The 121896-nt window shown below is 42.0% G+C and overlaps 1 protein-coding gene across 1 annotated transcript; it reads left to right on the plus strand.

The window, feature by feature from the left end:
* Positions 1 to 39115: 39115 nt before the first annotated feature.
* LOC115797762 (protein shisa-6-like) lies at positions 39116 to 121128 on the plus strand. Its single transcript, XM_030754255.1, is given in 11 exon segments — positions 39116 to 39158; positions 39537 to 40435; positions 42041 to 42201; positions 52155 to 52256; positions 91212 to 91250; positions 109470 to 109532; positions 110632 to 110652; positions 116340 to 116492; positions 118822 to 118925; positions 119137 to 119160; positions 119162 to 121128. Coding segments are annotated over 10 exon segments (2022 nt in total). The 5' UTR covers positions 39116 to 39158; positions 39537 to 39908; the 3' UTR covers positions 119990 to 121128.
* Positions 121129 to 121896: the final 768 nt, after the last annotated feature.

Raw genomic sequence — 121896 nt, forward strand, 5'->3', positions numbered from 1 at the left:
TGAGCAGGATTACTATTGCAACAACACATCATCAGTAGGGTAAAACTAACCTTTCTCCTGATGGTCTAATCCCAGCTCATGGTCCCTGTTAGTGAGTGAACAATCCAGAGCTTGGTGAATTCTGCTTTACAAGGATACGAAGAGATCAAAATGGGAAGGATCAAAAAGTAATGTCGCTATGAACGCTAGGCCGCCACAAGTCAGTTATCCCTGTGGTAACTTTTCTGACACCTCCTGCCTAAAGCCCAAAGAGTCAGAGGGATCGTGAGGCCCTGCTTACATGGTCTGTATTCCTACTGAAAATCAAGATCAAGATTTGCCCTTCTGCTACACAGGAGGTTTCTGTCCTCCCAGTGCTCGCCTTACGACACCTGCATTATAGATTGACAGGTGTACCACCCCAGTCAATCTCCCCAGCTGCCATTGTCCCCAGACCGGGTCACTCACTTGACTCAAGAAGCAAGAGCCCGCTCGAGGCTCGCCTCACCGGGTAAGAGAAAAATCGATGAATCAGAATTTACATAAATGTTCATTCATGTATGATGGTGTGGTAAATAGCTACCAAACCACGTGTCAACAAACCATCAACTATCATTTACAAAGTAAGGAAATCATTTTACATGTGGGTGGTCTTATTGTGTTCACCTTTGGCAGTTTCACAGATGCTCTTCTCTGACTTTGATGACTCGCCTTTCAGAATCTTTACATATGCCAAATTCAGTCAATCTTAGTGTCACTGGAAGGTCACACGACGATCTTCTCTGTAGTCTTTTGACATCTATACTGTGTCCTAACACATGAATCATTTTGGGGCTTGACTTGAGATTGAATGAGATTGATTGTGGAGTGTCAAATATGTAAACAGGTTTTTATTTTGAACTTGAAATTAACTTTGTAGAAATCTGTTTCCTCTGACATAAAGGACATTTTTCTGTTGATTAACGTCAAAAATCCCCACATTAACTCGACTTTGATTCAAAGCTGTAAAGCCATAAAGTAGGAAACCTTCCATGGGAGTAAATCCTTTTCTAGTCACTGAACTGAACTGAATCTTCTGTTGTAAAGGGACCCCTTGATGTCAGGAACCCTTTGCACTGGCCTAAGAAAGCCATGCATAATTTAGGTCAATTTATTGTGAAGCCACTCATCGGCTGATGAGCTGTCAAGAAAGGCAACGACAAAGCTGGGCCTCTAAGGGCAATAAACAATCCTGACTAACAAGCCTCTTCTGGCAGCGTGGAGCACAAATAAACACAACAGTGTTGGCAGATCAAATGAAAGCAGACAAATAGAAAAGTTTGATGCGAAGGAGGTTGTTAGTAAGGCACACAAATCATATGCACATATACACATGTCGTGGGAACGTAAATGCGCCTTTGACGATAGGAGTGCTGTATAAAAGCTGGAGTCAATGAGACTTTCTGGAGTAGGCATGCACACAATTATATAATCAACACCATATTCTCTAGCCCTTGTGAGTCATTTCAGAGAGTTTGGGCTCTCTGCTGTTGCCTGCCATCCATTTGGTGTCTCTGTGCTGCATCGCTTGGTGGAACTGAGACTTCGAAGGCATTCATAGTTTAATCAATTAAACACTGTCAAGTCTCAGGCTGTCTAACAAGCAGAAGGGGTGGGGGGTGGCGTTTGCAGGGATAAGCCTTTCCCCTTCAAAAGAGGCTTAATTTGCTGTGATTTAAGCTTAGAGCATATTCAGGGCAAAAGTTAGGATGTGTTTTGTAGTATATGATGGAAATTCTAAGGTTTTATGTGTTGCAAAAGCAGAAGGCAAACAACATTAAAAGGTCAGAGGCAGAAAATTAACCGATCTCTCTACTCAAGTGTCAAGCTGAAAGCCATCTTTGTGAAAATTGCCCCATTTCTGAGTCATCATGCTTTTACTCACGAGTGTCCAATTGGAATGCTACGTTTTCCACCACTGGGGGAAGCTTGGGGAAATCTTGATTCGGTGCTATCTCGTTTCTCAGTGGTTGTGATCGTCCCTGAGGGAAATACTCCCGTCATTTCAGCGTCATCTCAGGTTCAGGATTGAGGAACTTTTATGTAAACAGCAGATGCCAACATGAGATTAGATCATGCAGAATCTCCCTCTCATCTCCCAGTTGATTCTACAGGAGAGTCACACTTCAGCTCCCATTTCACGCTTTTGCATCTATCGGACCATGACGATTTTCAGCCATCTGTTACCTGTAGGTGTTTTACACATCCCAGCAGAGAGGGTGCTAATCTAAAGCAAATTAAGTCCATTTATTTCCTGCAGAGAAGGTTAACATTACGGTCTCAAGGACATTTGACTGATCAGTTGGCTGGAAGCAACTTCTCCTGACACCAGCCAAGCAAAGGTTGCTGGCACTGCTTTAATACACTGCTACCTCTGCCCCTGAGTAGGAACAGATGGTGAGTTTTGGCAGAGTTTTTTTTGGCTGGAAAACACCCTTTTGATTGAGATGCCCATTCTTTTACATGTCTAAAAATTATGTGCAGAGAACAAACACTGGAAAAAAAATATGGAAGCAAAGCCAAATTATATCCTGCTATGTATGCAATATCTTATGGACCATCTGGATGGTTCATTTGGCTGTTTAGGTTTCACTGCACTTCCAAGAAAGCTCAGAGTCAGTGAAAACAATTAGATTTACCACCAGTGCTGGGTAATATTACTTTTAAAAGTAACTTTTAGCATTACAATTACTGGCATGAAAAACTAATTTGTTAGATTACAGCATCACCTGCTGAGAATACTAACACTTTAGAGTACTTGTTCTGTTACCAAAAATAGATTGATTATAGATTGTAGTTAGATTGTTAGTTATATTGTCCACATATACTTCTGAGTGTACTGAATTCACCTCATTGCATAGCAGCAGGTTAGCTGTGGCTCCAGAGCTGGAGCAGGGCTGCCGTATACCTGCAATCAGTTGGTTAAATAGTAATTGTGACAGCTGATGTCAGGCTTGCAGAATAAATAATGTTACTAGCAGTGTAACAAGTTCAAGGAGTAAAATAACACCTTACTTATAAAAAGTAATAAGCAATGTGAAATGCATTACCTTTTTTGGTAATCACACCAATATTGTTGCACAGTGAGTTTATTTTAGTGGCTTTTCCTCCACCACATAAGCAGCAACAGCTTTAGCTTTAAAGTAGCTATTGCAGTGTTGGGGCTATAGCATTGACATAATTCTCCTCCTTAATAAGTACAGTATGAAGTGAAATTATGCTCAAAAGAGTCACAAATGTGACAGGGACTAGAAAGAAAGAGCATTTTTCTCCCATATTGCCTTCTCTTCGTTGACTCCCTGTGTCAGACAGGGATAGCAGGTGGACTCTGGATAAAACTTAACAGAGTTTATTTACAGATTTCTGTTCAAACAGATAATGCAACAGTTCTCCAACAGCTCAGGCTTCCTTGCTCCAGTCCAAACTAAATAATCCTTAATGTCTCTCCCGTTGCAGGCAGGCTCTCCTCTCAATCTCCAGGTTCTCTGAAAAACAATCAGGTAAGTGGAACGAGAATGTGCGCATCACAATGGCAGTCTTAGCATGTGCGCCAGCAACACTAACTGTGGTTCAGTCAGCGACCCAGTGAAGCCTAACAGCAAAGTGCCAGCTTAAATAGGGGTCTTGACAAGATCATCAGGAACAGGTGAGTCTCATCACTTCCATGTGGATGTGTGCTCAGAGGGCGGAGACCTGAACCAGGCCCCGCCCCTGAGCCACCATACAGGAGACATAAACAAGAGAGAGAGAGAGAGAGAAAGCAAGAACTGGCAGGACACGCACAGGACGACAGTCAATCTGAAATGGTCCAGTGAAGTTTTTTAGATTCCATATGGAGAGGTACATGGTAGAGAGCCTAACCTTTTGACCTGTTCGGTATTCGGGGGCTGGGACCCTATGCCGATTCGCCAAACACTTAATCTGATCCTTTGTTTTTAACAGCGCTGCCCGGGTTGCTCTCCACACTGGCCGGCAGTGGCGGAGATGATGCTGGACAGATGGTGCAGAGAACTGACCTTCTACTGCCGGGAACAAAAGTGGTTGAAAGCCCAAGGAAGCTTCATAGGGATACAGTCCGGTAGCCATGGAGGTCATGGAGTTGTGCGGTTATTCAACCCAGGCCAGCTGGGTGCTCCAGTTGGATTGGTTGGATGAAGCAACACAATCGAAGGCAACTTCCAGTTCCAGGTTGTCTCACAACAAAACTCCCTCCAAACACACGACGTGAACTGGGGTCCTCGGTGTGATCCCATGCAACTGAAAGACATGATTGGTCAATAGCTGGGTGGTTTCTAGGGTAAACGGCAATTTGGGCAGAGCAATGAAGTGAGTAGCCTTGGAAAAGCGATCAATAATTACCGTACGGCCATCAGATGGAGGAAGACCAGTTATGAAGTCCAGGGCAAAATATGTAGTGTCTGATCGATCTGTGTGTTAAATTGTGTGTTAAACTGCATCTATGTATAGGTTTTCTTCTTTAGGATTATGGCCTTGAGTCAGGGCTGCTTTAGGAGTGAATGGTATGAGAGAGTGTAACCTTTTGTTGCTCTCTCTAAAAAAGGAATGACCTCACATACATGCAGGAAATAAGCTATACCTGGTTATTCAGAAAATACTTTATGTAGTGTCTGTATTGTTCTGTTAAACTTTCTATGTGTATGCATATATGGTCTCTCTTCTTAAAGCCTTTATTGTTTGTGCAGAAGGGTAATCTGAGCTTTAAGGTCTGGCCTCAAGCCAGAAGGAATGCATAGAATGTCCTTGTAGCTCTCTGGCTTGCCATATAAGGAATGACCATATGTTTAGCTGTAGGTTAGGAGGCTGAAGTTTGTTTCTTAACCATGTATGGAAGGCAGGATGTGGGGGTTGCTAACACTATATAATGTCTGTCTCCCTTTTGTTCTGAGAGCTAGGGCGATTAGAGACATACCCTCTCCCAGGTCGCAAAGGAAAGCGCCTGTTTTGACATTGTCTTTTTGTAAATAAACTCTATGTTATACATTAAGACTGTCGGCGAAGGATTTCTTCAACCACATCATGAAACTACAATTTTCACCACCATAAACGACATTTTGGCGTCACGAACAATATGGAACCAGGGGCGACCAGGAGTGAAGGAGGTGAGTCTGAGTACTTGTTCTGGGCACAGACACATACTCTCGAGTGTCTTTTATCAGAGACGGCCACCAAAACAGACATTGAACGAAGGTGACGGTGTGTTTCATTTCAGGATGACAAATAAACTTGGTAGTGTGTGCCCATTGCAAAAAGCTTTGGCTGTCACCTTAGTGGGTGCATAGAGGCAGTTAGGAGGTCCATTTCCTGGGTCCAGTTTGTCCCGTTGGGTGGCATGAATAAGAGATTCGATGTCCCAGGTCAATGATCCTGTCATGATCCTGGGCTGTTTGCCCGGTGTTTTGTGTCTTTTGTTCTTTGATATTCTGTTAAATGTTGTATTTCTTAGTTTGGATTCCTGATGTATTTTTGGTTGTGGATTATTTTGTGTTACAGGTTGTGCTGGCGTCCTGTATTTGTGTTTATTGTTCATCCCCTGTTCTTGTGTCAAGTTCATGTGTCTCCGTCCTGGTCTCTGTGTTTAGTTTCTTCCTGTTTTATTTTGGCATGTCTTTGGTCCTTGTGCTTTAGGTTTAGTTTTGCTTCTGTGTTTCCCTCCCATTTCCGATTAGCCCATTTCCTGATGTGTATATATTGTCTGTGTTCTCACCAGTTCTTTGTCAGGTCGTCGTCTGTTCCCTGTGTGGTGGTGTGTCCATTTGTTCCATGTCTCACCAAGAAGATTCTGCGTTCTGCAATAAAAGCCATTTTAGTTTATGCCTGTTCACAGAGTCCTGCTTTTGGGTCCTAATCTGCCAGTCACACCGCCCGACGTGACAGATCTGATTATACAGGAGGCTGGCAGAATGGGATCTGTGTCTGTAGCCTTTTCAGAGTAAAGAAAGAAACCACTAAAACTAATTTTTCCATTCAGGAATCCTAGAAAATTACTGTAATCTGACTTCTTAATCAGAAAATAATGTGCTATACAATTTTTTCTGCTTTTTTGTAAAACATTAAATTTAAATAAAAAAAATAATAATTATATTTTAGCATTAAAATATAATTTTGATTAAACAGACTGCACATACTGGTGGATTAGCTATTACAGAAACATAAAAAATATTTTAGTAATTAGCAATAATGCTAACTTAGAGCAACTGTGGCGTAAACCTTACACTGGTGGTCTAATACATTTGAGCAGCACTGTGGTTATCCCACATTACCATTTTTATTAAGAGGTTTGTTACTACACTCACTTCAGAGGATGAGCCACAGGGATGTGCGACCATGGTGTTCTCCTCTGCAGGAGAACACCCACCATGTAGCAGGAGCTCATCTAAACCATTTAAACCATTATTAACCTTCATAGGCTACTGTAAATCATCTGTAATTGGTAAATGTATGTGTGTTTATTCAGGTTTTTGAGGTATTTGTTAAATAGTTATAGACAAATCATTGTACACGTTTATAAATCTTAGTTTGCACTTGTGGATCACATCATATACACATTTGTGACCCTTTGAGACTGGTCTCACACCATAAATAAGCCTCTCCACCAGTGTTGCAGAGCTTAGATTCCTCATTATCAGCCCAGCACAAAATGATGTGAAAAGTTCACAGTGTAATGGCTGTTCTCTCTGCTGTCTTGCTAACTGACTTAACATGCTCAATATAATGGATTGCTTACTTGAAAAAGTAGTTAAGTAACTGATTGCTTAAATTGCTGAAAAAAAAAATCTGTCTACTTTGTAAAGCATTACACTGTTTACCACTTACAGCATTCATGCACTCCTGTTAAGTTTATATATTCTGTTTCTCTAATATCTCAGTTCGACGGGTAAATCAGAGTAAAGGCCTTGATTTTCTTGTTGTTCTGCATTAACTGCAGTAATCAGCTAATGGCCAACTTTGGTCACAAACCACAGGGCTCTTCAAGGCTGTGTTACAGTCACCATTATCCTTATATTGTTAATGACAGCACATGTGGGCCCGGGTTTCTAAGTGACTCCTGGTAGTATGCCTTCTAATTCAGTAATTGGTAGAGAGAGAGAGAGAGAGAGAGAGACCACACAGAGAGGACTGACCCTTTTCTCCCTTTCTCTAATTAGCGGTATTAGACAAAGAGCCCTGGGAAAAGACAGATTGCCTCCCATCTCGAGTGTGAGATCACTCATGTTGGAGTGGCCCTCTGAGCAAACTCAGTGCAATGTGGCAGCATCTGAAATAAAGCTGGGAACCCAACACACCTCCCGTGGCTCTAGAAGGATGAGGGCAGTACCTCTGAAGACGTATCGACCTCAGAGCTGGGATGGATGGGAAATACATTCACTTGACAGAACTATTTATCAGAAACATGTTTGTCTGGATAAATGGCCTGCTGTTTTAATAAATTAAAGGAATTACATAATGAAAACTGGAAATTCAACACAGTGGGTTTTGATTAATTTAATTAGTTTAATTAATGTAATTAGATTATATTCAATAATTTAGGAATGTGTAACTGGAGGCAGACAAAAGCAAAATCATTTATTTAAAAAGCATCAAGAAAATATGTTTAAGTTTACATATATATTTAAAGAATAATGGAATACTATATAATTACCAAGTATTTTATAAACATTGTATATTTAATTAATGTATTGAATCTACTGTGTGAAGACTCTAAATATTGAAGAGTCAGGCATAACTGAGCAGTTATATTAATAACTATTAAATGTATTTTTAGACATTCATGATTCCAGACTCTTTCTAATCCCTAAACTCGAGTATTTTGAGTATAAAGGGCCCGTTGCTCACAGTAAAAGCGGTGTCACATCAGCGGCTGCAAAGGCTCGCTTTTGGCCGGTCATGAACCTCTCAATTTTTGTAACCTCACGCAGGTGAAGCGGTCGGCGGTGCTGGGCTGGAGACACAAATGGACAGTCGTGTTGGTTTTTAGCACCATTTTAATGACATGAGAACAGAAGCTGAGGGATTCACAGATTATACAGAGGGAGATGTGACAGTTTGAAAAGATGACACTCTCTGGAAAACTTTGGGAAAGAGAAACTGCGATTTATTTTATTCCAGTTTTGACTTCTCCTCCTCTTAGACCAGCATTTTCTGTGAGTGGTGACTCCTGTTGTTCAGGTGAACACTGCAGCGAGTACCAGCTCCACCTGAGACGTATCAGAACTAAGTGGTCTATGTTTCCTTGCTAGTTTGTTACCTTTTTTGTTTAATGCTCACAGACAGTGAGTTTATCACTAAAATGTGCAGAATAAGTGCTGTGAGACTGAATATTAGCTGCCTTTCATTTGCTCCCTGTTAAATATAGAATTTGAATCCTTTTCCTTATAGTCATTGTCCCATCTTTGAAAACATGTTACCAGTTTTAACATGGATGTCTCTTTATTTAAACAATGAATGAAATCATACTGACAAGTTTTTTGACATTGACAGACCTCTATTACCATTACCTACACATTGATCAAAGACAGATTAGATGAATGAATGAAGCACACAAAATCAAGTTAAGGTATTTTTAATTTCTATTTTTGGCAGCGATTGTTCCCATGCTGACACTGCCAGCCAACAGGCAATCACAAATAGTGAGGTTTTGACCAGCAGTGGGGGTTCGTGTGCACCTCGAGAAATGAACCTTTTTTTGAACCAGTTGGATGGAAAGCTTCAAGGCTTCATGAGGCTTCATCTGGCCATTAATTATTAAACAAAAAGCAAACCTTTATTTAGGCGAAGCAGGAGTCCAAAAAAGGCAGCAGCAAGCAAAGTCCATGAATATAAATTGAAACCATGCTGGGGATGGAAACAGGAACACCGTGGAGACATAACAGATGTCACAACAAAAGGCAAGAGGAGAACTGAGGCTATGAATCCACAAAGGCTGATTAGGGGAATTCAGAACAGCTGGGGCAAATTAACACAGGTGTAGACAAGACAATGAGGCAGGAGAGGAAGTAAAACTAAACACAATATGCAAGAGAAATAATGGTAGAAAAATAAAACAAGTAGTGAGAAGTGTCATGGGCTACGTTCCAATCAGTTTAAACACTCCCAAAAAACTCCAGGACACAGATAATTCACTTTCATGAAGTTTAGTAGGGATCTTGATACAGCATGCAAATAAATGACACAGCTCAACAAGGACATGCAGTTACTGGGGTTAGGTCAACTGGTGATTCTAAATTGCCCATAGGTGTGAATGGTTGTCTCTCTGTGTTAACCCTGCGACAGGCTGGCGACCACTCTTCTGGTTCCTCAGAAGAGGGACCTGCCTCCCATTCTATTTTTAAATACCTTAGGAACCTCAGAAGCCTGAGAGTGAAGTGCTCTATTGGGGTGATATATAGATAAGATGGGGCCTGATTATTCAAGAACTTGTATGTAAGAGGAAGGATTTTAAATTCAACTCTGGATTTAACAGGGAGCCACTGAAGTGAAGCTAATATGGGAGAAATCTGCTCTCTCTTTCTAGTCCCTGTCAGTACTCTAGCTGCAGCATTTTGGATCAGCTGAAGGCTTTTCAGGGAGCTTTTAGGACAGCCTGATTATAATGAATTACAATAGTCCAAACTTGAAGTAAATAAACACTATTATGGAACTAAATGATTGAAACACTAAAGAGACACACAAAAGGTAAAAGACCCATGACAAGCATCAGACAAAAAGATTTTGAAAAGAACTAGATCATCACTGTGAGTGACCCCTTTCACATTTCATGCAATAATTTGATTAATTATTGATTTTAATTGACATGGATTAGTACAGCACCTCCGCAAATCACCACCCCATGGTGAAGGGGTTTGTGTGTCCCAGTGATGCCAAGGGATATGTTGTCTGGGGGGTTTTGCCAGGGTCTCACCAGGAACTGTTTATCCTGCCCAGGATAGGATTACTGGGGCTCTAAGCTGGACTCAGGCCTGTGGAGGGTGCTCAAGGGAAAAAGCCTGGTGGCTGGGCCTTAGCCCATGGTGCCCGGCCAGGTGCAACCCAAAGAAGAGACATGGGCTATACTATCCTGTAGGTCCACCAACCACAAGAAGTGTCCTAGTGGTTGGGTGCAATATGTGTCGGACAGTGGCCAAGGATGGAGGCCCTGTTGCACCAACCCCTGGCTATCAAGGCTGGATACTGGGACATGGCATGTCACCTCTCTGGTGGAGAAGGAGCCTGAGCTAGTGCGTGAGGTTGAGAGATACTGGCTAGATATAGTTGGGCTCAGCTCAACACATCGTATGTTCTGGACACTTGGGTGAACAGAGGAGCTGAGCTGTCAACTGATCACCACCTGGTGGTGAGTTGGATCAGGTGGCAGGGGAGGATGCTGGACAGACCTGGTGCACCTAAACGTATAGTGAGTGTGAGCTAGGAATGCCTGACAGAGGCCCCAGTCCATGAGCTCTACAACTTCCACCTCTGGCAGAACTTTGATAGCATTCCAAGGGAGGATGAGGACATTGAGTCTGAATGGACCATGTTCTGCACCTCCATCGTTGAGACTGCTGCATGAAGCTGCGGCTACAAGGTGGTTGGTACCCCAACCAGATGGTGGACACCAGAGGTGAAGGGAGCCATCAAGCTGAAGAAGGAGTCCTATCAGGCTTGGTTGACTTGTGGGACTTCGGAGGCAGCTGATGGATACTGGCAGGTCAAGCAGATTGCAGCTCGGTCAGTGGCTGAAGCAAAAACTTGGGTGTGGGAAGAGTTTGGTGAGGCCATGGAAAAAGACTTTCAGACTGCCTCTGAGCAATTTTGGCAAACCATCAGGCGACTCAGGAGGGGAAAGCAGTACTCTGTTCACATGGTGTATAGTGCAGGTGGGGCACTGCTGACTTCAACTGAGGATAGAAGGAATACTTCAAGGACCTCCTAAATCCCACTGACACACCTTCTGTAGAGGAAGCAGAGTCTGGGGACGACTGAGATGACTTGCTCATCACTGGGAGTGGGGTCACTGAGGTAGCTAAACATCCTGGAGCCAGGGTGCTTGGATGCATGCCCCAACATTGTCAGGCATGCATACAAGCATGTGGGGGCCATGAAAACTACTGAGTACCATTTTGAGTTGCTGCAATGAAATTTCAGCAAAATGGACTAGCCCGCTGCATCATTTTTTTCACTTTGATTTTCACGGGGTCTTTGAATTCAGCCCTCTGTAGGTTGATAATTTTCATTTCAATCAAACAATGTAGCATCCTTTGGTCCCTAACACATTATAGTATCAATATCAAGCATGATTTTTCTTTTCCTACTGAGATCTGATGTGTCTTCCATGTTCCTCTAATGTTTCTGAGCAGTGTACATCCTCTCCCAAGTCTTGTGTCAGAGCATCAGCAATATAATATATGAAGGAAGATACAGTTAACCTAAGGACAAGAACTCTTTTAAAGGTGTTCTCCATCCATCACACAAATGCATCGAAACCAAATCCTGTCATTATCTCGACAAACAAACCTAATCTGAGCTAAGTCTGGATATTGTAATGATGAGGTAAGAGGAAATCACTGATGGGCAAAGAGTGGAATATTTCTTTGTGACGCACCACATCTCCCATGCAGAAATACAATGATTAAAATAAAACTTGGAGTTGCACTTTTTTTCCCCCCGTTGATCTCATTTTGAAAAGTGCTGAAGATGAAGCCTGGGGGCGGGGGTTGTCACTGCAGCCCATACATACCAATAACACTGATCCCTGAGCAGGGCCTATAAGAATGCTGAGACGGCCATATGCACATTTTTTTTTTAAATTTCTGGTAAGAAAAGTGTGCTATATTCCAACATAAAGTAATCTCAGAGCTGTTTTGATGAGCTGGGTGATATTTGGGATGAGTGAGCCATTCTGTGTCCTTCAGCTTTGTAACAGGCTAGGGACCAGAGAAAAAGCCCTTTACTGTGTTAAGTATCAGGACATATTTCTGTACTGCCTCACATGTGTGAGCAGCTGTTAACATTTCATCACAATGTATTATTCACATTTGCTTCATGATGCAATATTTAGCACATGTACACTGCATTATGAACAGGTCTGTTTTACTGCATACACAGTTGACAGAATATTTATCATTATTATTTTTAATTTAGAGAAATAATCAGTTTTCAGTTGGTATTGTGATACACTTTAGTTTACATTATAATTTTCCTCTATTAGAGTAATTCAGCAGCTTATAGACACGACAATAGGCTTTTTACACAGAGTTTGTTTTGACATGTCACAGCAAGAGAACGACAGATGTAAATATTAAAATGAATGGAGGCTGAATTCCATTTACCTGCTTTAGTTTCAGAATCCAAAGACTCCAGAATTATTGCATTACAAGAAGAACTTACAAAATGCCAAAATGCATCATTTAGCATGTGTCAGCTAGTGTTTAAAGTTCTCCAACCAGCTCCGATTAAAAAAGAGGATGGTTGAAACTCTCTAATTTTGATTATATTATTTGGCAGCTCACTCTAAATTTTTGGCTCACTTGTTTTATAGAGACTACTTCAATGTCATGTTTGAACACTGAGAGGCTAGAAATGAATAAGACCACTGTGTCATAAATTTATATGTAATGTAATTATATATTTATATATAATATTATATTATATTTATATGTATATATTTCTTGCATGTAAGCAGACAGGAATCAAACCACCAGCCTTTTGCTTAGTAGTTCTCCTGCTCTATTGCCTGAGCCACAGCCACAGTCATGGCCATCTCCCCAAACCCCTCTGAGGGAAAAAAAAAAGGCTTATCCCTATCATTTACCAATATAGAAAACTTGATTATTGTCCTAGAAAGGGTGCCATTCATTTGGAACGCTACTGTAACAATGAGGATTTCAATAAAGCAGAAATATGAGTTAACTGAATGAATGAATGAATGAAGTTTTATTGCCATGTGGGTGAACAAGTTCACACATTGGAAATTGCAGTTACAGAACACCATCCAAGAATACACAAACACAACACACATGGGGGGATATGTGTCCTCGGGTCATGCAGCCGACTTGCAGCGCTACCTTTGGCAGGAGGAGAAAACAACACATCATGGGGAAGTTAGGTTAAAAAAAAGTCATCTGGTACAGTGCTCAAAAGAGCACTATACCAGGGTCCAAAAAAACCACCTTAGCAAAGCATTTGCACATGTAAAGCTAGGACAGCGGCGGTAGGTGAGGTCAGGTCAGGAGGGGATGCAGACGGAGACGAGAGGTGGGGGCACTGTGGAGCCAGATGCCAGGATCCAGCCAAAACAGTTCGCTGATAGTGATGGAATTTCATCAGCGGCCGTGGTACACCAGACCCAGCTTCACAAATCACAACGCGGAGTGGGGGAAAGAGCAGCCGCACAGGGGAGGGGCAGGGGAGCCGAATTCCTGATAACAAATGTTGTTTTGGAACAGGCTGCTTGTTTTTCCAACAGCCTTCAGTCTTACTGGGAAACCATTCGAAAATCCAATATTCCAAATTCGTTGATTGCCGTCCTCACTGTGCAGAACCGAACTATATCTCCTGATCTAACCCCCCTCGCCTGCGAGCCCGCTAATCTTGCGGCTCAGGTCCACCAGGCTTTGAGTCTGAGTTTGTACGGCTCTGCTCAGCCCTTCCACCTGGGTCGGCAGCCTCTGCAGATGTTGAACCGCCGTCCAGATTTTCTTAATTTGCCAGTAAAGCAGGTATCCACCGAGCCCAAACAGAGAAGATACCGCTACCAAAAAGCCGAATATATAGGCGTCTTCCACGTCTTCCACTCCAAGGGCCGAGAAGCACACCGGTCTCCACGAGCTCCAAGAGTCGATGACGTATCCAACCGGGTCTGTTCCACTCGGACACGCAGGCTCCCCTGTCCCGGATCTCATAGTGGAAAAAATTCGATCAATGATGGAGAATGCCCAGTTTGCCAGATCCATGGTTCAATCTTGTTCTTATTCGGACAGTGTGTAAAAGACGCTCTCACAGCAAGCAGCAAGCGGAGAGATGGGGAGGGCAGGGAGAGAGAGATAGTGCAACCGTCTCCGACAAGAGCAGGAAGAGAAGAGACTAAAACTAAAACACTTTTAAGCCTGTGCACTGTCCTTAAAGGGTAATCCTTCAAGGACAGTGAAGTAACCAATGAACCAATATGTCATCCTTTGAACTACTGTAAATGTCTAAGGTTTATGGAACTCTTTTCACTATATCTCAAAACTGGAAAAACTTAGGCAGGAGAGGATGTAGGTGTAGAAATTCAGTGAGAATGGTGACGAGACATGAGGCAGTTGTGTGTACTCTAAATTCAAGATTTCAGTTATTCAGCTCAGTTTGTTCAGTAGGTCCATCGTACCCCTTTGAATGGAAACCAAACAAAGTCCAGGGCTGAAAGCTGAAGAAAATGCTTAAGTACTGAAAACTGCAGTTCCTCTAGTGGCCACTTGAGGCTGGCAGCAAAAGTGAGTCAATCCAGCAGACTTGTGTTAAAATGCCTAAACAGCACTAAAACAGCATTAAAAAGTAGGCTATGTTTAGAGACTGATACAAAAAGTGATAATGGTATATATGTATAGTTTCCCCTTCAAAATAACTGTACAAGGAAGTCATTACTTTTGGAACTTATCCATTTTGATACTGATGAGGCTTAAAGTTAGGTCTAACTTACACTATCTCAAGTCACTGAACTGAACTTAGTCTGTTAGTTTGTGTATGAAGCTTGCTATGACTCCACCCTTTCTTCCAAGTTCAGGTAACCCTGCCTCCAAAAACACAACATGGTGGCAGCCAAAACATAAATCTTTAGGCTTCAAAACCCAATGGGTGATGTCACCCTGGCTACATCTTTCTATCCCTCTGCATACATTCTACAGCAATGGCAATGGCACTCTCCTCTGGCAGGATAATGCCCCCACAGCACTGCCTTTCTTGAGAATGGTTTGACCCAAGGCAACCTGACCTCTAAACTCCCCAAATTCCAATCTCACTGAGCACCCACGACATGTTCTGGAAAAAAGTCGGATCCACAGAGGTCCCACCCCACAACCCAGATGACACAAATGATTGGCTGTCAGTGTTCTGGTGCCATGCATCACTAGGTATCTCCAGGTTGGTGGCAGAACAGTGGTCATCATCATCATCATCATCATTTTAGCACTTTATGGCACTGCAGGCAGATGGCCTCCACAACTCATGCCATACACTACAATTTTGTGCCAATTGCATCCACGTGGTGCCTCCCACCGCTTCGATATCATCTCGCCATCTTCTCTTTGGTCTCCCTCTCACTCTCTTCCCTTCTCTTCGTGTCCACTCAGTTGCTTTCTTGGCCCATTTGATGCTGCTCATTCTGGCTAGATGTCCTGCCCACTGTCCTCTCATTTTCCTTACCCTTTCTAGGATGTCCTTCACTTCAGTCTTGGATCATGGAGAACAATGGTAACTACACAATATTAGGCAGGTTGCTTTAAATGTTGTCTGTGTACATTCTGATGTGCAGTGTAAAGACTCTGTGTTCACACACTGTGAGTTGCAGCCCAACCCATCATGGCATTATTTCCCCATAAGAGGCAGTGTCAGCAAGCAGACACCCACCTTACATGGACTCATAATGAAGGTCACCCTTAGGGCCTTACTGACTGTGTTTGCAACATGTGGACAAATGGTAGCTTCCCTGCTGAGACTACAAACACCCACATAGGCCTACAAGCGCACACACACACACACACACAAAAAAAAAAACATACACCTACCTCACAAAATTCACAGATATACTGTATTATATAGTGTCTTCCCAAAGACATACAATTTGATAACTATGCATGCATGTAAACATTGATGCATGCATGCATCCAAACACATCCATGCTCGCAGTGATACAAAGCCAAATCAGCACAGCTGTGGCTCTGTTTGATGTGTGCATGGCCATCCAGGCAGAAGAGGTTGTTTCCCTGCATCACTCATGGGTACAAACTTTGATGTCACTGCCTCTCTGTTTCTTTCATTCCCTGTTTTCCCTCTTCTCTTGTTCTTCCTTTTCTCTGCCGTGCTCTGAGTTCAGTTGCTCATTATGGGTACCTTCATGGATTAGTGCAGATGTTAAAATTAGAAGTATCCACCTTCCCTTGTTGGAGTCACAAATTGTGTTTAATTGTTTTGTTTTGTTTTGTTTTCTGAAGGGAAAAAGAACAGACAACTGTTAGCTTAGCTGACTAGCTTAATTAGATGTTTAGTCTGCAAAGTGACATTAGCAGCAGGCTTTTTGAATCTAGTCGTTTCTTTGGCACTGTGTTCAGAAAAGCAAGGCACCACAGTTAGAAAACTAATGTGAGTTCAAAAGGCCATCACTGTGCTGTATGGGAGGCTGTGTGTGGCTAAAAATGTTGTCATCTATTTTAATGTAATGGAGCTAAACTTGTCCCTCCTGGTTCAACTGGAGGAGGGGGAACCAGAGAAAGCACTGTTTTGGCCAAGTTACACACCAATTCATTATTAATTTAGTGACCTCTGATTGACATAAACGAGTGTCATTACTGCCATTCTGTGTATCCTTAGCCAGCAGCTTCAGGGTTCCTTCCATGTCGCCTGCTCTGGGCCCTGGAAGACCATCAACTATGGTTGCTAGCGTCACGTTTCTCAAAAAGTCACCAATAACCAGAGTTTGTTCCTTGGTGGGTGTGTCGTCGAGTGAGGAAAAACTATTTGAGATGTGAATGTCTTTATGTAAAGATCTGTAATTAAACAAGCTACACAAAACACCATTGTGCATTTTAACAGGAATAGGAAGAGATACAATACCGCAGTGAGAGTCAACAAGGACTACACACAGTAATTTGTGGTATTCCCTTCACAGATACCTACTGTCTCTAATGTGAATAGAAAGAGCAGCGCGTGAACAACAGAGCAAGAAAACAAGCACAGAAGAGTCTGAAAAACCTTCGATTTCCTGAAGTGGTGCCTTCATTAAATATTACCTGTAAGACAGATTATTTCTTACTGTTGTAAGGAATCTTATTATTGTTCACCTCAAGTGAACCTCAATTAAAAATGTGCACACATACAGATTTATAATTTTATATATAATCTGGGACTGTGTATGAAACTTGCAAATCACTATTATTTTGCATTGTTACAGTTTGCATTGAGTAGGAAGCAGTGTACTCAGGAGGTACAATCAGATGCTGAAATCTATCAAGGCCACCAACACCACTCCTCCTGGAATTTTGTGTCCAGTTCTGAAACCATTATTTGTCCAAGAAGGGGAACAAGGTCAGAATCACTGACCAGGAATGGACTTTTGGAAGGAACATGTGACTGGAAAATGTTGGCTGATGTTGGTCAATAGCTTATAATACAAACAGAAATAGTTCCACCCAAGACCAAATGTGGTACTTTGGTCCACCACTCTCCATACTGTCTACTTTGTAGAACTGACAGTACCATGAGAGTACGCCACAGATGAGGCCAGTGAGAGGAAGAGGCTGCGACATGCTGAGCTGAAAGCAGATGTGGAACAGTTTGCTCAGTGGAGAGTGGCTGCCGAGGTTTCATGGCTGCATCTACAGTTGGAGATGTGTGGCCAAGCCCTCCATCGCACTATCAAGGAGATTTCAGGGACTGCCGAGCACTGCAGTCAGTGGCTGTGGATAAGAAGGAAGGACCCTGGCTGGGCCCCAAGATGTTAGGGACACACACACAGGTCTGTTTAGCTTGTGGTGGGCCTGTCTCAGAACTAAAAGGCTGAAACTGTCACGGTCCCGGGCTAGTGGGTGTGTATTCTGTTTTTTCCTTTCTTTCTGGTGTGTGTGTTTTGGTGGGCGCGTCCCTCTGGAGTGGTAGAGAGGTCTCCTCCCTCGTGGGCTGGTTTTCAGAGCAGCAATCTCCACACCTGTTGCCGATCAGCTCATCCTCCTGCATTACTTAAGCTGGCAGTAGACTGTCATTCGTCGCTGGATCGTTGACTGTGAAACAGTTAGTTTCGGCTCCTTGATGTTCACATCTCCTTGTCTTAACCCTGAAAACTTACCTGTGTTTTCCGTGTACTCAGATATCGCCCGACGAGCGGAGATCTCCTTGGGAAGCTCACAACCAGATCCCTCTCCTCCGTGTCCGCCTCTCTGCGGGTCCGCCGCACCGCACCCGAAGCTCCTCTCTCGACCTTGGTCACCGGAGTCCCCAGTCTTCCCCCTCCCCGTGCCTGGCCTACCTGCTCTGTGCTCTTGAGTCACTGAAAATAAACCTTGCACTAAACCAGCCACTCTGCGTCTCCTTCAGTCCTCAGTACCTAACTCTGACAGAACGATCCAGCCAGGATATGGACTCAGCAGACACCGATCCCGTAAACCGGGCACTGGCAATACAGGAGGAGACGCTCCAACGGCACGACCACATGCTTCGCCTGATCACGAGCCAACTGGGAGCCACTACACAGCAACTGGCGGATCTCAAAGGTATGCTCGAAACCACTGCATCTCCTAATTCACCCGGTCTCTCTCCCCTGTCTCCTCCGGCGTCTGAGGCACCGCCTGGAGCTGCCGCCCCCCCGGCACCCGCAGAGCCGGCCGAAAGACCTTTGCCTACCCCCGAAGTCTTCTCCGGTGAGTTAGAAAAATGTGGCGGTTTTCTCACTCAGTGTGCGCTGGTGTTCAGACAGCAGAAGAGGACTTTTTCCTCTGACAGCTCCAGAGTAGGATTTATGGTCACATTACTGCGAGGCAGGGCTCTGGCCTGGGGGCAGGCAGTATTACGTTCTCACCCTGATTTATCATACCTAGAATTCCTGTCTAAATTCAAAGGGGTGTTTGATAAAGGTACCAGCCCGGAGGCGGCAGCTCAGAGATTAATTAACATGAGACAAGGGAGGCGGAGCGTAGCGGACTTTTCCGTGGATTTCCGCATCTTGGCCGAGGAAGCAGGATGGGAGGAGAGAGCCCTCCGCGGAGTGTTTTTAAACAATCTGTGTGAAGAGTTAAAATATGAATTGGCCACCAGGGACCTCCCCGACTCTCTGGAGGTTGTGATTTCGGTGTGTATCAGCTTGGATGATCGCATGAGAGAGCGCCGCCGCCCCCGCGGGTACGGTCCCCTTCCTGCGGTTCGACACGCCCTGCCGGGGGCTAGCGGTGAGGTCCCGGAAGAGGATGACGAAGTCGACGCGACGTCCAGCGGCTCGGATGAATAGCCCATGCAACTCGGGCGAGCACGGCTAACCGCTGCAGAACGAAGAAGACGACTGGCGGGGGGTGAGTGTTTGTATTGCGGGAAGAAAGGGCATTTCATCAATTCCTGTCCGGTGCGACCAAAAGATGGGGCCCGTCAGTAAGGGTGGGGTTACTGGCGGGCAAGGAGAGCTCCTGTTCCCCCCAGCTGGGATTGTTGTTACCTGCTAAGATTAACCTCCCTCACCTGAGTCACTCGGTTCAAGCTCTAATCGACTCCGGAGCGGAACAGAACCTGATTGATCGCACCCTAGCTCTTCACCTCAAGTTGCCACTAGTAAAGCTCACTAAACCACTCCTGGTTTCCGCCCTTAATGGTGCAAGGCTGTCTGAAATTTCCCATAAGACTGAAATGGTGTCACTCACTCTCTCTGGAAATCACACTGAACATCTCTCACTCTATGTTTTTGAGTGCCCACAGAATCCCATCATCCTTGGTTACCCCTGGCTAAGCCAACATAACCCATGTATCGACTGGTCCATTCGCAACATATCAGGATGGAGTGCCCTGTGCCATCAGCAGTGTCTGAGATCCGCTGTTCCTTCGGTAAAGCTTGCTTCCTCCCTCCCTGAACCCGAGCCACCGGATCTGACAGCTATTCCTCCCGAATATCATGACCTGGCCAAGGTGTTTAGCAAAGATTTGGCTCTATCACTACCTCCACATCGCCCGTATGACTGCGCTATTGACCTACTGCCTGGGGCCCCTCTGCCATCCAGTCGCCTCTACAGCCTTTCCAAGCCAGAGCGTGACTCCATGGAAAAGTACATCACCGATGCTCGCACTGCCGGTCTCATTCGACCCTCTTCGTCCCCTCTTGGCGCTGTTTTTTTCTTTGTCGAGAAGAAGGACAAGACCCTCCGTCCCTGCATTGATTTCCGTGGGCTAAACAAGATAACAGTGAAGAACAAATACCCTCTGCCTTTGCTAACATCTGCCTTTGAGCTCCTGCAGGGGGCGACTATCTTTTCCAAGCTCGACCTCCGGAATGCATATCATCTGGTGAGGATCCGCGAAGGGGACGAATGGAAGACGGCCTTTAATACCCACCTGGGACACTTTGAGTATCTGGTCATGCCCTTTGGGTTAACTAACGCCCCGGCTGTGTTCCAGGCTCTGGTCAACGATGTTCTTCGTGACTTCATTAACCACTTTGTTTTTGTATATCTGGATGACATTCTGATTTTCTCAAAATCCCTGCAGGAGCACCGGAGGCACGTTCGTCAAGTTCTCCAGCGCCTCCTTGAAAACCGCTTGTTCGTCAAAGGCGAGAAGTGTGAATTCCACGTCGTGTCGACTCCTTTTCTGGGCTTCATTATAGAGAAAGGACAGATGAGGGCGGACCCTGCCAAGGTCAAAGCGGTCCTGGATTGGCCGGAACCAGCAGACAGAAAGCAGTTGCTAAGGTTTCTGGGGTTTGCTAATTTCTACCGTTGTTTGATTAAGGATTTCAGTACACTTGCACTGCCTCTGACTTCCCTCACCTCTCCTAAGCTTCCGTTTCAGTGGGCCCCGCCGGCGGACGCAGCATTCAGAGCCCTCAAGGCCCGTTTCGCCTCCGCCCCGGTCCTCATCCAGCCGGATCTCGCTAGCCCTTTCGTCGTGGAAGTGGACGCCTCAGATGCGGGAGTGGGGGCCGTGCTCTCCCAGCGGGTGGATGGTAAACTGCGGCCCTGTGCCTTTTTCTCTCGCCGTCTCTCTCCTGCTGAGCAAAATTATGACGTGGGTGACCGCGAGTTGTTGGCCATCAAGCTGGCCCTGGAGGAGTGGCGGCATTGGCTGGAGGGGGCGGCCCATCCGTTCCTCGTCTGGACCGACCATAAGAACCTGGCCTACCTTCGGTCTGCCAAGCGCCTGAATCCCCGACAAGCCAGGTGGGCTCTGTTTTTTGCTCGTTTTGATTTCACGATCTCTTACAGACCTGGTTCCCGTAATGTCAAGTCAGACGCCCTGTCTCGTCAATTCACCTCTGACCATGCCGACCCGCCTGAAAGCATACTACCCGCCTCCTGTATAGTGGGCTCAATCACCTGGGAAATCGAGTCTCTCATCCGGACTGCCCAGCAAACTGAACCCGACCCTGGAAACGGACCGCCCAACCGCCTCTACGTTCCCAGTCAGGTCAGGGCTCGAGTGTTACAGTGGGCACACACAGCCAGGTTCCATTGTCATCCCGGGGTCCATCGGACCATCTCCTTCCTGCAACGACTATTTTGGTGGCCGCACCTTATCAAGGACACTCGAGAGTATGTGGCGGCTTGCAGCGTCTGTGCACAGAACAAGGTATCTAACTCCCCTCCTTCTGGGTCTCTGAGACCCCTGCCCACTCCTAAGCGACCCTGGTCACACATAGCCCTGGACTTTGTTACCGGTCTACCCCCCTCTAACGGCAACACTACCATTCTGACGATCATAGATCGCTTTTCCAAGCCTGCACATTTCATAGCTCTGCCCAAGTTGCCCTCCGCCCTAGAGACTGCTCGGTTGTTAACAGACAATGTCTTTCGCTTGCATGGTATTCCAGAGGACATCGTCTCTGACCGAGGCCCACAGTTCACGTCCCGCGTCTGGAAGGAATTCTGCTCTGCGCTCGGCGCCCAGGTGAGCCTATCTTCTGGTTTTCATCCCCAGACAAATGGCCAAGCTGAACGTGCTAACCAGGAGCTGGAAGCGGCCCTTCGCTGTGTGGTGTCAACCAATCAGTCCACCTGGAGCTCCCAACTTGCCTGGGTGGAGTACGCCCATAACTCCTTGACCTCTGGTGGCACCGGCATGTCCCCCTTCGAGGTCTCCTTGGGGTTCCAACCGCCGCTGTTACCGGCCGTCGAAGAGGATCTGTCAGTACCTTCGGTCCAGCACCATCTCCGCCGCTGCCGTCGGGTTTGGAGAGCCGCCCGAGCGGCACTACTCAGGACCAAGGAGCAAAACAAGCGGCTGGCCGATCGTCACCGGACCGCAGCGCCCGACTACCGACCCGGCCAGAAGGTATGGCTTTCCACCCGACACGTCCCTCTCCGAACAGAGTCCAGAAAACTGTCCCCCACCTTCATTGGTCCGTTCGAAGTAGATTCTGTGATTAACCCAGTTTCCATTCGCCTGAAATTGCCTCGCACCATGCGTGTTCACAATGTTTTTCATGTCTCCCAAGTCAAGCCTGTTCGTTCCAGTCCCCTGTGTCCCCCTCCTACTCCTCCGCCGCCTGCTCGCCTGATTGACGGCCAACGTGTCTATACCATCACCCGCATCCTGGATGCCCGTCGCCGCGGCCGGGGTTTCCAGTATTTGGTAGACTGGGAGGGATACGGACCCGAGGAACGGTCCTGGGTGACCCAGGCAGACATCCTGGATAAGGACATGGTCAGGGAGTTCCGTCGACAGCACCCGGAGAAGTTTGGGTCGCCGGGAGGCTCCCGTTGAGGGGGGGGTACTGTCACGGTCCCGGGCTAGTGGGTGTGTATTCTGTTTTTTCCTTTCTTTCTGGTGTGTGTGTTTTGGTGGGCGCGTCCCTCTGGAGTGGTAGAGAGGTCTCCTCCCTCGTGGGCTGGTTTTCAGAGCAGCAATCTTCACACCTGTTGCCGATCAGCTCATCCTCCTGCATTACTTAAGCTGGCAGTAGACTGTCAGTCGTCGCTGGATCGTTGACTGTGAAACAGTTAGTTTCGGCTCCTTGATGTTCACATCTCCTTGTCTTAACCCTGAAAACTTACCTGTGTTTTCCGTGTACTCAGATATCGCCCGACGAGCGGAGATCTCCTTGGGAAGCTCACAACCAGATCCCTCTCCTCCGTGTCCGCCTCTCTGCGGGTCCGCCGCACCACACCCGAAGCTCCTCTCTCGACCTTGGTCACCGGAGTCCCCAGTCTTCCCCCTCCCCGTGCCTGGCCTACCTGCTCTGTGCTCTTGAGTCACTGAAAATAAACCTTGCACTAAACCAGCCACTCTGCGTCTCCTTCAGTCCTCAGTACCTAACCCTGACAGAAACACCCGATGATGCTGAGGGAAACAACTGAGGATGGGTCCCTAACATCTGCTGATGGTTGATGAAACATTAACCTTGTTCGGAGGACCTTCAAAGTACACGGGACTACTGTCACCCTGTCCAATACTTCAGAATAGAATACAAGAAAGATAGGAGGTCTTCAATTAAATTCAATTTAGGCTGCACTTTTTCATTTGGAGGTCTGTATGCTGTGGACCATGTTTTTTTGAGCAGAATGAAAAGCAAAAATTGAAGCTTGAAAATATACAGAAAAGTGTGTCATTCACGGAACAGCTGACACATGAAATGGCCTTGTTTTTCTGGTAACCCTCAGGCAGCAGGGGACAGAAATGGCTCTTAGAACATATAGTACAGGGACTGGGACAGTTTACGTCATGTGATCATGGCCCTGAACTTATGGATGATGCAGAAACAGAGAACCTAGGGTACTCATTAGGATCATACAAACAACAACATGAAGCTTTAGCTAACAGCAACAGTTACAATGTTTTCTTTTGTTTCAATTATCAGTGTCCACAATGTTGCTGAATTCATATGCTGGTCTTCTCTGCAGCTCGGAAGAGCCACTACAGTACATAAAAACATCTCCCACGTGAGTTGTGGTGCTTGAAGGAACTCCGGGTAATGAGCTGGAAAACTGCACTAATAATGTTGACCGTCACTTGCTGGACTGATGTGAGTGTGTCAGGCTCAAATAAATAATGTGTGAGGTGCAATCTCAATTTTGTGAGTGCTCTCCTCTTTGAACCTTTCACCAGTCTATATCTCACTGAGGCTATTTAATTATGCCAACCTATAGCTAGAGAGGAGGGGAGGAGGGAAAACCGGGAGTGAACTAACAGAACTTCCTTTTCCTGTTGGTGCTTGTGTAATTAGGTGAAAAAAATATGATAAGGAAACCTGAGTGCACAAAGGAGCACAAGCTGAGGTGCTTGTTAGTTGTATTTGGTATCTAAATATAATTAACTCTTCAAATGCACACAGAAACCTTGTAATTTTTCATTAGCAGAAGTGTGTTTGAATAAAAACATGGTAGCAGAATATTCTGGAAATATTTTCAGCCCATAATGTAAACAGAAACTAAAAATGCAAGACTCTAAATTTTCCTCAACAACAAAGATAAGGCCAACCTGGAAAACAAGCTTTGCTTGGTTTGGAAAGCCAAAGCAGAGATCAAAGAGAAATAGAGGGATACTTGAAAGATAGAGGGAAAGACATGCATCAGTATAACAGCCTATTTGGAAAATTTATGCTCTAGTATTGCGCCTGTGTTCCTCTCACTTCCATGGGAAAGGACATGCATTTAGAAACTGGGCTGGATGAGGGCAAGCGGAGGACAAGGTTGATGCTCCCTGCTCAAGGAAAGCCCCTGCTTTGCAAAAAAAACTCTCAGCTGTGACCCACTTCTACATATTCATGCTCAAGCTATGATACACACAAACACACACCAACAAATGCTGTAATGCATCAGTGAAGAGGAAAACAGAGGCATCTGGAAAAGTCATCCTCTGGGAGGCATTGACATGATTTGCGGGGGCTCACTGCATTTTCCATAACTTTGAGAGTGCAGCCTTCTAGTAGGTGACTTCCCAGTACCTTCTGAAGATGGTTTTTGGAGTCCCAGGATATACTGAAGGCTCAGCTTAAATTTACTTAAGGAGCTCAGAACAAAAATTAACATGACAATATCTAATTCATTTCCTGGTTTGACTCTGGTGTTCCTGGTGCAGTGGAATAAAAATGCATGTGAATGTGTGCATTCATCTAAGAAGAAGAAAAAAAAAACACAAAATACTGCAAAATGTTTTTAAGCGTGGCTGAAGGAGAAAAGTAACCAGACATGAACTTTTATTAATTGTAACAGTGTTTCTGTGACACTTTTTTTTGCTTTGTTAAAAGCAATAATCAACAAAATGAAACCTCAGTTTTCTGCTCCACTGCAGAGATGAAAACATAGATCTGTGTGACATGATGAGGAAAGTGTAACTGTCCTCACAATATTACAACAAACAGGAATATTTTCAGTGTTCCTGATTCTTTCCACCATTTACTTGGTGCTCTTTCAGTTGTTTCATCCCATTGCGCGCCCTGGACACACTGGACTTCTCTGAGAAGTCAGCTTGTTTGTAAAGCAGTAAATTTGAAAGAAAAAAAAAACGTGGATAACAATAATCATATTTTAGGATTAAAAACATTGCATTGATTAGAGAGTTTGTGCATACTGGTGGATTAACCGTTCAGAAACATAATAAATGATTCTGGTAATTACCAGTGCTGTTAATTTAGGGCACAAACCTTACATTGGGTTGTGGTCTAATAAATTTGTTAGGCACTATATCTATTAAAAGTGTGATTCATATTTTGATGCCTCCATATGGGAACTAGAGTTTGATTACCAACTATGAATTTGACGTCAATGGACTGCTCACAGCAGGGTGATGACTGCCATGCTTTTTAGAAAAGGAGTGACAACTACAGTGTTTTTACACTGCAACACTAATTTCAGTACAATGCTTTAAAATCAAAGGACATTTGTGCTCTGTGCTTAAAAGCCTGTTCCATACCAGGAAACCAACCAATTTAAATGAACTCTGCCAATTCTGCAAAGAAGAGCAGTCAAATATCCAGCTTGAATTATACCAGAAGCTTGTTGATGGCTACCAAAAGTGTCTGATCAAGGTGCAACATTGCTAAGGGACATTTAACCAAATATATGTATATATTTGACCCTGTATGTATACTTTTGACCGTGTGTTTAGTAGGGAAAATTCTAAATAAATTCAAACTTGTGCTCCCAGTTCTTTTTTAAAGTCATTAAAGATGTATGCTGTTTGATCATTCCACCCTGGAAAAAGAACAGTTCAAAGAAATCATTATTAGTCCCAAATTACCATGAAATTAATTTCCATGATGAGTGTACGTAAACGTTTGACCACAACTGTACCTTAACCCTTGTGACCTGCCGGAGCGCCGGAGCGCCGGCGCTCCCGACTGCCAACTGCTTTTAAATGCCAGTAAAATTACAACCACTTATGATAGAGCAATAAGTCTTTTTGCATATAAAACCAGAAGATTTACACTTACATATGATGCATTCAACGTGTCCCAGAGCGCTGTATCCTTCCTCTAATGGGTTCGCAAAAATCGCATAGAAAGCGCTAACAACAAAACGTAGTCCATGCGCTTTATCGTGTGCATTAGCATGTACAGATATAGCATTTCTGTATCTAGCATAATATATAGATACAGAAAATGGTTTTCAATTTCTTTGTGGGTTAGTGCACTCTTTGGCTACCTTATGTAGTTACTATGGATTACCTTCATACATATTATCATAATTAGGGTTCACATTTTAAAGCAGATAACCCGCAAGTTAGTGTCACGCACCACTACCACCTTTAATTTTCTTTGTTGTATTTCTTTTTTTTTTTTTTTTTTTTTTTTAAGCCTGTCATGTCTGGTAGATCTTGCAAGCAGAACTGTGATCTGAATGCGTTGTTGTACCAAACATATTTGCTATTTCAAGATGAGCTCTATAGGTTCTCAATAGGCTCTTCTTGTTGATGTTTTAACCCTTTATTTTATTTATCTGAGTTATTTTTCCACATACTATGTAACAGCCAGAGCTGACAGGCTGAAGAAGAGGAAAATAAAGAGAAGAAAAAGGGAGAGAGAAAGGGAGCAAAAAAAAAAAGGGGAAAGAGCACAAGTCTATTAATCAGATACTTCATCACTTTAACATATAAAAAAATACTATCAATACTTGCAAAAATAAATTTGTGTGTGAAAAACAAAACTAACAAAGCATGTTACGCACACCAACAATTTTGTTGAGTTGTGATTGAGTGGGCGTTTGTGTCTGTGTCATGTTTGTGTCTGTGTCATGGAACGTACTTACCAATGAGGGCAAAACGCTGCAGCTCCACCCATCAGAAGCCAGAGGCAGGTACGGAAAGCCCCCGGAACCCCAGGCCACCAGCAGCCCACCAAGAGCCAGGAAGACCCCCGGCCACTCAGTCCAAAGACAACCGCACACCTACCCCAGCAGACGGGAGAGGGTACGTCTGCTGAGGGTACGTCACGCACCACTACCACCTTTAATTTTCTTTGTTGTATTTCTGATACAGGTGGCACCTAGTGGTCAATATCCAAATGATTTGTAATGAAATTCTTATATGTGTATTGCTGAAACACATTTGTCACCAGTAACCAGTAACCACAATTGCCACCAAATTACATGTGAGGATTGTAAAACTTCAAAGCTGCATTACCTGACACTGTTGGCAAAATTAATAGTGTTTCCTTTTTTTCACTAGCTATAGCCAACTGTTCTCCATTTGGTGCTTCTCAGGTACTATACAGTGAATTTTTCAGATTAGCAGTACTGATAAGAGCACGGGGAGCAAATCAAACCTTTAAATTATGGGCCATAAAAACCAAATAATAAGCGTAAATCCACTAAAACTTGCATAAGTGAGTAAGTAATCATTATCAGTGGGTTTGCCATATTGCATATTGTTATTTTAACCATTGTTTATACAAAAATATCAATTAATGCAACTCTAAAGAGTCAGCTATTTGCTCACGCCACTGTAAATCCATCCTTACTCCACCCTGTTGCCCAAATTTGTATCTTTGATCTTCTAATGTCAAAAAAGCTTCAAGATTTCATCTTACATACAATTTTTCACAATGTTTTACAGTGTATACTTGGAATATCCCACGATTCCCTGATGATGACAGGAGCTGATTATCATAATCCGTAACTGACTGCACTTTGAAAGATCTCTTCCAGTTCCTATATGGGGTACCATTCCCCAGGCATTTCCACTACACCATCAACTCCCATTCATTACATTCTACAAAGCGGCACTTGAGTAATAATCATTTATAACCTCAACCACTGAGCGCTCTGAATATACGGTCCTGATCAAAAGCCAACACTGAACATCAAATGGGCTCATTCACTTGTAAGTCTAGCTGTAAATTAGTGAGATATTATAGCATGCCAGCGCTGGTGCCAGGGATCAGAGCAGGGACAGGATTTTAGACTAACAAGACAGTTATGGGAAGTGATGACAGTATGCTGGCAAGTGCCATTACTCTAGAGCTGCCACACTATTCATCTTCATGAGACAGCTAGCAAACAGCTGAAAGCTAAGAAAATACTGACAGGGTTAAAATGTATTATCACTCCCAAAAGTGGTTCCATGTATTCACTTAATTTCACTTGGCATTAGGACACCATACAGAAAAGAGAATGGGTATATTATTCACTTCTGCTGACATGATGTGAGGATAAAGCAGCCATACACGGTGCAAGAAACATCATCTTGTCCTTGGTGGGAAGTGTTCTGTTTCCATATTAGAGAAGCTGTCTGGGTTTTAATTTGCTGCCCAGCTCCACACTGCACCAGATTAAAGCCTATGGCTCAAACTTGTAGCCCTGTGGGCAAAAAAATGAGGCATTATCAGAAATTCCTAACAAAGCACTTTCTGGAGTAAGACTCAGCAGCACGCATAGTTAAACTCAAGGGGACAGTTTCTCTTGAAAGCTCTTGTACTAGCACCGGCTCTTTCTGCAATTTGGGAAACACAGTTTTCAAAAGAAATTGGGTCATGGTAATGGCAGAAGAACATGGCATGTATAAAGGATTGGCCCCTGGAGAGAGAGAAAGAGGAGTCAAGAACAATGGTGTCCTGCTCAGACAGGGCTGCGCTTCACTGGTTTGTCAGTGCTGTAACAGCAAAGTCTTGGATTGTATAAGTGCGTACTCTTTAGCGTATCTCTCTGTTTCTCCAACATTCAGGTAATACATATCTTCTCAGGGCAGCGAGTGGGCACGACACTGCTCTGAGGTCATTTCAGAAACAAATAAATAGCTTCAAGTTTTTCTCAGCCTCAGATGATGGTAAAAGTTCATTGCTGTACAGCATAAAAAGGGTCTTCTGGTGGCCATGTGGAAAAAAGAAAAAAACCAAGGTATTTGGAAAATGTGTCGGAAGCCTTTATTCTGCATGGCTAGTCATAACTGCAAGCTTAAAATTACACAAGAAACAGAAAGAGAGAGAGAGATCCTAGGCACTCAGAAAATCAGTTAAAGGGCCTTTATTCTGCTCGGCTGGTCACTGTGAAATTTTTAATTCACGGTTATGACTGCACAAGCAGAGATGCTGGAGATTTTTAGCAGATTTTTGCACTGCCTCGAATTTTTCACCTTTACTTCATGATAAACAAACCCTTTGTTTAATGCAAAACTGACAGACGTGTGATTCAAAGATATTATACAATGGAGCAACAAAAAGACCCTCTCTTTAACATTTATTTTAAGATAAGGCTTCAAACTTTTCTTTTTGATAAAGCTTATAGTTAGGGCTGGATCAGTTTAGTGAATCCCTCCTTATTTGTGCTTCTACTGTCATGATCTCTGGGTTTTTCCTTATTTACGATGTTCTCTGGTTCTTAGTTTACTGATTGTTTCATTTGTATTGGAGTTTGTTTGGTTCCCTCAGGTGTTTCTGTTACGTTCATTCTTGTGTCTGTGTTTTCCCATTTAATTACTGTTCTGACTTCCACTTTTATTTTGGAAGTCACTTGTATCTAACGTCTTGAGTTTAGTTCTTCCTGCCTCCTGTGTTATTGTTTTTGATTATCTTCACCTGTATCTCATCATGTGTCCAATCCCTTAATGATCCCTTTGTGTTTAAATAGTGCTGTGTTCCCCTCACTCTGCTGTGATCCTGATGTTCTTTGCCTGTTTATAAAGTATTGTGGGTTCAGGTTGTCTCTTCATTTCATGGACTTTGTAACTGTGGAGTCTGATAGTGGCCTGAATAAAGGTTTGCTTTTTGTATATATCTACCTGCCTATGAGTCTGAATTTGGGTCCTTTTGCCTGCAGTTCATTGATTCAGGCTGCTGGGGTAGTTCCCACGATGCACTAAGTGTTTCTTCCTCACTCTACTGCATGTCATTAAATTTTTACATGTACGTTTCCACACATCTGTGAAATGTTCTTTTGCAAATTATACATATGTGTGGCAGCTGATCTCAAAATGAATGGTGACATATCTGTGTTACATGTATGCTTATACTGTTGACATTACATACATGTTACATGTATGTTGTTTGTAAATACACTTTGCTAAACAATTTTTAGTGCTGTGGCACTTTGGGGTAACTGGAATGTGTTGTCATGCATATCTGTAAATAAGTGTTCTTCAAAAAGAGACGCTAACAGTGCCTGTAACTCATTACTTTGTCTTATACAATGAAGATGCAGGCTGCACAGAAGAAGAAGAATAAATATATGTATCGATTCATTTGTTTGGTGTTTATGAACAGCTGTTTTTGTCATCTGACTATATACAGTGACATAGTGAAGATTAGTTTTGCCAGACGTTGCTAGTATAAATAAAATTGAATAGAACTGAAATACATTTATTTAATAAACATGCACTTTGGATGGCATTACAGTTCTGTCAACGCATATTGTAAAAGCTGGTTCAAGTCTTGTGATGTTATTGTGTAAATCTTACTATCCACATGGACAAACCCTTAGTCTACAATAAAATACAATTCAGTTACAGACAGGTTGTTTATAAGTTAGTCAATATACATCACTGTGTTTTGTATTAAAAAATGATAGAGACAAAAAACAAGACACTATGTTTTAACACTCATCCCTGCAGAGAGATGGTGTGACCATTTAACAGCATTTAGCTCATAGTCGTTGGCTGCACATACTGTAGCTCTTACCTGAAGTCCCAACCTCAGCTGTTGGTTCACACACCTTCAAAATTGAAATAAAACTTGGTGAGACCAGAATGTATGCATGGTAGAGATGGAAGACTGTCCTCTCGCAGAAAATGACTCCATGGGTCATTTGTGCAAGTTATTATGACCTACAGATGTTTTAAAGTTTGGCTGCCAGTAGCAGTCGTGCATGTAAAACATGTGCTGGTGTCGTTACCTTTAAATAGGGCAAGACATAGACTGTGTATAAAATATGCATGAAGGTGTTACTCATTCTTTAGTAATGTCTCAACCTGAGTATTTTTGTGGGGTGGATCAGACTTAGAAAGAACAGTGCACACACTGCAGGCCCACCCTGAAGCACACACCCTGCTTTGGCCTCCTTTTTCAAAGGTTAGACACCATCCAAACACATATTTTATGTGTATTTAAAAGTGCTTTGAAACAGTTTATCACATTTGTATCTTTTAATGTACAGCACTTTGTGTCAGCTGTGGTTGTTTTAAAGTGCTTTTATGAATAAAGATGGTATGGTATGGTATGGTCTGGTATGGTATGGTATGGATCATTTAGAAAAGTCACATTTTGGAAAATGTGACACTTGATACTAATATTGGTTTGCTCAGTGTGGCTGACATTAGTTCTAGCACCCACATATCTGACTGTCATTAAAAGTGCTTTGGTGAGATGGTTATGACAGTTTATTCTAATGCAGCCTGAATGGAACTGTATTTCCATTTTCCAACAAAACATGCATGATTTCAGATGTCATGTGTCACTCTTTTTATCCTGCTACTTTATAAAGCCAGCTCAAATGCACAATATAAGAATTAGATACTTGAGAATTACCAGGGGCCACATCTCTCCTTCCCACATGTGAAAGCCCATTGGCCAAGCTAAAGCATCCCAGATCAGTGTGTTGAGTGTGTATAAGGCCTCAGTCCCAGAGGCCTAGAGACCACCCAGCGACCCCCTGGCAACCTCCAGTTGCTAGGGAAAAATGTGTATTCAAATCATGGCAAGTAGCAGCTGGAGGCAGCTGGCCGTCAGTGGGGGAATTTGGTTGCAACGAGGCTGCTGCACCAAATACCTCCTTGTGATTGCCTTGGTTGTTAGTAGATTGCCTTGGTTGTTAGTAGATTGCCTTGGTTGTTACAGTAGTAGATTGCCTTGGTTGCCTGTAGTTTGCATTGTAGACAGCAGCTTGTTTGAAAACAGTCACCGTTTACTCTCCGAACTCACATTGTAAATAATGAACAGATCTTTGCCGCTCATGCCACTGAGTCCCTCCACGCACGCGCATGTTGCATAAACAAGCTTAGCAAAAAAAAAAAAAAAACACAGCCAACTTGTGGCCTGGCAATGGGAACGACATCGTTTTCACCGTTTCTAGCATCTCAGTGTAAACGGAGATTGTTTCGGAAACGTCTCTGCGTAAACGGGAGGCCGAAACGCATCAAAACGTGTAAATGGGGTCTTAGAGCCCTGTCACAGCATGGCGATCTGTACAGGATGTACCCTGCCTCTCACCCTATGACAGCTGGGATAGGCTCCATTACTGCCACCTTACAGGTCTGTGGTATGTAGCTCATAATTAGAGATAGAGAGATCATATTTAAGATTGATGCATTAAATCATGCTTGGACTTCTTTGAGCAGTCTAGGACGAATGGGTCTAGTAGACACATTGATGGTTTGGAGGAAGTAATTATTAAAGTTAACTCAGAAAGATAAATCAGAGAAAATGGGTCTAAATAAATGTCAGTAGTATTTATTGAGAGTAGCTGTGATCTCAGCAGCTTGCTAGTGAGAAAAGCAGTTGCAAGGAGGTTTTCAGTGCAGCATTACATAACTCTGTGCAACCAGTTTCACACTAGAACTACCAGCAACCACTTGCCAGGCAGTTGCAGAATAGACACAGCTTTGTCAGCCATTGGCAGGATTTTTCTATATCAGCCACTTTTTCTTTCTGCCGGTGGTACATGCTTTCCATGATGGCATGTACCACTGCATATGCATATGACTATATGCATGGTCAGAGGGACTTCTAAACTTGGTACTAAAGTATGGAAAAATTCAAGTACAAAAATACTGATAAATTGTGTGAAATGTTCCTACACACAATTTGCATGCATATTTGTTCACACACATTGTCAGTAAATGAGGGTTGTTATTATTATTATCGTTAAGGGAAGGATACATACTAAGTGATAAGACCCAATAAGGAATTAAGTGTAGGCGTCTGTAGTATTCTTTCTAAAGTTGCCATTTCTAAAAGTGTCTAAGAGAGTTTTTTTTCCAAAATAAAATGAGATCAGCAAAAAATATAGCAAAAGTTATGAAAATGTATTAGTGGGCATCAGTGTATTTAAGTGAGGAAGTGTGTTTTCTTTGTACTAAAAAATTATAGATATATATATAAAATCAATGGGATTTTCTTTCCTTCAAAGGTTGTATAGATTTGGAACATAAAGTCAGAATATTCTCTTTCAGTTAGATAATATAATGTGGCATGATATCATAATATAATTCATTTAAAAGATGTTTATATTGACTAATTAAAAAAAATGCATTTAATGATGTGCAAAAAGCCATAACAGTTATACAATCAAAAAATAAAATAAAATACAGAAACTTTCAAAAGCCAAGAACACATGGAACCAACTGGAGAACCAACTTGGAAAAGGAGGGAGTTTAAATGACAAGGAAATAACAAGGAACTGAACAGGACAGAAGGAGTAGACACAAGCTAAATAAACACCAGGGAGAGAAGGATAATAGGGAATAGGTGAACTCAATCACACACTAATGAGGATGGGAAAAAGAACAAAGGAGGGGAAAGCAACAAAAACCATATGTGGCACTAACCTTAAAAATAAAGCAGGTGCTAAACTGAAAGCAGGACCAAGAATAAACACACAGAAAACAGTGGGATGCAGACTGTGGGAAGGCAGGAGGACATGAAAAAGGGAAACCCTCAGAAAAGTCCAAGAATTCAAGAAACACAAAATAACAGAAAACCTAAATAACTGCAAAGACCATGACAACGAAACATATGAGACCAAAACGAAGTCAAACATTAATGCCATCAGTTCTGATCCCACCAGTGATGGGATGCAGTAATGATGCCAAATGCAGCCTCATGCAGGATGCAGCTTCAATCATGTTTAGCGCAGGAACAGAAATGGATCTGAAACATTAATGGAACATCATCCCACTTGGTCACAAACCACAGCACACAGAAAGTACAGTACAAGACTTGGTTAAAACATGACTCTGTGCCTATGTATTCTGGCTGCTTATAAACCAGCTTCAGCTCCTTTGTGTATTTGGGGATACAGCTACATGAATCACGACTCATGGAGACGGAGTACAGTCTCTGCTCCTGCTGTGCATTTGTATATTTTGCACCTCTGTGTGCTTTTCTTTGATGCTCAGTCCACTGCCCTAATCCTTATGTTTCAAAGCGTCATCTATATCTTATGTTGAAGTCCCAGAGAATAGTTCAGTATTGAGGAGTTTTAAATTTTTCATCACAAGTATGGACGGCATCGTAAAACGTGGTTACCAAGCAACTGCTTCTCAGCCTCCCAATCAGCAGCATTGTTGGTTTGAGATTCAGACTCAAACATCATCACAGTCTCCTTTTCTTCTCTGCATGTCACTCTGAGTGACATATTTGATACGTCCTAAATGGATACGTCCTAAATGGATACGTCCTAAATGGGAAAAAAGCTTCTAGTAGAAACATCTTTCCATTTCTCTTCCTGAGGGACAAATCTACCTCCTGACTCAGTCTATCAACTGCAGCCTGATGTGCTAATCTATTCAGGAGATACAGTACTGTAAGTTTTATAGGACAGGCTTAGACTTTAAATTAGGATCTTTGGGTACCCTAACCTGCTGCCAGTCACACCACTGGTGATAGTGAAAAAAAGATGCTTATGCAAAGCCTCCCCCCCCCCCTCCAGTTTCTGTCAGGGAGCTTTTGAAATCCCATTTCTAATGAGAACTGGCATTCTACCTTCCTACAGTATTTCCTCTGGAGGACAAGCAGGGAGGGAAAGCAACAGAAGGATGACAGCAGTGAAAGTGACACAGTCAGGAAAAGTCTTCTGCTTTCAGCTTATGCAGAAGTCATAACCGGGTTTGAGATTTGTCTGTTTCATGAGCAATGTCATCAGTGTCATAAGACAGTAAGGCAGCAGTCAGCTGACCTCCATCTGCAGCAGCGATATCTTGTTGTCCCTGTACAGCTCAGGGAGGAGGTGCCGATGGAGATGGTTTTTGTGCAACTTTAAAAGGTCTCATCATAATCAGTTTCATTGTGATTTCAATTATGTCATAATTCAGAATCAAGAAACATGGACTCTGTTACCCTCTGAGGTCTTGAGAAATACCTCATCCCCAACCCTAGCCCTGAAAGCCTAACCCTTTGGAAAAATGTAAGTAGATTTCTTTGCATCTCAGTTAGAATGATTATCTTCTTTGAGCCCTGTCTGTCAAGACTTGAGATAACAATTTTCTTTAAAAACTACACATTCTGATCACGGGGTTAGGGACAACACTGACGATGACTGAGACCGCAGACAGTTAAAAGAGCAGAAAACATTCTTACTGTGAGGAAATCCAATAGAAAGACCTGTGAGGTCTGAGTCATCATCAGGGATCCTATGTGGTACACAGGATTCACATAAAGTACTGATCAACTGTCACTTCACTGGTAGTCTTGGTCTTTTTATGAGATTGGTTGAAAAACAGAGAATATTGCCCTGTTTGTCACTGAGCTGCTTGTGGTGAGTTTAGATCCCTCCACTTATTACTTTGTAACTTCACACATAAACATCATAGCAACAAAAAAGAAGTTAAAGGAAGTTCTGATTATTCATTTTCTGGGTAAAGAATAACATGCACTGATTACATTGTAGCTACAATAATAATAATAACAACAATAATAATAATACTTTATTTAGAATGAAGATACTTTCATTCCTTAGTGGATAACCACTTTCAGCTAATTTCACATAGCTAAAGCTTATGAAGTGGTAATAATTTTCAGATATAAATCAGTCTTTAAGAAGATAAGCAAATTGTTTCATATGTAAACAGATTGCACACAGCAGCACCCACACATCAGGGGTTAAATAAAAACATTGATTTCTTTTTGACCCTGATTTGAGCACGCTGAGTTCCAACACTGCAGAAAATCCATTTTGTTTCAAAAAACAATTATCCCTGACCTACTGAGCACAGAATTTTACATATAAAATGCAGCAAAGTGGCCTTTTTAAGTAACTTTCCAGTCCCGGCACATTCAGAGAGTATGCCCATTTTTATAATGATTTGGAAGTTCAGGCTCGTTGGACTGTAAATAATGGCTGTGTGAGTGGAATTTCAGGCTCTTCAATCTTTCATGTGAGTATAAAAGTAAGTGTGTTTGTGTGTGTGTGTGTGTTTGTGTGTGTGTGGGGGGGGGGGGGGGGGGGGGGGGGCAGTTGATGGCAGCAGAACCAGTTGTGACATAACACTGGACAAATTATCTCCTTGTTGTTTAGTGTGTTTTTTATTTGTCTTTTTGCACATACAGGAAACAGCTGTTAATATTACTTTTATATTTAAGTGCTCTGTGATACTTGATAATTATAAGTGCAATATTCAGTGTTCATTTAATTCTATGTCTGTGTAGGTTCTCAGTCATCCAGATCATGGTAGCCTCTGGAGCTTGTAAAAAGACTTCTTGAAGTTTCTTGAAGACGTTTCGGCTCTCATCCAAAGTGTATTTAAACCTCAGTGGGGTTTTCCCCTGGTGGTGTTTGTTGACCCATTATTGTTCATGACTTGGGTTTAGAACTGAAGGAGGATGAGAACTGAAATGTCTTCAAGAAACTTCAAGAAGTCCAGTTGCTTTTTTCAAACTCCACAGACTTCATTTCCTCAGTAAATTGGCTGAAAAACCAAAATTACAAGTTTAAAAAGGGCAAAAAGTGAACAGTGGGTGCTGGAGAACTGCGTGACGATTCTGTAGTTTAAAGAGTTGATTCTTCAGTTAACACGGAGTCATTTTGTACCAGAGTGAGAACAAAACAACACGGGAACATGCTGCCAACTGTAAATGTCTGATCAAATAGGGCGTTTTGGGACATATAAAAATAGGCATTTACATTCAGTAAAGAAAAAAAAACACGAGTTGGTTTATTTTATTACTTTATTTCATCATTATTTTTTATTTATTCAGTGATTTTAAGAAAAGCTTAAAAGGTTTGTTAACTGCCCCCCAGATTAGGTTTTAAATGGTCTTTTTTGCCCCCTGGAATTTACACTCCTATCAGCATCTCTGCTACTGTGAACTTCTCCCGAAGACTTCTACTCAGAATCCTTTGAGTGCCATGTCTCACTCTTATAATAACTCTGGAACTTCCCCAACACATTCTTTCTAAAATCTATATTAATAGAGACCTTTATACCGAAGTAGATGTATTAAACAGAAATAAGTACTCTGAAATCATGCTGTTAAGTGTGTCTATTTAATATTCAAACTCAAAAAGGGAGAAGTGTCAAATAAATTTAAAATATTACTTTACAGGTCTAAGTCATCATTGGTGATGAGCCAAACCCTAAGCCCATGCCATCAGAATATATCATTTTCCACCTTAAATCTCATGTCTTGACAATTGGGGGATGCAAATAATCCTGACACACACATTAAAAACTATTTACATTTCTTCCAAAAAAACCCCAAAAACAACAACAACAAACTTTTAGCTTGTCTCTGAGGGCTAACAGTAAGCAGGATTTTTAAAAAAAGAAAAAGTAATTTATTTATTTACTCAGCCTTAGTAGTTTGACACAAAGAGCTTTGACTGTTAGTCCTTAAGGATTTGTATTGCTCAGTCTTTCCACTGTGACTTATGTTGTGTGGGAGAGTGGATTTCTGAAAATGCAATAAAGTCCACAAACATAATCATACTTAGCTGTGATAATAAACCTGTAAACACATGTAGCCTGTATATAAATAGAGATTAAAAACACAGGCACACCTCCAGTCGACTCTTCTTTCTCTCCAAGGTCTTACAACATTCTCTCTTATCTGATCCTCACTAGTGCTCCTTTGGCCCACGTCATTACAGCCCCCCGCCTGCCAGATACACTCGTCATTAACGACACGCTGTATTCTCCTCACGTTGCTGCGCGTTTCCAATCAAAGAGGATAACTGCAATTTAAGGTCCCACTCTCACCCCGCGGCTTCCACACCTTTCTGAAACTGCTGCTGTCAAGACAGTCCTGGCAGTTTGTCATCAGAAGGTGTGAAGGTGTTGGGTGTGAATATGGTGTGTAATATAACTCAGTGCTTTCCAACGCTGGGGGCGATGAGTGCAGCTCTTCATTATAACCCGGCGCTGTACCTGCCGATTTCTGCCGAATGTGTGTTAATTAGTGAGGGTTTTATTTGGGAACCCGGTCAGAAGCATAAACGGTTTTCATTGCTGACCGCTAATACAGAAGAACAGGACAGAGCTGTTTGCGGTCATACAGCTTTGGTTCATTTCAGTGCAGCAGTGTTGACCACACTTCACTGGTAATTTAGCCCTATCAGTTCTCCATAATCCCCCAGGTGCCATGGCTTGGCTACAGAGCCAACATGAATGACTTAATCTGCAATAATGAGTGTGTTAACTGAGAGAGAGCACAGCTTTGTGCTGATTCCTCCCGAAAACAATGCTTGTTTACAGACATTTAGCTGCAAAATGATAACAGTCAGCTGCACAAAAGGTCAGGGAATTGTGCAGAAGACTGCAAGCGCGAATAAACATGCAAGCCATGCGGAGAGCGAAGGGGGCTGCCGGATACAGCCAACGAACAAGAGGTCTGTGTAGCCATTTAATTTGGACGTGTTAATGCCAATAAGCAAGCTTGCTTGGAGGAGGAGGAGAAAGAGGAGAAAATGAAGACGGGGTGCAATTTACCGATACTTGGCTGAGTTCTGACGCCAGCACCGAAGTGATGTAAGACAAGAGGGAGGGAGGGAGGAAACCGAGAAGGAGGAGAGGAGAAGTAGAGAGAGAGAGAGGGAGAGAGAGAGAGGGGGTTCAGAGCGCTGACATTCTCCTCACTTTCAGAGACCCAGACAGAGAGCAACTCCCCAGTGGGAATCCTAACAGAGGTAAGCTGGCTTTTCATACTCCCACTCCGAATTAAAATAACCTGACATATATCAAGAAAAATAAAACTCGTCAACTCACTTGGAATTTTCTTTGAAATTAATAACCGGAATGTTCTTAGCGCCACGTTTAGTTAAGTACTGCAATGCTGGGGTGTGATGCTTAACATAATGATATCACACCAGCTTCATTTGGAAGATCCCGTGTTGTGTGGGTGGAACGTTATCAAGTTGGATGTGTCGTGCAAACTGCATGAATGAACTCCAATGTATGACTCAAATCTGTCGAGTTATTTCAACGCGTATAAAAATGAATTAATGACGTGTCTGTGACGTGAGGATAATCCCTAATGAGTTCATTTGGTTTATTTGTTCCCCCAGCCTAACTTTGTCTCCAACAGAGCTGACTGGGGACTCCAGAAATCAGCACCTTGGATAGCGACGCACCGCAGCAGCTCAGCCGGAGCGGGGAGAGCCCGGGCGGCTATTAGTTCCTGCGCTCGGTCAGGATATGGTGGTGCTCTCTTGTCTCCGCTTACCGAAGGCTCAAGATGGGCTTTAGCATGTCCATTGCATAATAACCGCAAAGAATGCCCTTGACAACAGTCTGCACAGAGTTGCATTCAGTATGACGGCTGCACAGGACACTGAGCGAGTAGGGGAAGACTTACACCAAACTGAACCTTTGCGCGTTTAACCAGAGTTGAAGTGTCTGTGCCAGCGCATAGCATTCGAAGACTTCTTCACACTATCATGGGGATAAGGTACCTTTTATTGCTGCTGATCTACCTGGACCCCCTGAGCGTCTTGAGCGCCGCAACGAGTGGCAAGAAACCCAAGCCACCAGGCAGGAAGCCTCCCAAAGCCACCGCTATCCCCACGATCGTTCCGCAGAAGACCACCAAACCGGCGCCCGCCAGCAACCACGACACCTGCCTGGGCTACTACGATGTAAGCGGGCAGTATGACAAAATGTTCGAGTGCAACAACACGGAACACCGGTACTGTTGCGGGACGTGCTATCTGCGCTTCTGCTGCGAGTATAAGAAAGACCGACTAAATCAGAAAGTGTGCAAGAACGACGTTCCGCCTCGGTGGGTGGTGACAGTCGCCCCGTCCCCCATCCCGACCGGTGAAACCTATGATCCGAGCATGGATCAGACCAACACGGCGGTCTATATTACCTGTGGGATCATAGCCTTCATCATAGTGTTGGGAGTGTCGGCCAAAGTTGCATATGACAAAGCCACAGAGCCGCCTCAGGAAATGAATATACACAGGTGAGTGGGAGGAAGACTCCTCTGCCTAACATGCCTCCCCCTTAGCACGAAACACAGCCGCATATTAAAAACCTCCATTTCCACTACATGCATATGTATAACTGTACAGACCACAATATGCATAGAGGTATAATGTCCATTTGCAGGCAGGGGCTAAAGGTCAAAGAAACAGGCTCAAGGTGCTGTCAAATGCAGTCCTTTTCAAGCCAGCAACTTGTTTTCTTTCTCCCTAATAGAGCTAAGAAGTGACAATGAGGCTGGCAAAGCATTGGAATGAATTAACAGATTGTTAACTAAAAGACAACACCTCTCAGATCAGATTCTGTTCGATCTGCAGCAGATGTTAAATCCCAGAAGAACCAAAGCCTAGAATAATTACAGAGAGAAGTTGAAAGAGAGCTTTCATAGTGATTGTGGTAGGCTGGTGCTCCTGAAACAAGTGCGTGCATCTGCTATGTGTGGGAGTGAGAAAGACTAATGGCCAACATTTATATTTGATGTTTTTTAGTTCATATTGTAAAATCAAATCTCTGAGATAAAAAAAAAGAAGAAGAAAAAGAAATTGTACCCGCTGTTGGAGTCTAACACTAGTCCAGATACTGGGCTCAGGAGGCAACCAGCCAGCTGTCAAGCATCATACTTCACAACCCTCCCTTCAGCCACTGCACATCAGCACATGGCAGTCTGATGTGTTCAGGTGGGGGGGTTGGATGAGGATGCTTAGCAGAAATGGTGCAACTACATCTCATCTCCTCATGCTGGCTCCATCATCCATGGGCGGACCACAGTGAACAAATGCTGACACATAAGCTCCTCAAGATTGAATAGTTTTTGTTATTATTATTACTGAATGCATTATTCAATACTTGAGCAATCTTAAGTCTGTGAATAATAGATAATGTTTGCATTAATGTTTGGGCTGTATCAAGGTTGTGTGACATGCATGCACCACTGCACACTCAACAAGGAACAGGAAGAAGGCAGGGTGGGGCGTTTGAGGGGGGTGGGGTGAAGCTAAGATGTTAATTTAAAAGCAAAGGTTAAACCACCAATGCATTTGCCGTACAAAAGCTTTGAGCTGCTGCGGCGCCTTGAAGGTAATTTGATTTCCCCACAATTTTTTCAAGGGTGATGACAGAAAAAAAAAGCAAACACTTTAAACTTTCTTTCATCGTGATTTCCCTCTCTTTCACCCCCATCCCCCCAGGGCTTCATCCTTCCATATGCACCTGGTGCGGTCTGAAAAACATTCAAATCAATCCAATTAGCTGAGATCCTCACACATCCAACGCTGTTTCTCTTGCAAATGAACATTCGTCATGTTCCCAGACGTGTAAAAAAAAAGAAAGAAAGAAAAGAAAGAAAGAGAGGCAGAAGAATAAGAAACCGAGCAGCCCTGAATTACCCTTAATAACACAACACTGTTTTAACAATTTGCTTCTGATTTTTAACTGTGTTCAGCTACACACACACACACACACACACACACACACACACACACACACACACACACACACACACACACTGACAAACTGTAAAAAGAGGAAAAGCCTCCTTTTTGGTGTAGTGTTAACACTTGTGTTTTGTGTGTTTGTCTATTTTTAGGGCCCTTGCAGACATCCTGAGGCAGCAGGGGCCCATCCCCATATCACAATACGACTGTGAAAATTTTGCAGCGATGAACGGCTCACCCAAAGACAACACACCAGTCAGAACCTCATCCAAGAACCACTACACCCCTGTTCACACCTCCAAATCCAACCATGGTAAGAGCTCTCCTCGCTCTCCACTCCATACTTGAAGCTCTAAAGCTTCATAAGCATACACCAGTTTATGGCTGCTTGAACCATAAACTGAAAAAGCAGTTTTCAGGCAGTCCTGTGCTTGAAGGCAGATTTCAGCAGTTTAACCCTATGCCTGTGTCTTTCACAGCATTTTTATGCAATGCATTTGCAGCGTGTTTTCATTATTTGTGTGCAGAATTCTGCACTCCCATCCAGAGAGCTCCCACTGTGCTCACCCTTTCAGCATTTTAATCTCCAGTGGTAACATCCTGTAATCATCTGATTTGAGCAAAAGAGAAGAGAGAGCGACAGAGAGAATAAAAGAGAGATAATCACAGGCTGGCAAAGGTAGACCTGCCCGGCAGACTCTGACAGGCTGGAAGTGATGACCTCTCACTCAGTCAGCACACACACACAGAGTGATTTAACCCCACAGTTTTAAGAACAGACAACTGTGTGAGTCGCTAATATGGCCTGAAAAATGGCCACAGAATCCAGGAAGCCAGGCAGCGCCAGCAGGTTCACAGACAAAGCAGGTGTTATCAGATGGAGAGATACAAAGCCACTTGGGGAGAGGGACACAGATGGAAAATAATGAGATATTACAATGGAGTTGCTGAGATGGAAAGAAAAACAGAAAGATGTTAAGCCTCAGTGTGCAGGATGAGGAAAGGCAGAGATACAGTGTAGAAAATTACAGGTGATGATTTTGTAGCTCTTAAAGCAGATTTACTGCGATCTAACCTTTTTCTTCTTTTAAGGGCTCATTTTATCGTCTGTAGCATGATTTTTATTGATTTATTTTATTAAAAGTTCCCCTGATCACAGGTGTTCCCCACATTAAGGCCCAGATGTGCTACACTGGCAACCAACTACAAATTGTGTATTTGAATTTTTAAGTCTGGCTGAAGGATTTCCTGTGAGGTTTATAAATGTCATAAAAGCCAATGCATGAACCTTTAACCTTTAATAAAATTACAACAGAAAATAATTCTCATACACAAACTTCCCTTTGCTAAAAAGTCCAAGAATGACATCCGGGCAACCCTTAGAAGGATGTTGAGCAGATGTTGAGCAGAACTTTCATTTTTTCATCCGACACATCGATAAAAGACAATCAACCAACTTTTATTCAATGTCTGAATGTTGCTGGGATGCTTTTGCATTGTGATAGATGACAAACAAGCAGCAATCTTTGCAATCTTTCTTATTATACAGAAATCCTCACTATACCCACGAATCCAAACTAGGTGCAGAGGGTTTCTTTTGTACCTAATAATAAAATAATATGGACTGGTACTTACATATCACTTAACTACTCTGAGCACTCAAAGTGCTTTTTAGACTACAGGCCACATTCACTCATTCAGAGAGCACTTTGAGCATCTTCTCCAAAGCCCCTTTGACATGTGGACTGGGAGAGCTGGGAATCGAACCTCCTGTTAGAAAATAACCCGCTCTACTTCCTGAAACACAGCTGCTCCAAAGTGTTGTGAGACACACATAAAGTGTTGCGATGTCCGTCAGCAGCTGTACAACTCTGGTGTTGTGTGCACACAGGCAGGTTGGTGAAACCAGAGGTGAAAAGGACATTAGGGTGTTTTTTCTGCCTAAAAACCCATTGTGAGCCACTGTTTTTCAGCTTTACACATATTATTGCTAGTTTGCCAACTAATTTTAAGGCAAGAGTTCTCATCTTTAGTCAGCATCAATACCCCACCTCCAACACCTCCACACCTTCCTCAAAACATGATCAGAAATCTTGCTGAAACACATCTGAGCCCCAAAATCCAGGGCAAATAAATTCATTCACGTAGACACACATGATACACGCACAGTTATGCAAGTTACGTCCTCAAAGAAAAGTCTCAAAAATAGCCTGATGTCAGACAGAATAGTTTGCATAGCAACCTTCAGAAAATAAATCAGAATTAACAGAATATTAAATACAAAATTATGTGTTTATTTTCTGAGCTGTAGATGCGCACAGCACCTGATGCAGTGCATGTGGTTGTTATGGCTGATTTGTGTCACAGGACAACAACAATCTCTCTGCATCCTCATCTCTAAATAATAGATTGTGCATATTCTCAGCTTTATTTGGGGTTGCAGCTGCTTGTATGTCATGTAAACTTGGCCTCTTTCTGTCACTTTCACATCTATCACACACTTGGGGGGAACATTTTTCTCACAGCTCAGTGCTTGTTGCGGTTGCAGTCTGCGTTCATTCACTTATTGCCTCTTCAGCTTAGTGAGTGCATTGGTCTATCCCTAATGGTCACTTGCCAGCCCTTGCAGCGGGAGGTGAAGGGGGTGACAGGGCAGATGCAAAGCTGCACATGGCAGCCTGCCTGCAGTGCAACCTTGCATGCATTTTTACTCGAAAAAGCTCGGGCGTCGCTTTATCTTTCTGTCGCTCTGTCGCCAGTGTTGTGCCTGCTTGCACAGAGTCACTGCAAAGAGAACACAACTTGGGCCAGCTCAGCTCAGTCTATCCCAGATAAAAAAGAAAAACCCACCCCCTCCACATCAGGGACCACAGCAGTCCTGATGGGGTTGGACATGAAAGGCAGTGACAGTGCGGGCAAAAGTGTGGTTAATGTGTGCATATAAATTGGGAAAGCAGAGACGGAGCCCACTCGCTCACATAGAAAATGCATATTCATGTACGCCTAAATGGGCATTTGGCACAGAACGGTGAGGCAGGCCTCTTAAGGAGAGGGTCCTCGGGTGGAGCCCTTGCTGCTGGCACTTCACATCCAGACACTTTTAAATGAGGTGAAGAGACCTCATAAAGCCACAGGCTAAAGGGCCCGAGAGGATTATGTCATTTAAAGCAGGAACATCTATCTCTCCTTTGATCTTAGCATGTAACCATGTCCAGTCCCTCTTAGGATGAGAGCTGTCCTCACGGATGTGTTTTTTAATCCTTTGTTTAGGCCCTATTCTAAAAATATACGCTGATTAATTTTTTTCACATCGCAGGTCTTGTGTGACACGGTACCCTTGGTGCACTGCAAAACTTCCCTGCATTTTAAAAATAAAAAAAAGAGGGGCCTAAAGCGAGAAACAGTGCAGACAGCATAATATGATACCAGTGCAAGTGCTGCTATTTTTATTCGAATCCACTCTGCATTGTTGTGTGGCGCAGATCCTCTTTTAGGTCGGGGTGTAAACACAGAGCGCCCCGCAGCCACAACAAGGAACCGGCCTTGAAAGAGAGGCGCAGATACCTTTACAGGAGTTTGCCCTGGGTTAAAGTAAACAATAACCGCCTCTCTGAGTAATGCAGTTTAGCCCACAGCGCTCTTCAAATGAAGTTGATTTATTCACCGCAAACCACAGGCAAAGATTTGCCTGTTTTTTGGTGGGTTTTTAAAGTGTTGCTTGGTTTCCTCTCTGATAGTTTCATAATGCACAGAATGATGAAGCTTTCAGGTACTACAGTGCAGAGTTTTCTCAACAGAAACTAAAATACTTCCACACACTACAACAGAATAGACACATGCATTTGTACTTCTAGGCAGGAGAATTATTATCAGATTGTTGTAAAAGCATGGAGAAAAGCCTTCAGTTAGATCACTAACAGGTCTCTTAGTGATCTAAATGAATAGCAAACACTGAACGAGAGATCACATTTTTCTTATGATTGTTTCCCTTCATTCTCTCCCTGTTAAATCCACAACTATGAAAAAATCATCCTTCTCCTCGTGAGCAAAGTCCTGAATGATCAGGCTCCATCATATCTTAAAGGACTTCAAGCCCTTTATCTGCCTTACATACACTGTGAGTTATCACCAGTTAACCTAACATGAATGTCTTTGAGACTCTGGGAGGAAGTGAGAGCACCTGGAGGTGCCATGCCGGTCTAGGGAGAACATGCAAACTCCACACAGAAAGACCCGAGCTGGGCTTTGAACAAAGAACCTTCCATATCACCTCAACAGGGCACTTCGCTCTCAGACTGCTGGCTTACTTGTAGTTCCCAGAGTTTCTAAAAGTAGAATGGGAGGCAGAGCGTACAGCTAGCAGGTCCCTCTCCTGTGGAATCTGCTCCCAGTTTGGGTTTGGAAGACAGACACTCGTTCGACTTTTCAGATTAGGCTTCAAACTTTCCTGTTTGATAATGGTTATAATCAGGGCAGAATCAGGTGACCCTGACCCCTCCCTTTGTTATACTGCTGTAGGTTCCAGGCTGCTGGGAGACTTCCCACGATGTGCTTTTCCACCCCTTTTAGCTCCCCATGTGTTCACTGCATGTCATCTCTCCTGCAGTTTGTGTTTTGTCCTGGTTGTTGTTATGTTCTTCTTTTCTTTATCCCCTCATGGCAGATGGCTTTTTTTCCTAGAGGTCTCTTCCTGTTAAAAGAGAGTTCTTCCTCCCCACAGCACCACAGCTGCTTGGTCATAGCGGACTGTCTGACTGTTGGGTGTTGCTCTCCAATATTTTAGGGTCTTTATCTCACAATGGAAACACTTTGTCATGACTGCTGTGAACTAGTGCTGCAAAAATAAACTTGCAATGAGTTGAATTAAAGATTGGATTATGATTTATGGTACTGAGTGCATCGCTGCATGTTAGAGTTCATGTAGCAGCTGAAACCCTTTGAGCTAGTATTTAAATGTCTGCACTGTGTGCAGCACTCAAGGGATTTGAGCTGTCAGTTCATTTTTATGAGATGACTCTCGAACTTAAAGGTCAGCTACTGTGGACAATTAGAGGTCGTGATGATAGACTAACATGTGCAGCTGTTTAGCAGTTGTGACGTGATCTTCAGATATTTTTAAAAGCTCTCTGATAACACCGCCTTCTCTCCACACAAACCCCAAATTTTGCCTAAACAACAAAACAGTGATTTAATTACTCTAATTATTTGCCAATAGGCACTTTTATAATCATATTCAGTGAGGTGTCCCGCCTCAACCACTACTACACACACACACATACCAAACATCTGCTTGCTCTTCCTCCTGCCTCCCTCCAATTAATCCTTGAAGTGTGCAGCAATAACATCTCCACTGTGACCTCACCGGCTCCCTATTGGCCAGATAATCATCAGGCTCCATGTTAAAAACAGCATTTCTGTGCTGACTGCATCAACATGCTTAATAGAAGCGTGCTCCTAAGTGCACCTGTGTTTAACCTCAGCAACTGAGAGACTCCACCTAATTGTCTCCTGCCCTAGATCTCATTATTGCCCCTTATTATAAGCAGAGGTGGCAAAAGTACTGACATTCTGTACTTAAGTAGAAGTACAAGTACTTATGTTAAAAAATACTTTAGTAAAAGTCGAAGTACTGGTTCAACTTCTCTACTTAAGTAAAAGTAAAAAAGTACAGGCTCTGAAATGTACTCAAAGTAAGAAAGTAAAAGTAGTTCTTTGGAGGATGTTTCTACCTGCTATTTTTGTGTAAAACAAACCGAACCTCATTATATATTATTGTAATAACATAAAATAATATTACATGAGAATACAAATGTTATTCCAATCTAAATTTTAATCCTAATGAATGCACTCAGCTTGAAACTGTTATGTAGGACACAAACTGTGAAAGGGAATTTAAACACAGCTCTGTTCTCTGTGTCCTCCATAGTAGAGGGTGACTGTGCCTCCACCTAAACAGCAACATGAGGATACTCAGGGGTTACAGTGGGATTCAGAAGCTGGAGGAACCCTAAGATCAGCAGTGGCTCTGCATGGGGAGAAGAATCACAAATTTCTATTGTGAGCTGCAGTAAATGATGTTGGTGTGCAGGCTGTGATCAACTGACCTGCTGCTGCTGCTGCTCTGAGGTTTACTGCTCTGTGTGGATGAACTGAACTCACAAAGATGTAACCCAGTATTTCACAGCTATCTGAGCTGATCTCCATCCCCTACACTGACAGCATACAGGCTGTAGAAATGTTGGATTCAGTGATCTCAGCATCAGCAGCTTTGATTCAGACTCATCTCTGCTGCACTGATGTAACCTGTAACTCTGACCATGAACACAGCCTCTGTGCACCAACACAGAGCTTTACTGTAAATACAGTACAACAAGCTAACCTATTTATTACACACTAAACTGCAGTATTTTCATACAATCTTTGAATTACACAAAGTCAGCATACTTCAGTTTGTTTTCCAGTCCTTACCTTTAATTCTAACCTCTCTTCTTCCTCTCCTGTCCTCTTTCTCCATCTCTGAGTGAACCTCTCTCTCTTTGCTCTCCCTGAAATACAGCAGCTCTTCTTTTAGCTAGCAGACACACTGTGTGACAAACTGCACACACTTTGTGTGTTTGCTGATATTTGTTGAGCATTTAGAAACGTTGCATTTACCTGACACACGTTACTTCCTTCATGCTCGCTCCTCTTCAGTAGCGCTAATTAAGCTGTTTATGTGCCGCAGCGCAACTTACGGACTCGGTCCGGCCCGATTATAGCGCTATAAATGATACATTAATTATATGGGTTTGCGTATTTAATCCCTTTGTACGAGATCAGCCCCGGTGATGGAGGATACACCAGTACGATTGTCTCTTATGTGTTATTATTCCTCCGTTTAGGCTCAGATCGTTTGATGTTTGACGGCGCACTGACCGGAAATGCAAACTTCTCTCTGACGTGTTAAAAAGTAACGAGTCTGTTTGAAAATGTAAGAAGTAGAAAGTACAGATACTTGTGTAAAAATGTAGGGAGTAAAAGTAAAAAGTAGTCAGAAAAATAGATACTTAAGTAAAGTACAGATACCTGAAAAATCTACTTAAGTACAGTAACGAAGTATTTGTACTTCGTTACTTCCCACCTCTGATTATAAGGCTGGACTTGTGGCACCCTGAGTGCACATGTGTGTGTGGATGAGTGTGTTTCAGGTGTGGAGGCAGGAGTCCAACTCTGTTCTGGTTTATGACAGCCCAGTGTGGGTTAGGACTTAGGACTGCACTGCATCATTAGTTTCATGAGAGGGCAGGGGCAGGGTTAAAAGGGCCGTGCTTTTTCCAAGATATCACTGAAAATGTTTCCTTTAGAGACTTCAGCTTGTATCATTGAGAGACTGAAAGACAGCATGAATGGTATTCAAATAGAATGAAATATGCAGCACTAAGCTACAGTTGTGTCTACAGTGTCTGATCATTCTATAAAACCAGTATACCATGTAAATTACCTGAGCCTGGCTGTGTTATACCTTAATCGACCTTGGATTCAGGTAGTCTCCCCGTTGCAGCTAAGCTGTACCGCACCAGGCTTGGTTCATAATATAATTATCTTATTATTCACATTTTTCCACTCTCAGAGCTAATTCAGAGGTGCAGGTGTCCAGTGAAGAGGTCAAATTTAAAAAAAAAAAGTATTACCATATGAATCCTCAGTGTGCACTAGCTTCAGTGCCTGTTCACTTCCACAGCACATCATTGAGGTGAAAGTCACGATTTTCTTTGTATCAAGGAGGATCAATTCATAATGTGCAGCGTTCCCTCTGCAGACTCTTCATGCCACCTCACCTTAATGAGCTGGGAGAGGGAGCAGGAGGGAAAGAGGTGGATTGCCGTTGCTTTTGAATGGTTTTTCAGATTCCAGGCTTGTCACAATGGCCCATAGAGTTACCTACTGATGACAAAAGAAGACAACAACAGCATGTGTGTATCACATGCAGCCTTGCTGGTATGATTGCATGGGAAAATAACTCTAGCAGATACTCTATCTGCAGCATGAAGGCAGCACAGGGAGAGGTGTGATTGAGTTCAGAGTGCACTGGTATGTGGGTGGTGGACACACATTGCTTTTATTTCCTCAATATCATAGCATTGTACTTGCAGCTATTGTTCACATTTCAGCCATTTCCTCTCTATCTGTGTCTGAGGGAAATGACACCACGGGGAAGTTTTCAGTTCGACACCGAGAAAAAACACACCTGAGGCCAATGAGAACATGCACTGCAGCACTTTCAGATTTCTTTTAAAGTGAAACATCAGCATCAGCCCCACGTGCTGGTGAAACAAGTGTAGATATTATGTTTAAAGGGTTTTAATAGTTTGCCGAGGTTTTAAATTTCCAGCATTTCAGGTTCCAAGGATCCTCCTACATAAGTGTCCTGGGTTATGTTACCACAATTTTAAGTTCCCAGGGTTTCAAGTTCCAAGGTTTCTATGACCCCCCAGTGTCCTAAGTTCACAAGATTGTATGTTCCCGGGCTCCTATGTTAAAAGGTTTTTATGGTCCCAGCGTTCTAAGTTTCAAAGGTTCTAAATTCCAAGAGTTCTGTGTTCCCGAAGTGCTAAATTCACTACATTATCTACAGCCCTTGAATTTTAGGTTTCTAGGTTTCAAAGTTCAAAGGTACCTAAATTTGAAGGGTTCCAATTCTCCAGCTCAAATAATGTTCACATGAACCTGGAGTTCTAAATTCCAAGGGTCTAAATTCCCTGAAGTCCTTAGCTCTTAGGGTTTCAAGGTCCAAGGGTTCTAAGGCCTTTAATTCCAATTAATTAATTAGGAAATGTTGAACAGTTCTGTAGTTTAATTTCAGAACATTAACCTTCAACCCTAAACCTGTCCCTGAACCCTAACCTATTCTTATACATGGTTAAGGAGGACAAAGGAAATCATGCTCCTTAGGTTTATCGGTCAGATTTGTTGCTCCAATCAGGTCTTTTGGCACAGTGAGTTGTAAGTGATCAGAAGCCAATAACCTATTGGCATGGGTTGCAATGGTAAAGTGGTTTTACATGCTGGTACCTCCTTTATGCTGTGTCTCGAGATATGTGTTGATAAAGTGGCTCACTCAGGCTGGTTCCTTTCAGCTTTGCCTGTACAGAATCCTCCCCTGAAAGTGCTCGCAGATCGGTTCAGTGTCTATGCATGAACTGTAGTTCTCCATGTTGTCTTCCATATTGTACTATTTAGCATTTTTGTTCCTCTGGCTCTGATGTCATCATTGTGTATCTTGTTGCAAGCAGTTCAAAAGATGTTTTAAAGCTCATTTTGAACAGCCAGAGATGCATCTGCAGAAATATGATTGATGGCATTTCAAACCACGTCCTAGTTTGGATCTGATTAGCCTCCCGTTCTACTTTTAGAAACTCTGGGAACTACAAGTAAGCCAGCAGTCTGAGAGCAAAGTGCTCTATTGTGGTGATATGGGAGGTTCTTTGTTCAAAGCCCAGCTCGGGTCTTTCTGTGTGGAGTTTGCATGTTCTGCCTAGACCTGCATGGCACCTCCAGGTGCTCTCACTTCCTCCCAGAGTCTCAAAGACATTCATGTTAGCTTAACTGGTGATAACTGACCAGGGATGTAAGGCAGACAGAATAAAGTGATTTATGGTTAAAAATGGGACTTGTAGTCTAAAGCGCTTTGCGTGGTCAGTAAGACAGGACTATATAAATGTTGCCTGTCTTGGCCAGAGCACCTTCAGTATCTCACTCACAGGTTATCTACTGGCACTGGACAAAAAGGGCCTGTATCCGGAAAGATCCGGAATACTCTGGAATGATCTGTGGCAGATCCATAAAGTTGGATCCATAATGTTTCTGGAGAGAATACGGGAAGATCTGATCTGTCACAGATGTTTAAATGGATATTATCTGGATATTATATGGATATGTAACAGATGTTCATTCAGAGTTTGGATTTTTCAGGGTCCAATCTTGTCCATTTACGAAGAAATCTCAAAACGTATCTGTCAAAGATCCGGTGCACATTCATCAGGATATTGTCCGTAACTGTGATGGATACAGAGGTATCATACCTCGGATAGTACTGTATTTTAGGGCTTTTATTCCAGTATGGTTACACAAAGTTTAAGTGTTTATATCCAGTGATCCAATGAAGAGCTAAGCTGACCAGAACACTAACACTGGGTTCATGTCTGCCCAACTGCTTGAATGTGTGTGTGTTGTCATGTATCTGTGTGGTGGCTCTACATGCTCGCCTCTGCGTATGTGTGTGACCAGGTCTCCACTATGGAAAGGAGAGCGTCAGAAGCAGCGGCGGCGCTGACCTTCACAACTTCATCTCCTCTGGCTTTGTGACGCTGGGTCGAGGCCATCAGAAAGGTAAAGTAGCTTCTCCTCTTTTTCCTACTCAGGAGATTGAATTAAGTCCTCTTTCTACTAACGCCACACTGCATACCTACGGAATGCTAAAAGACCTGTGCAATGTTCCACTCACATCAGCAAGAAGACACCCGACAGAGGTGAAATACTTCCAGATTTTTCCCAGTTCAGTCCCCATGAATTGCTGCCTCTACATTTTGCAATTAAATACAAGCAAGCACACACTTAGAACCAGTGATGGAGGACACTGGGTGGAGAAGGTGACTTTGTGCATGCATTCTCAACACATATGCAACTATTAGTCAGGCGGGGGCAGAGTTTTCCCGCGGGTAACACACTGATTAGTATGCAGCCACAGTGACAGAACTCTTGTGGTTTATTCCCATCCATTTTGGCTCCAACAAACACACAACACCTGTGTGTTTGTGCATGTGTGTGTGTGGAAAACCTCGCGGGGGTTGCAAGGCGACCTCCTTTACCTGATCCTGCTTTCAAATGTTTAATTGAATGCTTGTACCATTTCATGGTAAATGACTGCCTTTGTAAAAAAAAAAAAAAAAAAAAAAGACTCTATTTAAATATAATTTGCTTCCTCTGTGATGTACTTTGATGTATTTCCACTCTTCCTCTTTGCTATCAAAACCTGCTGATTTCCTGCTCATCATCCTAATTACAGCAGCTGATGACCTGCCATTGCTTTAATAAATACCAGTTCAGATTTAAGCGTTGCTCGGCAGACGTGTGTGTGTGTGTGTGTGTGTGTGTGTGTGTGTGTGGCTTTTCTACCAGCAGGAATGGATCCTCTTTCATCAAACATCATGGCTTTGTTTCCAAGTGCACAAAATTGCAGGAGCCTGGAAGTTTTTCTCCCACTCACTCTTCTAATGAGGAACCGTCGTATTTATGTTTACATGAAATTAGCTGTTTTTCTCTTTGCTCTTTGCTTCGTTTGTTTTCATCCCCAGAGGGGGTCCGTTTCACAATGACATTCATATGCAGCTAGAAATAATAAAAATAATAATAATTAAAAAAAAAATCTCTGATATTCTCTGTAGTCCCCCCCTCCTCCCGCTTCACTACCACAGATGAGTAATGAGGTTTTATGAATCCTGATTCTTTTAAGTAGATTTTCCTCCCTCTACAGATATCACAATAGCAGCTCTCCCGCATCCCTGTACTTGTCATAACAGCAGCAAGAGGGATGGTTTAGCATTCAGCATCTGTGCAGTGAAAGCTGTGTTTTCTTGCAAACTGTAGTCTTTGATTCCTCCACAGCACAAACAAATAAAATGTGACAGATTGAGATTTTGGATTCTTAGAAAGCCGTGCTGATGCTTAAATTTCTCACAAAAAAAAAAAGTATGTGAAGCTTGTTGGAGAGCCCCGGTTCTTTTTAACAGTATTCGTCTTTCCAACATCTCTGTTTGGCCGTGTGCATGCCCAGAGGCAGGTATTACTGTGGAGTGAATCCTGAAATCAGTGAAACAGTGGTGTGAGGTTTGGTTTGGATGTTGCTGCTGCTCTGTATTATCTTTAGCATTTCATGTGCAGTCACTTCAGGACAGTGGGAGGAAACAAACCAGGCGTTCCCCACTCTTTCATAGTCTTTAAACAAGTCCTCCTGTTTAAAAGCCAAATGGATTCAGCTGCATGTTAGTCACTGTACCTCCTTGACTGGCAAAAAAAAACCTACCTACTGTACATTAAAGTTAATGTTTCTGACAACATGTGCTAATCTTTCCAGTTGAATTACAAATAGTCATAAAATCACTTGCCCCCGCTCGACCCAGCTCTAGATTCATCCAAAATCTGTGGATGGATTCTAAAATGTCCTACCAGCGAACCTGTGGGCTGATGTGAGTCACGTTAAGGTTAACAGCAAGTAAACAGTTTGACTGTATTTAAATCATCCCGACCTTCATTATGTTTTTTTTTTTTGGAAGAGGTTTGCACAGCTTGGTTTGCTCTGGCCAAGAGTAACAAAGCTGGAAAAAAAGAGAGAAAGCAAATACATATTCACAGGTCAGTCAGTGGAAAAAATCTGTTTGCCACATGAATCTGAAAACAGATGTTGTCTTCTTCTATTATATATGTTTTTTGCCAGGTTGACAGAACAAAGTTTAGAAGTCATGATGTAGTCCTCTGCATAGCATCTGTTATAGCGCTTAATTACACAGGCGGAAGGTATGTTTGGTTGGTAATTAGATGGCAAGTTGTGTGTGTGTGTGTGTGTGTGTGTGCATGGGTGTGTGTGTGTGTGTGTGTTGTTGTAATGCAGTCCTTGGGGAGGACAGGTAAGGTCAGGGGTGGGTTTCCGGGCATCAGAGCAGCTGGATGCTTCACATCTGTGTAGCATGATACAAAACAAGGATGTGTTAAATGAGATCAGCTCTGAGCGCAGCAACGGGGAGTTTAAATTCGTACTCACTGAGAATATAAATCAGCTTTTTGTGTCCAACCTTCCCCTCAGCGTGGCCGTTGGAATTCTCCTTCAGGTAGGAACGACCCACATTTCTGAAAATGCTTTTAGCGATCTTTATACGGAGGTCAGGAACTCGTGTCAGGTCATCTCTGACATTCAGGAGGTGGTCCCGTGTGTGTTTAGGTTTAGGCAACAATGTTACTTTGAGTTTTTGTGTGTATTTGTCCAAAGCTTATGCTATAGTGACACATGCAATTAAATGGGGTGAAGTAGACAATTACATGTAACCTGTTTGTCATAATACTTCAATTAACTGTGAGAAATCAGCAAAAATCTCAAATCTGTTGGCATCTACATACACAGGTCAAACACAAGATACACATTAAACAGAAACTAAACATTAACTACCTACGTTCAGAGTCCAGCCAGAACCTCATTCATTTGAATGACAAATTCCTTCACAAATAGTGACGTGGTTGCTGCAAGATAAGCGCTCAACAACTTTGCTCTTATATATTAACATAACCAGAATATAACTGATTAGCAACCAGATGAGTTGAGCCTCCTATACAAAGAGATGCGTTGCAGATGAGTTCAGCTCATTGGTGCAGACTGACTCAAACTGATTGCAATAACACACAGTCGGTTCAAGTTGGATTGCAAATGTTTGGGGACAGATTGCCTCCCACCAAGCAACCTGAGCAATCACCTTGCAATTGAGAGTGGTAACCCAGAGGTTGAGGGTGTTGCATGTGCAACCTCAGTGACTAGCTGGGTTTGCATGTAAGTGTACAACCTTGTGTCCTAAAAATGACATGTACATTTTAACAATATTCTCTATTACATTACATACTATTACTCTGACAAAATACCTGAAAAATCTACAGTAGATGAACAGCATGTGAAAGTCATGTCCTTAAGAAATAGGAAAAAAATCCAGCAAAGACTTGACACATGACCTGAGAGATGCATCTGGCCCGTCAGCTGATCAGTTTGATGAAGCCTTATCAAAAATGATCGTAGTGGAAAAATCCATTCTTAAGGAAGGGAAACAGGGATGTGCCAGATTACACAAGAACTGAAAATAAGTGGCAACAGGTCTCACAGAGTGATGAATCCAAATCTGATTGGTACCACACCGAGTGTCTACATCAGCTGTAAAAAAACTGCTGGAACCAATACTTTTTCTACCTGCTTCCCTTATGCAATATTATTAGAAAACTCATTTTTATACATACATTTTCATTGTTATGCAGATGATATCCAACTTTATTTATCCATGAAGTCAGATGATACAAATCAACTAGTTAAACTACAGGAATGTCTTAAAGACAAAAATCTGCATGGCCTTTCCTGCTTCTAAATTCAGACAAAACTGAAGTTACTGTTATTGTACTTTGTCCTCTAAATCTTAGAAACATGGTGTCTAACCAGATATTTACTTTAGATGGTGTGACCTTTGGCTCCAGTAACACTGTGAGGAATCTTGGAGTAATTTTTAATCAGGATATATCCTTCAGGGTGCACATTAAATTAATATTAATCATTAATATTACATTCATTTGCACAAACTAAAATTAGAAAAATCCTGTCTCAGTGATGCTGAAAAGCTAATTTGTGCTTTCATTAATTCTAGGCTGGACTACTGGCTCCCTGTTAAATCTAGAATAGAATTTAAAATCCTTCTCCTCACATACAAGGTCTTGAATAATCAGGCCCCATCTTATCTCAAAGACCTCATAGTACCATATCACCCCAACAGAGCACTTCACTCTCAGACTGCTGGCTTACTTGTGGTTCCTAGGATACTTAAGAGTAGAATGGGAGGCAGAGCCTTCAGCTTTCAGGCCCCTCTTCTGTGGAACCAGCTCCCAGCTTGGATTCAGGAGACAGACACCCTCTCTATTTTTAAGATTAGGCTTAAAACTTTCCTTTATGATCAAGCTTATAGTTAGGGCTGGATCAGGTGACCCTGAACCCTCCCTTAGTTATGCTGCTATAGGCCTAGGCTGCTGCCTTATATTGCTTACAATATAAGGCACCTTGAGGCTTCTGTTGATGTGAATTGATGCAATATAAATAAAACTGAATTGAACTGGACTGAAAATTAATCACGAATGCAAAAAACTACAATTAGATTTTGATCCACCATGCAATACCATCTGGAAAGGGTTTGATTGGCAACAGCTTCATTTTTCAGCATGACAATGATCCCAAACACATTGCCAGTGCAGTAAAAGCATGCCTGAATAGGGAAACACACAATGGAACTGGCCTCCCTGGAGCCCAGACCTCAGCACTGCTGAAGCAGAGTGGGATCATACTGACAGAGAATGTAACAAAAGACAGCCAGCATCCAAAGACGAGCTTTGAAATGTCCATCAAGAAACCCGGAGAGCTGTTCCTGAGGTCCGCTTAAAGAAATTACAAGAAAGTTGGCCTAAGAGAGTTCAGGCTGTGCTGGAGGATGAAGGTGGTCACACCAAATATTGAATTTCAAGCACATTAGAATGATCTTTTTTTGTTTTATATACTGTTTTTTTCATTTATGTTTGCATAAATCTTATATTTCCCATTTTCCTAGGAAAATATAATGGCTCAACACTTCTGCACAGTCATGCAGCTATATGACAACCTTTTACATTTTCTGGACAGTTTAACAAATGTTTATATTATTAACACAGGAAGATGGACCCACATCAAAGTTATTATTGAAAAATGAACTAAAAGTAAAACTAGTTATAACAAAAAATTTATTTAAACAAAATTAACTGTATTACATACTTTTAGTACAAATTATTATTATTTTTAAAGTCCGACGGTGCAGTCAGATTTGTCAGCACAGAAAGGATGATGGGCTTTGGTGTGCATGGCTGTGAGTTCACTGCCTACATAAAGTTTTGTGCTTATATTGTAATCACTATTTTCTTAAATCTGCCCCTGAAAAATACCCCCATATTAAAATAACTAAACTAACACTGAAACTAATTAAAATTAAATGAATCAGCAAAACTGAAAATTAAAAGAAAAGATCTCCAATAACAAACACTCTGTGATGTAGACAATAAACTGGAAAAAAAAAAAATCTGTTGTTAATGTAAAATCTTAAATGTAAAACATCATTAATAAACCTCTAAAGCACCACTGATACACCTGTGCATGTAGGGGACATTACAACTGGAAATTGCACTATATGGACAAAAGTACTTGGCTACAGACACGTTACTCCTGCAGGTGTGCTCGACCGTGGAAACCCCACACCACGAAGCTTCCGGCACACAACTTTTATGCTGATGTTAATGCCGGAGGAACTCTGCAGTTACTGGATCAGAGGAGCGTGGCCATTTTTATGAACTATGTGCCTCAGCACTTAGTGAGTGCACTCTGTAATTTTACATGGTGGCTGTGGTTCCTAAATGCTACCAATCTGCAATAATACCACTTACAGTTGATTGTGGAATATCAAGGAGGGAAGAAATTTCACAAACTGGCTGTTGCATCCTATTACAGTACCACACTGAATTCAGTGAGCGCTTTAGAGCGACCCATTATTTCATAAATGCTTGTAAAGACAGACTGCTTACCTACAGTAGGTCCTTGATTTCATACACCTGTGGCAATGCAGCCGAAAACACCTGAATTCCAGGAAAAACAGATTATCTCCATAATAGAATATATAGAAAAATATTTGATAAGATAATCTGGCAATTACAGGCCTCGTCAGCATCAGTACTGGGTGTACGGTAAAGCTTGGCTGGATGAATTTATCAGCTGGTGTGCGATTGATAACACTTATTTTGATTCTATTCACATATGTCACAGCGTCTTTATAGTCCACTTCACACCAGCTTAGAGCCCATTCACATCTCCACAGACAGAAAAGAGCTGCATTATTTCGTCCCAGCAGTCAAACCACCAACAGAGACGAGCTTTTTGTGTAAAAAACATTTCATTTCTTGCAATTTCACAACTCCATTCAAAGTCTCGCGCTGCTGTATGGAGTCAGGTCTGGTGTGAGGATGGGTGGCCATCTGTTCCCTGCATGACTTCCCTTTGCTCAAAGCCTCAAGTTGATGCACAGCAGAAATACTGACTGCAGAAGTGGCTTTGATATATGGTATTTGGACCTTGGCAGAAATGCATATATTTATTTATTTATTTCATGTGGAAAGACTGAATGACAAACATATGATATGGTTCTTTGTTGCAAAATCATCACTGAGTAAAGCACTTTTGTTTTTTTACTAAAGCCAATTGTTTTTCCTTGGTTGACTTTTTCCCCCCGTTTATTTAGCATGCACAGCTGCTCACTTTGCTCCTGTCCCCTCAGCCATCTGTCCAGATCGATGCACTGCCTCACACGTTCCTCTGCGCCGGTGTTTTCTCTTGTCCTCTTGTCCAAAATTAAGGAGGCAGGGAGGTTGAGGCGTCTGTCAAACTGAGCCAAACTAATGAAGATGCTCACTGATCTGGTGTGTGTGTGTGTGTTGCTGTCAGATAGCACTGCACAGTCACTGCTACGTTGGGTGTAAAACCTGCAGAACTCAGTTTGAAGCGTCAGCGTCACCAGTAACTGTATAAAAGTTCTGTGGAAACATAATCTCAGATGATGGATAAGAGGAAGCTGGGACGGTTTTGCTGCTTCTTGTTTGTTGGTGGTGGTAATGCAAAGCTACAGCACATCATCGCTCCTAGCCTGCACAGACTGACTCCAGCGCCATCGCAAGCTTATATTAATTGTTTTTGTCACAAAAGAACTGCAGTGTACTTTTCCATTCACTCACTGTCACTGACTCAATTCAGCACTGTAAATCACTGTCACTCTGTTAGCACAGATTTCCTCTGTGCTGGAATGTGGTTAATGAGGAAAGCTCAGAATCCCAGCCACTGATGTCACTAGATTACACCTTTAACACCTTGATTGATTTGAATTTTCTGCCTCAGACAGGAGACTGGATTGACAGCTAGCATGCAAATTTAATGGTGTATTAAAAATGCAGCTTGCCAGCTGTTGTTGCTCGAATGCGTCCATTTTAATTATTTTTCCATATGTGACTCTTGTTGATATGAAGCACGGCCAAGTCACAGCATCCGGAGAAGTGATTACTTCAGACAAAGCCTCCATCCTTGACTTAGCGTGTCATACTTCATTACCTTGCTAAGCCCAACTTTTAATTCTGCCCTGTGGAGGAAGTCAAATTGGTTTTCATGGCAGGCAATTAGTGTTTTTACTGTATAAATATGATGTGTTTTGAATGCTGCATGCGGTGATGTAGCAGTAGAATTAGCTGGGGAAGTTATCACTGAACTTTTATTTACAATATAATTTCAATACATTAACAAGCCGCAAGTACCACAATTTGGCATTCTCCTCAAGTTGGACTGTAGAGCAGCATGCTGCTAAGAGCCTGCAGGGAGTATGGAGGGAAAGGACTAACGAATCAAACACCAATCATTTGTTTCTGCTGTTATGTACTAACAGCTGTTTGCCTCTAATGCATTTCTTTTTTGTTTACCTTTTTGTGAAGAACTTGATGACAGGGTATGAAAATCCCCTCTCTGCATTTCAGTGCTCCCCTCTGATTGTGACACAGTCATCTCTTGTTCCTCTGAATGAATCAGATGCCATGAAACAACAAGCCTACAGGCATCATCATTTCCAGCCCGTGTAATCAACACTCCAGGCTGATGAGGCAGAAGATGAAAACATCCACCCGTGAAAACCTTTGCTGTTGTTTAAGGTATGCAAAGAAAAACAAGTCAAGACAGGAAGTGATTCACATGGTGACCACGCATCAGGCTGGAGATGGATGATGAGATCGCCGATGCAACACTCGAAGTGTCCCCAGTTACTCATTTCAGTCTTCGCTCCCATTTCTGATGGCTTCACGACAGCTTGTGCATTCTGCAAAATCCTTAGTCCTTTTTTTTTAATTCATCTTTTTCTTGGCTTTAGTTATTTTCATGACAGGACAGCAGACAAGGATTGGGGACACACACACACACACACACACACACACAGGAACTCACCTGCAGAGGTGGGAAGTAACGAAGTACAAATACTTCGTTACTGTACTTAAGTAGATTTTTCAGGTATCTGTACTTTACTTAAGTATTTATTTTTCTGACTACTTTTTACTTTTACTCCCTACATTTTTACACAAGTATCTGTACTTTCTACTTCTTACATTTTCAAACAGACTCGTTACTTTTTAACACGTCAGAGAGAAGTTTGCATTTCCGGTCAGTGCGCCGTCAAACATCAAACGATCTGAGCCTAAACGGAGGAATAATAACACATAAGAGACAATCGTACTGGCGTATCCTCCATCATCGGGGCTTATCTCGTACAAAGGGATTAAATACGCAAACCCATATAATTAATGTGTCATTTATAGCGCTATAATCGGGCCGGACCGAGTCCGTAAGTTGCGCTGCGGCACATAAACAGCTTAGCTAGCGCTACTGAAGAGGAGCGAGCATGAAGGGAGTAACGTGTGGCAGGTAAATGCAACGTTTCTAAATGCTCAACAAATATCAGCAAACACACAAAGTGTGTGCAGTTTGTTACACAGCTAGCTAAAAGAAGAGCTGCTGTATTTCAGGGAGAGCAAAGAGAGAGAAGTTCACTCAGAGATGGAGAAAGAGGACAGGAGAGGAAGAAGAGAGGTTAGAATTAAAGGTAAGGACTGGAAAATAAACTGAAGTATGCTGACTTTGTGTAATTCAAAGATTCTATGAAAATAGTGCAGTTTAGGTTAGCTTGTTGTACTGTATTTACAGTAAAGCTCTGTGTTGGACTGGAGCACAGTGTTTGTGTTCATGGTCAGAGTTACAGGTTACATCAGTGCAGCAGAGATGAGTCTGAATCAAAGCTGCTGATGCTGAGATTCATTCACTGAATCCAACATTTCTACAGCCTGTATGCTGTCAGTGTAGGGGATGGAGATCAGCTCAGATAGCTGTGAAATACTGGGTTACATCTTTGTGAGTTCAGTTCATCCACACAGAGCAGTAAACCTCAGAGCAGCAGCAGCAGGTCAGCTGATCACAGTCTGCACACCAACATCATTTACTGCAGCTACAATAGAAAGTTGTGATTCTTCTCCCCATGCAGAGCCACTACAGCTGATCTTAGGGTTCCTCCACCTTCTGAATCCCACTGTAACCCCTGAGTATCCTCATGTTGGTGTTTAGGTGGAGGCACAGTCACCCTCTACTATGGAGGACACAGAGAACAGAGCTGTGTTTAAATTCCCTTTAACAGTTTGTGTCCTACATAACAGATTCAAGCTGAGTGCATTCATTAGAATTAAAATTTAGATTGGAATAACATTTGTATTCTCATGTAATATTATTTTATATTATTACAATAATATATAATGAGGTTCGGTTAGTTTTACACAAAAATAGCAGGTAGAAACATCCTCCAAAGAACTACTTTTACTTTCTTACTTTGAGTACATTTCAGAGCCTGTACTTTTTTACTTTTACTTAAATAGAGAAGTTGAACCAGTACTTTGACTTTTACTAAAGTATTTTTTAACATAAGTACTTGTACTTCTACTTAAGTACAGAATGTCAGTACTTTTGCCACCTCTGCTCACCTGGGGCTGAATCAAACCTGGACCCCTTTGTTAGCCTTTTGGAATATGGGTCACCTGCTTAATCCTAACCCCTGACCCTCTGGGTGAGGTTGTGTGTCCTTACTAAAACTTGTAAATCATTTTTGCACTTCACACTGATCTATATTCATGTGAGTGGGCCTGTGAGGATGCCAAGCAAACACAGTGCAGAAGGTGGTATAATATGCAGCATTTTTTTTCTTAACAGTAATATAATGAAATTATATAAGAAAGTGAAATCTCCCTTAGAGCTAAGGTGAGGAGTGCGGCCATCCAGGAGGGGCTCAGAGTAGAGCCGCTGCTCCTCCACATCGAGAGGAGACAGTTGAGGTGGCTCGGTCATCTGACTAGGATGCCTCCTGGCCGCCTCTTGGGTGAGGTGTTCTGGGCATGTCCCAACGGGAGGAGGCCCCGTGGTAGACCCAGGACACGCTAGGGAGATTACCGTATATCTCTCGGCTGGCCTGGGAACGCCTTGGGGTCCCTCCACATGAGCTGGAGGAGGTGGCTGGGGAGAGGGAAGCCTGGGCTTCTCTGCTTAGGGTCCTGCCCCCGCGACCCGGCCCCAGATAAGTGGAGGAGAATGGATGGATGGAAGTGATTATCTAAGAAAGGTATCTGGTGGAATTGGAACAATCCAACAGAATGAGCCAGCAGTCTAAATACTGACCACCCTGCAGCTTCTACAGACCTCCCTCCAATTAGCCTTGTGAAACATCTGGACTGTAAGGTGGAGTAACTGCTGTTCATGAAGTACAGGAGAGAACCAGGGGCAGCTCGTACCCTTTTATTAGTATTCTCCTGGCAGTGGAGTTGGACATGTTTTTCACAATAGCAGCAAAGTAAGCTTCATCAGGTTCTTTGAGACTTTCGTCAGCAGTGTTTTTAGGCTGAATTTCTGGAATTGTAGTTGAACACAAATGGACAAAAGAAGCAAGCAAAGGGGAACGGCTGCAGAGGAAAACTGGACATTTAACCCAGTGATGAATGGGCTTCCCTCAAGTCCAGTGGGAAATAGTGTCGTCACCACAATGAAGATTAGTGGCCACACAGTGAGTCAAACACAGCTTGTGGCTGATAAAATGCAATGTGCATTGATTGCGTGAATGTGGCTATTTTACAGTTACATTTACCATACCATACCATCTTTATTTATAAAGCACTTTAAAACAACCACAGCTGACACAAAGTGCTGTACATTAAAACACAAATAAATAACAATTTAATAACTCTTTCAGGTTAAAAAAAAAAAAAAAAAAAAAAAAAAAAAAAAACAGTTTAAAACTAGATCCCGCTGGAGTTAAAAGCCAAGGAAAAAAGATGGGTTTTAAGACGAACTTTAAAAGTGGACAGTGAAGGGGCCGCTCTAACCTGCAAAGGCAAGTCATTCCATAACTTAGGACCAACAACAGAGAAAGCCCTGTCCCCTCTGAGCTTCCCTTTGTCACAATGTGCCTTCCCTACAGACAACAACAGGAATTACTAATTCAGAACTCCCCGATTTCATACGTGCAATCAGCACTTAAATTACCTGCTCTGCCATGGCTCATTTTTTATTGTTTACAAGCTGCTGCTGGAAGTTTTTCCACCTTGCTGTGATTTTAAGATGCGCTGTATAATGAGCAGTAATAAGTAACTCCATAAGGACTCCCACAGGCCATTTTTGTATCGGCAGGATGGAAGTCTTTTTTTTTTCCAATCTTTTTTTATGTGAATGTAAATTTTAAAAAACAATCTTTTATTTATTTATGTATACTGCGGTTTATTATTTATATTGGTAAGAAGCTTTTTGTAGAACAAAAGGAGAATGAGCTGTAGGCATTTTTATAGGTCTATATTAAGATAAAGCTGCATTTTAACGCTTTAAATTTGAGCTTTTCTTGTAAATACTACCAGCACAGTAAAAACAAAGTAAGGAGATGCCATACAAATCATCAGTAACATCAAGCAGTTCTCCTGGGATCATGTAAACGTCCATCACCCTCGGCTTTGTGCCTGTGCTCATACTTTATTAGCTTTCTATGTGGAAACCATCTTTGTGTCCTACATTAAATGTCATTAAACCAGTTTTCACAGTTGCTTCCGTTAATCTAATATTTAAGATATTTAAGATAAGTGTCTCACTGGTTTTATGGCCTTTAACTTTAGTGTGATTTATTTCAACCTCTTTCATCAAGCTCATTTCAGGCAGCAGGCAGATATTTTAGTAGAAAAAGCTCTCTATACTCAGTGTACCTGACCAACACAAGTATTTCGTGAAGGTAAAAGATTAATTCAAATTAATCTCACTGAACACAAGTTTGAAATACTGCCTTCTGATTCTGTGTTGAGTGAAAAAGGAGGACAAACTGAGTGGATTTGTTTGAAAACTCGTTATTAAAAACTGAATTTCCTTCAGTTGTGGACCTTTGACTTTCACTGACTATTTTTATTAGCTTTTCAAACCGTGTTAGAACTGGTGACCATCTTAGTAACACGTGCAGTGGTTCATTAAAATCTTTTTTTTTTTTTTTTGCAAAATGGAAAATCTGTATTAAAATCCAATATTTCTGCTGTTTAAATGCTTTTTTTTGGTCTTTAATAAACCATCCATTCACTTCCGCTTATCCTGTTTAAGGTCGCGGCGGGCTGGAGCCTATCCCAGCTGACATAACGCGAGAGGCAGGGTACACCTGTACAGGTCGCCAGCCTGTTGCAGGGCTAAAACAGAGAGAGACAGATGACCATCCACACTCACATTCACACCTATGGGCAATTTAGAGTTTCCAATTAACCTAACCCCAGTAAGTGCATGTGTTTGGACTGTGGGAAGAAACCGGAGTACCCGGAGAAAACCCACGCAGACACACAGAGAGGGGGAGGGGCCTGGGCCAAGGTGGAATCAAACCCAGGCCTTCCTGATGGTATTCTAACTGTGAGGCAGCAGTGCTAACCACCGCTCCACCATGCTGCTGTTTTTTTGTGTCTCAAACCCTGAGACAAATTTCTGTTTTTGAGCTGCTAAATACTCAGCTGTGTTCCCCAGATAGCTGTAATTGTGTCTGTCAGGTATTGTACAGCGACTTTTGAAAGCTTTATCTCAGAAATCAGCTGCCTGCTGTGACAGAAAATGACAGGACTGAGATTTACTGTAAACTGGCAGCACATTCTGCTGATAATTCTCTGTGGATTCATCACAAAAACTGATGTTTTTCACCAATCACATAAATATTTGTTACATCTTTAAATGTAGCTTTAAAATCTGAATCAGTAATGGAGCTACGCAGCAGGAACAACTGAACGGTGTGTAGTTCCTGTTGTCGTCGTGCTTCTATCACACGGTCATTGCGTTCTCGTTTGAATGCGCGAGCATGAGGATTACATCTGATTGTATTAGAGAGAAGCAGCCATGTTGGCTCATGTTTCTTAACCTCGACACAACTTTCTTTTTGTTATGAAAATACTTTCTTAAGCAAAACATATGAAGTCTGTTGTGTTTGCATCTCAGATAATTAATGGTTTAAAGATGCCAAAGAAGAGAAGCCTCCTTAGGCCTCCACTGCATTCTTTATTATGTCATAGTTTAATATGGTATGTGTCATCTGAACACAGTCTTAATTAACATGAATTTATTATTTCTTGGACTAAGAAGAGTTCTTTCTGGTTGCACTGGTTACTTTCCCTGCAGAGCCCTTTTCTTCACTTTGCTGATACCAGGTCAGCATAAAACACTTTGAACCAGGTCCCGCTTCAGGGAGAAATCTTTACCCCCAAATCAGTTTGAGGTGGATGAAAATCAATCGTGGCTCTGTGGTAGTTTTTGATTGACAGCACTCCAAAGGGTCCTGCTCATAAAAAATGATGGTCAGGTTCTGGGGAGGCAGCACAAATGACCTGCTGGCTTAGCAATCCACAGAATAACCAAAGAAGTGTTAATAAGGTCCTGGGGAGGGCAGGGCTGGGGCTGTGGTGCTCATTAGCAGAAACAGAGATCAAGGCAGGTTCCTCTTAGATACAATACAGAGAGATGACCAGACATCTCTGGAGGTTCTTCCACTGAATATGCAGGAAGCCCAGCAAAGGGACAGAGGTGAATAATGGTACCAATTTAGAAAAAAAAAAATTGGAAGTTCTTCCCCAGTTTTATCTCACACTTTAAGGAAAAAGAGTCGCCCACCCTTTGGAGCAGTTTGCTCATCAGATGTGTTTATATTAGCTCCAAATGGAAGGTGGAGGGAAGTTCAAATACGGGGAGAACTGTGAACAGTTTACGACAGCCTGTCCATACAGACATTCATAGTGTTGCACTTAGTTGTTGGGGGGTAGTTTTGGGCCCACAGCCACTGGGGAATGCCATCTCCATGGTAGTTCTGCAACAGTTTTTGCCAGGTCCAAAGATTTCCCAGCTAAACGCTGCAGTGCAGCAGGACAATCAGAGTTGCTCACCTGAGCCAAAGCTGTTAGTGACTGGGCTCAGGAGACCAACACCATTTCTATTTTTAAGGTCAGGCTTACGAACTTTGATAAAAGTTATAGTTAGGGCAGATCAGGTGACCTTGAACCATCCATTCATTTTGCTGCAATAGTATAATGAATGGATGCTGGGGCACTTCACATGATACACTTCTCATGCATTTCTGTCACTGTTACACGTCAGTAACTTTTGTCCTGTAGTCTGTGTTCATTCTCTGTGGTCTCTGCCCTTCTCTTTCCCATCACCTCCAACCAGTCATGGCAGATGGCTGTCCCTCCCTGAGCTCCGTTCTGCTGGAGGTCTTTTCCTGTTAGAAAAAAGTTCTTCCCACCATTATCAAAGGCTTGCTCATACAGAATTGATCTCTTTCTAATACTGAAGCCTCTTTACTTTATAATATTAAGCAGCTTGGGATGACTATGGCTGTGATTGATGGTACAAAATAAACCTGAATTGAGTGGTTATCTGTCAGTATAGTGATAAATGAACTGGTTCTTATATAGCGCTTTTCTACTTTACCTGAGCACTCAAAGCTCTTTACACTGCAGGTTTTATTCACCCACTCACACACATTCATACAACCACTTTCTACATCTACGTGCTCTCTAACACTCACAAACACTATCACACTCCGATGAACACATCAGGCGCAACTCAGTGTTCAATATCACACCCAAGGAATTTGGCACGACTGCAACAGCCGGGGACCGAACCACCAACCTTCCAATTAGTAAATGACCTGATCTGAGCCACGGCCACCCCACCCAGTTGTGTTGTTGTGTTTTGCAGTTCTCTATAGTATAAAGTCAGCTTAAGGCAGCTAACGGACGCTTCTCTTTCCCATAATGAACTCACTAATTTGGTCAAATCAGACGCAATCCTCAGTGTCCTTTAGCAGAGGACTGAATTAGCAACTGTCTCTGGGTTTTGAAATTTTAGCACATGTGACAAACACCTTGTAGCATTTTCCAAAATACCACCAGAGAACAAATATGTTGAGGTCAGTGAATGACAAGCCACCCTACAATTCCTGACAAGACTCTTGGGTATCCTGAGGAACAATAGCACTTCTAGATACACTGCAGTCAATTACAGTGATGTGAGATGTGGGGGCAGACAGAGGAAATGACAGTTGGGAGACAGCTCTCTTATCATTGTCCTTCTGTTGTGGTCACTTTGAAACAAGTGGAGCTATTTGTCTGGCAGTGAGGTATGCTGGAGGGGAAGAGAGAGAACGCTTTTATCTCTGAAGAGAGACAGGAGAAGGGAATATGCAAGAATTGTAGTGCAGACAGAATATCTGAGTAGTAACCAAAGAGCAAGCTAAAAAAGAAGGAGTATTTTGAGAGGAGGCAGGTAAAATGGCAGGACAAGAGATGGAGGATACTTGCATGCAGGTAGCTAGAGGACAACGGACTGACGAGGCTGCTGTGATGTTTGCCCGAGCACGGCAGTCTACTCTTAATGTGGTGCATCAATCAAGATGCTGCCCACTGCACAGCATGGCAACTTTTATCGGTGCTCATTAAAGTAAGTGCAGATATTTTATGCATCAGTTAGAATGCAAGGACTTTTTCATGCTAATTTCCCTCCTTTAGATTTGTTATTCATCATCTTTGATCAACATTGTCCTACACAGAAATAAAGTGGGGCGGAGGCTGCGCTGCTGATGAATCTGGAAACATCACATCTGTGAATGCTTCTGCTGCTTCAGTTTATTTAGCAAGCTCAGGAGCTTTATATGTTTAATGAAACTGTGATTTATTAAATCCTGCTTCAGTTGTTTAAAAGACTTTGTTTAGAGTCAAATTGAGTGCTACATTAACTTCATTTTACAAGGGAGCATTTATCATCCTTTAAAGTGGAGATCAGAGTACAGAAATCAAGCTCTGTTCTAGTTCTCCAATTCTTCTTCTGGGAGTGAGTCCACCATGAAAAGCAACTCTAAATACAACCTTTGCGTCCTGCCTCGACACTTCTGCCCCCACTCCACATAAGGCCGATAAGATTTACTAAAAAATGCTGTGGCCTTCTCTGAAATGAAATAAACTTGTGAACTTTGCCCCATATTTCTCATCCTGTAGACCGTTTGCCTCCCTGGTGAATGTGTAAGCAGATGAAAGGAGGTTGGCATCAGTGGTTGATTTGTGCTTTGGGTCTGCTCCCAGTCTTTGAATCTGAGGTTTCTCTGCACTGGGGCCTTTATTTCTTCTGCTGCTTCACAGCATAAGCGATGGGAATTGAATCCAGAGCATAGTAGTTTTAATTGATTTCTTTATGACTGAACGTGAGCAGTGAACACCCTCTCATTAGAGACATGGGTGCAGATCTGAGAGCTGTTAATTCACTGTTCAAAGGACAGTGATGGGCCTTTGAATCCAGCGGCCTTTATATTCTAACACTTCCTATTTAGGATGGACTTTATTTATTAGCTCGCACAGCAGCAGTCGTGCGGATCCTTGTTGTTTCTAAATACCTTTAAACTGTTTATCTGCTGTTGCTGCTTTACACCACCTGAGGATCCAACATACTGGAACAGGAGGGATAAAACACACCACAGCCTGGGTTACCAACAATTCTGGCAATAGAGGCACCAAAAATAAGCCGTTTATCATATTGAAAGCCATGACATTGTACACTGAGCAGCCATGTCCTTTACAAAGTTGCTCTGAGTGAGAAAACAGAAATAGTCACACTAAGGGCATTTTAAGGATTCTCGAGTATCTTCGATAAACCTGGTAAAAGACTGATCTTACCTCTTCTGTGCTGACCTCAAGCAGCTTTATACCCACCTCCTTACGAGGCAAACTCTCGCTCTCATCTGTAATCTATTATTCAGAACGCAGAGGCAGAGACTGGGAAAGGCAGATAACTTGGTCGCTTCTTTCTCCATCCACCCCCTTCAACCCCCCATTACTATTATCCAGAGGCTATTGTGTGGGAAAACAAATGGAATGATTGCCTTTTGTTGTGTAGGAGAGGGGAAAATTTGTATTCTGTGCAGAATTTGAATGTAGACTTGCCAGTCAGAGCACGCGAGCTATGACTGCCAGTTGCATTGTACAAATAATAATGCATGGGAGGGATCAAATTAAAATTTATCAGCTCTGAGCTGGTATCCATCTCCAAATCTATTTCTTGCAGATGAAAAATTGAAACATTGAAAAAGCAAACGGGAGCGCATGTTTCGAGTTTGGTGCTAATTTGCTCCGTCATTCCTTCTGGTTTGTTTTTAGAAAGAAAAAAAAAAACTGGCCAAGAGAACTGGAGTTTGTAGTTCCTGTGTGTGTGTAACATAAACCATACCTGCTGCATAATGTACACCAGCCTAAAGTCACAAGAATGATACCTGCCATGTGTGGACTCTGCTGAAAGTCATTTTGTTTCCTACATATTAAATAACACCATAATAATGTGACCATTTCAGTCCCACAGTGTTGGGAATAAAAACACTCAGAAACAAACGTGGTCCCAGTTTTAGTGTAGAAGCTGATAAATGACTCCTGTTGTTGAGATAATCAGTAATGATTATCAATTTGCAGAGGGCGATTGTTTACTGAGCACCTAAACAATTTGCTAATATTCGCAGATGATAAACCGTTATGACACAGTTAAATTGCTGCTCTCAGTGAATTTGCCACGGGGATGATGCAATTTGCTGAACTGGACCCAACCAAACCTTCGAGTGTACCTTTTTTATTATCTCTCCAATATATTTAACAACAAACCAAGTCCCTCCGTCTCGAGATAAAGTAGATGGTGTTTTCCTGGGCATCCATTTCACACTGTTGTACACACAAGCTGGAGGGACAAGAGATCAACACCCTGTCAGGCTTGGCATTAGGCTCCAATCAGAAAAAAATCATGAGATGTGAGAGACTCGACATGCTGAGAGGTACTCTGCTGGACTGATAAAGCTACTTCACGAGCTGCCGGTCGAAGAGAGAACGTGTAACCATGTGTACGCCTCTTAGCTGTCACTGACTCCATTCCTTCACTGCACATTACAACACGGTATTCTCAGCCTCTCCAACCACCACTGCAAATTTCCTCCACCTTGTTGCCCTTCCAGGTTCTGTGAACTTATCACATGGTGGTGAATGAATTATCGCAGATAGAGGCTATAACTATCAATCCGCTGGTGCGGACTGTGGGCTAAAAGACAGGGAGGCTGAGGTATTATAATTGAAAGGCCCCTTCAGTAGCGATAAATAATGAAGTTTCCCTCGGGGCTGTTAGGGAGTGTGGAAGGGAGTGCTTCAAATGGTGGAAGGTGTTTTCATATATATCGAGTCATCCAGTTAACCCCCCACTGGGTGAGGCATGGAGGGAATATGATATGGGTATGAAAACACAGGAGGGGGAGTCACTCACACGGCTTCATTACGAGTTAGTTGGAATGGGAATGACACAAATATGGTATTATCTGAAAAGCTATTAACTGGCTTAGTCAGTTAGGCCTTAAGGAGACGTATTAGTAGTTTTTCACAGTACAGCTCATGTACTACATATCATATATGTGACTGCAAAACATTTTTCAAAACTTTTTTTTTAGCTGTCCTTAGTTGACATTTAAAATGTGAACGGTTGTTTTTTTTAACCTGTGAGGTCAGCAGTGCCGATCCTAATCCCAGTTCTACCCATAAGCAAGCAGGTTTTATCATTTTTCTTTGTTTTTTCACGTCGGCACTCAGATACCAAAGAAAATAATCATTCTAACTGACACGTCAAAATATCCATTTACATTTTCTCCAAAAAGTTTGTTCTGCCCTTCTCCAAGGTGGACCCATCTGAGGTTCAGTTAAATTCACTTCACTTTTATGTATATGGTACCAATTCACAGCAACAGTGACCTCAAGTTATTTTATATTACAACACAAAGAGCTGACAGTATTAGAAAGAAAACCCAAACAATCAGATGATCCCTCTGAACTTGTCCTCTGAGTCATCTTTGGTTATGACCCCCCCCTAATCTTAACCCAGTTCCTTATTCTAACCACAGGCCATAAGAATATGCCATTTTATTTTTAATTAAATTGTTCTCCAAAGTCTTGGGAGTCGAGGAACCTCAGAGGTTTAAACCACATGAACAAGCATCGTTCCAGAAACTTTCAAATTAATTTTCATGTATTCATTTTGGCGTTACAAATATTATGTAAAAAGTGCTGTTAACTTAACCCAAATCCTACCTTCAAGTCTGTTTACAGTCCTAGTAAAGTTATTTTATTTTTCATTCAATTTCTTGATCTATAAAAATCTGTTCAGTGACTGTTTTTGTGGTTATATAAAAAAAAAAAAAAATTCAATAAAAATGTCAAAGTGAAGCTTTTATCACTGACCTGCACATCAGGCTTATTCTGAATCTATTCAGTCAGTGTAGTCAAAGAGTTCCAGTCCTAAACTGACTCTGCAAACTCGAACCATCGGGAATTCTGGAGATGAAGATTTTTATTTTTTTTTAAACACACAAACTACCAATTAGCAGTCTAGCTAACATAGCTTATTACACTACTGTTACTGCCTTTTTAAGAAATATAAAAACAATAGAACTCAAATTAGGTTTCAAATTTTTTAAATAGTAGTAATAATAATAACAACAACAACCACCCATCGTAAGATTTGGTTAGCAGAGAGAGGCGTTCCTGGTTTGACCCTCCTGATCAGCTGGGCGTTCTCCCTGTGCCTGTCGGTTTTCTCTGGGTGCTCAGATTTCCTCTTATACTTCAAAGACCTGCTTGTTAGGTTAACTGGTGATTCCAAACTGGCCATAGGTAGGTTTATTATGAACAAATTATATTTTCTGTACTAAATTCAAAAGTCCTATTACAATTAGTTACAATTACAAGTAAGTAACAATTACGGTGTTACTTGCATTATAAAGGTTCTTCAATTATTCTCATGACGGGTGGACACAAAGAACAAAAAACAGCCTTTTTTTCTGCGCTGCAAGAACTGTTGCTTAAAAGTGGGCAACATGGTGGTGGATATAAATAAAATGTAAACGCTGTGATTGGCTGCTGTCTGATAGTTAAGATAAAATTTGTGACTGTCTTCTATCTATATGTCTTGTAATAGAAGGTAAACTTGTACTGTAACTGTAGGCAGCATTCAGGACTTTGCTCTGCCCTTCGCCAAATAGGCTCACGTCTGCTATGTGAATCACATGTCACTGCCTATAGTATATGCACATAGTAATTGGTGCACCCTTGGAGCGCTTTCAAATCAGGCAAAATTAGCCACATGCTGCCGCTTCTGACAGATATGAGCTTTCCAATCCTCTTCCCAACTGAGTGAAGGAGTTTTCTGTGTCTTAATTACCTCACATTTGGCACAGTGCACTGCAGAGCTGGCTGCCGGGAGATAGGGACTCAGCTGAGACGCTCAGACAGCGGTTGGTGACAGAAGCCAGGGGAGGACGCAGCAGAGAAAAAGCTCCCAGCTAGCATGCTTTGGATGACAGGAGCAGTATTGGAGGGGGGCATAGATCCCCAAGGAGGGGCAGAAGAAAGAGGAAGAGCCAGCTCAAGGGAAAATCCCCCTCAGGCACATATGGCAGAATTGAAACATCCATATGCTGGCATAAAACAGAAGAGTGTCGATACTCGCGATCTCTCCTTGTCTCTGTCTTTGGAGATATGGTGCACTGGCTGCTCTGTTTTATTTTGCAAGCAACTCAAAATCCCCAAAGGAATGCTGACAGTAGAACAAGGAAGACCGATGTTTCAGAAATTCCACACTGGGAATACAACATCATGGTTAGTGCATGGATGGACCGATACAATAGGGGCTGCCACAGAACAGCAAAATGATTTACAGCACATTATATAAAATATCCACTAAAAGTCATTTTTTCTCTGAGGTCATCATTTCCATCCTGTAAAGTTTGTCTTGAGCCAAAATAAATGAATCTGTGTTGTTCCTTAAAGCTGATGATGAAGTTAGAGAAGTTTATCTGTGCCTGTGTTTGGCACTTGCTGTTGAGGTTTCTCACATGATGTCATCCATCACTGGTCAAGCATTGTGCACCGGTTCCCGGGGAAACATGTGTACTCCCTGAATGGTTGGCAGTGGTTCCTGCAGGTTACTGGCAGTCGCTGGGTGAAAACAGTTGCTAAGTAGGCGCTGAACCAAACACCTCCTAGAGATTACTTTGTTTGCTAAATGATTGCCACAGTTGCCTGTAGTTTCTCATGTTTGTCTACTAGCCTAGCAGTAGTAATACTTCAAAAAGTCTGACTCAAACTGGAAAAGGTTCCTTCAAAGAAAAAGGCACAACTTTTACTTTGAAGGCTAATCTATTCCACTTCCAGTTTCACTACAGCCTCGAAGAGTAGCTGGACAGTATGCAAGGAAAAGGAAAAGGAATGCACCTTTTCCCATCGTGACAGGTGATTTCCAGAGGGTCACTGACCAGTCTGCAGGCCTGCATGACTGGGGTTTTCCCAGTGACTGCCATCAGCCTCCAGCAACCTCTCACAACCAGTTGGGCAATTTTCTTGTTTTCCCCTCCTGACTGTTGGCTGCCAGATGGTTGCAGACCAGTCTCTGTGTGACTGGAGCCTTATTCACTTGACCCTACACTGTCACCATGTTAACATCACATGGTTAGTTGCTACGTGTCTGCAAAAGCTCAATACAGACTGCTGATAAATGCAAGAAAACAAATGAATCCTTGATCCCTACAGCGAGCGTATGTAGCATGGTTTGGTTTGGGTACACTTGTCCCCTTAAAAGGAGGAGTCTCTGCAAATTGTACAGTGTTGATTATCATATGATGACAGTGCCACCCTCCAGAAAGGGCAACGGTTCACTGGATAACTTTAGTGTGAAAATGATGTGATTCAGATGCTTTAGCCTTCAGAGGCACTAACCCATGTGAACACCTTTGGGAGATTTCGGAGCGACTTGAGCTCTACCACTATGATGACAGCAGTAAACAAAGGAATATGTTTTGGAAACATGTTCTATCCCTCTAGAAGTGACCGATGGTGACCAACACTTCAGTAATGCTAACAGTGTTTTACCCTGCAGCTGTATATGCTGCGTGTTCTTATTGAGCTTTAAAACAAACATCTTTAGGCTGTAAAGTAGATATATGCAGGATCCCACCCAACCAATAATGAACCACTCAATTGTCAAATAAAATAAAAATCTATTAACTGTTGCTGAGACGCCACAGGGCTTCAATCACTTAAGGGCACTTAAGTCTTACTTCTGACTCTAAATCTGTATTTACAGTTGAATCATCTAATGGAAATCCTCCATTACATTTAATAACTCAAACTTGAAATAAAAGACTACCGTGCACGCCTCATACCAAAGCAATTTCCTGCCAGTGTTTTCTCTCAGTCAGTTGATAATGGAAAAAAACACAAAGGACCCTGCAGAGAGTTTTGACTCCTGCAGCCAGAGGCAATGAACTGCAAAGGCTGACAGCGAAGCACCCAAGGTGTTAGTGTAAAAGCCGTTCTTATATCCACAGACACTCTGCTACCTGAGCCTGTGCACGCTCACTCAGTCTTTTAATTTTAATAGTCAGCTGATTGTGGGCATAAACACGGCAGCAACATGACACTGACGCATGATGTTATGTTGTCGACATGTCGACATCGTGTTGGATATAAAGAAGCAATCGTGTCACTGGAGAGGCTGGTTTTGTTCCCATAGTAATACACTGTGTGATTTAGGATGGGCAGAAACTATACTCAGTGGGGTACAACACCAAGCCTCAAAGCAGATCTGCCTCCAGTTCAAATGTGCTCCCTTTACTAAACTGCCTCTATTCCCTTGATATGGCATTGATCGGTCTACTCAGAGCATTGTCTGCCAGTCTGACCAGCACCATCAATACTGCATCAAGTTCTTTCTAAACAGCTCAGAACTATTTTGCAGTCTATCCAGGGAGCGGTAATAAACATGCCTGTCTTCATTCCCAGGGCAAGAATCGCATTCCACCTCATCTCACCCTGTGGCTTTATTTTGTACAAGGGAGAACAGAATAATTGAGATCCACTTCTTTTGCGGCACAAGGTGAAGTTTGGAAATGATACAGGAAAAAAAAAAAGACTTGTTACATTATTAATCACTTCAAATATTAATTAGTAATCCTTTGTAATTAGTATTTGGTCCTTTCATCGCACAAAATCCACCGTTCTAAGAAGATTAAATGTTTACAAGACAGTGAGTCAATATTTGCACACTGGAAGTTAAATTGAATTATTCAAAAACTACCTCTGAGCTCTCAAACCGACCTGAGCGGCAGAGGAAGTTCATGCTGTCCAGTTCTGTCTCCTGAAAACACAGTTGGACCAGAGTTTGGCCCAGACCTCCACCTGACTTCTCAGTGCTCCCTCCTCCATCTCTCTCCTGACCACTGTGGTCTATCTGGCAGATGCAGAAATCTAGGGAAGCATGAAGATATTAAATGAAACCAGGAGGAATCAGCCATGCAGCTGCCACAATGCCCTGTGGGAAATATAGTAAAAAAGGAAAAGGGGAAAGCATTCCAGAGGCTCGTATCTACAGTGCTGGCAACTCATTGACCTATGACCTTTAGCTAGCTCATTAGCCATTTCGTTATAACTGATTCAGGAGACTCTGGGGGCATTATGGTTGTGTTGATGTTATATACCTTGCTTTTAATTACTGGCCTGAAACCGCGATATCACAATCCAAGTGTGTACTGCTGTGGCACCAAACTGCATCTGATAGTGAGCTGTGTGCAATTAGGGACATTTAAAATATCTTCATGCTGATTGGTGGTTTTGGTCGAACCATCTGAGACAAGGGACCAACCAAGGGCAGGGCCTACTCCTGAGGGCGGAGCAGCTGAGCTGGTTCGTCTGATGCAATAACCCCGTCTGCTATTTTAAGAACACAGTGAATGCCGTTTTTCCCTAATTCACTCAAGAGAAATTAATTTATGTGTATGTACTATACAACAATAGTTTTACACAAGCAGAGCTTTAGGAGCACAACAGGATGCTTTAATTTGAATTTGAATAAATGTTTGATTCTATCTTCCTGGTACAGTCCTCTAAACAAAAGCAACATTTATCAAGAGTTTTTAAACTGTAAAACATTTTTATTTTCATTAAAAAAAGGATTTAATAAAGATTTATAAAATCAGCAGCAAGACATTGTAGCTCCCCAAAAACTGAGCTTAAGGTCTGAACACACAACAGGTCATTGGCAGCATGTCAGCATAGTGTTACCTATTCACACTCACATGTTCATATCTCACAGCCAACTTAGAATCACCAGTTAAACTAACATGCATGGATTTGGATAGTAAGAGGAAGCCAAAGTACTGGTACAGTGCTAACTGCTGCACCGCTGTGCTGCCCCTTTACTCAAAAGTCAAAGTGACAACCACAGAGAACCAAGGTGCTTTAATTACTAACAACCAGGATATATATATATAAATTAGGGGTGGGACTCGATTAAAAAAATTAATCGAATTAATTACAAGCTTTGTAATTAATTAATCGAAATTAATCGCATTTTAATCGCATTTCAATATTTGACATGAGAAATATTAATTTAAGTTTAGTTGATTATTAATCAATATACATAAGCTTAAACTTCAAAATTTTGTTTATTTTCCCACCAGTCTACTACACAGACCAATGAAGGGTGGAAGTGCTCCTGTGATAAGCAAACTCCTGAAATTAAAGTTAAGCATCATAACTGGATAGTTTTATTCAACATTAATGTCTCACTTGTTATAGTTGGAAATTAATCATTCTCTCAGCTGTATTCCTTGATGTTGAAATGTGTTACGCTTGTTTTAACAGCTTATTTTGAATTAAAGACTTAAAATTAAATCACAAAAAGGAGAAAAAGTTCGTTCTCCGTTTAACAGCTGTTTTTACACAGCTGTGCTTCGCACTCACGGTTGCTAGGCGACATGAGCTACGCAGAGGTGACGGCAGCTGATATGAAGGCTAGCTGCTCACTTCCGGCCTTTGTGGTGTTCGTGGGCTGCGAAAGACGTGGGCCGGGTCCTTCGCAGGATGCGGCCCCTAATTTGGACATTGTGCGTCGATATAACCTGTATGCCGGGAACTCGTGCACTGAGAAACGTTCCACGGTGCAAAGTGCGATTAAAATGCGTTAAAATTTTTAACGCGTTAATTTCCCCATAATTAATTAATCGAAATTAACGCGTTAAAGTCCCACCCCTAATATAAATATGTAAGCAAGCAAGTTCATTAAAATGTTTTCTGCACTGGTTTACCCTGTGTTTCAAATCAACATTTCTCATATTTGATCAGTTTATGATCTATCAATGTATGTGATGTGACATTATTTTTATATTTCTGATTGGAATTTTTGATGAAATCTGAATATTCAAATCTGAAACATTCTGTCCCTGAGCTCCCCCTCCTTATATCAGGTTTATAAAGAAAATCATAGCCTACAAACCTTTCATTATGGGTAACATTTTTAGAAAGACTTTGTTTTTTAATGCAGCATGTAGCTGCTGCTCTTCACTTGTTAAAATGTAACCATCTATTCACAGTTTGTGACATCAGTCCCAACATTAAAACATTTTGTTTGTTTGTTCTCTGATTTGAGGGGGGAGAAAACACCTGAACGAAGGCCGCTGCTGCTTTTATATAAGCAACTATCTCATAGTAACATCAGGACAACACTCACATCGTCTATTAGTGTGTCAGTCGAGCTAATCGATGATGAATTAAACATTGATTCTACAGCATGTTTTAGGACTCGGCAAAGGAATTTGCTTCCTAATTAATGCAAACGTTATACATGCTTGTTCAAACCCGACTGTGAGAAAATATTGATGGAGCAAAGACTGAGTTTCCTCAGTTAAAGAGCCATGCTCTGTGACTGTCAGTGCTGTTGTCTCTCTCACTGTGTACAGAGGCATTCAAGGTCAACACTGATATATTCCTCCCAAAATACCTGTGACTGGTAACACGATGACTTCCGGCAGACAGCATTTGAGTGATATTTCAGAAAGTCCTATAGCCTTTACATAAATAGCCTGGCTGCTCACTGTCCTTCATGACTTCCTCCACTCTGACAAGGCTGATTGATAGGAATGTGCCTAATCCATTATTTTAGCCCATTGATTGAACGCAAAGATCAGTGTGGTGGCAGAAGTAACAGGACCCTCCTATGAGATGGCTCCTTCATGCAGGCGCAAGCAGAGGTGTCAGCTGCCGGCCTTCTAATCACCCTATGCTGTGAGTAATGGCTATGAAAGCAATCACAGAAGAAATGCATCATCTCAGCAGACGCCTGATCTATCAACCTGACTCACTCTCATTTGACTGAAACGCATGCCAACATGAAATATGACGCTTTGTTAAAGGCAGAAGAGAACTGGTGGCTCCAGAGCTGCAGAATGCAATAATTAAACACACCCATAAAAAACAATTGTATTTCATATATTGACATGTACATGTTGCACATTTTTAAAGCATCTCCCTGGGTAAACATTTCATGCTTGGCTCTGATGCATAATTACAATGATTCACCAGTTATATACCAACAGTCATTTTCCACTTCACTCATCTTTCAATTTGTTTCCCCACATGATATCAGCAGAGTAATAGTGGCAGAAGAAAGAAATGGCTCACTTGCACACCATCAAATAGCTATTTGTCAGAGAGTTTGATGTGTTTCGTACAAACAAAAGCAACAAGCAAGGCGTTCTCAGCTTTCCCAGAATTGTTGATGGCTCGCCTTATGAAGGAGTACCACGGGATCCTCCCTGGATTTCTTTACAAATCTGCCATATTTCACGCTGCTGTTGTTGCTGTTTTGGCTGTGCAGATGTAACACCCCCTCCACAGACACACACACACAGACATCTCCAAAGATCCTTATGAAGTATGCAGAGATATTTGCACAGTGACCCCTAGATTTACTACATCACGGGGCAGACCGGGCGTCGACACCGAGGCAGAGTTGGAGATTTTCTTTTAATGAGTGCGAGTGCGCCATGACCAAAAATGCTAAACGCAGCCTTTCACACTATAAGAGATTCAGATGATTTATGTTTTGGGCATCTAACAAATGCAATATTTGTCATTTTGCAACAAATTGCTGCTGCATCTCTGGAAATGAATTCTATAGATTTTTCTCTCGGCTTATTCTGGTTCTCTGAGTGAGGGTTATTACTTAATTAGATGGGAGGAAGGCTCTGTCAGACATCTCCCGTGCCTTCTAGTGAGACTTGTGTTACCCCAGCTGCTCGTGTAGAATACCGATCGCCCGGCAGACACTTTAACCAATTACCTGACATCAAATCTGAAATAATACATGAATACCATTCTGCAGATCCCTGCTCTGGCTTTATTTTCTACCTGTGTTGTTGTGGGTGAGTCACTGTTTTTCAGGATTAGATGGAATTTAAATCTTTCAAGTTTTACCACTCATCAGAAAAAAATAAAAACTTGATTTGAGCTGAAATGCTTTATAATGAAAATGAAATGTTGTACAAAGGAAGGGGTCCTGCAGCATATCACGGCATGATGTTCAGCGCGTGCTCCAGCACAACAGTCTCTGCTTTCATCACAGGAAACGATGCTCCAACATCACCCACAAAGGTTTCTTTGCTGAAGTTTATTTCTTGGATAATAAAATAATAATAATAATAATATTTTTTCACAGAAACTAAAGTACATAGTGCCTAAAAAGGAAGTTAGTGTCAGGGTAAGTCTTTCAGCTGTGTCTCCTGTGTGTCATCTGACAAACTGTAGCTGACAGGCCACGTGAGCTGCTTTTAGGGTGGCTCTCTGTCTGGTTTTCTGTCACAGAGCAAGTTTCAGCTGCTATTGTCTGCACAGCCCCTTCACTCTGAATGAGTGGAGCTTGGAACTCTTTCAAAGTTATTGCAGGTCTCTTGGCGTCCTTCCTCAGAAGTCTCCTTCCCGCTTGCTTACTCAAATTTACAGCTGTGCCAAACTCTCTCCATTTCTTAATGACTGATTAAAGTGGCATCAAAGGGGTGTTCAGTGCTTCTCAGTGACTTCAACAATGATTTAGGTGCCTCTTATTGAAGTCATGTATACTTGGAAACAAGTTTTAATATTTCAAACGAGAGAAGTGTTTTTACTGTAGCTGATCAAAGTCAAATCACTACTCAGTCTACAGCCACGCTCTCATCTGGAGGAGGCTGCCCTTGAACTGCTTAATGACCCACAACTTGGCACTTCCTGTAACATAAACCTAATAGTGCATAAGGAAAGGTGCTTTTGATTCTGCTTTGCTTTTCCAATGCATTTCATTACTGTACCTGAAACTTGACTTAGAGCTTGCAGAACAGGGCTGCAAAGCATGTATTAGACAGTGGAAACAATGGCAGAACCAGGGACAATGACCTGTTTAGTAGTAGAAAAGCTGGAACCTCTGGGTCTGAAAAACAAAGGTCGTGCTGAAGTGACTTAAATCTGCGTTCTTTGTGATTTGACTCCCATTGTTACAGAAACGCTCCAGTTGTATTGAAGGAAAACTACTCTTTGGCTCCCCTGCTCTATTGTCTCAGTAAACCATTTCTTGGTGAGTTTAGAGTTGCAATTGCTATTTTTGAGTCTTATTTTTAAAAAAAAGTTCATTCTGTAAATTCTGGACCCCTTAGGGTCAAAATGTAGGACATGCTTCAGGGTCTTCGCCTGCTCATTATGTCCGATATCACTCAGTGATTAGTGCGTACCCATTGTTCAAGCTGAGACTTTTTGCCACTGCCATATTTTGATGTCATGGTGGTTACATCTATCTTTTACATTCAGTCAGTGTAATTACTACCCATGAAAGTGTGGCTGATGCTGTTGTCAGCTTGTTTTCACCCTGTGTGAGTCATTGTGGTAAAATACGGTCTTGGTGCTTCGAGTGCTCAGAGTAAAAAAGCACGATGTAAGGACCCGTCCATTCAAACTGCTGGTGGAACGACCACGATGGCTGTTCTGAACACGGTCACGTGTTCATGTGTCTGTAATGCACCAACAGTGCAACATGTTCTCACAAGAGTTTACAGCTGGGCTCAGATGTACAGGAGGTGTGGTCTGACCCATGACTACTGAATAAGGGGCTCTGAAAAGAGGGGGTGACCTGTCACATTCTGCAGCCTTTTAATGTGTTTGTGACCCCCCCATGAAGTATTTTAATCTTCTTAATAAAATAATGGTCTTTGATCCGATGATTATTAACAGATCAGGGGATCACTCCTCATCCTTAGGAGAATATAACTGCCTGGATTAGAATTTCCACAGCAACTAGCAAATATATATTTGTTTGTTTTTAATAATTTACTAGAAATAACAAATTCCACCTTTGATGAAATGTTGAATGAAATGAATTCCCAGTCATTGGGATGCTGTTATGTACGGATGATGATTGTTTCTGCTTTGGTTTGCTGGTAGCAGAAATGAGAAAAAAAAAAAATCACCATAAGCTAAAATTTGTCCTCATATTTCAGCACGGACCAAAGTGGCGCAACCAACAGAAAGACTGATTATGCCATCTCTGCACTACAGTTGATAAAGCTACATTATTCCAAGTTGACTAACTACAGAGGGGAATGAGTACTTTTTATAGGTGCTGCATACTGTGTGCAGAGAAAAGGATTTTAGTTCCCAGTGAGAACAAATCATGGTCAAATATTAAAATACCCAAATACAGGGCTACAAAAACCTTTTCTACAGTCATCCCTTCCTGGCAACTAAATTGATCACAATTGCTGTGATCACTACAGCTGATGTGACCAGTGGCATTTTTCTTAAATGTTAATAAAGCCATGCTGAAGGGTGCACTATTCTCAGCAGGAACTCTGTAGCCTGTGGCTGCTCACTAAATCTCAATGACTTCATTAAGTCATTACCATGAGTCACGGTGTGCAGTGCCAACAGCAATTAAAACACAACAGAAAAGAACACAGTCCTTGGGCCACTGTTTTGCTCTTGAGACTGCTACGCTTTACTAGATTTAGGAGAATGACTGACATATCAATAGGTGCCTAGGTGGATTAAAGGGCCTCGATCAATATTCAGATTTGTCTCACTCGCACCCTTTGCCTGGAGCCAGTTGTGCAAACCGTGTCAAGTGCTGTCTGCATTTGGGCTTCAGGCTGTTGAAGCAGGACAGATTTTCTGTCACATCAGGAGTGTGATGGAGGTTTCTGAAGGTTTCGGTTGAATTTTTAATGGTGCAAAACAAACAAAAACTTTTTGACATAGGGTGGGCAAAAATGATTGATAAATGGTCAAAAACAATCAAAAGCCAAGCAACAGGGCTCTGAAAGTCTCTACCAGCACTGTGCAGTACAGAGAAGACTGCTTAATACTCATCCAAATCTCTTTGTTAGTTCATTCCTCATTCAGCCAGGAGGCCAAAGGAGATGAAAAAAAAATCACAACTTTCAATGAATACGTCAAAGCTTTAATTCAAGCCTCTCCTCTGTCCTCTGCAGAAACACATTTCTATTCATGAAGCCAATCCTTCATAGTCATTACACTGTTTCCTTATGTTTCCTTTGTAAAACTCCAGAAAAATGGTAACTCAATTGCACCAGTGGGCTTCATCCCCTATGCAGTCTTAAAGAAGCCTTTATCTTAGCAAATGACTGGCAGTTGATTATGAAAAACACAGCTTTTCTTTTTTTTCCCCTCCTGCGTAAAGACAGTCCACCCACACCTTCTCCTTTTGTGTGCACCATTGTTATGGCTCCATTGTTAATGAGTTTAGAATTAACTGTCTGTATTGACTGGAGACCGGAGACCCTGCTGAGCCTGATTGTGTTGTTGAATGGGGAGCTGGAGGATAATGTATGGACAGAGGTGTACGCTGTGTGCAGGTATCTGCTCGCTGTCTACAAATTCAGGCACTGCCAGAAGTAGGAAGGGATTTTCGTGGTGGTCACACCTCAGTGCACGTGACTGCTGTACAGCCTGACATCAGGTGTCATCCGGTGGCCATTCATCTACTTTAAGAGATTGGTTTTTATTGTAATGTTTGATGTAAGGAAGGCATCAGCTGCTACAGCTGGAGCTCCAGTCAAAAGGGGGCATTAGATGCTACCCAAACTAATCCATTACTCTCTGAATCACTTCTACTTGTTTATTCAGACACATTTGGCATTAACTGTCATCATCGCAGATATAGCTGTTAAAAAGTACACCAGGTCTTACTGTGCTGTTTCCATTCAGCAATAAATGGAAGCACAGATTGATTAGAAACAGCACCCACATGTATTCATTCATGAGACAGCTGATTTTCATCATATATGAAAACAACATGTGATGACATTAGCATTTCAGTTTATTGTTACATGATTTGGTTGATCTCATTTTTCTTTGGTACACAGAACAGGTGCAGCTTAATTGTGTATTAACAGAAACAGCAGCTTGGATTGTCGTCCATATTTACAATACTTATTTCCCAAAAGCTCAGTTTTCTGTGACCACGCCGAAAGAAGATGCTGGCATTATTAGACGTTTCCACTTTAGAGAAAAGGTGAAAATGGGGTCCTATTGGTCACTTGCATTATTGTGGTGAATCCCCCACAGCCAAGAAGCACTCAGAGCATTGCTCTAAAAGAGACACATCCAGCTGCAGGGGAGCGCTTGTGCCGGTTTCACCATCATGGTGTTTTAAACAAAAGGTGATGAGGGAGGGGTGGATCTGATTAATGCTGCAGTCACTTTAGGGGAAACAGTGGTTGGAGACCGCAGCATGACCAAAATTATTGCGCCCGTGTGCAATAATTTCTTGTTGCCTCCGATATGGTTGCTTTAAAGACAGATCAGGTCTGTGACCACTCGGTGTCACAATGGAGATAAAACAGCAATAAGACAAAGTCATTCTCTGCTATAGTTTGCAGTTGTGAATCAGATTAAATATGCAGTTTCTTTTTGGTAATACTGCAGTTAACTGTGATAAACTGGTGAAGATTGAAAATCTGTTGGTGTCTACATACACAAACTCACATTAAACATAAATTTATATTAACTACTTTCATTCAAAGTGCAGCCAGAAACTCACAGATAGCTACTGCAGGACTGATTTAACTGCAAAATGATGTATTGTAAGTGCTCAGAAACCTTGATTATACTGTAATTTACTGGAATAGGCCTACAACCAGTTGGCAACCAATTTTGTCACGTCCCCTGTTGCAGAGACTTGCTGAGCTCCTCAGCACAGACTGACTAAGACTGATTGGTAATTTGTCTGCATTTAGAAATTAGACAGCAGTTATTTGCAAAACCTCACCAATCTGAGAGCGACTGCAGTCAGTCCAAGTCAGACCAGGATGATCTGGAGACAGGTTGCCTCCCACCGGGAGACCTGTTCAATCACCTTGCGATTGGTTGCCCAGAGGGTGATGGTGTTGCCTCTCGATGGCCAGTTTGTTTAGTTCTTGCAAGCAGTTGCTAAATGCACCAACCCCCCCCTCCAAAAAACAAAAAACAAAAAACAACACTGTATGCTCCCAGGTTAGCAACTTGCCCATCATACAGTACTGTAAGTGGTGAAATGGGGATATTAATGAGCAGTGCAATCATGTTGTAAAAGTAAGACAAGAAGCTACAAAACTTCATTCCCACATTTTTAGGTGTTTTTCATGAGTTTGATGTTAAGATTTGATCTTTGTGTATTAGTACAGAAACAAACACATTAGCGTGTTCTGAGGGCTGGAACTTCAGTGTTACCTGTTGTCTAATTTTGATTGTGCCTCGGCAGCATTCAGACTAAGGCAGCATTCAGCGCTAACGTGAGCTTTGCTGGAGGGTGTCTGCTGCGTGTATGTTTAGCTCGTCTGTTGATGGTCCATTAAATACCTTAAACCCCATTATTATCCTGTTAAACAAAGATGTGCCACATGGATCAAGCAGGTTAAGAATTTTTAGGAAGAGAACATTAATGTTTTATCCTAGTTTGGTCCCTGCGTGGGTTACTTCACTGGGAGATCCAGGACCTCAGGGCTGAAGCAAAGCACTCATGCCAATTTACAACATCCATCAGTGGTCAAGAAATTAGTTAGCTGCAGAGAAGTGTTTAGCAAAAAAAGAAAAAAGAAAAAAAGAGTGTTAAGTATACTGAAGTAGTCTGGCTGGATTTTCATCTGTGCCTCCTCTGTCTCTGCTTCTTCTCTTCCCCTCTGTCCTGTAGCATAATTCTCTAAAATGAGCTTGTGGACAGGAGATGAGATATGATTCTTGGAATTAAAACAGCATTTTCTACTTTGATCATCCAGCACTGTGTGGAGCACTGAAATAAGACTCTCCCCTTCTTTATCAAATCTCTGTTCTCACTCTCCCTCTCCTAATCTTTCCCTTGCTCGCTCGCCCCGCTCTATCTGAGCTTGGGGGATAGCTGTATGAGATGAAGAGTTAATGAAGATTTTTTTCTTCCCCTGCATGAAGGCTGGTAAACTCTGACAACTTTGTACTCCGCTTTTGTTAATCACGTCACGATTGGCTTCCCTGCTTTACATTCTCAACCCCTGAACCAGTTAAGCATGAATATTTAACATTATTATTTCCAAGTCCCTAAAATATGGCTTAAATAATTGTATGAGCTGCTGTTATGCAAATGAACTATAGTTACAGCCAAACAGCTTCAGCCTTCTCCATGTAACAATCTCAGCGATCTCCCCCTTTACTCCTTTTCATTACGCACCATCTTATTTTATATCACTTACACACCCTCATCCTTACACAAACACTCATATGTGGCCATGTCTTCATAAACTGCTAGTGAGATGCAACATTGTCAAAAAGCCATTTAAGATGTTATCATCTGATATGGAGGCTGACGTGGGATGGTGCTGGCAGTGTGGTTATGTAAGCAGCTTTCTCAGGGACTGATCGCAATCCAGCAGGGGAGCAGCGGTGTGTGTGTCTGTCTGTCTGTGTGTGTATGTGTGCGCATTGAGTGTGGGGTGGGGTTTGTGTGTGTGTGTGTGTGTGTGTGTGTGTGTGTGTGTGTGTGTGTGTGTGTGTGTGTGTGTGTGTGTGTAAAACAAATCACACATTCGGTGTGCTACATAATATTGTATCCAGTGTTTTGCCACAGGTACAGAGATTCTCTCCTTCGGGGGAATTGATTTGTTAACATGCTAATGCGCCGAGATTAGTGAAGCATGAAACTGTGCGTACCTTCACTCAGTGAGGTGCTGATTGAAGGAAATCAACGACTGGGGAAGCAGCTGAAGGAAAAGAAATGCACATTTTGGAAATCAAAACTTAAACCCTGCATTTATTTACAGACTAAAGATAGATACATTTGATTTTTAACCAAACTAACTGTAACCACACTGTAGCCCTGAAGCTCCATCCCCATATTCAGGGTTTTCAGTCACGTGACAGGAATTTCTATGCATCTCATATTTATGGGGCATCGTCACCTCAGAGCCAGACTACCAAACTCTTAATGTATTCTGCTGCAGTATTAAGAAAGTCATTTCAAACATTTCTTTCACTGAACTATGGAAATAAATAGTTTGGAAGTCTTTAAATCATCATTAAATTACTGCAGGTTTCTTCTCTCTCAGTGAACCAGTGGAGTATCCTAACAGCTGCTCTGCATGCTACACTGAAAGATTACAGTTAGCTCATTACAATGATCCATTTGTTATGATGAATTAATAATCATTTTGTTTGACTGTGTGTTCAGCTCCCAGGCTGCATCTGCACTATCAGCGAACATGGTTAATGCAATTTTAGGCCAACATATGCTACATTGTGTGTCAATATGAAATGCAAGAGTACATGAAGAATTTGTAGTCATAAAAAAACATTTAGTTTTATTGCAACATGCATCACAGTATGGCAGCAGCCCCTGAAGTCAGTATTCCCATCATGTTGCTCATTAATGCTCATTACGATCAGTGATGTTTACAGCATTGATTGCTGGATGAAAACAGATTTGTAAATTATGAACTCCTCAGTAAATATCAGTGGGGCCAAGTGTTGCCCATAATATTGGCTCATATGCTTAAATTATTCCTCTCACCTTGGGTCTGTATATATTATGAACACATGGCACGTTTGTGGCTGACATTTGAGGAGTCTGACTCCACATCATTGATTTCAGGAGGTAGTCCTGCTGATATGTCAAGGCCTACAGGGGCATAGGTGGCTGGAAATGCAGCAGCAGCCCTGCAGAACAACCTTGGACTCAAAATTTGAGCAAACATTGTTCAGTTCTGATGGTGGGTGTCCTGGAAAGGAGATTTACCCTTTGTGCACCCACTTCTCTCTGCAGCCTCTACAGCCAACATTGCTCCTGCTGAATAAATCGCTCCTCCTTATTCTAACTAAGGAGCAAAACTAGTGTTGTTTACTGCTCAGCTTATGATGATATTTGTAACCCTACTTTAGAGAGCCTCAGATTCATCTTATCTCCCTGCATTGCACGTCAAAATAACTGCTTTAAATGGCAACACTGTGAAATGAGACGATTGTTTTGCTTGTGCAACGTCGAAGGGAAATGCTGAATCTTCCTGTGGCAGTCTTCAACTATGAGTTTCTGTTGACTAAAAACACTGCACGCATCATAAAATACACTGCATAATGCTGACTCAGGAGAACAGTAACTAATGCTCAGGCATCAAGGTTTCTTGTCACAATTTGCTTCTAAAAAAAAAAAAAAAAAAAGCGTGGATAAGCCCTCCGGCTGCTGTGAGAAACCACAAATAAGACTGGGCTTTTGCAGCTCTTACAGCAGGGTCACAAAGAGATGAATTACCTGCATTACCTCCAATAAAGCAAAGAAAATATATTCTGTAGCTACTAAAGCTGAAGGTTTATGGTAGCTACAAATTTTCCTAGGCTTTAAACTGAGCATAGATTTTACTGCAGGTCCTCAATATCCCACACTGCAGGAATACATTCACATCCTCCTCATTATCCCCCTCACCAAGCATAAGGCATCAATCAGGTGCACTGAGTGTGTTCTCTGGGGGAAACACTGTGCAATCATCAATACGTCAGCCTCACATCACATGTCTTACGGATTTATCAAATCATTGATTATTTATTGATAAGGATAAAACTCAAGGTCATCTCTTAAGAATCTTCACCAACACTTCTTGAGAGGGTACAGGAGGGGGCAGATGTCAGTGGTCCTTCCTGCTCCTGGAGTTCAGATTTCACCGTCTCATGAGGTCAAAATGACCATAACAAATCTGAGGAAGCAGTTATCATGAGCCGCTCATCAATAAGCTCAGTGCTGCTGATATTATAATGAGCACATTCAAAGATGGATGTCAAAATGATTCCAGTGAAACAGATATGTCACTCAGCTTCACTCCATCCACATCCTCCTCGCTGAACAGTTATGACAGATGTTTGCTCTGAGTACCTGGTTTGTCTTCATTTTTTATGAAGATTATGGGCTCATTATTTTTGTCAGCTGCAGGCAATTGTAAGCTGCCATATGTTGTTTCATATTAATAAGTCAAAACAACAAGTTAAAGTGTTTTGTTTAGATAGAAAAACAGGTTAAAGTCAATAAAATGATACATTAAATATATGAGCTTGTTATTATGATACTATGATTGAATTATTAATACACTAAATTTGTCTTTGTGTGTTTATTTCTTTATTTGTGTGCCAACTCCTTCAACATGATCATCAGCTGAGCAACCAAACGCTCATTTCACAACAACAACATCTCATTTCTCTCCAGAAGATTTCAATCATGCATGATATATTATGATGCCATCAGGCTGCCTGCCAGCCAGCTAACAGTAAGCTAAAATGACCTGTTTTTTGCCTTCATGCACCTTCTGAAATCATCCTAAAAGGCCGTCCAATCCCAGCGCAGGTCCGGGACTAAAAGAGGGTGGTCTGGGGTAACAATGGCCCCTGAAAATTGATTGCTCTCACTAATCTCTTAACAATTTACTGTGTGTAAACTGGAAGATAACCCTCAGTTCTGACGTGACTGTAATGCTCAAAGCTTGTACAAAGTTAAAGCATATCAGTGCACAGCAGTGTTTGTGTTATGGCTCAGTTTTTTTCAGGGGGCTAATAATACTGACCCTGCTAATATTGTTTGTTGTTTGTTTGTTTGTTTTTCTGAAATAATTCTGTTATTGTGAACAAAAAGAAATAATTTATGCTTTCTAAGGAAAACTAGTATGTTTAGAATTACCGTGTGGAAAATCCTTTGATCTTTTAAAATAACACTTTGGGGAAATTTTTGACAAAAACTTCATGGGATGGGGGGGTGGGGGGGACTGAGTCCGGCCCAGATAACTCAGAGTGCTTTGGTCCGCTGCCTGCTGCCTTTACTTTGAAAAATCAATTAAAAAATACAGAATCATTTGGAATACATCGTTTTGTTTTTTACTCCCACCACTAAATAGATTCAAACATTTACTGTTGAAACCAGATCCCATTTCAGTAGCTCCGTTAACTTGCAGCTGGAACACCATTAGTATTAGCTTAATTTTTTAAAGTAGTTTAACGTGATGTAGAAGTAACAAAGAATTTTCCTTCCCTGGATTGTTCCTTACACTTAAAAAAAAAAAAAAGATACATGAAAGAGTCAGTACTCTGTGCACTACTGTGGTCACACTGGTGCAGTCTGTGTGTGTGCCTTCACTCTGCTGGGTTTGTGTAATTTAGCATTTCAGTACTGAGGTGTAGTGTTTTCATATTTCTTTCACAGGGGATTTCACATAAACCACTTAATGTATAACTACACTTAAATCTGCAATGCAAGCTCATCAGCATATCCACAGTAAAATAAAAACGCCCACCTCTCGTCATGAATGTACCACCGACTACAGCGGTTCATCTGGTCAGCAGGTTTAAGGTCAGAACTGGTATGCATACATTCAGGCGGCGAGCTGGGGAACTCATCCCTGTGGCTGTGTGTCGTTGTGTGGGAGGCAGCCGCGATGAGAAGCTGATGTTAAATCGATGGTGATGAATCAAAGAGCTGGAGTGGTTGGAGCCCTGCGGTGTTGGGGTGTGGGGAACAACAGTGACTTTTACATTTCCTCCCTTCTACTCATTAGCCTCTTCTTTTCTCCTCATACCCCAAATTCTCTCTTCATCTTGAAATCCTCTCCGTCTCTCCCTGTTGAGAGGAATTTAACATGAATTTCTGTGTGTGTACGCAGGAGAGAGAGTTGACTTGATGCTCTGTGTCATGGTGTCAGGTGGCATCAGACAGCAGCTGATGGGAAGATAAATTGTAAGATGATCTATACCCAAGCACTAAAATTGTTCTCATTTCCAGCAGCTTTTGCACATACATGGAGGCTCTATAAAGGAGCTGTTTGTCATGAAACGAAGCTGCTGCGCTGCTTTAAGACTGCATTTTGCCGTGTAACTGCAAAATGATCATTTCCACTGTTGTGAATTTAACCACATGTAAAAACAGTAACTGCTGGTTGCTCAGTGTGAGTACATTTTGTGTTCTATTACAATACAAGTGGCACAATCTAATCCCTTGGTTCTGTTTTCTAGGAGAAAAACATTGGCCGGTCCGCTCCCAGAGTCACCATGGTAGGGATGGTTATTCTTTGTGAAAGGTTAAAGTTGCCTCTAGCCACTTTTTATGATTTCCGCATTTGTCTTATGAAGCTGTTAAAGATTAATAGAGGTAATATAAAATAAGACCAAATTCCTGCTCAGTGTTTGGAGGCAGCTTATACCTGCAGTGTTAATCGTAGTGAAGTGCCTTCCCATTGATCTATCTTTGTATGCCTAACCTGTGTATTCTCCCTCTTGACATTTAGTTCTCCTGTCTGTGTGACGAGTGCACATGTGTAGTCTGGTTTGTGTGTGCTAGTTTCAGGGGTGTAACGGTACATTAAATCACTGGTAGAAAGTCCATTCAAACATATTTATAGCAACTTTATAACAAATGTCAAGTTGAAGTTAGACAAAATAGGACACAAGTGCTGTAACTCTCCTGCCAAGAATATTGGCACAACTCATGTTTATTTTATCAAGCCTGAAGCAGGAGTTGTGTAGCCTAGCCTAGCTTAGCAAAACAACCAGAAACATGAGGAAATAGCCGACCTGGTTGTGTCCAAAGTTCCAAAACACACCAGTCAAATAACTGACACCTTTCAATCCCCTGTGTAACCATTTCTACACAAACAGTAGGGTAGATGTGATCACTCGTGGCTTTACTGGGAGTGTACCTGCAGCCTTGTTTGTACGGTCACATCTGAGCCACCTGCTGGTGTCTCGGCCTTTGTGACTAAATCTTTAGATGCTACGTAGAAAAGGTGGACAGACTGGTGGCAGTTTTTGTCAGCAATAAGTTAAACTGCCATTCAAATGTAGTTAAGTGCACATATGAACTGTACTGTCAAGAAAGAAAAAATACAAAGGTTTTACATATCAGGACATCACAAAAAATGATCTGGTCCTTAGCGGGTCTTACAATTAGGTAAATACAACCTGACATATTACACTGTGTCATTATATATTTAACAAAAACTAAGCCAAAATGCAGAAGCAGTGTGTGAAAAAGTAAGTTTTAGCTTTTAGCTGCAATAACTTAAATATGTTCTGTATGCTGTTATCAGTTTCTCATGATTTGTTTCTGTTCATTGAGGTTTGCAGGTGTTCGTTTATGCACAGCTCTCTTAAACAGCATTTCAAATAGGCTGAGGTCTGGACTTTGACTGGGTCATTGCAACACTTTCATTCTTTATATTGTTTCATATTTTAGGAACGAATTTGGAAGTCCCTCTGGTCAAGTGTGTAAACAAATAACAGCCTGGCAGACTTAAGAAATGTAAACAGTCTTCAAAATGAATACCAGTACTTCTGCTACTGCTACTACTACTAATGATACTACTAATAATAATATTTGCAGGTGTAGGCTTTAACCTTTTAATTTAAACATATTCCAGTATTTTTCATCTTATCTCCTCCTAAATGATTTTATGTTGCATTAACAAGGAATGCTGTCATTGCTGGATCACTTACAGTTTGTTTTCTTGGTACTGTCCCACGGATGCTGGAGAATCTGGATTTTTTTTTCCTTCCATTGCAGCAAGTTTCTCATCTCAGACTGACAGATCACGTGCTCCCGGTCCTCCACCTGTTCATTGCTTTTTGTTTTCTGATAGTGTTTTTATTCATTTATTTTTAAATGGTCATCACTCCCATGAAAACACTTTGGAAAGCTGCCCCTTCTCTGGCTTCCTTCTTGGACCTTGTAAACTCTTTTTAAAGTTTCTCCAGTCAGACGTTCTCCTTCTTTTAGCCTTAGCGGTGCAGGCTTCCCTCTCTTAGAACATTGACATTGTTCTTTCCACTTCAGGTTGCAGATCCAGTTGATTTAGTCTGACTTACTAACATACGCATGTCCATAAGAACAAAACTGACTGGTGCACACTTGTCATAAATCTGACCTTATCGGCCTGAACTCATTTTTTGCACAGGATAAGATCGTTTCACACACATTAGTAAATGAGGCTCATTGTCCTGTTGCAGGACTCAGTTTTGGCCATGCTTCAGCTGTCGTACAGATGGCCTCTCAGCTGACACTGGAATACTTTGGTATATTGCAGCAAAAAAAAAGCCCAAATCATCGCTCCTCCACCACTGTGTTAGACAGTTGGTGTGAGGTGTTTGTGCTCAGTTGTTTGTTTTGGTTTTCACCAAAACAAGCACTGTGCATCATGGCCAAATGTCCCGCGTTGGTCTCATCTGTCCAAAGGACATCGTTCCAGAACTCTAGTGGAAAGTTCAGATACAATTTTTAAAGCCTAACTCATGCTACGATGTACATTTTAGAGAGAACCCTTCCAAACGAGCCCTACATGTTCAGCTGTTTTCTAATTGCAGTGTCATGAACTTTAACCTTTAACATGCTCACTGAGGCCTGTAGAGTCTCAGTGGTAGCTCTTGGGTTTTCACAGTTCCTCTGAGCATTGCACATTCTGACCTTGGGGTGAATTTGATGGGACGTCCATTTCTGGCAAGACTGACAGCTGTCTTGAATGTTTTCCCACATGTGAGGAATTTTCTATCACTGTGGAATTATGACCTTGAGATTGTTTGGAAATGGCCTCATAACCCTTCCCAGATTGAGCCTCTTAACACCTATGGGACTGGTAAGGTGTAATTTTCATTAAATAAATAATAACAGTGTAATATGTTATGTTTTGTAGTTCATCTGAGGTTGTATTTACCTAATTTTAAGACCTTGTAAGGACCAGATGGTTTTTAAGATGTCCTGATGTGTAAAACCTTTTTACCATGTCTGCCCCCCCCCCAAAAAAAACCCTTACTTTATCCAAGCTTAATTGCAGGGATTTGGTACGCTCAGTTAATGTGCTCCAACAATCTGAATCCAGTGTCTGCCACTGAATGATAGCCATGATGAGCTGTACATCCAGGGCCCAACACATAGGATGTTGTAGCTAACAGACAAAAAAAAAAAAACAATGTTCTGTTACAGCTGTCCAGGTGGGGGGGTCTCCAACTATGGAAAACTCACATGGAAATATAGACTAAATTATTGCTGCACTAATTGAAAGCAAACTGGACCCAGTGTCCTGTAACAGGCTACGTACCGTAACACCCCTATCTGTTTCTGTTTAGATCAATGGTGTGGTAATGTGGGCTTGCCTACAAAGAAACACTGTAAAGAGGAGATTTCAACTGCACTAAAAAAAAAAGTCCATTCTTTAAGTAAAGTTTGGGTCTACTTATTGCAAAAGAAAAAAGTAACCAAACTAGGACAGACTTTGGTAAACAAGAATATTCTGCACCTCCTGATGTTTGCTGGAGCTGGCCCACATTATATTAATTTTTTTTATTGTGCTGTGCATTAAAACCCAACTGGTCTCATTTCACTCCTGTGTTCTAATTCCTGCCCTTTGAAATGTTTGGAAATTTTTCACTTTCTATGTGTTGTCCTCTTTACTGAACTGAATGTCCTAACCTCTCTGGTGTGCGTGCTCTTCGATTCTGTCCGTCTCAGTGGAGAGGAGGGCTGGTCTATGAAGGCATGGATAAAGGCAGTTTTGATGATGTTACTTTTTTAATTTTAAGAAGACATCAGATAAATCTGTCCTTATTCTTGCTTACGATATACGGACCCTCCTCTTCCTCCTCTACCTCTTCTTCGCCCTCCGCCTCCTCCCAAAGGAAGTCTGCTTTTCAACAGCCTACAAAAGGAGTCGGTTGGTATGTCAATCAACTGTGAAGCAGAAGAAATGGCTTTTTTTTCTGCTCTAGTGTTCCTCCTACAGTGTGCCAAGCGATGAAAATGACATATTGTTGCACTGTTTGATTTTCAAGAGAGATTATCTTTAAACCCAGAGAGTCACTGTGGGTTCGTAGTGAGAGAACCGACTGTAACCATGCAGGCTTTGTAGGAACATCATGAAGCACCACTTCAATAAAATGGATGCCTTATTGCCTTTTAACACACGGGGTCAGAACGGTCCACAGTGGGTCCGCTGTCTATCACATTTCAAAATGAACTGGGTATGAAGTCCATCTCAACCTCTTGCCCTTCCCCTTCCCTGCTGAGACTATGATGGCACATTTGTCAAGCAGTAGAGGCAGAAACTTGTCAAGTAACTACTTGGCCTTTGGTGTCTTGGGGGTGATTGTGAGTTATGAGATAAAGAGTGATACTTACTGGCACTGTGGATGGAAACAGTCTGTGCTGTACTGGGATTTTACTGCACTTGGAAGAACATAGTACATTTGCAATCTGCAGCTCTAGTGACTCTCATTAATGTATTTATCTATGAATGCATAATGAAATCTGAGTATTTCAGTCCTTCCAACAATTCCAAGCACATTTTAATTAGTTTTCACTCATTAGCAGCAGATCAATCTCAGCCATGTAGCAGCAATATACTGTATTTGTAATACCTCAGGTACACAGACAGGCAACCACAGTAGTTATGTTTTATATTTTAGTATGCATTATGTGTGTAATTTAAATGGACTAGTTCTTATATAGCGCTCATCTGCTCTGCTTCGAGCACTCAAAGCTCTTCATACTGCATTGAAGTGCTTTTCCTATCTAGCATTTGCGCACACATTCACACTCCGAGGAATACAGCTCAGGCTTCAGATTCTTGCCCAAGGACACTTGGGCACGCAGACAGGAGCAGCCAGGAATCGAACCACCAACCTTCCTATTAGTAGATGACCTGCTCTACCCTGATTTACCTTGCTGCTTTCAATAATGAATAATTCACCACTGAATGAGCCTAAAATTGAAAATATGATCTAAACCTTTCATTTGATTTTTGTAGCCACTGAGGGGATCTTATCACAGTGGGTCAGTGACAAGTACAACAGATTGTGTGATGCATTTGTTTAGAATTTGTATTGCAAACCTGACCTGTAATACCTGTAATACAACTGAAGTGGTTTTAGTTTAGACTTTGCCTGCTTCTCTCTATTGGCCTTTTACTAAAGTGCAACAAATCTCCATTTTGGTATTTCGAGCACACACTCTACAAAGGATTTGAAATTGATGTATTGTGTTGTTTATGATTAAATAATATAGGCTATGTGGTTACTGGTTTTCTAATACATGTAATAAGTGTAATAAGTCTTTACTTGTTGTTCAGAAGTGATTGTCTGCCTCTCGTTTGCCTTCATTGTACTGTTTGTTCATCAGTGTTATAATTCTGGTTGCAATATCACTATTTATTTATTAGAGTTGTTGTCAAATGTGATCTTTATGGGGGAAAGAGTAATTATAATAATAATAATAATACTTTTTATTTGTAAGCGCCTTTCATGACACCCAAGGACACATTACAGGGGTTAAAAAAAAGGAATCAAATAAAGCACAAACAGAAACTAAAATGACCAAAGGAACTGAAACGAGTTAAGCTCTAATTCAACTGCTTTTACTTTAGTAAATTTAAAATGTTAATAAAAAGTCAGAAATTCTGATCAACCTCAAATCTCTGAAGTTAATATTAGAAAAATGTAAATAGATTTTAATGGTCGGCAGGTGGAATGATTATTTTCTTTCTTTCCTGATTTCCAAGAGGTGGGAGAACAGGTTAATAAAACAAAAACTACACATTCTGAGTGGGTTAGAGTTGTGTTAATCTCTGGTGGTGATTCAGACTTCAAGGGAAAAGTAGTAACTAATACTCAGTTTTAGGACATTGTACTTTTACTAAGGTGTTTTTAACACTAGTAGTTTTACTTGTAATTGTGTAGTATTTCAGTAATGTAACAGTATTACTTGAGAAAAGTTGTGGTTAAAACACAGGCAGAACTGCAGTCATAATAATATTTTGACTGCTTCGGTTAACTTAGTATTACACATCATTAGGTTTAAAGGGCTGGAATTTAGCTATACATACAAAGTACAGTACATTGGACACAGCAATGTACCTATCAGTGTATTTGTGTATTTGTCCATTACAAATAAAGCTGCTCTCAGCTGCACACTTATTCAAAGGGGTCACCACAGTGGGCAGCTCCACATATTTGATTTGGCAGATTTTCCTGCCAAATCAAATATGCCCGTCCTGATGCAAAAATAAAAATCTTTTAAGGTATACTGGGGTGGAACAGTTTATGTACTGGCTGGAAATACACAGTGTATTGCATCTGTATTATTTTTAATATGCTATACATCAGCTACACACACACACACACACACACACACACACACACACACACACACACACACACACACACACACACACCCTCTACCAGAGGCCTGGGAGCTTGAGGGTCCTGTGCAGTATCTTAGCTGTTCCCAGGACTGTGCTCTTCTGGACAGAGATCTGGGACCACTGATACCTTCACCTTCCAGACCTTCTCTAGTCCTTCTCTGAGCACTTGGTTATTATCGAGCTTCTCGTGTTCCTTCTTCTTGATGTTGCCATCACTTGGTTTTGCACCCTCACTGCGGCCTTCTTCCTCTGTTTGTCCACCACTACTATGTCCAGCTGATTAGCCATTGGCTTTCACCAAGATCTTAGCTTGATCACGCTCAACCACCTTTGGGAGCTTATCCTGTTTTGACCTCAGGACTTCCAGGTCATCCTCTGCACACATGTTCCTGTATACTACGTCTGGTTATGGTGTGTGCTGGATTGTCTCAAGGGCATCTCTGCACAGCCTGCACCTGGGGTCCTGCCTGGTGTGATAGAGCCCAGCCTCTATCAACCTTGTACTTGGACCTTGTTCCTGTGCTGCCATGATTAGTGCCTCTGTGCTGTGTTTCAGTCAAGCTTTGCCCAGCCTGCGGCAGGATTTTTTGATGTGACCAATTCTATCTGCTGGTGGTACATGCTGTGCAAGGGTCTGTCGTGCCAAAGCATCTCAATCAGATTTAAGTCTGGACTATGATTAGGCCACTCAAAAACCTTCATTTTGTTTGCTGCTTTTTTGAGTCATTCAGAGGAGGACTTGCTGGTGTGTTTTGAATCTTTGTCCTGCTGCATAACCCAAGTGCGATTTTCTGGTTCTGAGAGCAGAATTCAGGGTTAATTCAGTTATGGCAGGTTGTCCAGGTTCTGAAGTATCAAAGCAGTCCCAGACATCACACTACCACAACCATGTTGAACTGTTGGTATGATGTTCCTTTTATGAAATGCTGTTAGTTTTATGCAAACCTTCCAAAAAGTTCAACTTCTGTCTCATCAGTCCACAGAATATTTTCCCAAAAGTTTTGGGGATCATCCAGATGCTTTCTGGCAAGTGTGAGCTGAACCTTCATGTTGTTTTTGGTCTCCTTGGAGCTCTCCCACCGATGCCATGTTTGCCTAGTCTCTTTCTTATTGTTGAGTCATGAACTCTGACCTTAACTGAGGCGAGTGAGGCCTGCAGTTCTTTAAAAGTTGTTCTGGTTCATTTTGTGACTTCCTGGATGAGTTGTAGATGATGAGTTGTAGATGATGAGTTGTAGATGATGAGTTGTAGATGATGAGTTGTAGATGCACTCTTGGGGTAATTTTGGTAGACTGACCACTTCTGGGGAGATTCACCACTGTTCCAAGTTTTCTCTGTTCTCACTGTGGTTCACTGGAGCTCCAGTACTTAGAAATGGTTTGGTAAGCCTTTCCAGACTGATAGATATCACTGATTTTCTCATTTGTTTCTTTAGCTCATGGCACGATGTGGTGTTTTTAGATCTTTTAGCCTACTTCACTTTTCAGACGGGTTATTTTTAAGGGATTTCGTGATTCAACAGCTCTGGCAGTAATCAGGACTGGACGTGGATAGTGAAATTGAATTAAGCTTCTCAAAAACAGTGGTTATGCTGTGATTTAATGGCAGGGAGGTCCAATATTGTTAAATATTAAATGTCGACTATTAAAATTTGCTTGCCGATGTTTGGCTGAAACATTTAAGTGTGACAAATACGGAACAAACTAAGGAATGGGGCAAATGCTTTTTCACAGCACTGTATGTGTGTCTCACAATATCAACCCATATACTGTTAGCTCATTATTTTCAGTCTTGTTACCACTGACTTTGCACATACTGTTCATCATCACTGCTCCGTCTGCCAGCGCATAACACCATGCTCTTGTGAGGCAAGAGAATTAAAGCTGCTGCATTTAGAATTGCCATATTTTTCTGCAAACAAATGCCTTCATATTAATTATAATGATGCGATAAGCAGTCAATGCGATGCTGTAGTTGAGTTTGTATCACACAGGGAACCTGTGCTTTCTTTAATTTGACTTTGGCTTTGCTATCACTGCAAAAAGAAGGTTGTACAAAGTCTGTTTCCTGTCTGCTGCTGAAGCTTCTGTTCTCATTGTTTTTATTATGGCCTTAAAGTCAAAGATTTAGGCTAAACCTTTTGTCAGGTAAAATCATGTTGGACAAACAGTAGCCACTCAGTTAAGAGTGAGCATTGAAGTCTAAAATTAGCTGGGCTAAAAGTGCTATAAATAAAACTTATAGGCATTATCAACAGTATTGCAATTGGGTCAGAGTTAAGCCTCCTGCTCTGCCAGTGAAATCAGTGAGGAGGTGTACGCCACTTCTATCCAGGGGCATAAAGCTTTGTCCCCTACTAACCGAGTGAAGTAGGGCTATTATGGCAGTTAACATTTAGCGATTAAATGTGAACAGTCTTTGTCAGTGATAAATGTCAAGCCCATGGTGGTTTCCCTTTCGTCTACCTTCTTTGTTGTGAGAGCGAGGGAAGGGAGGCGTCCGTGCCACTGGGCTGTCAGCTGAGCCAACTGGACATATATCTGCGCTTATATGTGTCACACCCATTCTGCACATACGCAGTACATTCTGGTGCATAGATAAACGCATGCACGGCGAAACCCCACTGTCACCACCTCCTCTGGGCTTTCCACAACTCTAGTAGCTGCTCTAGGTATGGTTAATGGGATGGCAAGGCTGCTGGTTTTAAAGAGGGGTGTCGTGAGGAGAGTGGAGCAGAGAGCTGAAGATGGCTTTCTAATAGAACTAGGGTGGGTGGTGTGGAGTCAGAGGGAAGGGGTGGAGGGATGCCTTGTGGTCACTGAGCCATTTACTTTTCATCCCAGCACTCCAGCATATCCTCTTTTTTCATACTTTTCCTTCTCTTATCTGCTTTCAATCTCACTTTATCCTGTGCCCACTGTATATCTGTCTCACGATCCCTGTGCTGGCTTTCGTCCCTCCTCCCCTGTGTTGTTGAGAAACACTAGGCCTTTGGGGGTTCCATCACGTTGTGCATGAGCAGTTTTAACACCAGTATTTTGAAGTTTGTCTGTGCCCACCATGATTTCTATCACAATCAGTGGTTTGTTTTTCCAAAGATACCAAATGAGAAAATACAAGTATGAAGCTCAAGTTACAAATCATGCAAAGAGTTTGAAGGTTTTGCTTGGTAAGAAGAAGAACAAGAACAAAAGAATATAAAATATCTTTCTTGTGGAAGCCAAAATTGTCTTAAGATGGTAGATGCACACGCTACTTTGTTTTCCTAGCTTTCTGTAATGTATTGGACCACCACAAAGCTCCAGATGAGCTCTCATTTTTCAAACCAACCACAACATGAAACCACAAACAGGTGAACTGAACAGCACTGGTTATCTTGTAGGGTCCTGAGATGCATGTGGAAATTACTTTGCCAATTACCACCACCCATCCAAAGATTACTGCCGAAGAACTACAAACCAAACGTTGCTTTAGAAATGACCTGATGAAAGTTACAGAGCCGAAGGAGTTGACTCTGCCTCAAAAACTCCCAGTATTCCAGTTCAATCAAGGATCTGCTGCCCCAGAGTCCCCACCCCACAGTTCACAGGACCAAAGGATCCCCTGTGCCCATGACTTGGTGGGTTCTGATGTAATAAGGGGAACCTGCACAATATCAGGTATTTCTTAATGTCGTGGCTGATTGATGCAGATTCTCTAGTGCAGTGATTGGGTGCATTTTTCCAAAATACAGTATATTCCCTCATTTGGTTAATGATGGTGAGGAGCACTGTCTGTGTTATTTCCCATCCCTCAGCAGGTTTTTTAATAATGCATTCTTGTAAAGGCAAAAGCACAAGTTCCATACTCATTAAACAGCCAGTTTGCACAGCCCTTTCTGGTAGACTGGAATACTGGACGATTAAATGATTCTGCAAAATCATGCACTACATTTTTTTTTATTCACTGCCAACATTTTCAAAATTATTTCTTTTCATAATATCAGCACTCCATTAGAGTTATGGTAGGGAAAACTTTGAAATTATGGCAACAAGAACATAGACTATGGAGGATTAATAAAGTTTTTATTAACCCTAATTATAAAGTATCTAAACATTCATTTGGTCATAGCAAAGTGAGAAACCGATCCAAATCTAGTATAAAGTATCTCAGACCTCAAAAAACTATTGAGCAACTATCACAGTAAGATCAAAACATGAAGCCCAAATCTAGCAGGAGCACCTGGAAATCCACCCGAGGGGAAAACTAATCTGGCAGAGGTGCAAAAAAAAAAAAAAAAAAAAAAAGCATGACGTAAGCTGGGGAAACTGGTCGACGCATGAGGGTGAACGACAGATGATGTGACAAACAGGAAGACAGGATTATAAAAGAGCTGGAGCAGAGGGCGGGGAGAGTGTTCAGAAACTGGTGGCATAGCAACTTACAAGGCAAGCTAACAGGACTTTTGATTAGCTGCTAACGTGAAACAAATGACCTTGAACAATAAGCTGTTCCAGTGTTATTTGATTTCATTATCCAGCGGCAGTGCTCATTGTGACTGGATGGTCCTTGCACGGGTGCATGAAAAACAAACGAGCGAACCAGCGGATACACAATTCAGTTTGTCAACATGCGACATCATCTCATTCAAAGTGAATGAGCAACAAACCTGAAGCCTCAAATGTGTTTGTGCTGCTACCTGTGATGTTTGAGGTTCAGGTTTGCATGAAGGGGTAATATGAGACTGCTGGTAGAGAGGCTGCTACAGTATGTAGATTTTTTCTGTCCTTCAGGATGATTCACTTCCACCTGCTGAGATCCAATCACAATGCCACCTCCAAGTTTTACCACCTCCAAGTCTGGCTGATCCCAACACATTCCAGTCCCAAAGTGTTCTGTGTGCATTTATGCCATACAATAATATTTGGTTTTCCTTATCCAGATAAGGTGATGAGTTAAAGTTATGTAGATAAAAAGAGAGTGAGTTTCTGCGATCCATCTACCTCTTCAGTCTCACGTTCCCCCCTCACTACATGAAGGCCTGCATTTGTGTTGAACATAACTTATTAGCTGTGGAACGGTCCTTCCTGAAGTTGATCCGGAGGGAACACTGAGCTGGTGTTTAACCTTTTCTTATTTATTAATGACTTTCCTTCACCCTGTTACATGTGTGTATTGTGTGTGTGTGTGTGTGTGTGTGTGTGTGTGTGTGTGTGTTGCTGGAGTCTGATCTCCAGGTTGCACACTCAGTCCTGGTAACCTTGTTCATATGTTAGCCCCCCCCTTCATTCTCTCACTGCTGCGTGGCAGCGTTCCACCCCACTTGTTTTTCCTCTGTGCAAAGCTTCACTATTCATAGAAATAGAAGAGATTGTGGCCAAATACACACATCACCATCCACAGAGAACTGACTGGATATTCAGTGGCTGGCTGTTCAGTACTTGGACTGAATGCAAATTCACTGTTCAATGTTCTGATAGCTTCCATGATACCTCAGAGCATGTGACCACAATTGATACTGCAAACGCTTATTTAACCTTGCCAAGGGGTTCAAGGTATTGTGTGGTTGGCTCAGCATGCCTTCTCTTGCCTCCCTTATGTGCTGTATGTGGATGTGATGCTTGGAAGTGTGATGTGAAACAAAATGCCACACCAAATGTCAGATGACTGAGTCACTTACATGCCATCTGGATGCTATTATGCAAACTTGCCAAGGAGGTATTCTCCGGAGATCACTTACTCCGGAGCAAAGGGAAATTTAATGTGAGTAATCTTCTTTTGGAGTTGAGGATGACTGTATCCAGAAAACAGTGTTTAAGATTAGTCTCTGCAGCCCACTGATCATAGATATGGGTGTATATGGTTGATTTAGCGATTAAATTTGAGTGACACCGTCTGACAAACTCACAGCTCCGTCATCAACATACTGACAGCGAATCGGCCATTTAGCAATTTAAACAGGGACCCTGTTTAAACCCAACAATCTGGAGAGTACGTCAATCACAAATAATCAATCTACTGTATGATTAGACAGCAGCACTGCCTTTGAATCTATTTTAATATGCCAATTAAAGCAGATGAAGGCAATAAGTAAAGAACGGCAGTTCATCCAGGAGATCTCACCCTCCAGATTAAGCTTACGTAACCACTGAAAAATAGATTTCTTGGGGTGCTTTAAAGTAGTACCAAGGGAGTTTCCTTTTTTTTTTCTTCTTCTTTTGCAATGTCAGCTCCAGGAGCCCAGGAGGATGATGGTGCATTTGGGTGTTCCGAGCTGATAAGCAGCTTCATGGCCCTGAGAGTTTGAGGGTGCTAACTGTGCTGGGACTCTGTCTTCAATGTGGTTAATAGGTCCCCTGATTACTTTAGGATCAGTGAACATGGCTCTCCAGGCTCTTAATGAGCTGCAGTCTTCTGATGCTTCTCAGCGCGTCATTCAGCTTCGCGCGTCTCTGCGGACGCCTCAGACCAGACTTTGAATGGAAATCACCAGACTGAGACCAAACTTTGAGAAAATTGCTCAGTATTGGTCCGTGTCTGCGTTCTGCTGCTTTTAAATGAAAGACAGAGCCAAGCGCTGACTCTCAAAAACAGAACACATATTAATGATGAGTTTCCCTATCAGAGTGGTCCGATCTGTCCTGAAGTTTGTCACTTTTCAAAAACTTGCTGCATGTGTAAAATACATATATATATGCAGTACATACGGTATATGTGGCTTCACACTAATCAGGTTTTTTTTTCCATGAGTCAGGATGTTGTGGAAATAGCAGCTTTGTGTTAAAATATGTTGAGCTGCATTAACCAGGTTTGTTGAGACATAATGCTGCCCAAAATAATGATTTTTATTTTTTTTAAACAGTATAATGTAGAAAAATCTGCAAAATGTTCATCTGTGTTTTTCTTGGTTTTCTAGTAGCAGCCATCTCATCTGAGGCATGATGCACATTTTCACTCATGCACTTGGTTATTGTTACTGAATGATCGCACTCTTGGTTTAAAGTCAGAAAAGTCAATACTTGATGGATTTTTGTTCAATATTTAAGTAGAACTGCAGTTTTGGGTAAATATAAAACATATTTCCTCAGAGGGCCATGAAGACTTGGATAAATCAGGTAAAGGGCCACAAGCAGACCAAGTGAATTAAAACATGACGCACATGATGTGGAATTAGCTTAAACTTTGTAAATTTGGTAAACATACAAAAAAAAATGACTCATCGACTGAAAAATAGATTTTTTTGGTTTTCTGTTAGAAAATGTTGACTTTCTGTTTTGATGTGCTGAAATAATTCACTTAAATATTAAGTAAATTTTAACATTTAATGTACTCTATATACTTCACTATTAGTAAAGTATAAAAATACAATAAATTTGATATTCTGTTATTTCTGGAGCAACTAAATTCCCACAATTTAATTTTGTTCTACTGGCCTGCATGAATGAAGAAAAAAAAAAAATTAAAGTAGTATTTAATATTCATGAACACACTGTCTCATACATGAATACATGATTTTGTGTTGTGCACAGGACAGAGGACAGATGTTTACCTGTCAGCTGAGACCTGTTCTGTTCATCACAGAAAAAGTTTGTTTGCAGACGTGAATCATTCGCTCTGAGATTCATTAACATAATACTGCAAGTTGTTTTTGGTTTTCCTGGTGTGTGTGTGTGTGTGTGTGTGTGTGGGGGGGGGGGGGGGGGGGTGCACATGTTTGGGTTAGTAGAGGACTCAGGATCAGGAGCAGTTTGTTCCACACCAACACCAACTGATACCAGGGCCAAAGTCATTAATACTTACACCCACAGTTTTCAATAATTAAAACAAGTTAATCTACATTATTATGTACCCTGTAGGTGTGATTGACAGGCCATTTCTGATTAAATTATCACCACTCCTGAGGGTTTCCCCAGGCACAGGATGTGTTGGCTGTGGCTCAGGAGGTAATCAGAACCCCCGACTTCCCCAGTCTGCATGCTAAAGTGTCTTTGAGCAAGACACTGACCCTCAGTGTATCCATTGTGATTGTCAGGCAGTGCGTAAGGCACAGAATAAAGTGTTGTGTGAATGTAGTTAGTAGTATTTTGAAGGTGAAGTAGTGAAGGTGCTGTGTAAGCACCAGGCTGTTCACTGTGTTTTGTTTCACTGTTCACCTTTAATAAGATTAAACACAGTCACATGCACAGTCTACTCTACAGTGACAAACCAAAAAAATTTACTTTTTTCTTCATGAACAGTCTGAACTAATAAGGTAAAGTACATGCACACGACTTTAGACCAAATGTGAAAAGCTGCTCACCTTTTATGCAGTATTGATCCAGTCACTACTCAAAACAACACCTTGTGTCAGTAGTATTGATATTTTATGTACTCTAGGTATTCATCCAGACACCCTAATAAAAGTGTCTTGCTGCCTAATTTGCCAGTAAGAAATGTAATTGATTTTCAGAGTAATTCAGAGGTATACTTTTCACTGATTAGTAATTCGTAGCATTTTGCAAACTAAACTAGTTCAGACTGTATTGGTGTCCCATTTGCAAGCATAAAATACTCAAATTTCCTCCTAAAGTTGTCTTGTTGTTGCCTTTTAATGTCATTTAATGACCCGAGTACACTTCAGTTTGTCTCAGCGTCTCATCTCATATCCTCTCTCTCTTTCATGCACAGAGAAGCTTTTGATAAGTGCTTTTTCAGAGCAAAATTAGGCCCCTTATTTCATGCATTTGTGGTTTAATTAGAATAATCTTTGGAAGAGGTGACCTGGTCACGGAACACTTAACCACAGCCGGACACAGTGAGCAGCAATCTCACAGGTCAAAGGAACTGGACTTTGGGCACGATACACATCACCTAGTGTCAGTCCTGTTAAATCACACCAATAAATAAAGAAATCTCTCTTTGGCGGTGTATTCCTGGGGACCTGTGGAGTTGCAGGGTTGACTTTAAAAATGATCAGCATTGGTCTCATTTTAGGGCTCTTCTTCTGAACATAATCTTTAATCTTCATTTCTGAGATCAATCATCTGAATGTCTTCAGACTCCTCGGTCCACCAGCAATGCAACCCTCCATAGTTTGGCATAGATTACATTCATATGAATGGGTGAGTGTGTCCAGACTGGTACTGTATATGAAAGGCTGTTGAGAAAAGTGATTTATTAGTGAAATTAAGCTGTAACGTTCTTGTATAATGGATAATTAATAATGAGCAGTAGTACTCTGGGGGAAAAAATTACAGCTCTATAGTGATATTACACAGAGTATAGTAACTAAAAGGACATGGCTTTATATTACTATGCTGTTCATTTAATATATTCCAAAGAAGCAGTCTCTGAAGTCTGTGAGTTTATCCCCTTGAATAATCTTTTCTGTGAGTCACTGTTAAGCACTGAAATGCAAAAAGAAAAAGCCAGTGGAGGAACACACAGAAGACACATCCCATCTATCTCCATAGCTCGAGCAAATATTGAAAACCATGATGTGAGCGCGTCGGGCCACAGTCTCCTCCTTCACTTCTGTGACAGATGTAAATGGATGTTTCAGCAGTTGGCTCTAATGCATTTTTAAACAGGCACAGCAGCAGACAGCAAATGAACGTGCCGCAATGGCAACACTCTACGCTGGGGTCTCCATCTATCGCTGCCTCCCCCTCACATACAAACACACAAACCCACGCTGCTGAGAATAGCTGTCATTCATCAACTTTCTCAGTACAATGGGCTCTGTAAAGGTCCCATCTTTCAACTAAAGCACCTCCACAGTGCGGTGCCAAGGCGAGCGCCATACCACTGCATCACATTCCCTGTCATCCCACAAACACTCCAGCACAGCAGGATGGAGAGGTGATTGGGGGGGAACTGTTTATTCTCTGAGTTGAAAATTAAAATGGCTCGGCTCACTCAGATGACGGTTACCTCTGATTAGAGCTTCCTTGTGCATACAGAGAGAAAAAAGGGGGAATGACCGGCAATCAAGACCAGTGTGTGTTAAATTTGCAGACTGCTCTACAAGGACTACAACTTCAAAAACACAATGGACTCCATACAAGCAAATGAAGCAACATATCACTTTGGCACATATTCAACATGAAGAAATACTGCAGAACATCAGTGACAGATAAGAAGGAGTTGCTGGGGTGGAGGTGTGTTACACCTACATCTGCAGGCCAGCTGAAGCAAAATAAAGCCTAATCTAAGTGCTGTGCTCCGCTGTTTATGACATTTATCAGGTGGCTGTGTAGAGGAGGTACCAGGTGAGCCATAAGCTGGTCTGCTGGGATTCTGGCTGAGCTAATACTGCGCTTGATTCTGGCTTGATTGATTGATTTTAGCTGTCAGATTACACAGAACTCCATAATATGAAAAATTTACAGGTAGATAAACCAGAGTACGAGGATTTGGGAAGCAATGAGGGTGATGCTCGGGCTAGGCTAATTAGCCAAATCAGCTAAGCAAACAAAAAAAAAAAGAAGCGTACGTGTCACCTTGTGTGAGTGTGTGCTCCGGTAATGTTTTGCTGGCAGCATAGTTCAGGATACTACTGACATCCCTGAAGGTGGAGTATAGTCACAGTGGTCCCACTGCACTCCGCACCCCCATCACCGAAGGATTCAAACCCCTCGTGTTTACAGTCTCACCTTCTGTTCACAACAATGATGCTAGCATAGTTCACTGTGGGCTGGTGTCACAAACAGCTGCAGTAACTTCACCATCATGGAGGACCACCATCAGCTCGGTCTTTGCATGAGTCATAATTTTTATTTTTGCGTTTGGATGTTTATTTCTCACCCTAATTTTTTTAAATCACTCCATGACGAACCTCATATTATATTCTGTCATTTGATGCTTGAACATTGGCCCTAAATCTCTGCCACTGTCTCAAATTTGGTTGCCTTCAGTCGACACATCTCTGAAGGTGTCTGCTCTTTGGCAGTGATGCAGAACAAATGTTTGGGTGAATGATGACCAATGATTCACTTCATTTCCCTCGTGACAGACAGACAGTCTTCATCACTGACAGCTAAAAACTGCTCAGTGTAAACAGGCTGATGAAAACACAGCAACATTTGCTGTGAAGTTTTTTTTGCTTTGACTTATGAAGTAAATTTTGATTTCTCAATGTAATGGCTGTAGAATAATGATACAATTTCTTAGATTATTTCCCTAAAACCTGCTTTAACTGCACACCAACGATAACTTAAGGTTTCTCTTTGAAAAACTGCTAAATTCCCGAGGTAGCAGAAATGGTTAATGTTGGAAACCTAGACTACTTTAGTCTGGGTCAAAATACTCTGTTTCTAAGTTTCAGTCATTTGGATACCTGGAAGTTCAATATGACTTTAATTTTGAAGCAGTCATTTGGTCGTTGCTGTTGGTGCAGAGCCTCACTTTGTGTGTTTGCTGTGTATTTTTGTGTACTGGCCAAGTAATTTGAAACCTGAACCTGCTCCCCTGTTCATTCGTACTTGTACAAGTACTGCTTCTTTCTTGTGTTGAAATGCGCCGGCGGCATTTCATTTATCTTTTTCATGATAAATGCATAAATGTGGGTCTTTATTCTTAAATAATACAATTTAAAAAAGAATAATTGCTCCTGGCTGCTCCAGGACAGCATGTGATAAATGTTGTGCACCATATTTAATTTTTTTTCTTCCCTTCGTCTATTGTAGCCTCTAACTTTCTGAAATATGTGTGATGTGAACATATTTTGCAGGCTAATCCAAGCTTACAGGGGACTCCATTTAGATTTACTCATCACACAGTCTCATCTCCTTGTATGTCCATTTTCTTAATTTGAGGAAATTAAAGGGATATTTCACTCAGTAAATACGTTTACAAGCAAGTGAGGAAATTAAGTGCAGCATCATGTCGTATTTAAACTATAAAAGTCAATTCAAAATGTACAAAGTTTCCTACATAAATCTGTATTTTGGGAATTATGTAAAAAAAAAAAGCACATCTCAAACTGCCACTAGAAGACAACATCGGCAGCTTTTCAGTGAATTATCTCTTTAATTACCACCTTTACACTGCTCGCAGTCTGTACTTGAGTTTATACAGAGCATTCCTCGTGGACATTGAACAGATCTTTCATTGCTTTTGTCATTGCAGGTACCCATCAGCACAACTATAACCATGTGGCTCTAGGTAGCCCCACACGCACACCTAAGAATGGTAAGGAAAACTAGAGGGGGAGGGCAGTACGCAAGTAACGCAAGTAAATTCACAGCCCAGCTCAATGTTGAGACACAGTCTGGAACGCAGTTCTTAACATGAGTAAGGAGGGAACGAGTGTCACAACCCATAGTCACACTTTTTTCTCTGAGAGGGAGCAGGCAGCAGTCGCTGGCTCTGCCTTTCTTTAAAGTGAATCAACTAAATGTTTTGTCAAGGTCGTCCCGTCCTGAGTTTGACAGATCGGGCCGAACCCGAGCGCTCCCTGCTGCTGTCCGAGAAACCCTAACTCGATGCTGCCTGAGAGGAGCATTACTGTGACTCGCTTTTTATTACTCGTGTTGTTCAGCTGTTCTTGTGAGGCAGGCCCAGGGTCACAGACTGCTACTGTAAGGAGAAGCGGTCATGTAAAAGAGGAAAGAAAAAGACATTAATATTCACTGCCTTCTGCAATTATTACATCACTCTGACCTCACCGAGTGATTTTTGTACTGTTTCACCCACAAACATTAAAAAAAAAAAAAAAAGACTTGTTAGCTTTTAGGCACTTAGGAGCTGTAGTTGAATTCTGCAGACAGAATAGTTTCTCTTTTATGGACACACACACACACACACACACACACACACACACACACACACACACACACACACACACACACACACACACACACACACACACACAGATAAGCAAGCTGCATACTGGGAACAAATGCCTTGGAGATCTATGGAAAACATGAAAAATCCATTTCAACACATCTAACACAGAGACTTTGATCACAAGCTGCCAAAAATCCTTCAAGTTTCAGCACGCGGTGTATTTTCTAGATAAAAACCCATAACCACAACCACCCCAGCGGCCCGTGACTGAAACAACCAGGAGATACTGCTCCACATCAGAGCAGAAAATGCACGATCATACACACCAGTCTACATCGCATGCCTCTGGACTTAAAAGCTGCTTTCATTAGAATAATATTTAAGGGGGGGATTTTCTGTCCTAGCCATGCTGAATATGGGGAAGGTCTTTTTAGAGTAGGCTCTGTTTCTGTCATCATCAACATGTTTCTGAAATATTTGTTTTTCACTTGGGTTTTGGTAGCTCACCGATCATTGAGATTTGGTAAGTCATACATGTTTAATTTAGTGTGAATACTCATTCACTGCATTCCAGCACAAATGTATGTACATACCACAGCCCTTATGTTTGTGCCCTCCTTTCTCCCACTTAAACTAGTGTATTTTCAGACCTGATTTATGTAGCAGTGTTTGTTTGATTTTGCTTTGACAAGACAAAGACGTGTGGGCCGAAGGAGCCCCAGAGTACGTTGATTCAACAAGAATGAGTTAAAGTATAAAATGATTCATGCTATAGTTTTCTTATTGTCAAAAAAAATCCATCAGAAAGACCAAAACCAAATCAGCAGTGTGGTATTCTGCTTTTTACTGGAACGGTTTTTATTGGCAACGGGCCAGTTTTACAGAGCCCAACATCACTGAGACACTCACACGACTTCTTATGTAACAGGTAACAGGAATGGTGCTTGATGTAAAAGCAGAATCTTATATTCATCGGTTATCCTCTTCCATCCAATTAAGCTCCTCCTATGACTGCCTTACATGAGAAGAGAAGTTCCTCATTCACCTCTGATGATTGACTGATTTTCTATCGTGCTTCGAGCTCAGGGAAATCTGCACCTTCGCGTTGATTCTCAGAGTAGTTTTAGTGCCACTATCAGTGACTGCTGAACTCAGTCCATTGATTCCTCATGAAGACTGCATCTGAAATTTTTAAAAGTTGGTCAGAAATGCATTTGTATTGTGTACACTCAAGACTAATATCTTTGGAAGACAGAAGCATACAAAAATCGTGGACCAGTACTAAGCTTTCGCTACAGAGTTACACAAGTAAGTGTTTTCATTTGTGAACAGTCAATTGTGGGTTTTGGCTATTTCATTGGATTTTGATGGCAATAAGTAAAATACCAAATATCAGGAATCTTATCCTGTAAAATCTCCTGCCATGTTTATAACTATTTAACTATTTGAGCCAGGTCTGTGGGGTTGTACTGTCTGTTGTGGTTAAAAATTAAATGTGCTACTGAGACAGCTAACAGTGTGCCACAGTCTGAGTTGATTCCCCCACTTAATGATGCAGTTGTGGAAGACAGCCCACTCACCAACTGCTTACACCCTTTAAACCCCCTCCCTGCAGCTCCCAGGACCCCCTGCAGTCACCCAGCTCTGCTGCCATCCCTGCTACGTAGAGGTTCTCCCACTCGTTTCTTTTTATCACTGTTGTGGTCAGAAGTTTACACACAGTCATCGTGGGCATGAATGTCACGGTAATCATTTCTCTGAACTGTTCTTTTCCCAGGGTGGTATTATTGTACAGGATAGATCTTTAATGACTTTCAAACACAAGAACTGGGCGCACAAGTTTGGGGTGGCTGCGGCTGAGGAGGTAGAGCAGGTCACCTACTTTTCAGAAGGTTGGTGGTTCAATTCCTGGCCGCTCCAAACTGCATGCCAAAGTATCCTTGGGCAAGATACTGAACCCCCAAGTTGCTCTCCGATGCAGCTGTCAGAGTATGAATGCTAGAGAGAAAGCGCTTAGCTGTAGACAGAAGTGCTTGTATGAACGTGTGTGAACGGGTGAATGCAGACGTGTTGTATAAAGTGCTTTGTGTGCTCAGCTAGAGTAGAAAAGCCCTGTATGAGAACTAGTCCGTTTACTAGTTTGAATTTATTTTGAATTTCCTCTAATTCCAATAGGGTCAAATATATACTTAAGTACTGCTGAAAGTTCTACAATGTCTTAACTTGCCAAAACCTGTTAACATCTTATGAGTGATCATGATTTGCCAACATAAAAAAGGATTTGTTTGCCAGCACTCGTTGGATTGACCAATACTCAGGTTTACAGAAGTTGGGAGGGTCTCTTGGAGCCATTTCTAAACCTGCAGTTATTTGAACGTGTCACCATTTTCTCAAGCTCTGGCAGAAGATCCAAACTGTCATGCGCAGATGAGAGGAAATTGGTCAGGATCCTCAGGAACAACCCCGGAACCAGAAATGTTCAAGCCTGCCATGAACTGGAAGCTGCCAGAACACCAGTGTCACTGTCCACAGTGAAGCCAGTTTTAAGTCCCCATGGAGCTCCTGCTCGAAAATCCACATGTTCAAGCTGCTCATATGGACAAGCCAAATATCTTCTGTAGAAAGGTTTTATGGTCAGACAAGACAAAGATTGAGCAGCTAATGACAAGAGGTAAATTTGAAGGAGTAAAGGTGAGGCTTTCAAACCTTAGAAAACTGTACCAACCGCCAAGCATGGTGGTGGTACAGTAGCATCAAACTCTGTGGCTGTTTTTCTGCCAGTAGTACTGGCACATATACATAAAGTGGATGGAACAGCTGAAACGTGGACACAAGTGGGTGTTACAACAGGACAGTGATCCCAAAGCAGGTAACATTAAGCTTCTGGAATGGCCTTCCCAAAGCTCCAACCTCAACCCTGCTGAAAATTTGTGGACTGCATTTAAAATCCAGGTTGATACCAGGAAACTGATTTAAATTAACTCTTCTAGTTCTGCCAAGAACAATAGTCAACTATCCAGCCAGAATTATGCCAGAAGCTTGTTGATGGCTACCAAAAGTGTCTGGTTGAAGTGGAACTCGCTAACGGAGGTTTAGCTAAAAATTAGTGGGGCTATATATTTGAGCCTGCATGTTGAGCCTGCGTGGATAAGAGGAAAGAAAGAACAGCTCAAAGAAGTCATTAAAAAAACCATCATCTTGACATTCATGCCCATGATGAGTATAAATAAACTTCTGACCACATCCGTATATTTCAGTCTCTTTTCAGTTCTCAGCATTTTGATTCTCTTATCTCCATCTCTTGTCCTCTTTCCCTTCTTTCTCTCCATCCTGCAGCAGTTACTAAAAGCACTATTCTTATCTGTCTATTGGAGACTAGTGTGGAGCCACACCCATGCCTGCTGCTCTGCACTGCATGACAGACTCGCAGCTCACAGGGGAAAGCTAGATAGAGCAGGAGTGAGAAAGAAAATGAGAGAGAAGGGAATACTGAATGGACAAGAAAGAATTAAGGAGCAAAGGAAAGTGGGTGGCAGCATGGTAGGACAGATAAGATTGACAGAGTGAGGGAAGTGGAATGGGACAAACTGCGGATGTTTGTGTGTGTGCATGTGTGAAAAAGAGAGATAAAGAGGAAGAGTAGAGTGAGAAAAAAGAGGGCTTGGGTCCAATCCCCCAGCCCCCCATCCCCCACCTCCCTCGTCTTCCTGGCATCATCTCGCATCACACCAACAACGGGCAGTCAGGCATTGCTCCCTGCCCTGTCCCAGTTCACCTCACAGTGCTGTCACAAGCAGGGTCACTCTTCAGTACACATCTGTTGTTTGGTGTGTCGTCCCCCCCCCTTTCCTTTCCTTGTTTGGACCACTGTTTCCTCCCATCAAACTACCACATCGCCTGTCAAGTCTGTCCCACACCAAACACTCACTGAGTGGCTGGTGTGTCCGCCTATACTCCCCCATCAATGGCACCAACAAGCTGGAGTTTTAAATATGCAACAATTTCTTAAAGGCAGATATTCAGCTTACTGGTGAGAGTTCTGTTTTCTTGAACAAATTATGCTGAACATAAAAGGAAAGGAGAATGATTAGAAACATAGAGCTACCAACCTTAGACCGTACAAAGCCTCCAGTCAAACTCTAGAAGGATTTTAGATATTGAGTCCAACTTCCTCAAGTCCCAACCAACAATGGCGTGTTCAAATATCTTGATATTGTTAGATCACACGTATTGAACTGCACATATCAGTCACAACATTAAAACCACTGAGAGGTGAGGTGAATTCCACTGATGATAACTGTCATCAGTGGAAAAGGGTAGCAGGATTTATTAGGCAGAAGGTAACTGCAGTACACTCTTGCAGCAGGATAAAAACAGAGTACTGTAGGTAATAGTTTGAGGAATACCACAAAGAGATTAAGGTGTCATTTGGCCTCTAAAATTCCCATCTGCCATTCAGTGGAGCACACAGTGCCATGAAAATTCCTGATTTCTTAGCTGTCACAAATCAAACCAATTTTAATATTAGACAAAGATAATTCAAGTAAATACAAAATAAAAATTTTAAATGATGATTTAATTTATTAAGGGAAAAAGCTATCCAAACCTATCTGGCCCTAAGTAATTGTCCCCTAAATGTTATACAATCCTTGTCAGCAAGGACTGCAATCAAGCGTTTGCGATAACTGTGGATGAGTCGTTCACATTGCTGTGGAGGAATTCTGGCCCACTGAGGGCAGAGTTCATGGTTTCATCGATTACAGCAAGTCGTCCAGGTCCATTAGTGACAAAGCAGCTCCAGAACATCACACTACCACAACCAGGTTTGACTGTTGGTGTGATGCTCTCCTATGAAATGCTGCGTTTATTTTATACCAGATGCAAAAGGATGCAAACCTTCCAAAAATTTCAACTTTTGTCTTGTCAATCCACAGATTATAATAATACAAGTCTTTTTGTGATGTCATGCCTGGAACAGTCAGACTAGTTTTGGCATAGGTGAAGCTACACAATATTAGGCAGATGGTTTTAATGTTAAGGCTTATCAGATAAATAGCTTTAAGTCCCTTTCCACGGTATCAGGCTATAATTATGATGGTGATGTACTGAGTTCCTTTTTAATTTTATTTTGCACTAAATACACTCAAAACTCAAGAATCTGACTGCACAGTTGAGTTTTAATTATTATTCCCATACCTTTGATCCAAAACTTTCAATAGATCAGTCCCCGAGCACCACCTCATGAATGTTTATAGTCATGGCTATCCTTAATAGTCTAGTTTCCTGAAATATCAGCAGGACAGTCCGAGTGCAGTGGATTTTATATTTCAGCAAAACAAAGTGTGATTTTTTCTCAGTAGCTCTCAGACCATTTCCTGTGTACCTTCCTTCAGAAGCTGAAATTAACATATTGGATGACCTTATCTCCCAGTGAGATTATGTGTTGCTGTATCTCAGATCATCTTTTAAATCCTCTGAGGGACAGACATTTTTCTTAAAAAAAAAAAGACAACTAGTTTATATTGTGTGTCAGTCAGAATGATTATTTTCTTTGCTCCCTGATTGCCACGACAATTTAATCCAAACAAAAATGACATATTCTGATTGCCTTGAATTAGAGTTGGGTGTCGGGGTTAAAGTTGAGGTCTTCACCGATGACGACTCAGACCTCAGAGAGTTAACGTCAGATAACTAAAACAACTGGTACAAAGTACAAAATGTAAGCTACTAACTATCTGCTTCATAAAAAGCAGCCATTAAAAACTCATTTTATACTGTATGCACTCATGTGTCAGTTTATGTGTATTTGTGCAAAAATATATTTCTCCTCAGTTTGCTACAACCCCCAAATTCCCAGAGACAATATGAGGAGCAGATCCTGCATGTACTCAGTGGCTCTCCCTGCTCTGAATTTACCTGCAAAATAATATTGGAGTTTCATGAATCCAACCATGAATTATTACTTCATACTGATTAGATTATGTCAGAGATTATTTTAGAGGACCTCTGCCTCCAGCAAATATTTGTATAACTGAAACTCCAGCCTGTCTGCCCACTCACTCGTTTTTCTTCACTTCAGCAGGTGATCCTCTGATGGTTGCCTGGAGTCTCCTGTTTTGTGGGGGGGTGGGGGGAGGAGAAGCTAGCCTGCCCATTTTCTTTCCCCTTCTTCCCTCTTCTGTGTCTGTATATGTATGTATGTGTCTCCAGAAAACAATCGGATAAGTGGCATCCTGACCTCGCAGACGGAGCCCTACGACCTGTCTTTCTCACGCTCCTTCCAGAGCCTGTCACATCTGCCGCCCTCCTACGAGGCGGCCGTCAAAGCCGACCTCAACCGATTCTCGTCCCTGAAGAAACTCAGTAGGTCCAAGTTCACTGCAGTAATGCAAGAGTAGGCGCCCCGCCCTGGTCCAAAGGCCTTGCATGATAAAAACACTGCGTTAAATGTGCTTTCCTGACTCCTGACCGGGACTTACTGAGGGGCTCTGAAGCATTACAGATGTGAAAATGACTTGCCTGCTGTACTGAGGACATCAAATTGTAGATAAAAAAATTGCCCATAAACATTTTCTGGAGATGTTGCAGCTTCCTGTTGAGTAAACATCTGAGTGGATTGAGGGCGCTTTGAATCAAAATCAGAAAGTATCCCCTTCTCATCTCTGATCTGTCGTGAAATCAGCTTATTCATCTAAAAAAGGAAGAAAAAAAAAAAAACGGAGTCATTGATATTCCCCGCTTCCCCCAGTTAAAGGGTGCAGCCACGATGTCTCTCGGCACGTATACGTTAAGCGGCTTCTTGTGCCTGGTCTCGCTTGGTATTTATTTAGCATTTCTATGGTGGATTTCTGCTGCGTAATGAGCTCTCATCTCATCGTATTCTCTAAGTGAAACACAAATATTCCTTAAGGCTTGTGTAGTTTCATCATGACTGCCCCACTTCACTGCTGGCTTACAGTCAAAATGAAGGATGATGATCTACAACTCATCCCGTCAGGGGTCGCCCTGCACCGGCTCCCACTCAGTGCTGCCAGGCACCATTTCAAACTAAATGGTAAAAGGAGTTTGCAGGATGCAGTAGTATTTACTGGTTCTTAGTTGTTTGGGGAATTCTCAAAAGCATTTGAAGAATGCTTGTAAGAATTAACATAATAGCTTTTGATGGGCTGTAAAACAGAACCAAATGAATTCAATTGCCAGAGATAGAACCCCACCAAAGAGACACTTTTGAAATGGAAAAATATCCTTCGGCAGTGTCCTTCAGTCTTTCCAACTTTCTTTCTGCTTCCAAAGCAAATTATTTGTTGCAGCAAATAGCCAAAAGGCTCTGCTGTTTCTTTTTGTTACTCAACTAGTGTCTGCACACTGATAGATCATGTTGGATTGTGCTGGAGGGAACATCGAGCAGAGTTTTCATTGTTGAGATAATAAAAGAGAAGAATGCTACTGCTTATTAATGCAAATTGGTATCAAACTGAAGAGGAAAAAAAAGCATTTAGCCCATTGCAGCGCAGGACACTATATATCATGAGTTATTCATTCAGTCTGTGGTAATATGGTTGATGAGTTTGCAATGCGCTGTCCAAATCTTGAAGACTATTATGCTTGAGAAAGGAACATCTTGTTTTTATTATCTCTCATAATGAATCGATTTGCAGCAAGCACCCGTGACTCGGCACTGAAGGGGATTTGGCTGAGAGTAATTTGGACAGGTGGTGTGAACACTGCTGTACCATTATTGAAAAAGACAGGCTCACACTGGAAAGCCATCTACGAATTCTCAATAAGGTGGAGAGATCTGGGCTCGTAATGTCTTCCCGCTATCAGTGGCACTAGTGTTCACCTCTGTCTTATTGTGAGGGTTAAACGTTCATGTGCAGGCGTTTGTTCACAGATTTATAAATGTTTCCATTTTTGAATGGTTTATCCTGCTGTCTCTATGACAAGATGTCAAGTTTTTCTAAATGTGCATCACTTTTGTGTGTGTGTGTTGGGGGGTGGGGGGCCGCAGGGGTGGGGGTGGGGGGGACTCCATGCATGGGTTTGTGTCGTGTGGCATGATTTTAATGCTGCATTCACTCCTATACTCTTATCGTCTCTGCAAATGTATTCTTGTCTTGTTGATCTGCTTCTGAATGCATGTTATATTCTTTGTGTTTTTGTTTGGTTACACACAGGACTATGAAAGACCCCCCCACCCACACACACACACACACAAGTATATACAAACACTTGCAGTTTCACTGTTGATATGATTGTGTGATAATCCTGTTAGATTTCCAGCATGTGTATCTGTGAGGTGCCTGCGTGGTTCCCTCCATGTCTCTATATGATGGTTTTTGTTTATAGCCTTTCAAATGACCTTTGAAAAGTTATCCCCCACAGCCAGAACTGCCTGCAGAATTCCTGATCAAGTCTGGATATGTGGATGTTATGTGTCTAGCATGTAATGTGGTCTGACTGTGATCCTCTGCCTCTATTTTCTATTCCCCTCCATGAGCTTGGAAAGGTGAAACAAAATGGGTCCCCCAACACTCTTCTGCATTGTGTGCCATGTTCTCCAATTCCACTTTATATGACTTCTCCCTAGCATTCTGTACTTACCCGTGTTTTCTCTTTCTTTCACTCCTTGAATCACTTCTTCACTTCATGTCTTTTTTTTTTTTTTTTTTTACTTCTGTCTCCTCTGCAGCAGATAAAGAAGTCGAAGACTACTACACTCGTAAGCGCCACCTGCCCGACCTGGCAGCAAGAGGCACTCTTCCCCTGCATGTTCTCAAAATTAGTCAAGACCAGGTGGGTACACAAGTGTTTCATTTAAGAGTGCAGGCTTCAAAACAAGGTCATGTACTCTAGAGTTTTATACCTCTATGAGGCAAAAGCACAAGTGCCATCTCCAAGTTTCCAGATTTGAATATGGTAGAAGTTACTCTGCAGTGGTGGATGGCAAATCCTTTTACCCCTCAGCTTATGAATAAACTCACCTCATTCATCTTTTGCTCAATAGCACCGGGAACAACAGCAAAGTCAGCCCCCCCCCGTCCTCCGTCTCCCAGGCCCCTCCCCAGTCACAGCCCTCGCAGCAGCAGTCGCAGCAGAGGCAGAGGCCCCGTCGTGTCCAGAGGGCTATGTCCCAGGACCGCGTCCTGTCGCCTCAAAGGGCCCCACAGCAAGATTACAGCATGTCCTCTAATGGCATGTCCATGTACGGAGGCAGGATCCTGTCAGATGAACAGCTCCTATCTGCTGAACGTCTTCGATCCCAAGAGCGTCTTCTTCCACAGGACCGCCACACCTCCCAAGATCGCCTCTACTCCAAAGACCGTATATACTCCAAGGATCGACTCCTGTCACAGGAACATCTTTATTCAAAAGACCGCCACTACTCCCAAGATCGCCTCTATTCACAAGAACGTCTGTACTCACAAGACCGCCTCCTATCCCAGGATCCTCTGCTCTCACCAGACAAGCTGATGAGGTCGCTGAAGCGCGGCATGGTCAGCAGCATCTCTGGTGGGTTTTATGGCAGCGACAAGTCGATGTCACGCGCCATCTCACACACAGACGTGTTCATTCCAACTACACCTCTAATGGATCGCTACAAGATGACCAAAATGCACTCCCATCCCAGTGCCTCTAACAATAGTGGTGGTGGAGGCAGCGGAGGTGGGGCGCAGGGAGCGGGAGGGAGCGGGCACTCCAACACCCTAGCCATGAACCAGACAGCAAATAAAAGGCAGGCATTTGCCTCAAGACGGACTCACACTGTGGAACAACTCCACTACGTCCCACAGCACCACCAGCAGCAACAACAGCCACAGCACTACCGCACAGGCAGCAAGACTGAGGTGACTGTGTGAGGAATACTCACTGCTGAGTGCCAGGGGCTCGGGTTGATTGGCCTTCTTTTAGAGTAGGATGGTGGCAATTTTGCTTTCTTTAATCGAGGCTTCTGCCAAGTCAGAGATTCCAGGACCAAGAACTTCCACTAACTTACTGTGAGAGACCGGGAAAACGAGTTACACTGTACACTGCATACACAGGCCCAGCTAGATCTGAGGCCAGAGGAGGTGATGGATGGGGAAGGTGTAGTATTATCCAGCTAACTTGCCTACTATTATTTCCACTGTCTTGACTATCCTATTCATCCACGGGCTTTGGCCTCATCCTGTGTATGTTTTAGTGGGAAAGCACTGTTTGTGTCTGTTTATGCCTTTATCAGCCCCCCTTTTGTCCAACAAATCTATTCTGTGACCTTTTCCGGCAAATCTTAAAGGGCTTTGCATGGTTAAACACAAGAACCGATTCCTCCGTGACTTCCGTTGTGCGACATAACACCACCACAGGTGATGAACTAGAATGAGCCTGTAATAACTTTATAAATATATAAATAAATGAAAAAAGGAAACATTTGTATGCCCTGTCCTACTCATAGCTGTAGAGAATCTCAATGAGAGAATTTGAAATGGATGTTATCAGCACTTCTATTTGGTGCCTCTGATAGATGTTCTATTTCAAAAAATGAAGTGGTTTTGTGGGTTACAAAGCACAATCAATAAAAAATATTATCTTCTGTTTTTGATTATTATTTTGAATTTGAATATCAATGGCTAGCTTGTTTTGTTCTTAAAGCAATGGCTTTTTTCCTTTTTTCTTCTTTTTTTGCTTCCAGTAGACGATTGTAAATAAGCTATTCTAGAAGCAGTATTATGGACAAGTCTGTACTGGATGGACTTTATATTAGACTGTCTGTTTTCAATAGATTCTTAAAAAAAACAACTATAAACCATCACTGTTTCGTGAGTTCAGAATAGAAACCCACTTAACCGAATATTTGACAGGATAAATTAATACTATACTGTGTGTGTCTTTGCAAAAACTGTTTGTAGGAGGAAAAGTGAATGAATGTGTCATATTTGGATGTAGACTGTGTTCCACTGACATCAGAAGACTTGAACATCATGGAAATGGAATATAATGCTTGTCAAAGTAGGGTCAAATAAACCATCCATATTTTTATAAACATGCAACATTGCTCTTTCAGAGATGTGTCTGTTGTGTCTTTGCGTCAAAATGTGATAAACTAGCAGTTAGAGTTCCAGCACTCATCGTTTGATGTATGCAGCGTTCCTCATTGGCCACTTTTAACATGTGGAGAATAAGAACCCGTTTTCCTGGATGAAGTAATTTTTGACTCGGTTGGTGTTAATTGGAGCACCAATTAAGAGGCTGCGTTTTTTAGCATCGCTATGATTCCTGTGAGAAAAGGCCAACGGGATTTTTCCACAGGGTTTTAGATTATTGTGGGAAATGAAAGTTAATCTCCACAAAATAAAACCACTTTAATCATTTTTTGGCACTGAATTGAAAAAAAAAAAAAAAAGACCCTCTTACACCCTCTCAGGTTCAGCATGATCACACTGAATGTGTGCGACAGCTTCCGTCGCCTGATTTAGCAAATGTTCTGTGGAACACGCAATAGCTTTGAAGTTCACGAGTGGTGAGTCAAAAGTGCAAAATGCTAACTCATTTCCAGGTTTTAGAGCTCATAGAAAGTGTATTCTAAAGCTTGTAGTGCAGCAAACACTGAAGCAAGTCCAAGATAACCGATGTAACAGATATCCCACTCATATATCACTGTTCATACAGTGCAACAATCAAGATGCAGTAATACGGACTCATTCCATCAACTGGCAGTTCAATATTCAGGCTAGAGAATCATTCCTTTGCAGTACCATGTCCAGGATTGCACCACTTTTTAGTCGCA

The sequence above is a fragment of the Archocentrus centrarchus genome, chromosome 19, assembly GCF_007364275.1.
Source record: "Archocentrus centrarchus isolate MPI-CPG fArcCen1 chromosome 19, fArcCen1, whole genome shotgun sequence".
Taxonomy (NCBI): domain Eukaryota; kingdom Metazoa; phylum Chordata; class Actinopteri; order Cichliformes; family Cichlidae; genus Archocentrus; species Archocentrus centrarchus.